The 144,179-nt window shown below is 45.3% G+C and overlaps 1 protein-coding gene and 1 long non-coding RNA gene across 2 annotated transcripts; both read right to left on the bottom strand.

Moving 5' to 3' along the window:
* Positions 1-27,784: 27,784 nt before the first annotated feature.
* Positions 27,785-127,905, bottom strand: srbd1 (S1 RNA binding domain 1). The gene is given in 21 exon segments (XM_052477979.1): positions 27,785-28,376; positions 29,801-29,985; positions 38,646-38,780; positions 44,215-44,415; positions 45,525-45,631; positions 75,885-75,967; positions 85,827-85,918; positions 112,516-112,623; positions 112,841-112,931; positions 115,103-115,260; positions 115,351-115,458; positions 117,112-117,215; positions 122,887-123,043; positions 123,460-123,556; positions 124,243-124,381; positions 124,785-124,902; positions 125,836-126,002; positions 126,250-126,507; positions 126,803-127,175; positions 127,318-127,385; positions 127,774-127,905. Coding segments are annotated over 21 exon segments (3,150 nt in total). The 5' UTR covers positions 127,882-127,905; the 3' UTR covers positions 27,785-28,083.
* Positions 41,940-44,021, bottom strand: LOC127911423 (uncharacterized). The gene is made up of 3 exons (XR_008078404.1): positions 43,927-44,021; positions 43,255-43,374; positions 41,940-42,030 (listed from the first exon to the last, which is right to left on the bottom strand). It is a non-coding gene; the product is annotated as an uncharacterized LOC127911423 (long non-coding RNA).
* Positions 127,906-144,179: the final 16,274 nt, after the last annotated feature.

Here is a 144,179-nt window from a genome sequence, read left to right as displayed (position 1 = left end):
TGCTGCCATAGAGTTACATAGGAAGTGCCCATCCAAGAAGTATCCAGGTCGCTGGCCACAGATAAAATGACGTCAAATCACGTTATATGTACAGTAGCTTTGATTGGACTGTCAACACATCATGCTTCCAAAATCTTAGCTAGCAGTCATCATCATGAAACAAGTCAACAATCTACAGGCAAATATTTTTTAATCCTTGTCATATAAAAAGAAATGAAAGATTAAACGTGTCATTGCTCATCGGTCATTGGACATAAACATTACACAACAAGTTGGAAATCACAAATTCAACACTGAGTGGTTTGGAAGGAATTAGTGACAGTGGCCGTGTGATCCTAAATCTTTGATTAAGGGGCTCTTTTACAAGTTTAAAATTATAAACATTCAACATTGGCCATGCTGTCAATGAAGCATGATTTGTGCCGTGCTCAAAACAACTGTTAACTCGGAACTGCAAAAACTTGACTTCAGTGAGTTCATGACAACTGGGAAGTCGGGAATAAACAAGTTCCGACTGGGAAAAGATGGTTTGAACGGTCATCCAACTCTAAATCGTAAGCCTCTCGCTAGAGCTACGACCTGAAGATCAATGACGTCATCATGATTTAACCTTGTTTTTTTCCTAGTTTTCAGTTGTTTTGAAAGCACCATAAATCCAGAGAATGCCAGACTTTTATGACAAAATGTGTCCACGAAGGACAGCCGCGCGACCTTCCTGTTCAAGTGAGCACAGCACAACAAGGTGAGTCCAAAAATCTATTGTATGCCGCTGCATAAATTATGCAATATGACAGGGAAATATGTATACTGTAGTTAAGGAAGTAATGCTAAGTGTATTTTATGTAGTAAGATGTTAGGGCCCATGTGCCTCACCCTAATAATTTGGTCTATTTACCCCTCTTAATCTTGCCTACTATTCTGACTTGGTGGTGCAAATGTAGCCTATAACCTGTTTTAGAGAAATGTAATCATCAAATATTGTCTACTTATATGCCCCCTTTATTTATCCTATCCATAAGAACGGCTCATGTTCTGAATTCTGTCGCTGTAAATTTCAAAAGTGCTAAACAAATAGTTAAATTGACTACGTCTAGCGCCAAATTCAAAATACAAAAATCCTAATATTAAACATTCATGAAAATACAATTGTCATAGTGTCATTTAAAAGCTTAACATCTTGTTAATCCAGACGCTTTATCAGATTTCAAAAAGGCTTTACGGCGAAAGCACACCATGCGATTATCTGAGGACAGCGCCCCGCATACAAAAGCATTACATACATTTTCCAACCAAGCAGAGGCATCACAAAAGTCAGAAATAGCGATAAAATAAATCACTTACCTATGAAGATCTTCCTTTGTTTGCAATCCAAAGGATCCCAGCTACATCACAAATGTTTGTTTTGTTCGATAAAGTCATTGTTTATATCCCAAAAAAGTCTGTTTAGTTGGCGCGCTTCATCATTCAACGGTTTCCCCTCGTTCAAAATGCATACAAAATGAATCCCAAACCTTACCAATAAACTTCGTCCAAACAAGTCAAGCAATGTTTCTAATCAATCCTCAGGTACCCTAATATGTAAATAAACTATACAATTTAAGACGGAGAATAGTATGTTCACTACCGGAGATAAATAACGAAGTGAGCGGTCTCATCCACGCGCGTCATAACACTACAGCCAAAATGGGTGCAACTTAGAAAAACTACAAATTCTTGCTAATTTTTCAAAAGACAAGCCTGAAATTCTTTCTAAAGACTGTTGACATCTGCTGGAAGCCCTAGGAACTGCAATCTGGGAGGATTTCCATTGATTTCCCCATAGGCATTTTAAATGGTGTCAACTCCCCCCCACAAAATTCTGGATGGATTCTTCTCGGGTTCTCGCCTGCTATATCAGTTCTGTTATACTCACAGAGTATATTCTAACATATTTGGAAATTTTAGAGTGTTTTCTATCCAATACTACCAATTATATGCATATCCTAACTTCTGGCCTGAGTAACAGGCAGTTTACTTTGGGCATCTCATTCATCCAAATTTCAGAATATGGCCCCCTATCCCTAAGAAGTTAAATCCGAACTGGTTCTAAAAGAGATTATTAGTAAGAATGTCTCACCCCATGTTCAAGAATGGCCTTTTTCCCTTTATTCAGATTTCAATCTCCAAAATATTGCTATTTTTTAAAAAACAAGCCATGGAAAGTTGTTTGCAATTTCAGTTTAATCCACCAGAAAAGACTATAAATGGTATCATCTTTGTAAATTATATCATAAGTAGTACGGTGGAGTTGTCACACATGCAGCTAACAAAAATATATGGAAATGTCTGCTCTATGCATTACCGCAAAAACCGAAGAGGCAAAAGTGGAAGGGGGAGAAAGTAAGGAACTTGTCTGTCTGACCTGCATTAAAGTCAAAGATTTGTTAAAGAAAATTGTGATAAATAAAAAAGTATACCAGTTTCATTTAAGGACCAAAAATTGACAGTTGTGCCATATAGATTGCAAAATAGTTGGGAAGAGAATTTTGATTCTATGACACATAGTTTATGAACTGATACACAAAACAACGCTGGATTCAAAAGTTAAGTGTTTTTCAAATTTAAATTATTATACAAAATTATTTATAATGTTATTTCTGATTTCTGTTGACTCCAATATGGTGGATACCTCTATTTGTTTTCTGAGAGCAGTTCTCAGATTATTGGATGGTTTGCTTTTTCTGTAAAGCTTAAAAGAAAATCTGACACAGCAGCCCCCTATCCCTTAAGGAGAAGTGTATCTATATTTCCATTCTAACAATTGTATTAAAAAATATATATATATATTTTTGTCCCCTATTTCGTGGTATCCAATTGTTTTTAGTAGCTACTATCTTGTCTCATCGCTACAACTCCCATTAGGGCTCGGGAGAGACGAAGGTTGAAAGTCATGCGTCCTCCGATACACAACCCACTGCTTCTTAACACAGCGCACATCCAACCCGGAAGCCAGCCGCACCAATGTGTCGAAGGAAACACCATGCACCTGGCAATCTTGGTTAGCTCGCACTGCGCCCGGCCCGCCACAGGAGTCGCTGGTGCGCGATGAGACAAGGACATCCCTACCAGCCAAGCCCTCCCTAACCCGGACGACGCTAGGCCAATTGTGCGTTGCCCCACGGACCTCCCGGTCAGTTACGACAGAGCCTGGGCGCGAACCCAGAGTCTCTGATGGCACAGCTGGCGCTGCAGTACAGCACCCTTAACCACTGCGCCACCCGGGAGGCTAACAATTGCAATTTCATCTATATTTATAATGAGTATTTCTGTAAAATTATGGCTCTCTGCAATATCACCGGATGTTTTTTGGAACTAGTGAACATAATGCGCCAATGTATACTGAGTTTTCTGATATAAATATGCACTTTATCGAACAAAACATACATGTATTGTGTAACATGAAGTCCTATGAGTGTCATCTGATGAAGATCATCAAAGGTTAGTGATTCATTTGATCTCTATTTGTGCTTTTTGTGACTCCTCTCTTTGGCTGGAAAAATGGCTGTGTTTTTCTGTGGCTTGGCTCTGACCTAACATAATCGTTTGTGGTGCTTTCGCTGTAAAGTCTATTTGAAATCGGACACTTTGGTGGGATTAACAACAAGATTACCTTTAAAATGGTATAAGATACATGTATTTTTGAGGAATTTTAATTATGAGATTTCTGTTGTTTGAATTTGGCGCTCTGCACTTTCACTGGCCGTTGTCATATCAATCCCGTTAACAGGATTGCAGCCCTAAGAAGTTTTAACCTACACCACGCTGCGTCTTGGTCCACTTCTTCAGACGAGCGTTACACATATATATATTATATATACATTAACAGTTGAAAGTTTGGACACCTACTCTTTCAAGGGTTTTCCTTTATTTGTACTATTTACTACATTGTCTAATAATACTGAAGACACCAAAACTATGAAATAACAAATATGGAATCATGTAGTAACCAAAAAAAAAGTATTAAACAAATCAAAATATATTTTAGATTCTTCAAAGTAGCCACCCTTTGCACACTCTTGGCATTCTCTCAAGCAGCTTCACCTGGATTGTTTTTCCAACAGTCTTGAAACAGTTCCCACATATGCTGAGCACTTGTTGGCTGCTTTTCCTTCACTCTGTGGTCCAACTCATCCCAAACCATCTCAATTGGGTTGAGGTCGGGTGATTGTGGAGACCAGGTCATTTGATGCAGCACTCCATCACACTTCTTCTTGGTCAAATAGCCCTTACACAGACTGGAGGTGTGTGGGGTCATTGTCCTGTTGAAAAACAAATGATAGTCCCACTAAGCGCAAACCCGATGGGATGGCATATCAATGCAGAATGCTGTGGGTGGCATGCTGGTTAAGTGTGCCTTGAATTCTAAATACATCACTGACAGTGTCACCAGCAAAGCACCTCCACAACATCACACCACCTCCTCCATGCTTCACAGTAGGAACCACATATGTGGACGTCATCCATTTACCTACTCTGCGTCTCGCAAAGACACGGCGGTTGGAACCAAAAATCTCAAATTTGGACTCATAAGACCAAAGGACAGATTTCCACCAGTCTAATGTCCATTGCTCGTGTTTCTATGCCCAAGCAAGTCTCTCATTCTTATTGGTGTCCTTTAGTAGTGTTTTTTGCAGCAATTCGACCCCGAAGGCCTGATTCATGTAGTCTCCAGTTGATGTTGAGATGTGTCTGTTACTTGAACTCTGTGAAGCATTTGTTTGGGCTGCAATTTCTGAGGCTGGTAACTCCTCCACAGCAGAGGAAACTGTGGGCCTTCCTTTCATGTGACGGTCTTCATGAGAGCCAGTTCATCATAGCGATTGTTGGTTTTTGGGACTGCACTTGAAGTTCTTGCAATTTTCTGGATTAACTGACCTTCAGGTCTTAAAGTAATGATGGACTGTCATTTCTTTTTACTTATTTGAGCTGTTCTTGCAATAATATGGACTTGGTCTTCTACCAAATAGGGCTATCTTCTTTATACCACCCTTACCTTGTCACAACACAAATGATTGGCTTAAACGCATTAAGAAGGAAAGAAATTCCACAAATTAACAAGGCACACCTGTTAATTGAAATCCATTCCAGGTGACTACATCATGAAACTGGTTGAGAGAATGCCAAGTGTGTCCAAAGCTGTCATCAAGGAAAAGGGTGGCTACTTTAAAGAATCTCAAATATAAAATATATTTTGATTAACAATTTTTTGGTTCCTACATTATTCCATATGTGTTATTTCATAGTTTTGATGTTATCACTATTACTTTTGTCCAAACTTTTGACTGGTACTGTATATATAAGGGGGATTGGAAATTATGCAGACAATAACATTGATGGAAGCCACAATTTATCTATCTACAATACTAAAACTCATCTAACCCCCTCCCTAACCCTTTTCTTTTTGTGGGAGCTGTCTGTTGGTGAGAGCATTTTTGTCTATGGGAGCAGTTGGTCTGTAGCAGCAGTCTGTCTATGGGAGCTGTCGGTCTGTCGGTGGGCCTGCCCCATCATGTCATGTCTGTTCACAGCTTCACAGAGTTAAGTTGTCATGGCCGTGCAGGACAGGGTTCCAGGCTTGGCTCCAACCCAGCGCCCTGCTACTCTCACCTGCACAGGTAGTCATTAGGGCTGCCCACACGCACCTCCCACCCCCCACGCGCCCAGCTGTTCTGCCCCATCAACACTCCTAATCTAGCAGCCTAAAAGCACTTCACAACTCTAAGTCGACCTGCTTTCACAACCTCAAGTGCTTTTAATGCCAAATTAAAGTTTTTAGACAGATGATGCTGTAATATGAGAAGCAGCAATTTTTTTTTGGTTGTTTGTGTCGGGGGGAGAAAAAAAAGTTCTTCTTTTCTGGACAAGAACAGCATGTACATTCAGGATATTAACAGCAGCTTACCTCGAGGTACAGTAGGTATAGACCAGGGTTCCCCAACTGGCGGCCCACAGGGGTTTTTATTTGTCACCCCAAGTTTTTCGATCAAAAATATTTTATACATTTTTTATTTTATTTTTATTTGTATTTATTATTATTTGTACATAAAAGAACCAGGAAATCAGCTCAAAGGGATTTTAATTTAGGAAATCTGTTCCCATGTATTCCCACGCACAATAGAGGGACGTGATCATTTACAAAATGTAAGAAAGGTTTGAAATTGTTTTAGTTAAACATTATATCTGTTTTGGCTTCTTGCGGGTCAGTTTGCAGTCTACAAATTATATATAATTATGTTCCAGGCCCACGACTATCCCCTCAAGAAAAAATGGTCCTAAGGCTGAATCTAGTTGATGATGCCTGGTATATATATATATATGTGTGTGTATACACACACACACACCAATCTATCAGTCTACAGTAAACAGACATCATGTCCCTCCATCCATCAGCCACCTGGCACACTGACTGACTGCTGTGGGAGGGGAGGAGGTAACCTGAGAAGGGCACACACTGGATTAATTCATTACACACACACCTCTCCATAGACATGGTGCAGACATACTGTCTGAAGCCATTGTTCATTTATTCATATCATGTTCAGTAAAGGCTACGACTAACAGGTATTGCAGGCTGAGTCTGCTGCATTACAATGTGCTTAATTTGGTTCCTGCTGCACCTTTCACTCAAGATGATAGTTTCTGCCGCAGTCTCACTTCCTGTTGTCTCAGCAGTTTCCTGTCATCCTGAGGATTTATTTCCTGGGTGTTGTCCTCTGTGTGTACCCCAGCTGTAACTCAGGGGTAAACTAGGTGTAACCCAGCTGTAACCCAGGAGTCCTGTGCCGTTCTGTCACACAGGTGTGTAGCCACAGTCATGAGAATGCTGCTATCCGAGACATGACACATTCACCAGAGTGTCAACGAGAGTTCATCCAAGCTGAAGAGAATGGCTGCCAGACTAGTCATGCCTGAACACACTTCAACAGGAAGGCTTACACGTTACTCTCCAATATTGTCTGGCAGCCAGGATGCTTTTATATAGGCTACAGTAGTGCCCGATAGAGCAGAGAGAGAGAGAAAGAGGTCTGCCAATAAACACACCCAACAGTACTTATTGGAGTGCTTCTGGCTTAACAAATACTATTTTTCCTTGGGGTTATCCTAAAGCGCCTTGTTTGGAGGAGAATACATATTTGGTTAAAGGGCCAGGAAACTAAACTAAAGCGGGGATTTAATCTGATTGCGCATTGTCGATAATGCATCTTTTTAAGGCAATGTTCCCGTGTTCGCGCCGATCAAATTCATAGTAAATGCTGCATACGTCGGCTAAATTGGAAACTACCTTTAAATTGCAAGCCCGGTAGAACGCTGAATCGGATTGATTACCGCCTAAAGCCACGTAGAATGAGTGAGTCAATATGTGTTTGCCTGCATGCTGTTTACAGCTGTGCCCTCTCTCATCTCCCTCTGCTGGCTAGCTATGCTGCAACCACATCCTATCAACACAGCAAACAGACATCAGTGACAGAAGAGTCATGGCCTAGTGTAACAGATACAGCAGCATGGATGGATCATAAGGCTTATCCACAACCACCACCTCTCTGTCCCTCAGAGCAGTCCCCGGCTGGTGTTTCACGATGTCCCTTTGGACCCTGGAAGTCTCCCTAATGCTGAAAGCCGACCTAGTCTGTGACTCTGGGCTACGGTCCCCAGGACACACCCATTTCAAGGGCCTGGTTGTGTGGATAAAAGTGAATGTTTCTTGGGCAAGGCCTGTAAAAAGGCCCTGGTTGTGTGGAAGATCCCTCAATTGCCAGTCAGGCCCGGGCCTGGGGCAGGGAGGTGCTAAGTGTGAGGGACTTACTGCAAGCCTGGGGAGTGGGTGGAAGTGAAGGGGCTGCTAATGCCTCCCTCACTGGGAGAAGAGGAATGTCAGGCAGGGTAGCGGAGGGGGCCTGGGTCAGGCAGGATGGCTGGAACCAGGCTGGTCTGTCTGTGTCGTACCACAGAGGCTTCAGCGTCTAGTCCACACAGGACTTCCATTAGAGAGACCCAGGAGAGGAATACACTCAGCACTTCATTTATTAAACACTGAGCACATCTATCATCTGGAAACACACACACACACACAGAGAGAGAGAGAGAGCTCTGTCCCACATTTTTTATAGATAAGAAAGAAAACACAATGAGTATTGGAGCTCTAAGAGCCACACTTATTTAAAAAATAATTCTTCTTCACAGGACTCTGCTTTCATCTATCAACCTTCCAAGACGCCACCAATACCTATTCTCAGTGGATTGTTCACCAACACACTTCAATCACACCATAAAATAATGCAATAACCTCAGTCATTATACTGTAGATGTGTCATTCATGAGACCAACATTAATCAGGGCTACTGTATTGTGGTGAAAATGACAGTATTGGTTATACTGAAATGGAATCCCCCTAACAGACTAGTCCAACTTCCCCCTGGTCAGTTTGCATGATCAGGGATTTCTGCTCTTTTCTCTTCCTCTCCTCTCACAACAATGGAAGGGTGAGGAGAGGAGAGGAGAAGGAAGAGCTTCGCTTGTGAAAATAAACATGTGAAATAAACACCCAGTGTGTCCATCTAGAGTTACAGTCGTGTAACGATGAGGAGAGGCAAGAAGGGAACTGCCCGTGGTAACGTGACCAGGTCTTCAAGCAGCTGGGGAGAGAGAGGGTCCACTACAATCAAATCAAATCAAAGTTTATTGGTCGTGTACACAGATTTGCAATGTCATCGCAGGTGCAGCAAATTGTTTATGTTTCCAGCTCCAACAGTACTGTAATACCGAACAATACACACACAATACAAAAAGTTTTTAAAAAGAAATTAAGAAATGACGGAACTAATCCAATTAACAACCCAAATAGCACTGTAACAGTAACGCATTCTATACGTATCTACCTAGGATGAATTAAAACAAGATATATACAGTTGAAGTCGGAAGTTTACATACACATACAAATAAACAAATACACATTGTAATGGTCTGGGTGTAGCTGGTGCAGAGGAGTCAGGCGCAGGACAGCAGAGATGAGTGACACAAGTAACTTTACTCAAAATATTCCAATAACATGTCATAATACCGAGCCCACAATAACGGACCGAACATACATAAAACAATCACACACAAAAACCACGGGGAAAACAGAGGCTTAAATAATGAACATGTAATTGATGAATTGAAACCAGGTGTGTAAAACAAAGACAAGACAAATGTAAAATGAAAAGTGGATGGGCGATGGCTCGAAGGACAGTGATTCCGCCGAACGCAGCCCGAACAATGAGAGGGACTGACTTCGGCGGAAGTAGTGACACACAAACAAAAATGACTTGTGTCATGCACAAAATAGTTGTCCTAACTGACTTGCCGAAACTATAGTTTGTTAACAAGACATTTGTGGAGTGGTTGAAAAACAAGTTTTAATGACTCCAACCTACAGTTGAAGTCGGAAATGTACATACACTTAGGTTGGAGTCATTAAAACTAATTTTTCAACCACTCCACAAATTTCTTGTTAACAAACTATCGTTTTGGCAAGTCGGTTAGGACATCTACTTTGTGCATGACACAAGTAATTCTTCCAACAATTGATTACAGACAGGTTATTTCACTTATAATTCACTGTATCACAATTCCAGTGGGTCAGAAGTTTACATACACTAAGTGGACTATGCCTTTAAACAGCTTGGAAAATTCCATAATATGATGGCATGGCTTTAGAAGCTTCTGATAGGCTAATTGACATAATTTGAGTCAATTGGAGGTGTACCTGTGGATGTATTTCAAGGCCTTCCTTCAAACACAGTGCCCCTTTGCTTGACATCATGGGAAAATCAAAAGAAATCAGCCAAGACCTCAGAAAACAATTGTTGACCTCCACAAGTCTGGTTCATCCTTGGGAGCAATTTCCAAACGCCTGAAGGTTCCACGTTCATTTGTACAAACAGTAGTATGCAAGTATAAACACCATGGGACCACGCAGCCGTCATACAACTCAGGAAGGAGACGCGTTCTGTCTCCTAGAGATGAACGTACTTTGGTGCGAATTGTGCAAATCAATCCCAGAACAGCAGCAAAGGACCTTGTGAAGATGCTGGAGGAAACCGGTACAAAAGTATCTATATCCACAGTAAAAAGAGTCCTATATCGACACAACCTGAAAGGCCGCTCAGCAAGGAAGAAGCCACTGCTCCAAAACCGCCATAAAAAAGCCATAACTGCACAGGGGGACAAAGATTGTACTTTTTGGGAAATGTCCTCTGGTCTGATGAAACAAAAACAGAACTGTTTGGCCATAATGACCATCATTATGTTTGGAGGAAAAAGGGGGAGGCTTGCAAGCTAAAGAACACCATCCCAACCGTGAAGCACCAATTTGTAAGTCGCTCTGGATAAGAGCGTCTGCTAAATGACTTCAATGTAAATGTGAAGCACGGGGGTGGCAGCATCATGTTGTGGTGGTGATTTGCTGCAGGAGGGACTGGTGCATTTCACAAAATAGATGGCTTCATGAGGAAAGGAAAATTCTGTGGATATAGTGAATCAACATCTCAAGACATCAGCCAGGAAGTTAAAGCTTGGTCGCAAATGGATCTTCCAAATGGACAGCGACCCCAAGCATACTTACAAAGAGGTGGCAAAATGGCCTAAGGACAACAAAGTCAAGGTATTGGAGTGGCCATCACAAAGTGCTGACCTCAATTCCTATAGAACATTTGTGGGCAGAACTGAAAAAACGTGTGCAAGCAAGGAGGCCTACAAACCTGACTCAGTTACACCTGCTCTTTCAGGAGGAATTGGCCAATATTTACCCAACTTATTGTGGGAAGCTCGTGGAAGGCGACCTGAAACGTTTGACACAAGTTAAACAATTTAGAGGCAATGCTACCAAATACTAATTTAATGTATGTAAACTTCTGACCCACTGGGAATGTGATGAAAGAAATAAAATATTTAATAAATCATTCTCTCTACTATTATACTGACATTACACATTCTTAAAATAAAGTGGTGATCCTAACTGGCTTAAGACAGAGAATTGTTACTAGGATTAAATGTCAGGAATTGTGAAAAACTGAGTTTAAATGTATTTGGCTAAGGTGTATGTAAACTTTTGACTTCTACTGTACTAGGACTGATATGTACAGCAGTAGATACACTGTCTATTAGTGAGCTATGTCAAGAATCCAGTATATAAATAAATATGTGATGTGTATAAACACGGTAACTATAAGGCAATGTACAGTAGTAGCAATATTATGATGAGCTATGTCGAGAAAACACTATATAAATACCCAGTACAAAACTCCATAGCAAAATGGATACAGTTACAGGGAATTAGCTTCCGGACCTGAGAGCTGTGTAAGGACATCAGGAATAAAATTGTAGACCTGCACAAGGCTGGGATGGGCTACAGGACAATAGGCAAGCAGCTTGGTGAGAAGGCAACAACTTTTGGCGCAATTATTAGAAAATGGAAGAAGTTCAAGATGACGGTCAATCACCCTCAGTCTGGGGCTCCATGCAAGATCTCACCTCGTGGGGCATCAATGATCATGAGGAAGGTGAGGGATCAGCCCAGAACTACACGGCAGGACCTGGTCAATGACCTGAAGAGAGCTGGGACCACAGTCTCAAAGAAAACCATTAGTAACACACTACGCCGTCATGGATTAAAATCCTGCAGCGCACACATGTTCCCCCTGCTCAATCCAGCGCATGTCCAGGCCCGTCTGAAGTTTGCCAATGACCATCTGGATGATCCAGAGGACGAATGGGAGAAGGTCATGTGGTCTGATGAGACAAAAATAGAGCTTTTTGGTCTAAACTCCACTCGCTGTGTTTGGAGGAAGAAGAAGGATGGGTACAACCCCAAGAACACCATCCCAACTGTGAAGCATGGAGGTGGAAACATCATTCTTTGGGGATGGTTTTCTGCAAAGGGGACAGTACGGACTGCACCGTATTGAGGGGAGGATGGATGGGACCATGTATCGCGAGATCTTGGTCAACAACCTCCTTCCCTCAGTAAGCATTGAAGATGGGTCGTGGCTTGGTCTTCCAGCATGACAACGACCCGAAACACACAGCCAGGGCAACTAAGGAGTGGCTCTGTAAGAAACATCTCAAGGTCCTGGAGTGGCCTAGCCAGTCTCCAGACCTGAATCCAATAGAAAATCTTTGGAGGGAGCTGAAAGTCCGTATTGCCCAGTGACAGCCCCGAAACCTGAAGGATCTGGAGAAGGTCTGTATGGAGGAGTGGGCCAAAATCCCTGCTGCAGTGTGTGCAAACCTGGTCAAGAACTACAGGAAACGTTGAAATCTCTTTAATTGCAAACAAAGGTTTCTGTACCAAATATTAAGTTCTGCTTTTCTGATGTATCAAATACTTATGTCATGCAATAAAATGCAAATTAATTACTTAAAAAGCATACAATGTGATTTTCTGGATTTTTGTTTTAGATTCCGTCTCTCACAGTTGAAGTGTACCTATGATACAAATTACAGACATGCTTTGTAAGTGGGAAAACCTGCAAAATCAGCAGTGTATCAAATACTTGTTCTCCACACTGTATTTATTTAACCAGGCAAGTCAGTTAAGAACATATTCTTATTTTCAATGACGGCCTGGGAACAGTGGGTTAACTGCCTGTTCAGGGGCAGAACGACAGATTTGTACCTTGTCAGCTCGGGGGTTTGAACTCACAACCTTCCGGTTACTAGTCCAACGCTCTAACCACTAGGCTACGCTGCCGCCCCAAATGTATGTGAATGGTGTGTATAGACAGTATATGAATAGAAAGGTGTGTAGTTATATAGGAAGCCATGACTAGAATACAGTATATACACTGAGAGTACAAAACGTTAGGAACACCTTCCTAATACTGAGTTGCACCCCCTTTTGCTCTCAGAACAGCCTCAATGCGTTGGGGCATAGACTACAAGGTGTCAAAAGCGTTCCATAGGGATGCTGGCCCATGTTGACTCCAATGCTTCCCACAATCCATGTCTCAATTGTCTTAAGGCTTCAAAATCCTTATTTAACCTGTCTCCGCCACTTCATCTACACTGATTGAAGTGGATTTAAGAAGTGACATCAATAAGGGATTATAGCTTGCAGCTGTTCAGTCTGTCATGGAAAGAGCAGGTGTTCCTAATGTTTTGTACACTCAATGTACATATAAAGTAGGTGAAACAGTATGTCAACATTATTAAAGTGACTAGTGTTCAATGGCTCTGTGAATATAGGGCAGCAGTCTCTAAGGTGCAGGGTAGAGTACCAGGTGGTAGCTGGCAAGTAACAATGTCTGGGATTCAGGACAGGGTACTGGGTGGAGGCCAACTAGTGGTGACTATTTAACAGGCTGATGGCCTGGAGATCGAAGCTGGATGTGCTGTCCTTGCCCTCTTCATAGGAGGTGACATTGCAGTCGTGCTTCATGCAGTGTGTATATGTCTTAATATGGAGAGGGAAAGGATTTGGGTTAAAAGTGACAAGTGCCCGTGTGAATTTATGAGGATATTATCACTGAAGGGACAGACGTGTTGTCATCATGACCTGTTGTTATTGGGATATGCAGACAAACACACACACACCTGGGTAACCGGATATCGCTATGAGCTCCAGTAGCAAGCCCCAATGGGAGAGCCACAGACATTAGTGGGAAAAAATGACACTGCCAATGCTCTTCTGGGAAACCCCCACTCAGCAGTACAAAACACACACCACACACACACACACACACACATTTCCATCTAATAAAGATCATACTACAAATTTCTTTATCCCACTTCCTCTCCCCAACCCCCACAAAATCTATACCACAGTCCCAGAACAATGGAAAGTATATCCCACCTCAGGATGTTAAAATCATAGTCATATTTTTAGTCTATCAGTGAAGTTTGTGTTAGGCTTAAACATCTTTGCATCTAACTTCTCAATTTTATGGAGTGCAACCCTAGTGTCGATTTTTGAGAGTGTTTTCTGAAGGTCCTTGTTTGTGTACTGACCGGTAAGTGGTATTAATGTTTTGGTGAAAGTGATGTGAAATGAGGTGAGGAGCTGAAAGAAACAGTATCATATATCAGCTTATGTGAGGATGCTCTCTCTCTCCTTCTCTCTCACTCCCTTTCCCTCCTTACCTGAGAGGGCCTGGGAACAGCAGCCCTGCAGTACCCGTGAGTGACAGATCATCGCTCTGGGCAACCACCCTGCCTCCAGGTGAGGTCTAGGCATCTCATGTTCCCCCCTCCCCTGTCCTTCCCCCTCTCGTCTCTCCTTCAGGCTTGCTCATCCACCTGCTGTACTGCCCCTCACCCCATACCCTGTGGAACAATGGCAGGCAGGGCTACAGCTACCCCCGGGGGCAGTAAGACTTACACTCTCTCTCCTGCCTGGGAAAGGAAATACTCCTGTAACACTAACCTCCCACCTGAGGACAACACTGCCACTCACAGCCATCTCAACTGCCCCCCTGTTTCCGTGACAACAGGCCCAGCTCTCCTCTCTCAGCATCAGGCAGCACCTAACGGGAGAAAGTGAGAGAAAGCAAGAGAACAAGAGAGCCATACTAACCCTACCGTTTAAATTCAAAGGCCCAAAAAAAGAACCCAAAATGTGTAAATTGAAACGGCTGCTCTGTAAAGCCATTCATTTCCTGCGGTATTTGAGTAAATATTATGAATATACTATTCAACATCGTGCACACAATCCATCATGATTTGCAGAGGCCAAGTTTGAGCTCACTTTTACTCACACTGTCATAATTAGTTGCTGCAGCTTTTTTCCCCTGTCATGCAGCTGGCTGAGTCCTGAGGTAAAGAAATACATTGCCTCATTCCAGGACGCACAGCCACAGTTCCTCTAGCTTCTTTGGCCAGAGGCAGCACGCCAACAGGCTGCACGAACATCTCTACAGCAAGGCAGGTGGAATAGTCTGGGCTTAGTTCATACACTTAGAAAGGTGTCAGGGTCACAACCTTTAACTCCGCAGGTGTGTGACAGCTACCACTGTTCAGCTGTGTTATTTACCCAATCAGCAGAGACAGCCGGCGGCGGGGGGGTCATGATGCTAAACATCAGATGTGATCTAATCACAGCAGACAGATAGTATATCAGGCATTTACTCTGGGAACTGAGATACTGCTAGGTATTTACTCTGGGGACTGAGATACTGCGAGGTATTTGCCCTTGGGACTGAGGTACTGCCAGGTATTTATCCTGGGGACTGAGGTACTGCCAGGTATTTACACTGGGAACTGAGATACTGCCAGGTATTTACACTGGGAACTGAGATACTACCAGACATTTACTTTCAGCATTGAGCAAATTTCAGGTCTGCCAAGCGCAAACTTGAACCTTGTGAAAATGCAGTGTAACTTCCAGCGTGCGTTTAATGTGAACACTGAGGATGAACCTGCTGGCTATTTGATCATAATGTAGGCCTACCAGAGTGGCCTACCATCAAAAACAATGGAGAAAATGCATCACATAACATTCTAATATTAATAATAATATATAATATTAATATAATATAATATATTAATAATATATATTATTAATAACATTCTAACATGGAAATAGCTATTCTATCATTCAGCCTACAGTAGCAGCCAACGTGTGGAGTTCAATGTAGGCCTACACTCCATGAGACTTTTGAAACATGCAGGGCTTGACATTAACCTGTTTATCCACTTGTCCTTCAGACAAGGAAGTGACTAAAAATGTTTTTGTTTGATGCAAGAAACCACATTACAAAATAAAATGCATTATTATTCCAATATCATTATTACAGAGAATCAGGCAAATTATGCTACATAGTTTATTCAAGTCTCTCTCAAAATACAACATGGCCCCTTTCAGAAAACTCTTTACTTGACTCACTTTTTCAAAGATGTACACGTTTTGTGCTCTTGTAGGAAGCAAACACTCTGCTATTGCTGGCTACAAATAATCTATAACTGGGCTAATAACTCACTAAACAGCAAAGAATATAAAGAAAATGTGTACACGTGGCAACATGCAACTCTCACTTTGATCTCAAAACAAGCGCATCTACTCACGACCTCTCATGCTGTGAATGCGGTTCAGTAAATAGCACAGATCCATATATGTCAATGGTTCATTTGCCATGTCAATGGTTCATTTGCATATAGGCCTACTGCAGGTCTGATTGGTTAACCTGCACCGGTCTGTGTAGAGTTTGGGCTCGAGTCGTGCGTGTCAATGCAATAAAATCATACTCTGATGCGTTCTGCCTACAACAAAATCTCTTGCATAGCTCGTTTTGTTTCGATATGCTGTATTGAAAGTGTCTAATATTGCGTTGAAAAGATCACAATTGCCACAGTAAAGGGAAACGTTGATAGTTAACAGGGAAAACTCCAGAACAGTGGTCACCAACCTTTTCTGAGTCTAAATGTAAGCCTAGATCTACGCTCAGATTTATTTTTAACATTACGTAAAAAACGTAAGCCTATGCAACATTAACCAATTAAAAACAGTACTGTAGCAACGAGGTTTGTGCAGTAAGCTATAGGCCCAATACATTATCACCGCATATTGGCTTTGCTTGAATTGCCCTGCCAGTGCATTGTTGTTTGGGACATTTAAAAAATATATCTTTCAAAATTTGAGGTTGGCTATATGATCACACCGGCAGTAGATCCGTTGTTGTAATACTTGTGAGGCACAGCTGAGGGAGTGTACAATTAAATGATTAGCTTTTTATTTTACTGGGCTGATGGTGCCTGCTTCTGATGGTTAGTCTCAGCGGAGAGAGCAGCAGACTGATGGTCCACCTGTCAACATCCCTCTGCTCTCCATTTCCTCCACTGACACTGACCAAAAGGGACACTGTCTTCCAGCTGATGGTAAAACTCAAGGGTATTATTTCTGCCTCCTGCACAAATTCATGTTGTTACTCCCATGAACAGAGAAAGTGAAATATTCCTCAATATTAAAAAAGACCCAAGCCATTAATAATAACAATAATACAAGCCTATCGATACACTTTCCTACTCCTTCATTACTGCTGCAGGGCTTGTTGCAGCGCCGAGTGGAAATTGGAAGAACGCGCATTTTATGGCGGATAAAAGTGATGACTACAAAGTGTTGACAGTGCTGAGTAAGAACTTAAACATGAACTCACTCATAAAAACAGCATCTCTTTGCTGTATTCGTTGACAGTCTCTCTCTAGTCATGGTTTAAAATGTTTTGAAATCTCACAGTATTAACTTTGTTACTGCAGAGACGGTAGTCTGAGCCATCCGATTGGCCAGCGGTAGTCCTATAGTGCACGTGATTTGCTCTCTGGGCCCAACCGGAAGGCAGAGTTTGTACCTTTAGACACATGAAATGGTTCAAAATGGCAACAGTTCGCCTACCCGGTACGCAGGAGAGGTGAATCGGGTGCACCTACCGTCAACAGCCCGAGAAGAATACAAATAAATAGGAACACAAGGCTATTTACAGATCGACCAGTTAGAGCAGTCGGTGACTGCTGTAGAGTGTTGAGTATAGTTCAATCTCGTGCTGGGCTGATATTTCTGCTCAGCAGTCTTGGGGCGACCGCCTGCGCGCAGTTTAGAAGGACCATTACTGTCAGGTATTTACTCTGGGAACTGAGATACTGCATCTCTTATCTGTGTCACTCTCACCCCAGACTAAGACATTTGACTGTAAGACAGTCGTTTTCATATCTGTCGAATGGACAAGGTCATTTACACTAGGCTAGGTTAATTGTGCATAAACATAGGAACAGATACAGTCATAGGCAACAATGTGGCGAGTTACAATAATGCAGACCTGTCTCTGAGCCTCAAGGTTACACTAATACACTAACTATTGTGTAATATCACAAATCTGGAACTAGAGATCCTGGAAATAGAGAGGGTGAAATAGTGTCCTTCACTTTCTAACTGTAAGTCAGCGGGGATGCGTTGGAGTTGGCACTTACATCCGGTTAAGACAAGAAAAGCCTCGGCTCATCCCTCATCCCTGGTTTTATTGAGCCGCGAGCCCCGAGCCGGGCGAGAGAGATAATTGGCCAATGGATATTTCAGACGCTACGCTCTCGTTGTTTTCCAGGTTTCAGGGCCCCGGCTGGGCGGAAGTAGAGGCTTCTGGGATAGATTTATACCGGGTTCTGGCCTAAATTGCACATGTCAGGGTTACCTCTCTCTAATATTAATATTAATTCCTTTTGGACTTTGCTCAGATTCTGGCAAGCGTTAACTGTCTGGAGTTCTCTAAGTAGTTTTCCATGAACCTACCACAGCACAGGGGCTTTGGAGATATGATAGTTTTCCCCCTCTCTTTCTCCCTCTCTCAAATGCCAGCGGTGCAAGAAAATATATTTCCTCTGTTTCCTCACATATGTCTTTCTAAAATCAAATAATTTAATGTCACGCTGAAGTGTGCAAAGTGGGATGAGCTCAGTTCCATTATTTACTGTGAAAGTATATCTCATTCAGCAGCATAGAATATTTTAGATGACTCGAGGTAAGCATTACAGTACAGTTCTGATCAACTTAGATTCAAAACAATCTGGAAAAACAGACAGAGCCTGAGGGCCACAGTCTTAATAAACAGACCAACCTAGTTGGCCAAAATCCTACAGGTCCTATGCACAACAAGTGCCAAGCTCTAAGTCTGGGTCTGATGTGTCCCCGGACTGCCCAATTCCCCATAAACACAGGCTTTGAGTTCACTTTGTGAGCCAAAGACCACATGATAGCCTACCCTCCCCTCTCCACCCTGGGCTGTCTGTAGCCTCTACCATTACACAGGACCAGGGGTCTGCTCCATATAAGAGAGAAGGACCCCACAGAGCTACCCAGCCCTAGGCTTTCACTAAGACCATTACAGAACAATTAACAGCATCACCTTAATCAAACCCCTGTTTGCATTGGATATCGGGGCAAAGAACGTGAGCTTCGGTTACTTGCTTTGGCCAAAATCTAATTGGAAGTCATGAGTCAAATTTTGCAGTTACTTGGCTTAGCCAAAACCTGGCAACCAACAGCGTCATTGGGTTCCTCTGGTGTCTTAGGCCTTCTTTGAAAGCCCAGAAATATTGGTTGGTAAAGGTACAATTACACACACTTGGATAAAAGGGCATGTAACAAAATCTACTCCTGTACATTGCAAAACTCACATAGGCACACTCATGCAATGGATGTTAAACAGGGCTGTAAAGTTGTTTCCATAGAGTAAGCTTGCTGAGAGAATAGACAGGTCATTATGTATTTAGCCCTCGGTAAAAAATTAGGTGCCCGCTGTCTGCTTTTAACTCAACTGGTCACATGACCTCTAGAAGCCCATACGATTGGCCGGGTGTATAACAGCAAGAACTGACCAATTGATTGGGCTGGATGTAGAATTATGTATGCAGCCCGTGGAACCTTCCCAAACCGCAACATATTTCCAGACAGGTGAGACAGACGCACACGGAGGCCTCTCTAACGAGGCAGATTCCTGATCCAAAGCTGGGTCTCCATTGCATCCAAAGAATTTTAACAGCCGTCTTCATTTAAGAAAACGTTCATACCTACTTTGATTCAGTATAGATCTTCATTAGACTTCATTACGTTCTCATGTTCCCCCCACAATAAAACCTCAAACCGGGGCACATTTTTGTGTTGCAGTTTGATTTCCTCTCCGGCCAGGATGAGAGTTCAGCTGGGATCTGAACCCGACTAGGGAACAATGCCAGAGCCGAGCAAAACACAGCCCAACCGACCTGCTGGATCTATACAGCATAACACCAACCGACCAACAGACCCACCGACCAGGGGAAAACACAGGAAATTCCAGCCTCCTGAACCCAAAGCCGACACAAGCCTGTGCTGTATTCCGGCCTGCTCCCAGATCTGATTGCAGCAGCAGACCATAGCAGAGTGAGACACTGAGGGGGTTAACATCATCCCCGCCTCTCTCCCTCCTCCTGTATCACATTTCCCTACCCAAACACAGCCGCGCCCTGCTAGATCTCCCTCGTTTTAATTCATTCGTTCACCTATTTATTTTAAATCGGGATGAAATGACGTTTCATGCCGGTTCTTGGGCATATCCCCGTTGAGGGCCCAAGGAGGGTAGCCTGTGTGGTTAGGACGTTGTGATGAGCAGACGTGGAATGACATCAGAGGGGCAATGGTGTTGCTGCAGTGTACTCTGGGTAACCTGAGAGAGTGTGTTGAGGATCGGGTGGACGTGGGAGGATGTTTGTGATTACAGTGCTGTCGTACTGCTGCGTGTTTACACCGTTCCGACCGCCGGCTGCTCTGCTCCACATGTCTACTGCTATGCTGCTCTCCATGTTGCTCTCCCCTTTGACTGGTCAAGTATTGGGCTATACGCTCTGCTATGGTAAAGTGATCCATTCAGGTTCCATCACGAGCATGGAGAATGCGTCTCAGCCCCATGGTATTGGAGAGTCAGACTTGATGAGGGCAGAGGCCTGGGAATGTCACTAGAGCCCTGTAGCCCCCAGGTCAATGTGCTGCTCTAAGTCTCCCTTCTCTACATGTCCCTACAGTACTCAACCCATCAACAGGTAGCCGAGCGGTTAAGAGCATTGGGCCAGTAACCAAAATGTCGCTGGTTCGAATCCCTGAGCTGGCAAGGTGGGGAAATCGGTTGTTCTGTCCTTGAGCAAGGCATTTAACCCCCAACAATAACTGCTCCTAAAGCACCTCTCTGATTCAGAGGGGTTGGGTTAAATGCTGAAGGCATTTTGGTTGAATGCATTCAGTTGTGCAACTGACTAGGTATCCTCTTTCCCAACATCCTCTTTCCCAAAATCATCTGTATTAGACCCTTTCTCTAGTCTAGCCCCTGAAAAGTACACTACAGGACACTATGTTCATGCCACGATGGGAACTTTTCTCTGAGATGGCAACCCATGCATTTGTTTATGAACAGAAACTTCTTGAAAACGTCATGTATTTTTTTGGGCCATGAACTGTTTAGTATACATTTCAATATTTGTTTGAACAAAGCCCCGTTGAGTTTCTGCTTTTGGTTGCTGAACAACAACTTTTTTTCCTAGAGAAAATAAATTGTTCAATATTTCTCTATAATTTCACAGGAATCAATAGCACACAAACAAAAACCAACTGTAAATAGCCCTGGGGAAGCAGCTATACAAACTCTGAATATTAGCTATGTCCTCTGATACAGTATTTGTTTTCTTCTTGAACAAGGTCATCTCAGTGCATGCTGAGGGCATCAGACAACGCACGTAAAAAAAAATCACACCAAGTGCTTTCTCATGAATACACTTGCTATTTGCACTGTTGGCATATCTAACAAAAGGCTTGTAACTCAGAATTAATTTGTAGCAAGTCCTGAGTTATTTTCAGAATAACCAGGGCACATAACCAACACTCTTATTATGGTCAGTAAAAATGTAAAATTGGCTCTAATGTTGGAGTCTATGAACAGTACTTGCTGTTAGAATAAAAGTATGTATTTTATTTTACCTTTATTTAACCAGGCAAGTCAGTTAAGAACACATTCTTATTTTCAATGACGGCCTGGGAACAGTGGGTTAACTGCCTGTTCAGGGGCAGAACGACAGATTTGTACCTTGTCAGCTCGGGGGTTTGAACTCGCAACCTTCTGGTTACTAGTCCAACGCTCTAACCACTAGGCTGTAACAGTGAGCAGAGCCCATCTGCTACCATCTACTATGGCAGGGATGTGCTATAAGACACTCCACACATCGCTAAAATCACACTCTTAAAATTAAATGTTCCTTGTCTCCTTCCCTCTGTGCTCCATTGGAAGATCCAGCAGACCAAAGTTAGTAGAACATCAGAGCACAGGTCCCAGCTGGCCCTCAGGAGAGGACTTCCCTGCCATAGTCAACGTAGTCTGGAGCCTCCAGCGGCCATCTCTTAAAATAGGCCTCCTCGCCACTGGAAAGAGATCCCCTGAGCCAGACTGGTGCTCTGTGGCCATATGAACCGGTCATGGGTTAAGGTATTAAACATAACAGTGTTGTGTTTGGCCTACAGCAGGATTCACAGTAATCACTCAGCGGGAAGCTCTGGCTCTTTCTGATGAGGCTTGAAACAAGCTCTCTGGCTTCGAAGATCAGTGAAATATGCTTTTATGATTTTCTTGTGTCCAGGGGGGAGAGAGTAACAGTGTTATAGTGATCAGAGGTGAGGTGGTGCTGGCTTGGAACATGTGGCTATAGCATGAGTAGTAGCTAAATTATAAAGCGAGAGTAATCAGAATGAATCAACTCCACAAGGTTGCTCAACCCCAATGTCCTCAAAAACACACTTACAATTATCTAGTATGATATGGTCTCTGTGCCAAAACAAGACAAACAGCTATAAATAACATAGTCCCTTCCCTGACTATTCCCTCCACTATCATTTTCCCATAGGAAGTTACTGTATATCCAGTTCCCTGTCAGTAGTGTCCCTCTGGCCCTGCCCTCTAACCCAAGTCATTAGTAACCCTGCCTCCACTCCTGATGACAACAGAAAGAACTAAGGCAATGGTGAACGGTTGGAGGATTACTAGAATACATGAATGAGCAGGCTACTGAATCAGTGACCATAGCTTTTCATGGATACTCTCTATACCTGGAATGACCTCCCGAAAGGATCCCATCTGTGCCCCATGATGTATGTCTATGGCTGTGCCAGATAGCATCTGTGTTAATGCTAACCACCGACAGCTATTCAGTTTGCTGTGGCAAAAGCATAACTGGGCTAATAGCATTTCTACATTAGCCTCAGCATTAATGGCTAGCTGAAATTGTGACTAAACAAACAGTTGCGCTGGCTGGCTGTGCCCAGAGGGCTGCGGAGGTGTTAGCAGCTGTGCTAACAGTTTTGCTGGTGGCAGGCCTAATGGAGCGCTGGGCTAATCGGGCCAGTGATTGTAGGGAATGATGACAGCCAAAGCTCTTCCTGTTCCTGAGCCGTTTGGCCATCAGGAAAAATAGATCATCATTAGCTGTCTGGGAGGAACAGGGCCCAGCGGTACTCCAGCTAAATAGACTGCCCTCTTCCTTCCTCCTAACAGCTGACAGAGTAGTACCACACGGGTGGTGACCACCACCTCCATCACCATCGCTGCCACCGCAGTACATGGAGCGGTATGTAATAGCTGAACAGATACTTGCGACCAGTGTTGTGATACTCAACCGGTCTCGAGCCCACATTGTGGTGTGTCTAGGTTTTGTCTCAGTCCCTGATACTTTTTACTCGGTCTTGACTCAGTCTCAGACAATGAGGACTTTTTTCCCCCAGAGACCAGCCAAGACCAGTGGAGTAAAAAACAACATAATTCTTAGCCCCTATTCAGTCAACACAAAACTTCTTCGCCAGGCCAAATATGCACACTGCTTTCATGACACATTTATATATCTTAATGCCTAATGAAACCTGGCCTTCCTACTTCACTCGTAATATTAGTATTTTACATTTGTAGAAAAATAGCCACAAACCTCATCACAGTTGTCAGAATTGTCTTGCTATGGTGCTATGGTAGTAGGGGAGACTGGGTGAAACTGTTTGAGAGACACACACTCGCTAAAGGGACAGCAGAGGAAAATATTTTGTATTTTTATCCATTGTTTAGAGACCGGTGATCTTAGCATGTTTTTACTACTCTGAATGCCTAAAGAATCCATATGTTCTTCTGAATGAACAGAATGTTTTTTAGCTCTTATTGTGCTGGCGATCTGACAACTACAATCATGGCCTTGAATTGGACTCGCATTGGTCTGGTACCAGTCTGGACTCGGTATCTGACCCCTCGCCCCCCTTTCGATCTTGGCCGCGACTCGGTCTCCTTGACTGAGTGAAAAGGTTTGAGAACCCCTGTACTACGGTCTGCAATGACAAGAGGAACTGATGATGCACTACTCCATTTTTTAAAATTGCACCTTGTGCATTCTACTATTACAACCTTCAAAACTAAGTTTAAAGCCGGACTGGGTTTCTCCCTGAGCGCCCCACAGTTTGGGAACCGCTGTACTACGACACCATCACCAAGTGAAGCAGTATTGGGATCCTGCAACACAGACAAGCCATACTGCGCCTCAGAAGAATGTTTCCCAGTGTATTCTGCTGATTTCCCCTTAAACCCCCTTCCTTCCTCTCGCCGGCCCAGTGTTGGTCCCAGCTCTAGCTGTGATCCCTGTGGGATGGACATGAGATATGGATAAGAGATATGAATATGAATCAGTGTGAGAAAGTTGACTGGCGTCCTGTAAGGGACTCCTGCATAAAGGCCTCCCCTATACTGAGGCCCTCGAGGGCCCTACCAAACCAAAACACTACTCTCCTGTCTCAGCTGTCAATCACCATCAGCGACCAACAGCGGCCACGACCCGGGGACAGGAAGGGGCCTGGTGTGTCCCAAAACATATCTCACTGTGCAGCCCTGGAGGGGGTTAGTGTGTTGTGTGTGTGTGTGGTAGGGGGGGTGTAGGCCTAAGTTGGGAGAAGACAAAATGACATACTCAGCAGTGGATGAGTGCAAGATTAATAAACAATCTCATGTCCACTATCCTTTTCCACTGAAGGTACTTTAGTAAGCAATAGTCTCAAATTAAGCTATAGGATGTGTGTGTGTGTATCCTCCCATGCTGAGGTGAATCAACATCTGCAATTCTAAACACAACAAGGTATCCATTACCCCCACGTACACACAGCATTCTCCCCCTTCCTTCTCTGTCTCTCTCCCCCCAGTCCCTTATGTCTTTGTGGGGGCTGGAACACCTGGGCTGCTGTGAAAATATTTACCCAGAGAGGGCTAACTGCTGGAGGGGCTGCTCACCCCCTCCACCCTCATAATCAGTCTAAAGACATTATCCACTTATTGGAGATGAGCAGCAAGGCTGGAGGGGATGTGCAAGCCGGGTAACGTAGTTACGGTAATCGCCCCCGGTGAGGTGGGGTAGTGAATTTCAGCTCTGAAAGCCCGGAGAAGGGGACTGGCTCCCAGAAGGAAGGGCCGCTAATCAGACACTCGCGCGCCACAGTTAATATTCCTCCTCGTTTGGGGACACATGCCTTTATAAGCTCTGCTGATGAGGTGCGGAGAAAATGCAAAACAGCCAGCCAGTCACCTGCCCTCAGGCATCGCCACTGAGTGCATTAGAGAGAACAGTATCTGAATGAGTATGTGCTGTAGGTATACAGGGGGGTTAGCAGATATGAAGAATCTCTAAATCTCTGTGTTATCACTTTTGTCTTTCATTATATTGAAGCCCCAGTACAGAGCTGATTCTTTGGGGATAATTGCGCATTCCTTGTATGAACTTAGCTACTTTGATCTAAGCTGTGTGTGTGCGGCAAATTATGTGCAGGGTGTAAGGAGCTCATAAAACCCACGATCATACTGATGAGGTCAGAGAGAAGAAACCAGAGAAAGTCTTTCATTTGCTGTGTCATTCCATACCTCCCTCATCCATCCCAATCTCCCCACTGTCAACACGGTCGCAAAAAGCCAGACACACAAACTCGCTGTAATAAGCCATCTCTAGCAGCTAGTTGAACCTCTGGTACTATACAGCAACATGCAGTTGGGACAGGATCATACAGTCCTGTACATTATTAGTCTCTGTGTTTTGCAGAGGGGTAGGTTATTGACTCATCGTAGGTGTGAGGGATATGGGTGACAGCTGCTGCTGGGAAGAGTTCATACAACTAGGGTATGAACTAGGGAAGCATTTCCCAAACTCAGTCCTGGGGACCCCAAGAGGTGCACGTTTTTTAAAATCTTTTTCCAAACACTACACAGCTGATTCAAATCATCAAAGCTTGATGACTATTTGATGATTTGAATCAGCTGTGTGGTGTTTGGGCATAAATCACAACATGCACCTCTTGGGGTCCCCAGGACCGAGTTTGGAGAACACTGAACTAGGGTATGACTTGAGCTCAATATCTGTTTGAGAGCAGATGATCCATGCTGTGGTTCACCAGTCTATGAATACCTTCCCCACACTATTGTCAAAAGACCAACGTTAATCTCTAAACTCAGGGAAAATGACACATTTGTAATTTGTAAAAAAAAAAAAAAAAAAGTACTTTCATTCTTATAGTCGCATTGCTGAGAGGTGTACCTGCAAGTTAATGTTTTATTGTACTGTGTACAACATGTGTATGCTGTGCATATGACAAATAAACTTTGATTTGATATTGAAAAGACATGTTTCATACCATGGCACTAAATCCTTACATCCACCCAACACTAAGCTGGTTGGTTTACTGCTGGCTCAGAGCCCAATAGGGCTGGACGGAGGTGGAGGATACAATCTATTACACACCCTTCATAAAGTGACCTCATACCAGTCTCTCACACACACAACAAACACGGCCAACTGGGAGATCCCTTTCCGTTTTGGACACCATGGATGATGTTTCCATTACCCCTCCGTGGACAAACGTTGAATACTGAAGTCAAACCGTGAGGTCTCGTTGGGCAGTGAGCCAACCTCTATGGGACAGAGATGGGAGAGATGGATGAATGGTCATAGAACTCAGTCAGAAACACAGCAGAGAGACCACGGAGAAGGCAGGATCCCTCCCATCCTCACCGTTAGTCATTTGAATCAGCCTCTGCCGAGGCTGGCTGCAGCCTGCCTTCTGTTGTAATAATTACAGCTTGTTTGGGGGCTCCACCAGTGTGTTTGATTGACATACCCGACAGTAGCTGCCAGTCAAATTGCCTCGCGTATTTGTGTGGTCACGTACAGAGGGGAGAGTGACTCGTGCTCCTGAAGAGAGGGTTGTAATGACACTGGTCTCCCCTTGTGAAGTGGCTCTCTCTGGCTGGATGGCAGGACAGGACCGTGTGGGGAGACCATGGAAAGCTCTGTGTCTAGGAGCCCAAGTGAGAGGGAAAAGATTGAGCACACTCCGGTCAGACCCTACTTCTCTCACACACGACACAATTTGACCACACACACACACACACACACACACACACACACACACACACACAGAGAGAACATTAAAAATGACAACATTACTGAAAAACTAAGCAATTTATAACCCCGATTAGGAGACGACATTAAAAATGACAAAGCCACTCAAACACTAAACAATAATACTGATTTGGAAACTGAAGAGACAACACAATGGAGCGTACATGAAGCCAATCGGCATGTATAGTCTTTCATCACCACAAAGCACTGCCACGGTTGGTCAGTCTTGATGAAACATCTCTGTAACACAATGACGGTGTTAGATGCACTTTGCAAATGCCCCTTCTATCCTGGAGGGAGCAACACTGGTTGGGTGTTCTCCAAGGTTTACACAGGGGACTCCAGCAGGCAAATGCCCCTTCTATCCTGGAGGGAGCAACACTGGTTGGGTGTTCTCCAAGGTTTACAGAGGGGACTCCAGCAGGCTTGTGTGTGCCTTATTGATGCATTTCTCAATTTGTGCCACATCAACACAAACAGATTGGATAATACAGAAGGGAATATGGGATTCATTTTGAAGCGTATGATTAGTGAGGCACAACAGCTCTGTCCTGTGATAATTGTGTCTGGGCTCCTCTCTCTGTGGCCCTCTGGCTTATTGCAGTCTGGCAGAGACCTTCATCTCCCCCTGCCCCGCCCCTCAGAGACTGTCAATCAACTCACTGGCAGGGCCGTCTGGGCAACAAGACAGCAGAGACACTGTCTGATACTTGCCACAGTAACGGCATCCAGCAGGTGGGAATAATTTAAACGAGTGCCTAGCCAATCATCATTTAACAGACAATGTCACAATACTGGGTTTAACAAAAATTCAGTTAGGCTTGATTTTTATCACTTTGGCTGATAATTTTCCATTTATTAATACATTTCTCAAAACATGTTGAAACATGGTTTTTAAAATAATAGAAACTGAGGCATAAAGAGTTGGTCCAACATACTGAAAACTACATGAACAGAACATGTCAGCATCTTCTGTCACAGAGATATTCTAGGAGTGGCTACACAGAAGGGTTGTGTTCAGGTAGTACTTTTACTGTTTTAAAACATTTTACATTTCTACTGAACATGACCCAAGTGCAAAGCCGTGGTCCAGTCCACACTGGTCTATCTGAGGACCCGAATGAGGTCCAGTCCAATGCGGCCACGCTGAAGGTCCACGTTGAGCACCCTGACCTCCACCTTCTCCCCGGGGCCTAGGGCTAGGCTGCGTCTCCTCTGGTCAGCTGGCAGCTTGTCTGGGGTGATGTAACTCTTATGGATCAGCCCGTTGCGGCCCACTCCAATGTCCACAAAGGCCCCAAACAGAGTGGCGTTTTCCACCCGGCCCGTCAGAACCACCCCCTCTCTCAGGTCACTCATAGACACAATGCCACGCTTGAAGTCTGCCTTCTCGAAGTCTGGGGGGGAGTGAAAGAGAGAAGGAGTGAAAGGAAAGGAGGGAGGTTAAACAGTGGAATGAAGACCAGATATCATATTCCTAAGCAGGATACCCAATATTTGCTTCTGCATACTTCCACATTCCTCGCGGGCCTTGCTTTTTCAGTTTTCCATTTTGTCCGTTTTCTGGAGCATTAACTTCAACATGGGCTCACGGTCCAGGAAACACTCATCTACAATTATCCTCTTCTAACACCAGAATCGCATGTTATCTGTTGACACAGCTGAGTATGCACCGAGACACATCACAACAGAACCTGAGCACCTCAACCTGCTGCTGAACCCATGACCTCCAGACGCCGACACCCAGCTCCCAATACACTAACCTACACACCCCTCCACTTCCCTCTCTCATTCAATATGATTGACAGTCGCCCATGACTGATCTGAACTCACTGCACCAATGCCCTTTAGAGACCGAACATGACAATGGAAAATTTCTGTTCAGAATTGAAGCCAAGTCAACACTTGAGGCTGTGGACCGCTCCATTTCTCTACCGCACTTCATACTTGTCAGCAATGACCAGCCTGTCTACAATCCCTCTGAAGTGAGGCGAACTGATACACTTAGGAAAGACAGAGTGCCAGTGGTCTGGGTTGTGATTCTGGCATCTCTCCCCTTATATCATCCCCCACTCTCTCTCTCATCTACCTCCCCTTCATAGTGTAGATCCAACCCCCTCCCCAGTTCCCCAGAGACTGTGTGTTTGAGGGGCCTAGACTGGGCCGGGCAGTGCTCCAGGCTTTGATGTCCCCTGTCATCATTTGGAGGGGGAAGACCCAGGTCGTTACTGTCCTGCCTGCCGACAGATATATCATTAATGAGAAAGAGGCTCCTCTCTTTAAGGAGAAGTCCAGAACTACACTGCTGCGTCCTCAACGGTGACCTCCCTCCCCTGTGGCGTCTAGTTGAGAAAAACTAAGATCATCTAGAAAACAACAACACGGCCTCTGCTACAACCACTAGGCAGGATAAGCACAACACTGTTTTCCTGCCAGGATGTGTGATAACAGTATATAATGTTTCGTGACGAGGAGGACCCGTGCTTATTGAGATGACTGGATCACTTTTTAACTGTTCTACAATAGGAACCAGCTGACCAATTAACCAGCTGACCAAAAGCCAGAGAGAGAGAGAGAACGAGAGAGAGATGGAGAGGCCCAGTCTTATTAAATGACAGGTTGGGTCAGTGCTTGGGCTGGGCTGGAGTAGGATAACATTCATAACAGGCCCGTTGATATGGGTGAGTTGTAGTAATGGTCCTCAGGAGAGGCGTCCAGTAAAGGGTGAATGGCTTTAGATACGTCCCAGGACAAGGCTGACACCAGACTCCTGTAATAGGACTATGATGACAGTAGGTCTGGGACAGAGGTGAGGTTTTACCTTGGCGGATGTCAAAGCCAGGAGGCTGGGTGAGTCCGTCTATGATGAGCTGCAGTGTGTCTGGGGTGGTGTTGAGGGTTTCAGCCAGGGCTTCTAGACCTTGACATTTCACACTGGCCTCCACACACCGTCTGAGCTCTGGCCGGCCCATCTGGTCCACACTACCCCCTACCAGGGACAGGAAACTAAGGAGAGGAGAGACAGGGGAGTCAGACACAGCATCATAATAAGGATAATTAATTAATTAATAAATAAATAAATAAATAAATATATTTATATATATAAAATAACATGGGATCTATATTGTGCTTTTTAAGGACCCAAAGTCGCTTATCAGCGACACAACAATACAATACATGGACTGGTGCATCAACTACGAACAAACACAGAGAAACAAAATAACCATAAGTAATGATCTGGTGCCAGCCTGCTGGTGTGAGAAGCCTGCCTGCCAGCCTGCTGGTGTGAGAAGCCTGCCTGCCAGCCTGCTGGTGTGAGAAGCCTGCCTGCCAGCCTGCTGGTGTGAGAAGCCTGCCTGCCAGCCTGCTGGTGTGAGAAGCCAGCCTGCCAGCCTGCTGGTGTGAGAAGCCTGCCTGCCAGCCTGCTGGTGTGAGAAGCCTGCCTGCCAGCCTGCTGGTGTGAGAAGCCTGCCTGCCAGCCTGCTGGTGTGAGAAGCCTGCCTGCCAGCCTGCTGGTGTGAGAAGCCTGCCTGCCAGCCTGCTGGTGTGAGAAGCCTGCCTGCCAGCCTGCTGGTGTGAGAAGCCTGCCTGCCAGCCTGCTGGTGTGAGAAGCCTGCCTGCCAGCCTGCTGGTGTGAGAAGCCTGCCTGCCAGCTGGTGTGAGAAGCCTGCCTGCTAGCCTGCTGGTGTGAGAAGCCTGCCTGCCAGCCTGCTGGTGTGAGAAGCCTGCCTGCCAGCCTGCTGGTGTGAGAACCCTGCCTGCCAGCCTGCTGGTGTGAGAAGCCTGCCTGCCAGTGTGAGAAGCCTGCCAGCCTGCTGGTGTGAGAAGCCTGCCTGAGGAGCCATAGTTACGGAGGGAACAGCCCCCCCCCCGCTCCTAACCCATCTCCATCCTCTCTCCTGCTCGCTCTCTGTCCCTGCAGGCCAGTTCACACACAGGTGGGGTAAGCAGTCTTAATGAATGACTTTTTAACTGCGCTCCATGGTGGGCCGCAGCACGTGTGCCTGGCCCCCTGGCAGACCAATTGAGAGGCCTCAGGGTGTATGGGAGGAGGGGGATTGAGGTGTGAGAATAATTATGCCCTAAATCTCTGGTTTCAGAGTCCCAGCTCATGCTCTCTCTGTTCATAAGTGCACACTGCAGGGACGTCACCCCTCACCTCTCCATAAATCACCTCTGTCTATGCAGGCTGGTAAACACCATCGCCACCGAGACCTGAGAGCCCGCCCCTGCTCAACCGGGACTGGAGCACTCAGCCGCCAGTCATCTGACTGGGTAGGCCTCCACCAATCCCCAGCAAGTATGATGGAGGCCCAACCCACTTTCTGAATAATATCTCATCACTCCATGAATGAGCAGCCATTCAAACAGACCATCACATAACATGATAGGAACCATCCTAGACACAATCAGAATGACTAAAATATGGGTCAAGAAATTACTAACAGGTGCAAATCTAGAACTCTGAAATGTAATCCCTCAAAGTGTGTACTTGTACAGAGCAGACAGCCAACAGACAGTACACTCTTAGAAAGAAGGTGATATCTAGAACCTAGGAGTTTAGGCCCAAGGGATGGGGTCAGACTGGCCAGAGGTGCCTGTAGGATTGCAAGGGATCTGAAAGCTCTATAGGGGGTTGTGGTGGTGGTGATGGTGGGGGCAGTGGGAATGCAGGCCACAGCTGAGGGCAAGAGGACCCGCTAGGCAGCTATTGTCGGTGATAGATGTCCGTCTGTTGTCGTGGAATCCTGACGCCAGCTACTCAGCAGCAGCTGTCCTCCCTGTGACTGACAGAGCAGGTGGGTCCAGGCCACACCCATTTCCTGTAGCTGCCCCAGAGGATGACTGCTGCTGGAAAGACACGTTCATAATGTACACACACAGAACCTGCTCTTATTAATACGCAGACATGCACACACACGTCTCGTTGACAAGTGCAGTTGGCTGTGGAGATGGAACTCTACACAGGCTGTGTACAAACTGTACAGTGCAGCTGTGGGGTCTCAGCCCAGCCACTCACCCCTTGCCGTTCGACCTCTGGCCCCGAGCTTGTCTCTGGACTGAGACGAATGGTGCCCTTAAACTGTGGCCTCTGTCTATCCAGACCCTCCAGTGTCCTTAAGAACTAACCCACAGACCTGCTAGGATCCTCTGGCACTGAGAAGGCCAGACACAGGTATAGAATGACCACATAGGAAAAACACTCCCTAATACATACAGACTTTACAGTCAGTCAGTCAGTAAGCATCCTGCTCAGCTCACCAAGGTAAAGCATAAAAAAGATAGAGAGAAAAGTCCCATGAGTGAATTCTGAAAAATAGTGAAAAGTACACACGGAGCACATAGTAACAGACTTGCCGGTTCTCCATGTTGGCTCTCCTGGCCGGCTGATGACTTCCAGCCTGGCTCAGTTAGAGTCACGCGGCAGGCAGGCAGCTCACATCACTCCAGATCACTTTACCTCTCTAGCCACACAACACGAAGTGTGCATGTGGGCTCTGTGTAGCCCGATCAATACACACGATGGTCAGGTAAAGCACAACATAATGAACCAAAGCATACACGGCCCCACAAATCTACACACACACGCAAAATCATAGACATGAACACACAGACAAATTCTAAAAAGACACACACACAAGTCATCATGGAACCCAACAAATGCCCCCCAGCTATCATCTATCTAGATCAGGCAACAAACCGGACAAAACAAAACAGTAAAATAAGAAGCCTTCCTTCAGAAACACCCCTCTCCCACTCTCCCTGATTTCTGTGCTGGTCATCAGAGCCACAGAGGTAGTGTGTCTCTCCTGGAAGGGGGGTAGGGGGAACACGGGTTGATTTATGAACAGGCACAGCGCAGGCCCTGGTGGTGGTTGTGGCGGGTGGGCGGTAGGGTGGCGTCTTTGGTTTGGGCGGGGGGGGTTCTGCAGGGCTCAGGTTTCAGCCTGGTGTGTTTGTGTTTAAGGGGTACCAGGGAGGGAGCCCAGCCATGGGCCTCTGCTTCTCGCTTGAGGCCCAGTGAGTACCCTCTCCACCTCCTCTCCCCTCCCCTTAGGGTGGTGGTAATGAGAACCAGTGGTGACGGGGCCAGAGTGCTGGACGAGGCCCAGTGAGTACCCTCTCCACCTCTCCTCTCCCTCTGGGTGGTGGTAATGAGAACCACAGTGGTGACGGGGCCAGAGTGCTGGACGAGGCCCAGTGAGTACCCTCTCCACCCCTCCCTCTGGGTGGTGGTAATGAGAACCAGTGGTGATGTGGCCAGAGTGCTGGACGGGGCCCAGTGAGTACCCTCTCCACCTCTCCTCTCCCTCTGGGTGGTGGTAATGAGAACCACAGTGGTGATGTGGCCAGAGTGCTGGACGGGGCCCAGTGAGTACCCTCTCCACCTCTCCTCTCCCTCTGGGTGGTGGTAATGAGAACCACAGTGGTGACGGGGCCAGAGTGCTGGACGAGGCCCAGTGAGTACCCTCTCCACCTCTCCTCTCCCTCTGGGTGGTGGTAATGAGAACCACAGTGGTGACGGGGCCAGAGTGCTGGACGAGGCCCAGTGAGTACCCTCTCCACCCCTCCCTCTGGGTGGTGGTAATGAGAACCAGTGGTGATGGGGCCAGAGCGCTGGACGAGGCACAGGGCTACACACAGAGAGAGGCTGGGTGGGCCTCAGCATAGAGCCTGTCCAGATCCACCTTGAAGGAGTTAAGAGAGTTGACCCAGTCTATTACACAGCCAGCCAGCCAACCAGCCAGCAAAGTGGGCTCTCAATCATCACTTCTGTACCGCATACTGTACAGTAGGTGAATATTTTTGATAATATTTATATTTTAGTCATTTAGCAGACGCTCTTATTCGGAGCGACTAACAGGAGCGATTAGGGTTAAGTGCCTTTCTCAAGGGCATATCGCAAGATTTTTCACCTAGTTGGCTTGGGGATTCAAACCAGCAATCTTTCGGTTATTTATTTATTACAATTTTATTTCACCTTTATTTAACCAGGTAGGCAAGTTGAGAACAAGTTCTCATTTACAACTGCGACCTGGCCAAGATAAAGCAAAGCAGTTCGACACATACAACAACACAGAGTTAGTTACACATGGAGTAAAACAAACATACAGTCAATAATACAGTAGAAACAAGTCTATATACGATGTGAGCAAATGAGGTGAGATAAGGGAGGTAAAGGAGAAAAAAAAGGCCATGGTGGCAAAGTAAATACAATAATCTCAGACGACACGAAAGAGAGGTTGAATAGGCTAGTAATAAATAGGGGTGGCAACAATTTCGGAAGATCATTTTAGAAAGAAAGCCCGGCTGATTTGTAGGGGTCCAGATTTTGCAGCTCTTTCAGAACATCAGCGGACTGGATTTGTGAGAAGGAGAAATGGGGAAGGCTTGGGCGAGTTGCTGTGGGGGGTGCAGTGCTGTTGACCGGGGTAGGGGTAGCCAGGTGGAAAGCATGGCCAGCCGTAGAAAAATGCTTATTGAAATGCTCAATTATAGTGGATTTATCAATGGTGACAGTGTTTCCTATCTTCAGTGCAGTGGGCAGCTGGGAGGAGGTGTTCTTATTCTCCATGGACTTTACAGTGTCCCAGAACTTTTTTGATTTAGTGTTGCAGGAAGCAAATTTCTGCTTGGCTTTTCTAACTGCCTGTGTATATTGGTTTCTAGCTTCCCTGAAAAGCTGCATATCACGGGGGCTGTTCGATGCTAATGCAGAACGCCATAGGATGTTTTTGTGTCGGTTAAGGGCAGTCAGGTCTGGGGAGAACCAAGGGCTATATCTGTTCCTGGTTCTAAATTTCTTGAATGGGGCATGCTTATTTAAGATGGTTAGGAAGGCATTTAAAGAAAATAACTAAGCATCCTCTACTGATGGGATGAGATCAATATCCTTCCAGGATACCCCGGCCAGGTCGATTAGAAAGGCCTGCTCGCTGAAGTGTTTCAGGGAGCGTATGACAGTGATGAGTGGAGGTCGTTTGACCGCTGACCCATTACGGATGCAGGCAATGAGGCAGAGAGGTGGATTTTTAAAAGTAGAAGTTCAAATTGTTTGGGTACAGACCTGGATAGTAGGACAGAACTGTGCAGGTTATCTTTGCAGTAGATTGCAACACCGCCTCCTTTGGCAGTTCTATCTTGTCTGAAAATGTTGTAGTTAGGGATGAAAATGTCAGAATTCTTGGTGGTCTCAGCTAGAACATCCGGGTTGGCAGAGTGTGCTAAAGCAGTGAATAAAACAAACTTAGGGAGGAGGCTTTTAATGTTAACATGCATGAAACCAAGGCTATTACGGTTACAGAAGTCATCAAAAGAGAGCACCTGGGGAATAGGAGTGAAGCTAGGCACTGCTGGGCCTGGATTCACCTCTACATCACTAGAGGAAAAGAGGAGGAGTAGGATAAGGGTACGGCTAAAAGCAATGAGAATTGGTCGTCTAGAACGTCTGGAACAGAGAGTAAAAGGAGGTTTCTGGGGGCGATGAAATAGCTTCAAGGTATAATGTACAGACAAAGGTATGGTAGGATGTGAATACAGAGGAGATAAACCTAGGTATTGAGTGATGATGAGAGAGATATTGTCTCTAGAAACATCATTGAAACCAGGAGATGTCATCGCATGTGTGGGTGATGGAACTAATAGGTTGGATAAGGTATAGTGAGCAGGACTAGAGGCTCTACAGTGAAATAAGCCAATAAACACTAACCAGAACAGCAATGGACAAGGCATATTGACATTAAGGAGAGGCATGCTTAGTCGAATGATCAAAAGGGTCCAGTGAGTAGTGAGGTTGGTTGGGGTCACGGCGATTCAGACAGCTAGCCGGGCCATCGGTAGCAAGCTAGAATAGGATGGAGGTCTGTTTTTAGCCACCTCGTGCGTTTCCGTCGGTAGGATTAGTGGGGTTCCGTGTGGTAGAGCGGATCAATCCAATTCGCAAAAATAAAGATATAGATACGTATATAGATACAGCCTGCCCTCTGGTGGTCCTTCCACAAGTTATAGAGGCCCAAGAAGAAGAAAAAAAAGAAAAAGAAAATGATTAATGGTCCAACACTCTTAACTGCTAGGCTACCTGCTGCCCCAATTGATAAAGTGTACTGCACTGTTGAGGAGAGCCTGCAAGTAAGCATTACATTGTGCCGTTTACACCCTGTATCCTATGCACATAACAAATCAACTTTGATTTGATTTGTGGACTGAAGATTTGACACTAAACATCTATGACTGACACTACACGCATGACATTTACTGGGGTAGATGATTCACCATAAAGGTCTCATTATGTTCAGTGCAACTCTAAAGTACACTATGTACTGCAAATAGTCTACTATAAAATCCAGTTCTATGCATCCACACTATTCAATGCAGACAGCAGGCCATTGTGGATGGATGACTGTGTGCGAGTTTGGTTATATCTGTGTGTGTGTGTGTGTGTATTAGTCATTCCCAGCGGTGTGGCTGAGGGTATCAGGTTCATCACATTAGAGCAACAGGATCCTCCATTACTGCCTGCTGGCCCACGCCTCACACATCAGCTGTAATGCAACAGTATCAGCCCCCAAAACCCAATAAAGGCTGCCACACGCCCGCTAGGATCAAATGTGGGATTGATTTAAGCCTCTGCCCTCCCCCATACATTGTACCAGGATCTGTGATATGTGTTAAAGGGAGGAACAGCGTAGCTTTTTAATATAACGCTCAAAGTCACTGGGAGATTTACCTTAAAACCTGTTTTCATTTACAGTAAAGGCTGAGCAGATAAGATTTCACTAACATCAAACAATGCGCAACTGTTAAAAGGAGGTTCCAAGTATTTGCTTATCTGGCCTCTGAATTGTACTGCCAGTATGTGTGTGTGAGAGAGGGGTAGAGGGAGAGATCGGGGAAGAGAGGGGAGGGTGCCAGAGAGGAAAAAAGAGGGATGTGTCTGTGAGCTGTGTCCAAATGGGTTACAGATTGTTGGGAATCTCTCATGCTTGTCAGTGTCATTATAAAGCCATCGTTCAGACAGACGCCGTGTTTGCTTCATTAGTCTCAAGCCATTCCTCCAGCTCTGGACACAACCAGGGCTCTGGGGCTGGCTAACCCACATACTGCGCCACACTATATTAGGAATAACCCACATTTCCAAAATCATGACTTAAGTACTGAACAGCTGCACAGATTTTTCTGGGAAGAGAGAGACATCGCTGGCAAGAAAGAAAGAAAGAGAAAGAGAGAAAGATAGAGAGATGGAGATAGAGATATTGCTAGTGGTCACACATGGTCTAGTCAACCCATTCTGTCTGTATAATGACAATTGGCAATAAGAGACCAGCAGCATTAAGAGAACCTCCTACATTACCAGCAGCATTAAGAGAACCTCCTCCATTAGAACCAGCAGCATTAAGAGAACCTCCTCCATTAGAACCAGCAGCATTAAGAGAACCTCCCCCATTAGGACCAGCAGCATTGAGAGAACCTCCTCCATTAGGACCAGCAGCATTAAGAGGACCTCCTCCATTAGGACCAGCAGCATTAAGAGGACCTCCTCCATAAGGACCAGCAGCATTAAGAGAACCTCCTCCATTAGGACCAGCAGCATTAAGAGAACCTCCTCCATTAGGACCAGCAGCATTAAGAGAACCTCCTCCATTAGGACCAGCATCATTAAGAGGACCTCCTCCATTAGGACCAGCATCATTAAGAGGACCTCCTCCATTAGGACCAGCATCATTAAGAGGACCTCCTCCATTAGGACCAGCAGCATTAAGAGAACCTCCTCCATTAGGACCAGCAGCGTTTGGTAAAAATATAGAATTGTGAGGCACTTCTGTCTAATTTAGTAGGAAATGAGGCTCAACAGAGAGAAAATAAAACAAACAGAGGGGGGAAAGCTGTATGAGAGGAGGAATGAGGGAGAAAGAAAGGGAGTAAAGCAGGGAAGGGGGGGTTGTGAGAATATGACAGGGTGATTATTTGCCCTCTCCTAGTTGTAAGTGGTTGGCAACCTCTAACCCCTATGGGCCCCTTTAATGATAGATCACTGAGGCAGAGAGACAACCCTACCTGTACACCCCATTTGGAGCAAAATGAGTCCTTTCTGATGAAGTTCTCTTTTCCACATGTAAAAATACATTCACGCTAACAGTGAAAGGCACATCAACATGCTAAGAGCCAATGCTAAGTGTCAGGTTGATGTAGTCTAAACAGATTTGAGTGACTGCAGCTGCAGGGTCCAGCCCCATTCAGATAGACAGCCACAGAGCTGCAAAGCCCAGGGCAGATGCTCAATGTGCTTTTGATATCAGCACCAGCAGCGCTAACAATCACTTCTCACACAGCACAGCACCACAGGACCAGATGCTACCAAGATCCCCCTCACACACAACTACAAGCAGTAAACACACACATGGAAACACACATACACGAAAACACACACACGGAAACACACACACGGAAACACACACACGGAAACACACGCACGGAAACACACGCACGGAAACACACGCACGCGCACACGTTTGGCTCCAATGTCTGGCCAAATCAAGACCAAAAAAACTGTAAGCAACCATCCCCCAATGCCCCCAGAAGTAGCCTACAAGCTGGGGTAAAATTGAAGCTCATGTTAGTTGGAACATGCTTTGGGGTGGCGGGTGGTGGTTGTAAGTAGTTCTCACCTCCTGGCCACAGCGTAGGACTCTGGGTGGATGCAGGTCTGGTCCAGAGGGTTGGGCAGGGTAGGTACAGCAGCTGAAGCTTTGGTCTTTCCCTTCCCCTTGGCTGCTGGGGCTGAGTTACCCCCTGCTGCATCACTACCAACACAACACCACACTTACTGAGTAGAGGATGGGAGAGCATCGCAAACAAGATTGTTTGCAAATTTTCAATTTAGTCAATTCAAAGTCATGAATTGAAATATCCTCATAGTAAAAATAAGAATAATTTCAGTCAGCGCTCAGCTCTCATTCTATGTCCATGGTGTAACTAATACACTTTTTCCCTTGAGTGGGTCAATCAGTGAACCTGTGAACTAGCTAGTGTATATTTCAATAGCTGCTCATATTGTTAATAATAGCTTTGTGATTTCGGTCTGTAAATCAAAATTGCCCTACAAATCAAATGTACATTTTTATATATGGACAGAACAAGTTAGGTCTGACAACTAGGCTACCATTCTTTCAACATACCTTGTCATTGGTGGACTGACTATTATGACATCATTAGCTGCCTACTGTTGACATACAGCAATATCAAGAGGACAGATCAACAACTGATTAATTAACACAGGCCTACTAATCTTTAACAGTCCAATATACAGTGGGGAGAACAAGTATTTGATACACTGCCGATTTTGCAGGTTTTTCTACTTACAAAGCATGTAGAGGTCTGTAATTTTCTATCATACGTACACTTCAACTGTGAGAGACGGAATCTAAAACAAAAATCCAGAAAATCACATTGTATGATTTTTAAGTAATGCATTTGCATTTTCTTGCATGACATAAGTATTTGATACATCAGAAAAGCAGAACTTAATATTTCGTACAGAAACCCTTGTTTGCAATTACAGTGATCATACGTTTCCTGTAGTTCTTGACCAGGTTTGCACACACTGCAGCAGGGATTTTGGTCCACTCCTCCATACAGACCTTCTCCAGATCCTTCATGTTTCGGGGCTGTCGCTGGGCAATACAGACTTTCAGCTCCCTCCAAATATTTTCTATTGGGTTCAGATCTGGAGACTGGCTAGGCCACTCCAGGACCTTGAGATGCTTCTTATGGAGCCACTCCTTAGTTGCCCTGGCTCTGTGTTTCGGGTCGTTGTCATGCTGGAGGACCCAGCCACGACCCATCTTCAATGCTCTTACTGAGGGAAGGAGGTTGTTGGCCAAGATCTCGCGATACATGGCCACATCCATCCTCTCCTCAATAGGGTGCAGTCGTCCTGTCCCCTTTGCAGAAAAGCATCCCCAAAGAATGATGTTTCCAGCTCCATGCTTCACGGTTGAGATGGTGTTCTTGGGGTTGTACTCATCCTTCTTCTTCCTCCAAACACGGCGAGTGGAGTTTAGACCAAAAAGCTCTATTTTTGTCTCATCAGACCACATGACCTTCTCCCATTCCTCCTCTGGATCATCCAGATGGTCATTGGCAAATTTCAGACGGGCCTGGACATGCGCTGGCTTGAGCAGGGGGACCTTGCGTGCGCTGCAGGAGTTAATCCATGACTGCGTAGTGTGTTACTAATGGTGGTCCCAGCTCTCTTCAGGTCATTGACCAGGTCCTGCCATGTAGTTCTGGGCTGATCCCTCACCTTCCTCATGATCATTGATGCCCCACGTGGTGAGATCTTGCATGGAGCCCCAGACCGAGGGTGATTGACTGTCATTTTCTAATAATTGCGCCAACAGTTGTTGCCTTCTCACCAAGCTGCTTGCCTAATGTCCTGTAGCCCATCCCAGCCTTGTGCAGGTCTACAATTTGATGATGTCCTTACACAGCTCTCTGGTCTCGGGCCATTGTGGAGAGGTTGGAGTTCATAAATGACCATGCTGGCCATGTTCTGTTATTATCTCCACCCGGCACAGCCAGAAGAGGACTGGCCACCCCACATATGCTCTCTCTAATTCTCTCTTTCTTTCTCTCTCTCGGAGGACCTGAGCCCTAGGACCATGCCCCAGGACTACCTGACATGATGACTCCTTGCTGTCCCCAGTCCACCTGACTGTGCTGCTGCTCCAGTTTCAATTGTTCTACCTTATTATTATTCGACCATGCTGGTCATTTATGAACATTTGAACATCTTGGCCATGTTCTGTTATAATCTCCACCCTGCACAGCCAGAAGAGGACTGGCCACCCCACATAGCCTGGTTCCTCTCTAGGTTTCTTCCTAGGTTTTGGCCTTTCTAGGGAGTTTTTCCTAGCCACCGTGCTTCTACACCTGCATTGCTTGCTGTTTGGGGTTTTAGGCTGGGTTTCTGTACAGCACTTTGAGATATCAGCTGATGTACGAAGGGGTATATAAATAAATTTGATTTGATTTTGGACAGGTGTCTTTTATACAGGTAACGAGTTCAAACAGGTGCAGTTACTACAGGTAATGAGTGGAGAACAGGAGGGCTTCTTAAAGAAAAACGAACAAGTCTGTGAGAGCCGGAATTCTTACTGGTTGGTAGGTGATCAAATAATTTTGTCATGCATTAAAATGCAAATTAATTACTTAAAAATCATACAATGTGATTTTCAGGATTTTTGTTTTAGATTCCATCTCTCACAGTTGAAGTGTACCTATGATAAAAATTACAGACCTCTACATGCTTTGTAAGTAGGAAAACCTGCAAAATCGGCAGTGTATCAAATACTTGTTCTCCCCACTGTACATTTCTGTGAAGGAGGGTATTAGCGGAACAGCTCTCTGCCATGTCTGTTTCCATCCACGCAGTGACAGGCACTTAACTACCGCAACACCACACGTTTCCTTGCTCGTCAACGCGCTCTCGCCAACTACCATTGGCTTAGTTGACTAAACACTGTAGCTAACTACCTTTGTCATAATGATGCCTTAACTAAGGAGATAACTACAAAATAATAGTGGTTATGTGCTTGACTAAAACATAACATTTTGGAAAATGTATTTGGCAAACAGTTCTCCATTTTCCTCACACATTAGTGGTGTCTCCGGACAAAGTGGTGAACTACCATCCAGCTCGAGGGAAGTGGAGGGAGGAAATACTACGTGGGTGGGCTGGAGCAGAGAGCTAAAGATTTGAGGTCCCCGCCAAAGTGGCTCAGCGCCAACTTCAGACGGTTGAGACAAAAAACGCAAAGTGCCTATTGTTGCATATTTTAGGGTCGTTTTTAATACCAGCATACTTTGACCTCAAATTGCGAGCATGATATGCAAAATGTGTGCAGGTTGGCAGGTCTGATGCTGCTGTACCTGTGGTTGGTGGGTTGTGTGTACCTGTGGTTGGTGGGTTGTGTTTACCTGTGGTTGGTGGGTTGTGTTTACCTGTGGTTGGTGAGTTGTGTTTACCTGTGGTTGGTGGGTTGTGTTTACCTGTGGTTGGTGGGTTGTGTTTAGCTGTGGTTGGTGGGTTGTGTGTACCTGTGGTTGGTGGGTTGTGTGTACCTGTGGTTGGTGGGTTGTGTGTACCTGTGGTTGGTGGGTTGTGTTTACCTGTGGTTGGTGAGTTGTGTTTACCTGTGGTTGGTGGGTTGTGTTTACCTGTGGTTGGTGGGTTGTGTTTACCTGTGGTTGGTGGGTTGTGTTTACCTGTGGTTGGTGGGTTGTTGTTACCTGTGGTTGGTGGGTTGTGTTTACCTGTGGTTGGTGGGTTGTGTTTACCTGTGGTTGGTGAGTTGTGTTTACCTGTGGTTGGTGAGTTGTGTTTACCTGTGGTTGGTGGGTTGTGTTTACCTGTGGTTGGTGGGTTGTGTTTACCTGTGGTTGTTGAGTTGTGTTTACCTGTGGTTGGTGGGTTGTGTTTACCTGTGGTTGGTGGGTTGTGTTTACCTGTGGTTGGTGGGTTGTGTTTACCTGTGGTTGGTGGGTTGTGTTTACCTGTGGTTGGTGAGTTGTGTTTACCTGTGGTTGGTGAGTTGTGTTTACCTGTGGTTGGTGGGTTGTGTTTACCTGTGGTTGGTGGGTTGTGTTTAGCTGTGGTTGGTGGGTTGTGTTTACCTGTGGTTGTTGAGTTGTGTTTACCTGTGGTTGGTGGGTTGTGTTTACCTGTGGTTGGTGAGTTGTGTTTACCTGTGGTTGGTGGGTTGTGTTTACCTGTGGTTGGTGGGTTGTGTTTAGCTGTGGTTGGTGGGTTGTGTGTACCTGTGGTTGGTGGGTTGTGTGTACCTGTGGTTGGTGGGTTGTGTTTACCTGTGGTTGGTGGGTTGTGTTTACCTGTGGTTGGTGAGTTGTGTTTACCTGTGGTTGGTGGGTTGTGTTTACCTGTGGTTGGTGGGTTGTGTTTACCTGTGGTTGGTGGGTTGTGTTTACCTGTGGTTGGTGGGTTGTGGTTACCTGTGGTTGGTGGGTTGTGTTTACCTGTGGTTGGTGGGTTGTGTTTACCTGTGGTTGGTGGGTTGTGTTTACCTGTGGTTGGTGGGTTGTGTTTACCTGTGGTTGGTGGGTTGTGTTTACCTGTGGTTGGTGGGTTGTGTTTACCTGTGGTTGGTGGGTTGTGTTTACCTGTGGTTGTTGAGTTGTGTTTACCTGTGGTTGGTGGGTTGTGTTTACCTGTGGTTGGTGGGTTGTGTTTAGCTGTGGTTGGTGAGTTGTGTTTACCTGTGGTTGGTGGGTTGTGTTTAGCTGTGGTTGGTGGGTTGTGTTTACCTGTGGTTGTTGAGTTGTGTTTACCTGTGGTTGGTGGGTTGTGTTTACCTGTGGTTGGTGGGTTGTGTTTACCTGTGGTTGGTGGGTTGTGTTTACCTGTGGTTGGTGGGTTGTGTTTACCTGTGGTTGGTGAGTTGTGTTTACCTGTGGTTGGTGAGTTGTGTTTACCTGTGGTTGGTGGGTTGTGTTTACCTGTGGTTGGTGGGTTGTGTTTAGCTGTGGTTGGTGGGTTGTGTTTACCTGTGGTTGTTGAGTTGTGTTTACCTGTGGTTGGTGGGTTGTGTTTACCTGTGGTTGGTGGGTTGTGTTTACCTGTGGTTGGTGGGTTGTGTTTACCTGTGGTTGGTGGGTTGTGTTTACCTGTGGTTGGTGGGTTGTGTTTACCTGTGGTTGGTGAGTTGTGTTTACCTGTGGTTGGTGAGTTGTGTTTACCTGTGGTTGGTGGGTTGTGTTTACCTGTGGTTGGTGGGTTGTGTTTACCTGTGGTTGTTGAGTTGTGTTTACCTGTGGTTGGTGGGTTGTGTTTACCTGTGGTTGGTGGGTTGTGTTTACCTGTGGTTGGTGGGTTGTGTTTACCTGTGGTTGGTGGGTTGTGTTTACCTGTGGTTGGTGGGTTGTGTTTACCTGTGGTTGGTGAGTTGTGTTTACCTGTGGTTGGTGAGTTGTGTTTACCTGTGGTTGGTGGGTTGTGTTTACCTGTGGTTGGTGGGTTGTGTTTACCTGTGGTTGGTGGGTTGTGTTTACCTGTGGTTGTTGAGTTGTGTTTACCTGTGGTTGGTGGGTTGTGTTTACCTGTGGTTGGTGGGTTGTGTTTACCTGTGGTTGGTGGGTTGTGTTTACCTGTGGTTGGTGGGTTGTGTTTACCTGTGGTTGGTGGGTTGTGTTTACCTGTGGTTGGTGGGTTGTGTTTACCTGTGGTTGTTGAGTTGTGTTTACCTGTGGTTGTTGAGATGGTCTAGAGGGTTGATTCTGATGAAGCCGGCACATTGCTGGTAGCTCTTAGGGCCCAGGCCCTTCACCAGTCTCAGCTGATCTCTGTTCATGAAGGGCCCGTTCGTCTCCCTCCACTCTGCTATGCTCTTTGCACGCCCTATATTCAGACCTGCCACATGTCTGACACACAGACACACATGGGTTACTGCAGTAAAAAGCACAGAACAACAGTAACACCATAGTTGGTAATTACACATCTCTCCATTAAGGACACTTCAGAAGGGTAGCATAGTATTACTAGCAGGGAACATCATCAAGAGACTGTTGTTGTTACCTTCGCTCAGCCACCTATTGGAGCATGTGACCTGGAAAATCACACCAATGTTTAGGAATAAATCACCCTGGGTTTCCCTAAGACATACATGTTCTGTGTGTGACCTTTTCCATTCTCCAGACCTTGCTCTGAGAGACCTCCAGTTTGCCAGTGCACTGGCAGGACGGACGGACAGACGGACGGACAGACGGACAGACAGACAGACCTAGTGTAAACATACAGTATGTCATCCCTCCTAAATAAAGGGCTAGTAATATTGAACACGTCCAGTGTGTCTGAGGCTCTGGAGTGTTGGGCAGGCCTGTCTGGGGCCCCTGTAAAAACCCCATTAACACCCAGGTAAACAGATGACCTGATCACTGACTACTGCCTGGCCCTGCACCTTCATCTCATAAAAGGCTTTCCCGTAGAAAAAGGTGTAATGGTGTGCTGTGTGTGTATAAAGAAAGAGAAGGGAGTCACTAGGAGATTTTGGAATGTAGTAATGACACCTTGAACACTAGTTTGTTGTTTTGTTGGTTAAGGCCAAGCGCCGAGTAAAACAAACATGCTGTAACTCTCTCCAAGCCTGTACAGAGGCGGGTGAGGGAGTGACTGAGGGTGTGAATGTGTTTTGGGAGTGTGAGTCTGCCTGTCAGCCAAGCACTGGGCGGCAAGTTGCGTAGCGGTTAGGCGCATTGGGCCAGTAACCAAAAGGTCGCTAGTGCGAATCCCAAGCAGACGATGTGAAGAATCTGCCGATGTGCCCTTGAGCAAGGCACGTAACCATATTTGCTCCTGTAAGTCGCTCTGGATTAGAGCATCTGCAAAATGACAAAAATGTAAATGATTCCCTCTGTCAGACCTGCCCGTCCCAGTCGGGCCAGAGTGGGGCGTCAGACTAAACAGTGCGCTGGCGGTCAGATCGTGTGTGAAGGCCATGTTGTGACTGCTGAGGGAAACTATTCGGCCCTACCTCATCAGGGTCTCTGAGCAGATGTTGATGTCCACTCCCACGAAGCTCACACACTCCTGCACCACCCCGTCCAGGGCTGCCTTCAGAGAGCTCTGGGACACATCGTGCTGGAAAGAGTGATGGCAGCCATTACAACATGTGTCTCTCAAACAGCTAAAGCTACAGTATGCTAGCCCCCACACCATTACCCAGCCCAAACTATCCCTCTACCCAGCCCAAACGATCCCTCTACCCAGCCCAAACTATCCCTCTACCCAGCCCAAACTATCCCTCTACCCAGCCCAAACTATCCCTCTACACAGCCAAAACTATCCCTCTACCCAGCCCAAACTATCCCTCTACCCAGCCCAAACTATCCTTCTACCCAGCCCAAACGATCCTTCTACCCAGCCCAAACTATCCTTCTACCCAGCCTAAACAATCCCTCTACCCAGCCTAAACAATCCCTCTACCCAGCCTAAACAATCCCTCTACCCAGCCTAAACAATCCCTCTACCCAGCCTAAACAATCCCTCTACCCAGCCTAAACAATCCCTCTACCCAGCCTAAACAATCCCTCTACCCGGTACAAACTATCCCTCTACCCGGTACAAACTATCCCTCTACCGGGTACAAACTATCCTTCTACCCAGCCTAAACAATCCCTCTACTCGGTACAAACTATCCCTCTACCCGGTACAAACTATCCTTCTACCCAGCCTAAACAATCCCTCTACCCGGTACAAACTATCCCTCTACCCGGTACAAACTATCCCTCTACCCGGTACAAACTATCCTTCTACCCAGCCTAAACAATCCCTCTACTCGGTACAAACTATCCCTCTACTCGGTACAAACTATCCCTCTACCCGGTACAAACTATCCCTCTACCCGGTACAAACTATCCTTCTACCCAGCCTAAACAATCCCTCTACCCGGTACAAACTATCCCTCTACCCGGTACAAACTATCCCTCTACCCGGTACAAACAATCCCTCTACCCGGTACAAACAATCCCTCTACCCAGCCCAAACAATCCCTCTACTCGGTACAAACTATCCCTCTACCCGGTACAAACTATCCCTCTACCCGGTACAACCTATCCTTCTACCCAGCCTAAACAATCCCTCTACTCGGTACAAACTATCCCTCTACCCGGTACAAACTATCCCTCTACCCGGTACAAACTATCCCTCTACCCAGCCTAAACTATCCCTCTTTCCAGCCCAAACTATCCTTCTATCCAGCCTAAACTATCCCTCTTTCCAGCCCAAACTATCCCTCTACCCAGCCCAAACTATCCCCCTACCCAGACCAAACTATCCATCTACCCAGACCAAACTATCCCTCTACCCAGACCAAACTATCCCTCTACCCAGCCTAAACTATCCCTCTTTCCAGCCCAAACTATCCTCCTACCCAGCCTAAACTATCCCTCTTTCCAGCCCAAACTATCCTTCTACCCAACCATCCATAAAACTCTTAAACATACACAAACCCCCTTTCCAAAACAGTCATCTATTCCTCACCACTACTAACACCCCAAACCCTCCCAGCCAGCCACAAACACCTCGTTAAACTCTTCATTACATTTCTCACACTCTCTGACCACTGGTTTAAGAGGTTACCACGACTATCTGACATCAATGACATCAGTGCACTCAACATAATTAAATCTTTCTCAGCGAGCCATGACTATAATCCCCTGAATATGGCAGTTCATATGGGATGTTATTGTTATCCCTCCTATCCACCAATGAGACTCAGCCATGATTACAAAAACCTGAGACATAAGGCTGTTTGGTAAGTGACCTGCTCTGTACTGTACAGTACTCAACTTTAATTAGGCCACAATCTTGAAAGGATTTAGGGACACAATATAAGCAGCCGTTTATGGCAAAATATCTTCCTGCATATCTGCCGACGTGGGGCATTGAAATAAATAAATAGAGAGAGAGAGCGAGCGAGAACGAGCGAGAGAGCGCGCGAGAGAGAGAGACGTGCAGAGAGAGAGTGGGGAGTGATGAGAGATGACGAGACGTGCAGAGAGAGAGTGGGGAGTGATGAGAGATGACGAGACGTGCAGAGAGAGAGTGGGGAGTGATGAGAGATGACGAGACGTGCAGAGAGAGAGTGGGGAGTGATGAGAGATGACGAGACGTGCAGAGAGAGAGTGGGGAGTGATGAGAGATGACGAGACGTGCAGAGAGAGAGTGGGGAGTGATGAGAGATGACGAGACGTGCAGAGAGAGAGTGGGGAGTGATGAGAGATGACGAGACGTGCAGAGAGAGAGTGGGGAGTGATGAGAGATGACGAGACGTGCAGAGAGAAAGTGGGGAGTGATGAGAGATGACGAGATGTGCAGAGAGAGAGTGGGGAGTAATGAGAGATGAAGAGACGTGCAGAGGGATGAGGAGACGTGCAGAGAGAGAGTGGGGAGTGATGAGAGATGACGAGACGTGCAGAGAGAGAGTGGGGAGTGATGAGAGATGACGAGACGTGCAGAGAGAGTGTGGGGAGTGATGAGAGATGACGAGATGTGCAGAGAGAGAGTGGGGAGTGATGAGAGACGACGAGATGTGCAGAGAGAGAGTGGGGAGTGATGAGAGATGACGAGACGTGCAGAGGGATGAGGAGACGTGCAGAGAGAGAGTGGGGAGTGATGAGAGATGACGAGACGTGCAGAGAGAGAGTGGGGAGTGATGAGAGATGACGAGACGTGCAGAGAGAGAGTGGGGAGTGATGAGAGATGACGAGACGTGCAGAGAGAGAGTGGGGAGTGATGAGAGATGACGAGACGTGCAGAGAGAGAGTGGGGAGTGATGAGAGATGACGAGATGTGCAGAGAGAGAGTGGGGAGTGATGAGAGATGACGAGACGTGCAGAGGGATGAGGAGACGTGCAGAGAGAGTGGGGAGTGATGAGAGATGACGAGACGTGCAGAGAGAGAGAGTGGGGAGTGATGAGAGATGATGAGATGTGCAGAGAGAGAGTGGGGAGTGATGAGAGATGACGAGACGTGCAGAGAGAGAGTGGGGAGTGATGAGAGATGACGAGATGTGCAGAGAGAGAGTGGGGAGTAATGAGAGATGAAGAGAAGTGCAGAGGGATGAGGAGACGTGCAGAGAGAGAGTGGGGTGTAATGAGAGATGACGAGACGTGCAGAGGGATGAGGAGACGTGCAGAGAGAGAGTGGGGAGTGATGAGAGATGACGAGACGTGCAGAGGGATGAGGAGATGTGCAGAGAGAGAGTGGGGAGTGATGAGAGATGAGACGTGCAGAGGGATGAGGAGACGTGCAGAGAGAGAGTGGGGAGTAATGAGAGATGACGAGATGTGCAGAGAGAGAGTGGGGAGTGATGAGAGATGATGAGACGTGCAGAGAGAGAGTGGGGAGTGATGAGAGATGACGAGATGTGCAGAGAGAGAGTGGGGAGTGATGAGAGATGAAGAGACGTGCAGAGGGATGAGGAGACGTGCAGAGAGAGAGTGGGGAGTGATGAGAGATGAGGAGACGTGCAGAGAGAGAGTGGGGAGTGATGAGAGATGATGAGACGTGCAGAGAGAGAGTGGGGAGTGATGAGAGATGAAGAGACGTGCAGAGGGATGAGGAGACGTGCAGAGAGAGAGTGGGGAGTGATGAGAGATGACGAGACGTGCAGAGAGAGAGAGTGGGGAGTGATGAGAGATGAAGAGACGTGCAGAGGGATGAGGAGACGTGCAGAGGCAGAGCCTGTTTTTGTTGGACAGGGTCAGGGAGTCTTCAAAGCTCTCCCACATGGGTTTTAGATTAGCAGAGGAGTTAATCCAGACAAACCTTTCACACTTCTAGGGCTGTTTAAAACGCTTTGAGGACAATACAGTGCCACTGACACGGCCTGCAACGGAAACATGCGGTCTCTCCTTCACTGCAGCCGAGGTGAGTAAGACATTTAAACGTGTTAACCCTCGCAAGGCTGCAGGCCCAGACGGCATCCCCAGCCGCGCCCTCAGAGCATGCGCAGACCAGCTGGCCGGTGTGTTTACGGACATATTCAATCAATCCCTATACCAGTCTGCTGTTCCCACATGCTTCAAGAGGGCCACCATTGTTCCTGTTCCCAAGAAAGCTAAGGTAACTGAGCTAAACGACTACCGCCCCGTAGCACTCACTTCCGTCATCATGAAGTGCTTTGAGAGACTAGTCAAGGACCATATCACCTCCACCCTACCTGACACCCTAGACCCACTCCAATTTGCTTACCGCCCAAATAGGTCCACAGACGATGCAATCTCAACCACACTGCACACTGCCCTAACCCACCTGGACAAGAGGAATACCTATGTGAGAATGCTGTTCATCGACTACAGCTCGGCATTCAACACCATAGTACCCTCCAAGCTCGTCATCAAGCTCGAGACCCTGGGTCTCGACCCCGCCCTGTGCAACTGGGTACTGGACTTCCTGACGGGCCGCCCCCAGGTGGTGAGGGTAGGCAACAACATCTCCTCCCCGCTGATCCTCAACACGGGGGCCCCACAAGGGTGCGTTCTGAGCCCTCTCCTGTACTCCCTGTTCACCCACGACTGCGTGGCCACGCACGCCTCCAACTCAATCATCAAGTTTGCGGACGACACAACAGTGGTAGGCTTGATTACCAACAACGACGAGACGGCCTACAGGGAGGAGGTGAGGGCCCTCGGAGTGTGGTGTCAGGAAAATAACCTCACACTCAACGTCAACAAAACTAAGGAGATGATTGTGGACTTCAGGAAACAGCAGAGGGAACACCCCCTATCCACATCGATGGAACAGTAGTGGAGAGGGTAGCTAGTTTTAAGTTCCTCGGCATACACATCACAGACAAACTGAATTGGTCCACTCACACTGACAGCGTCGTGAAGAAGCGCAGCAGCGCCTATTCAACCTCAGGAGGCTGAAGAAATTCGGCTTGTCACCAAAAGCACTCACAAACTTCTACAGATGCACAATCGAGAGCATCCTGGCGGGCTGTATCACCGCCTGGTACGGCAACTGCTCCGCCCTCAACCGTAAGGCTCTCCAGAGGGTAGTGAGGACTGCACAACGCATCACCGGGGGCAAACTACCTGCCCTCCAGGACACCTACACCACCCGTTGTTACAGGAAGGCCATAAAGATCATCAAGGACATCAACCACCCGAACCACTGCCTGTTCACCCCGCTATCATCCAGAAGGCGAGGTCAGTACAGGTGCATCAAAGCTGGGACCGAGAGACTGAAAAACAGCTTCTATCTCAAGGCCATCAGACTGTTAAACAGCCACCACTAACAGTGAGTGGCTGCTGCCAACACACTGTCATTGACACTGACCCAACTCCAGCCATTTTAATAATGGGAATTGATGGGAATTATGTAAATATATCACTAGCCACTTTAAACAATGCTACCTTATATAATGTTACTTACCCTACATTATTCATCTCATATGCATATGTATATACTGTACTCTACATCATCGACTGCATCCTTATGTAACACATGTATCACTAGCCACTTTAACTATGCCACTTTGTTTACTTTGTCTACACACTCATCTCATATGTATATACTGTACTCGATACCATCTACTGTATGCTGCTCTGTACCATCACTCATTCATATATCCTTATGTACATGTTCCTTATCCCCTTACACTGTGTATAAGACAGTAGTTTTGGAATTGTTAGTTAGATTACTTGTTGGTTATCACTGCATTGTCGGAACTAGAAGCACAAGCATTTCGCTACACTCGCATTTAACATCTGCTAACCATGTGTATGTGACAAATAAAATTAGATTTGATTTGACTTGAACTGAGATGGACAGAAGAAATAACATGAGGACAAAGTCCAAAAATGACAAGTGATTGAGAGCAAAGGGGGGAATAGTGGCTAGCCTGTTTGTTACCCCTAAAGTATGTACAGTAAGTGTCCATATGGAGTATGTTACCAGTGTACAAATTGTAGCAATGGCTCTCATTATTTTATACAGTGGGGACAGAAATTATTGGCACCCTACATAAAGATGAGCAATAATGACTGTATAAAATAAATCATTCAAATACTGAGCTATATTTTATGTACAATTTTATACTGATACAATTTCTCAAAAGGGATTTAACAAGTAATATATATTTTTTCTCAAAAAGGTAGTGTTCAAAATTGACGCCCTTAAAGATTCTTAGAAATCAAGTCAAATGTTTAGTATTTGGTCCCATATTCCTAACACAATGCCTACATCAAGCTTGTAACTCTACAAACTTGTTGGATGCATTTGCAGTTTGTTTTGGTTGCGTTTCAAATTATTTTGTGCCCAATAGAAATTAATGGTAAATAATGTATTGTGTATTTTGGAGTCACTTTAAATGTATAGAATATGTTTCTAAACACTTCTACATTAATGTGGATGCTATTGTGATGACAGATCATCCTGAATGAATCATTAATAAATGATGAGTTAGAAAGTTAGAGGGTCAAAAATCCTACCCCGAGAACATGCTAACCTCTCAGCATTACTAATAACAGGGGAGGTTAGCATGATATTTGACCCATTGTAACTTTCTCACTCATCATTATTCACAATAAGTTTTTAGAGTCACAAGCTTGATGTAGTCATTACCTGCTAGGAATATGGGACCAAATACTAAACTTTTCACTACTTTATTTCTAAGAATCTTTAGGGGTGTCAATCATTTTGACCCCTACCTTTTTGAGAGAAAAAAATGCTTATTTGTTAAACAAACTCTAACTCCGGGCAATTGTATTAGTATAAAACAATGTTATTTTAGCATAAAATATAGCTCTGAATTGTAATTATTCATTTTATACAGTCATTATTGCGCATCTTCATCAAGGGTGTCATTTTCAAACTCCACTGTAGCTACCGTTCACGTGTTTATACACATTTTTGGATATAATTGAAATGATATAATTTACGATTAATCTATTTTGCAAATGCTTTGGAGAGATTTATGCTTTACGAATACTGAGAATGAATAGGATAGAAATATGAATTAAATATTGACAAATATTTTTGTTCAATTTGATACTATGCAATTATGATGCAATAATTATGATGGTGAAATAATATAATTATATTTATGAGAATAGGATAATGGGAATTATTTTTTAAATGAAATGTCCTAATACTGTGAGGTTCTTTTGGACACTAATCAAGTCTTGATTAGGTTCGGAAGGGTGGTTTATGTGGGCTGAGGGGGTGACAGGACACAGGAAGCTGGAGATGACATCACATCCAGTTACTCTTCAGTCCCACAACGTCAGCTAGGCCTATTAATCTAACTGATTGAGTTGCACTTCAACAACAAGACACCAATGATAATGTCAGATCGTATTCAAATAAAATCGAATTGTATTTGTCACATGCATCGAATTTCAAATGGTGTAAACTTTAAGGTAAAATGCTTGCTTACGAGCCATTTCCAATGATGCAGAGTTAAAATAAATAAATAAATAACAATAAAATAGACTAGAATGGAGCCGCATACAGAGAGTACCAGTTCCAGATCAATGTGCAGGGTATGATGTTTTTGAGGTAAATATGTACATAAAGGCAGGGTAAAGTGACTAGGCATCGGGATAGATAATAATAAGGTATTTGAGGTAGATATGTACATGAAGGCAGGGTAATGTGACGAAGTGTGTGTGTTTGTGTTTGGTCTGTGTGTGCGTATGTAGTGTGCAGTATGTGAATGTGTATGGATTTTGTGTGAGAGTGTCAATGTACAGTCGTGGTCAAAAGTTTTGAGAATGACACATTCATTTTCACAAAGTCTGCTGCCTCAGTTTGTATGATGGCAATTTGCATATACTCCAGATTATTATGAAGAGTGATCAGATGAATTGCAATTAATTGCAAAGTCCCTTTTTGCCATGCAAATGAACTGAATCCTACAAAATATTTCCACTGCATTTCAGCCCTGCCACAAAAGGACCAGCTGACATCATGTCAGTGATTCTCTCGTTAACACAGGTGTGAGTGTTGACAAGGACAAGGCTGGAGATCACTCTGTCATGCTTATTGAGTTCGAATAACAGACTGGAAGCTTCAAAAGGAGGGGCACCACCAGTACAGAGCTTGCTCAGGAATGACAGCAGGTAGGTGTGAGTGCATCTGCACGCACAGTGAGGCGAAGACTTTTGGAGGATGGCCTGCCGTGTCAAGAAGGGCAGGAAAAAAGCCACTTCTCTCCAGGAAAAACATCAGGGACAGACTGATATTTTGCAAAAGGTACAGGGATTGGACTGCTAAGGACTGTGCTAAATCATTTTCTCTGATGAATCCCCTTTCCGATTGTTTGGGGCATCCGGAAAAAAGCTTGTCCAGATAAGACAAGGTGAGCGCTACCACCAGCCCTGTGTCATGCCAACAGTAAAGCATCCTGAGACCATTCATGTCTGGGGTTGCTTCTCAGCCAAGGGAGTTGGCTCACTCACAATCTTGCCCAAGAACACAGCCATGAATAAAGAATGGTACCAAAACATCCTCCGTGAGCAACTTCTCCCAACCATCCAGGAGCAGTTCAGTGATGAACAATGCCTTTTCCAGCATGATGGAGCACCTTTCCATAAGGCAAAAGTGATAACTAAGTGGCTCCGGGAACAAAACATTGATATTTTGGGTCCATGGCCAGGAAACTCCCCAGACCTTAATCCCATTGAGAACTTGTGGCCAATCCTCAAGAGGCAGGTGGACAAACAAAAAACCCACAAATTTTGACAAACTCCAAGCATTGATTATGCAAGAATGGGCTGCCGGCCTCCCGGGTGGCGCAGTGGTTAAGGGCGCTGTACTGCAGCGCCAGCTGTGCCATCAGAGTCCCTGGGTTCACGCCCAGGCTCTGTCGTAACCGGCCGCGACCGGGAGGTCCGTGGGGCGACGCACAATTGGCCTAGCGTCGTCCGGGTCAGGGAGGGCTTGGTCGGTAGGGATGTCCTTGTCTCATCGCGCACCAGTGACTCCTGTGGCGGGCCGGGCGCAGTGCGTGCTAACCAAGGTTGCCAGGTGCACGGTGTAACCTCCGACACATTGGTGCGGCTGGCTTCCGGGTTGGATGCGCGCTGTGTTAAGAAGCAGTACGGCTGGCTGGGTTGTGTATCGGAGGACGCATGACTTTCAACCTCCGTCTCTCCCGAGCCCGTACGGGAGTTGTAGCCTTGAGACAAGATAGTAGCTACTACAACAATTGGATACCACAAAATTGGGGAGAAAAAGGGGTAAAAAATTTAAAGAAAAAAAAAAAAAAAAAAAAAGGGCTGCCATCAGTCAGGATGTGGCCCAGAAATTAATTGACAGCATGCCGGGGTGGATTGCAGAGTTCTTGACAAAGATGGGTCAACACTGCAAATATTGACTCTTTGCATCAACTTCATGTACTTGTCAGTAAATTAATGTAAATTGACACTTATGAAAAGCTTGTAATTATACTTCAGTATTCCATCCGTCTTCTGACAAAAATATCTAAAGACACTGAGGTAGCAGATTTTGTGAAAATTAATATTTGTGTCATTCTCAAAACTTTTGGCAACGACTGTAGTGTGTGTGAGTGAGTGTGTATATATAGTCTAGTGACTGTACATAGGGTTAGTGCAAGATAGAGTCAGTAAAGATAGTTCGGGTACCATTAATTGACTATTTAGCAGCCTGGATATTTAGCAGTCTTATGGCTTGGGGGTAGAATCAGAGCCAGTTGGTTCAAGAGCTGATGATCCGGTACTGTTTGCCGGATGGTGGCAGAGTGAACAATCTATGGCTACACATCGTCATACAATGTGAAATCCATCACCTTCAGAATGGATGTGTGGTAGAAAGCAAGGCCACACTTTGAAAGGAAGAAAATTACATCTATCACTACAGGACAATACAATGAAACTAGTTTCTTAATATGTTCTCCAACTTTCCATGCCCTCACAGAGGTACTTAGGCTGTTGTGCAACCCATCTTCAATCACACGTCCCACACACACACATAACAGGTTGTCACTAGATCTACTGGTTGCAGCCAAACTGCCCCTGCATCTGCTAATCATTGTCCATCTGTCAACTGATCCCCTTCTGTATCATACACCCAGACATCCATCACAGCCTGCTGCTGCCGCTCTGGTAATCTGGGGAGGAGAGGCGGGGGAGGGGGGAGAGGTAGGGGGCCTCGTGGGTAACTGATTAATAAATAAATGTGACTGGTCAATTGTGTGAGTCAGGGACAAGGCCAAAGCCCAACCACAAGACCACTCTCAATGTTCAAAACACACCAGAGTGTAATTTAGCCACAGAGGATCAATATTTTCAAAAAATGACTGCCAGAACAGCTTCAATGCACCTTGGCACAGATTCTACAAGTAGACCGAGACCATTCCAGGAAAATGCATCCCACACACCATAACAAACTTTGTATCCCTCATTTACTCAAGTGTTTCCTTTATTTTGGTAGTTACCAGTTACCTACAGTCGGGAAGGCCGCAATTTGGGCAGCATGTGAGCCAAATATGCAGTTTGTTGTGTTGTGGCCATAGACATACAATCCAGAAGGGTTTTGGAACCTCCTGACTGTTAAACTAATGGGTACACTAGCAATGGCTGCCAGACCTGACTTGAATAGGAACTGCCATCGATGGATTATATTTATATGTTATGCTGCGGCTGTCTGTCTTGTGCAAATTTCTAAATACAATCATGGGAAAAACTTAGTTTGGAAAGCAAATGCCTACCGCTGAAAAGAGAAGACTAATCTCTCTGTAGAACCAATATTTTAAAAAAAGATATACACTGCTCAAAAAAATAAAAGGGAACACTAAAATAACACATCCTAGATCTGAATGAATGAAATATTTGTATTAAATACTTTTTTCTTTACATAGTTGAATGTGCTGACAACAAAAATCACACAAAAATGATCAATGGATCAAAGTTATCAACCCATGGAGGTTCTGGATTTGGAGTCACACTCAAAATAAAAGTGGAAAACCACACTACAGGCTGATTCAACTTTGATGTAATGTCCTTAAAACAAGTCAAAATGAGGCTCAGTAGTGTGTGTGGCCTCCACGTGCCTGTATGACCTCCCTACAACACCTGGGCATGCTCCTGATGAGGTGGCGGATGGTCTCCTGAGGGATCTCCTCCCAGACCTGGACTAAAGCATCCGCCAACTCCTGGACAGAGCGAGACATGATGTCCCAGATGTGCTCAATTGGATTCAGGTCTGGGGAACGGACGGGCAAGTCCATAGCATCAATGCCTTCCTCTTGCAGGAACTGCTGACACACTCCAGCCACATGAGGTCTAGCATTGTCTTGCATTAGGAGGAACCCAGGGCCAACCGCACCAGCACATGGTCTCACAAGGGGTCTGAGGATCTCATCTCGGTACCTAATGGCAGTCAGGCTACCTCTGGCGAGCACATGGAGGGCTGTGCGGCCCCCCAAAGAAATGCCACCCAACACCATGACTGACCCACCGCCAAACCGGTCATGCTGGATGTTGCAGGCAGCAGAACGTTCTCCACGGCGTCTCCAGACTCTGTCACGTCTGTCACATGTGCTCAGTGTGAACCTGCTTTCATCTGTGAAGAGCACAGGGCACCAGTGGCGAATTTGCCAATCTTGGTGTTCTCTGGCAAATGCCAAACGTCCTGCACGGTGTTGGGCTGTAAGCACAACCCCCACCTGTGGACGTCGGGCCCTCATACCACCCTCATGGAGTCTGTTTCTGACCGTTTGAGCAGACACATGCACATTTGTGGCCTGCTGGAGGTCATTTTGCAGGGCTCTGGCAGTAATCCTCCTGCTCCTCCTTGCACAAAGGTGGAGGTAGCGGTCCTGCTGCTGGGTTGTTGCCCTCCTACGGCCTCCTCCACGTCTCCTGATAGGGCCTCCATGCTCTGGAAACTACGCTGACAGACACAGCAAACCTTCTTGCCACAGCTCGCATTGATGTGCCATCCTGGATGAGCTGCACTACCTGAGCCACTTGTGTGGGTTGTAGACTCCGTCCCATGCTACCACTAGTGTGAAACCACTGCCAGCATTCAAAAGTGACCAAAAAGCAGATTTTTTAAATGGAAAATCTACATAGGCGTACAGAGGCCCCTTATCAGCAACCATCACACTCCTGCATTCCAATGGCACGTTGTGTTAGCTAACAGTGAAGAGGCGACTCCAGGGTGTTGTTCTTCCAAGTTGCAAAAAAAACCAAACATCTCAGACTGGCCAATAAAAAGAAAAGTTTAAGAAAAAAAACACTGGAAAGGGGAACTCTGCCTCGAAAGCCAGCATCCGGGAGTCGCCTCTTCACGGAGTTGCCTCTTCACTGTTGACGTTGAGACTGGTGTTTTAACTTCTTCGAGATAGGGGGCGCTCTTTTAATTTTTGGATAAAAAACGTTCCCGTTTTAAACAAGATATTTTGACACGAAAAGATGCTCGACTACGCATGTAATTGACAGCTTTGGAAAGAAAAAAACTCTGACGTTTCCAAAACTGCAAAGATATGATCTGTGAGTGCCCCAGAACTAATGCTACAGGTGAAACCAAGATGAAATTTCATACAGGAAATGGTCCAGATTTTGAATGACCTGTGTTCCAATGTCTCCTCATATGGCTGTGAATGCGCCAGGAATGAGCCTGCACTTTCTGTCCTTTCCCCAAGGTGTCTGCAGCATTGTGACATATTTGTAGGCACATCATTGGAAGATTGACCATAAGAGACTACATTTACCAGGTGTCCGCCCGGTGTCCTCCGTCAAAATTATTGCGTAATCTCCAGGTCCATGCGCGTTCCATTTTCTTCAGAGGAGAAACCAAACTGCCACTAATGATTTATCATCGATAGATATGTGAAAAACACCTTGAGGATTGATTCTAAACAACGTTTGCCATGTTTCTGTCGATATTATGGAGTTAATTTGGAAAAAAGTTCACGTTGTAATGACTTAATTTTCTTTTTTTTTCTTACCCAAACGTGATGAAAAAAACGGAGCGATTTGTCCTACACAAATAATCTTTTTGGAAAAACTGAACATTTGCTACCTAACTGAGAGTCTCCTCATTGAAAACATCTGAAGTTCTTCAAAGGTAAATGATTTTTATTTGAATGCTTTTCTTGTTTTTGTGAAAATGTTGCATGCTGAATGCTAAGGTTAAATGCTATGCTAGGCTATCAATGCTCTTACACAAATGCTTGTTTAGCTATGGTTCAAAAGCATATTTTGAAAATCTGAGATGACAGTGTTGTTAACAAAAGGCTAAGCTTGAGAGCTAATATATTTATTTCATGAATAGTTAAAGTTGCGTTATGGTAATGAGCTTGAGGCTATAAATAGGATCCCGGGTACGGGATTGCTCGTCGCAACAGGTTAATGAAGCTGCCAGTTGACGACTTGTGAGGCTTCTATTTCTCAAACTAGACACTCTAATGTACTTGTCCTCTTGCTCAGTTGTGCACCAGGACCTCCCACTCCTCTTTCTATTCTGGTTAGAGACAGTTTCCGCTGTTCTGTGAAGGGAGTAGTATACAGCGTTGTATGAGATCTTCAGTTTGGAATATCCTTTATTTCTCAGAACAAGAACAGACCGACAAGTTCCAGAAGAAAGATCTTTGTTTCTGGCCATTTTGAGCCTGTAATCGAACCCACAAAATCCTGATGCTCCAGATACTCAACTAGTCTAAAGAATGCCAGTTTTATTGCTTCTTTAAAATCAGGAAAACAGTTTTCAGCTGTGCTAACATAATTGCAAAAGACTGATGAGACCAGTCTCAGGGTTTTCTAATGATCAATTAGTCTTTAAAAATGATATACTTGGATTAGCTAACATAACGTGCCATTGTGTTAGCTAACACAACGTGCTATTGGAACATAGGAGTGATGGTTGCTGATAAGGGGCCTCTGTACACCTATGTAGATATTCCATAGCCAGATACAATAGTCATTTACAACATTAACAATGTCTACACTGTATTTCTGATCAATTTGATGTTATTTTAATTAACAAAAAAAATGTGCTTTTCTTTCAAATACAAGGACATTTTTAAGTGACCCCAAACTTTTGAATGGTAGTGTATATGGGTCATGGTCTGGGGCTGTTGGGGTAACTGAGGGTTCGGTGTAGGCCCCTTAGTTTCAGTGATTGGAAATCTTAACGCTACAGCATACTGTATAATAGCATAATGACATTCTAGACCATTCTGTGCTTCCAACTTTGCGGCAACAGTTTGGGGAAGGCCCTTTCCTGTTTCAGCATGCCAATGCCCCCCGCACAAAGTGAGATTCATACAGAAATGGTTTGTTGAGATCAGTGTGGAAGAACTTGACCGGCCTGCACAGAGCCCTGACCTCAACCCCATCGAACACTTTTGGAACGCAGACACACGAGCCAGGTCTAATCGCCCAACATGCTCTTGTGACTGAATGGTAGCAAGTCCCTGCAGCAATGTTCCAACATCTAGTAGAAAGCTATAAAAGAAGCAAAGCCCCGGGGCCTATGATTTCTTAATCCGGCCCTGGGCCCACCTGTGTGTGTGTGTCTTTTTATGTGCCAGAGTTCATTCAGGAATTCACACAGTAAGGCCCAGTAGTGGAGCCACAGGAGCCCAGAGAGAAGAGACCCAGGGGTAAGGGAGGGAGGGAGGAGTAGGAGGCTCTGATTTAAGGCCCTGCAGTGGCAGCCTAACACTAGGGTTTAGCAGCACACTGATACTTCCAACAGCTGGTTCAGGATTACCTACTTCACTACACTACAGACCAGGGACAGGATGGAAGACAGTCATATTGACATGGTTACCTTGTACACTACACTACACTACAGACCAGGGACAGGATGGAAGATAGTCATATTGACATGGTTACCGAAACTGAAGTATTGCACTCAAAACATAGAAAGCAACAATTGTGTGGCACAAAAATTAAATAAAAACAGGTGACATTGGACTTTGTACGGTAGCAAAAGTATTACGAATCACACAAGCACAGTATGGCGACTGCACAACTGGCAGCATCAAAGGACTAGTCCCTTGATCAATGACTTGAATCTGTTTGATGGAGGGTGTTTGTCTTAGGTTACATTACAACACACCTTGATCAGAGAGGTTTGGCTGTGACCTCTGAGTCACCCATTAAACAGAGAAAGAGAGAGTTACGACACCATGAAGAGAGAGAGAGAGAGGTGGGAAAGATGAGCTCATAGAAATAAGAATGAATAGAACATACTTGGAAGCTCTAACCCTGGCAATTCAGATTGTAAATCACAGCTAGCCTGATACATTGTTTGCTGCCTCCATTCGGGATGCATTGTTTCAGTTTCAATGACTTAATAAATTACTCAATATTCTGGACAAAAACAGACAAATGTAACTAAGGCTGGGAATGTCAATACAATCAAACTAGCAAGGGCAATGATTACAAGTATGTCATACCATAGCTAATAGGCTAGCATATCTATTTACGTAGCAAGCTAAAAACATGGAGCCTAACGTTAGCTGGATAGCTAGCTAGATAGCTGCTAGGAAGATGTCATGTCATTGAAGGAGTGGGTAAGTGATTGACCTTTTCCCCTCAGTTTTTCGGTAGCTATACACAGCTCATTTGGTTAGCTAGCAAGAACTTCAACAACTGTTATCCAGTTAGCATATCTCTTGCGTTCGCAAAATCACTTCTCCGATTTCAGAGCACTCTTGTCTGAGTATGCCAGAGCGCCGAACAACTGATGAATTTACGAATGCGCAACACCTGCTGAATATGACCAGTGTCCGTAAAAGTAGGCAAAAAGTAGTCAACTAGTTAGTCAAGAACGCTCCAGATAACATTTAAAACAGCCTAACCAGCTCTGATGCGGCGTGTAAAATGGTCAGAGTGAGGTGTTCTCTCATTTGTGTCTGGAAGTAGCAAGCTAGCCAGCCAACTTAAGCTTGGGTACTTGGTTGGGACAAACATGCATTGGCAGGCAGGCTGCATAAGGACGTGGAGGTTATAATTCCCCATCGTTTATCAGTGCAATTTTGATGGCCAATACGCTGAAAAAGTTTGAGAGGTTTTATCTATTGTTCCTTAGTTAGACTTAAGCTCATCTTGCTTAGATGTTGATCATGTTGTTGTCCAAATATTTTTTATTTTATTTGTCACATACACATGGATAGCAGATGTTAATGCGAGTGTAGCGAAATGCTTGTGCTTCTCGTTCCGACAATGCAGTAATAACCAACGAGTAATCTAACCTAACAATTTCACAACAACTACCTTATGTGTAAAGGGATTTAGAATATGTACATAAAAATATATGAATGAGTGATGGTACAGAACGGCATAGGCAAGATGCAGTAGATGGAATAGAGTACAGTATATACAGTGCCTTGCGAAAGTATTCAGCCCCCTTGAACTTTGACCTTTTGCCACATTTCAGGCTTCAAACATAAAGATATAAAACTGTATTTTTTTGTGAAGAATCAACAAGTGGGACACAATCATGAAGTGGAACGACATTTATTGGATATTTCAAACGTTTTTAACAAATCAAAAACGGAAAAATTGGGCGTGCAAAATTATTCAGCCCCTTTACTTTCAGTGCAGCAAACTCTCTCCAGAAGTTCAGTGAGGATCTCTGAATGATCCAATGTTGACCTAAATGACTAATGATGATAAATACAATCCACCTGTGTGTAATCAAGTCTCCGTATAAATGCACCTGCACTGCTCTCCATCCAACCTCACTAAGCTCAGGCTGTTTTGCAAGGAGGAATGGGAAAAAATTTCAGTCTCTCGATGTGCAAAACTGATAGACATACCCCAAGCGACTTACAGCTGTAATCGCAGCAAAAGGTGGCGCTACAAAGTATTAACTTAAGGGGGCTGAATAATTTTGCACGCCCAATTTTTCCGTTTTTGATTTGTTAAAAAAGTTTGAAATATCCAATAAATGTCGTTCCACTTCATGATTGTGTCCCACTTGTTGTTGATTCTTCACAAAAAAATAAAGTTTTATATTTTTATGTTTGAAGCCTGAAATGTGGCAAAAGGTCGCAAAGTTCAAGGGGGCCGAATACTTTCGCAAGGCACTGTACATATGAGATGAGTAATGTTGGGTATGTAAACATTATATTAAGTGGCATTGTTTAAAGTGGCTAGTGCTACATTTTTTCCATTAATTTTTCCATTATTGAAGTGGCTGGAGTTGAGTCAGTATGTTGGCAGCAGCCACTCAATGTTATAGTGGGGGCTGATTAACAGTCTGATGGCCTTGAGATAGATGTTTTTCAGTCTCTCGGTCCCTACTTCGATGCACCTGTACTGACCTCGCCGTGGGTGAACAGGGAGTACAGGAGAGGGCTCAGAACGCACCCTTGTGGGGCCCCAGTGTTGAGGATCAGCAGGGTGGAGATGTTGTTACCTACCCTCACCACCTGGGGGCGGCCCATCAGAAAGTCCAGTACCCAGTTGCACAGTGCGGGGTCGAGACCCAGGCTCTCGAGCTTGATGACGAGTTTGGAGTGTTAAATGCTGAGCTGTATTCGATGAACAGCATTCTCACATAGGTATTCCTCTTGTCCAGATGGGTTAGGGCAGTGTGCAGTGTGGTTGCGATTGTGTCGTCTGTGGACCTATTGGGGCGGTAAGCAAATTGGAGTGGGTCTAGGGTGTCAGGTAGGGTGGCGGTAATAAGGTCCTTCATGCACTTCATGATGACGGAAGTGAGTGCTACGGGGCGGTAGTCATTTAGTTCAGTTACCTTAGCTTTCTTGGGAACAGGAACAATGGTGGCCCTCTTGAAGCATGTGGGAACAGCAAACTGGGATAATGATTGATTGAACATGTCCGAAAACACACCAGCCAGCTGGTCTGCGCATGCTCTGAGGACGCGGCTGGGGATGCCGTCTGGGCCTGCAGCCTTGCGAGGGTAGCCTAGTGGTTACAGCGTTGGACTAGTAACCGGAAGGTTGCAAGTTCAAATCCCCGAGCTGACAAGGTACAAATCTGTCGTTCTGCCCCTGAACAGGCAGTTAACCCACTGTTCCTAGGCCGTCATTGAAAATAAGAATTTGTTCTTAACCTGTTAGAACTCTAGGGGCAGTATTTCATTTTTGGATAAAAAGACGTGCCCGTTTTTAGCGCGATATTTTGTCACGAAAAGATGCTCGACTATGCTTGGAATTGATAGTTTTGGAAAGAAGACACTCTGACGTTTCCAGAACTGCAAAGATTTTCACTGTGAGTGCCATAGAACAAAATCTACAGGCAAAACCAAGATGTTTGAGTGACCAGGAAATCAACAGGATTTTTGAACGCACGTTTTCCATGATCTCCTTATATGGCTGTGAATGGCACAGGAATCAACGGACACTTCCTATCGTTTCCCCCAGGTGTCTGCAGCATTGTGACGTATTTGTAGGCATATCATTGGAAGATTGGCCATAAGAGCCTACAATTACCAAGTGTCCCGCATGGTGTCTGCGTGGAAATTGGTGCGCAAAAGTCAGGTCCCAGTATTTTTCCATCCGAATCAGAGAAGAATGCACGTGTCTAGGACTGGCATTTCAATGAAGAGATATATGACCAAACACCTTGAGGATTGATTCAAACAACGTTTTCCATGTTTCAGTCGATATTATGGAGTTAATTCGGAAAAAAGTTCGACGTTTAGGTGACTGAATTTTCGGTTAGTTTCGGTAGCCAAATGCATAGTAACAAAACGAACGTTGTGTCCTACACAAGCATCTTTCAGGAAAAACTGGACATCTGCTATGTAACTGAGAGTCTCCTCATTGAAACATCTGAAGTTCTTCAAAGGTAAATTATTTTATTTGATCCCTTTGCTGGTTTTTGTGAATGTTGCGTGCTAAATGCTAACGCTAAATGCTAACTAGCTATCACCACTCTTACACAAATTATTGATTTTCTCTGGTTCTAAAGCATATTTTGAAAATCTGAGACGACAGGATTGTTAAGAAAAGGATAAGCTTGAGGACAGGCATATTTATTTCATTTATTTTGCAATTTTCAGAAATCGCTAATGTTGCGTTATGGTAATGAGCTTGAGGCTGTAGTCACAATCCCGGATCCGGGATGGGGCGGCCTAACAGGTTAACTGACTTGCCTAGTAAAATAAAGGTTAAATTAAATTAGTTAAAAAAAAAAAAAAGTTAACACGTTTAAATGTTTTACTCACGTCAGCTGCAGTGAAGGAGTCCACAGATTTGGTAGCGGGCCGTGTCAGTGGCACTGTATTGTCCTCAAAGCGAGCAAAGAAGTTGCTTAGTCTGTCTGGGAGCAAGACATCCTGGTCCGCGACAGGGCTGGTTTTCTTTTTGTAATCCGTGATTGACTGTAGACCCTGCCACATACCTCTTGTGTCTGAGCCGTTTAATTGCAACTCTACTTTGTCTCTATACTGACACCTAGCTTGTTTGATTGCCTTGGAGGGAATAGCTACACTGTTTGAATTCGGTCATGTTTCCGGTCACCTTGCCCTGGTTAAAAGCAGTGGTTCGCGCTTTTAGTTTCGCGCGAATGCTGCCATCAATCCACAGTTTCTGGTTTGGGAATGTTTTAATAGTTACTGTGGGTACGACATCACCGATGCACTTATAATAAACTCGCTCACCGAATCAGCGTATTCGTCAATGTTGTTGTTTGACGCAATGCGGAAAATATCCCAATCCACGTGATCGAAGCAATCTTGAAGCGTGGAATCAGATTGGTCGGACCAGCGTTGAACAGACCAGAGCGCGGGAGCTTCCTGTTTTAGTCTCTGTCTATTGGCTGGGAGCAACAAAATGGAGTCATGGTCAGCTTTTCCGAAAGGAGGGTGGGGGAGGGCCTTATATACGTTGCAGAAGTTAATAACAATGATCCAGGGTTTTACCAGCCCTGGTAGCACAATCGATATGCTGATAGAATTTAGGGAGTCTTGTTTTCAGATTAGCCTTGTTAAAATCCCCAGCTACAATGAATGCAGCCTCAGGATATGTGGTTTCCAGTTTACATCGAGTCAAATAAAGTTTGTTCAGGGCCATCGATGTGTCTAGCTAGCTAGACCGTGGGAAAACTACTGCTTGCTATTGCGCCTGTTGGCCTTCAAAAAGGCAGAAGTTTCCATGAGTTTTTGTAAAAACGGTTTGGGAAAGTAATAATTTGTAGAGTGGCTCCATTTTCCCTCAGCATGCCTTTATTCACTATTCTGAATACAGTACCAGTCAAAAGTTTGGACACACCTACTCATTCCAAGGTTTTTCTTTACTTCTATGAAATAACACATATGGAATCATTTAGTAACCAAAAAAAAAGTGTTAAACAAATCAAAAATATATTTGTATTTGGGATTCTTCAAAGTAGCCACCCTTTGCCTTGATGACAGCTTTGCACACTCTTGGCATTCTCTCAACCAGCTTCATGATGTAGTCACCTGGAATGCTAATTGAAATGCAGGTGTGCCTTGTTAAAAGTTCATTTGTGGAATTTCTTTCCTTCTTAATGCATTTGAGCCAATCAGTTGTGTTGTGACAAGGTAGGTTTGCTTTACAGAAGATAGCCCTATTTGGTAAAAGACCAAGTCCATATTGTGACAAGAACAGATTAAATAAGCAAAGAGAAACGACAGTCCATCAATAATTTAAGATAAGGTCAGTCAATCCGGAAAATGTAAAGAATTTAGAACATTTCTTCAAGTGCAGTCGCAAAAACCCATCAAGCGCTTTGATAAAACTGGCTCTCATGAGGACCGCCACAGGAAAGGAAGACCAGGAGTTACCTCTGCTGCAGAGGATAAGTTCATTAGTGTCACCAGCCTCAGAAATTGCAGCCCAAATAAATGCTTCAGAGTTCAAGTAACAGACACATCAACATCAAATGTTCAGAGGACACTGTGTTAATCAGGCCTTCATGGTCAAATTGCTGCAAAGGACACCATTAAGAAGAAGAGACTTGCTTGGGCCAAGAAACATGAGCTACGGACATTAGACCGGTGGAAATTGAAATTTTAGTTCCAACCGCTGTGTCTTTGTGAGACCCAGAGTAGGTGAAAAGATGATCTCGGCATGTGTGGTTCCCACCGTGAAGCCGAAGCATGGAAGAGGAGGTGTGATGGTGCTTTTCTTGTGTCACTGTCTGTGATTTATTTAGAATTGAAGGCACACTTAATCAGCATGGTTACCACAGCATTCTGCAGCGATAAGCCATTCCATCTGGTTTGCGCTTAGTGGGACTATCATTTGTTTTTCAATAGGACAATGACAATACACACCTCCAGGCTGTGTAAGGGCTGTTTGACCAATGCAGAGAGTGATTGAGTGCTAAACCAGATGACCTGGCCTCCACAATCACCTGACCTTAACCCAATTGAGATGGTTTGGGATGAGTCAGACAGCAGAGGGAAGGAAAAGCAGCCAACAAGTGCTCAGCATATGTGTGAACGCCTTGGAAAAGCATCCCAGGTGAAGTGTGCAAAGCTGTAAAGGCAAAGGGTGGCTACTTTGAAGAATCTCAAATATGAAATATATATATTTTTTGGTTACTACATGATTCCATGTGTTATTTCATAGGTTTGATGTCTTCACTATTATTCTACAATGTAGAAAATAGTTTTTTAAAAATAGAGAAAAACCCTTGAATGAGTAGCTGTGTCCAAACTTTTAACTGGTACTGTATGAAGAAGAGAAATACTGGATATTTTTAACTCTTACTACGGCGGTGATTTGACAAAATTACAATTATGGCCTTGCATTGGACGTCCTTTCTTGGTCTTCCCCCTCTCCGGTCTTGGTCTCCCCCCTCTCTGGTCTTGGTCTTTAAATTCGGTCTCAAACACAACACTGGTTAATACACTTCATTTGTATATTTATGGGAGACAGAACAGCTAGCAACATACAGAGATGGCCCCACCCATACCTCTACCATAACACACAGGCGAGAGGGGGAGGAGAGGAGCAGTGTGGTGTCCTACACCCTCAAGCGGGGGACAAAGAGGGGGATCAGGTGATCTAAAAAAATAGATATTTTTGGTGAAAGGGCCTACTATTAGCATTTCCCCCTGAAAACGCTTACTGCCTGGCCCCGTTTGCCATGTAACTCGATCACTAGCTGAACAAACAGCACCTTGTAAACCGATAACAACATGTGAGCAAATCGCCCCCTTTGTGTCAGCACTAACACGTTTTCTAAACAGCCAGGGAGCATGCTCTTTCCACTGGTCCTGAGAGGGCAGTAAGAGAAGTAGGGAAAGCTGGGACCTCTCCTCCTGAGGCAGTGTGACAGAGCTGGAGCCTGTATATTACACTCCTACAACTGGTAACTCTGCACACTGGCTTCAGGCAGGCAGGAAGGGGGACTCTGTGGACCTCATTGTTCTTTACCTGAAGAATCCACATGAGGAAGAAGGTAAAGATGGAGTGGGGTTGGAGACCATCTAAAAATATTTGTATTTTCTAAAGGGAAAATCAAATGCAAAGAGTTCCACATACTGTACTACATATGGAGGGGAAGTAAATTATACCCTTTGACTCAGTAATATTGAAGTCAATATCTTCTCTGTCACTTCTACATCTTCTAGTGAACTTCTACAGTATATTGCATGAGTCTAGGTCTGGCTGTGGGTGCTTGGTCGAGTGTTAATACACATAGCTTGTATTTTCTGTCCCCTGTACATAGCAGGTGTTGATGTTTTAATGCGCTGCTCCCAGACCTGTGTTTGTTGGGTGATGGCAGGCCTGCTAATGACTGCCCAGGGGTTCTGGAGGGTTACGGGGACTGAGGGCTACTGCAGCCTAATGGAAGGATGAGTTGTGGTGATGAGAGCCCTGACACACTGGGGCAGGAGAAATTAAAGAAAGCAAAATGAAAGCGAGAGGAGAGAAAGAGAGAGCAAAGTGTAGAAATAAGAGAGCAGAAAGAAAGTAAAAGGGGGAAAGAAAAAGAGAAAATAAAGAGGGAAAGTATGGAAGGAGGGACAGAGAAAACAGAAAAAGGAGAGAAAGAAATCGTAGGAAGGAGAGGAGTCCCACTGGGCCATGTGACAGGGTGATTGACAGCTGCCAGGAGGGGGGCCAGCATGTGTGGAGTGACCTGACCAAGGAGGACAGACAGACAGCAGAGCAGAGTGACTGTCCAGAAAGGCAGGAAGCGTGTGGGATTACAGAGTAAACTAGCAGCGTCACCGTGTTTGTCTAACTCCACAGTCCACTGGATAACACCACCACTGTCACTCACTTCCATTGGTACTGGCATTGCCACTGCCCGTAACTCATCACGTCATTCTTGCTCATCCATCATAACCCCACCAACCCCCCTAACATACTTTATGACCTGTGGGTCGGATATCACTGGGATTTGGTTCATATGATGTTTTTCTGTCCTCTGCCATTCGCACAACATTAGTCGTGGTTTTTACACTGCGGCAGTGGTGACATTAAACCTTCAGCACGAGGTCCTGGGAGAGAGAAACAATGAGCGTGTGGAGCACTCAAGCCAAGGTCTTTTTCTCTAGCTTGTCTACACTCCTACTCTTCCCCTAGTGGCATAGGTGAAACGCTGCTGTTTAGCTGAACTTTTCAGCCACATGCAGTTTTGGGACTAAAATTAACTTTCCAAACATGAATATTCTGTAGCAAAGCCTGAGAAGACAGATTTATGACACCGCATCATTTCTGGTGAGTATTTCAGGAACATAGAGAGAACAGAGAGAGCTGGGAAGCACCTGTAATGTCACACCGGTCTGAAGAGTCTTTTCACACAAGAACAGCACCTCCTGTTTGACTCTGCTAAACATGTTCTCACATTCCTGCTGTAACCTTAGAGAGGTGAGACACGTGAGCAGGGTTGTGGAATGCACTATGCAGGTGTGGACAAACACACCAACAACCCTCACACAATATTATAGTGGAAGTGCTACTTAAACAACATTTGAAAATAAAGACATAAAACTATTAAAAAAACATTAATGTTGTGGTATTCAAATTAAAAAAGGTAGTATAAATTATGAGTTCCTCACAAAAATACGACAAAGAGATATTGTGTATATGTTTCCCATTAATGAGTCTAACCCTTGGCTTGTGTTGCTTAACCATGGCTGAGGATGAGGTGTAGGTGTGTATGGAGGGAAGGTTCTCACAGTCCCAGCGCGGGCGTGGATGAGAGGACACCTTTAAAACGTTCCCCTCCAGCCAGGTTCAGCCTCAGAACAGGAATGCACACTCATTAGGAACCCATCAATCACAACAGCCTAGGAACTATTTTTAACACTGGCCCAGGGGCACTGGAGGAGTCGTTTACAGGGGGCGCGGGCAAATTTATGATGCGGGACGCCCCTACTGAGCGTATTATCGCTGGCACGCCGGGTAAAAACACCCTCTCCGGCTCGGTGAAGGAGGGAACGGGAGAACACAGTACTGGTGAAACAGAGGGATGGATGGGAGTGATACAGTACACCCCACCCAAACAAGGAGCAAAACAACAACAAGATGCCCAGATGACCTCAGAGAAAGTGTATTAAAGTATTGTGTCTTTAAGGCCTGAGTTCCATCCCAGAGTGTATGACCTTACATGTCCAGTTTGTTTGTGTAACAGAGTAGTGGTGTCGGAGTGGAGCGAGTAAGAAGAGGCTAGGAGGTTCTGCTCCATAAAACACACATTCACATCATTCAAAGTCAAAGGCAGGCAGGCAGGCAGGCAGGCAGGCACGCTGTGGGCTGCAGCAGCAGGGCAGACGTGTGTGTGTGTGTGTGTGTGTGTGTGTGTGTCTGTCAGCACAGGCAGAGCATAGGGCCCTCACAGCTTTCCACTCACTTTAATGTGTCACTGAGAAAGCCTATGGAGCGTATCTCCTTCTGCCTCCCCCTCCTCCCTCTGTCCCCACCCCCCTACCTCTGTCCTCACCCCCTCCTCCCTCTGTTGTCACCCCCCCCCACCTCTCCTCCTCCCCCCCCACCTCTCCTCCCCGTCCTCACTCCCCCCCACCTCTCCTCACCCCCCCTTCCCCTGCCCCCCTCCTCCCTCCACTCTCCCCCTGTCCTCACCCCCTTCTTCCTCTGTCCTCACCCCGTCCTCCCTCTGTCCTCACCCAGTCCTCCCTCATCTCCTCCTCCCTCTACCTCACCCCCCCTCCCTCTGTTCTAACCCCCTCAAGCCCCCAGGCTGTGCAAGCAGTACCCCCCCACACACCTTCTTTCTCTACCCCTCTGATCCTCTCCTCAGACTCCAAGCCCAGCACTTGGAATCAATCAGAGGTGTTCAAACATTGCCTTATCTATAATTGAATAAGCAGTGAGTTTACTGGCACCTCACCGTGCCCTCCCACACCCGCACACAGAGTGAATGGTCGAGAGACTGACAGCTGAGCCCAGCGACGGCCGCTTGCGATGTTAGCCATGAAGACACAACACCAGAAAACCAATTACGCCATTGACAGACTGTGGTTAGTTTGGGAAGAATTTGGGGTGTTTTTTTTACACTTATGACCCCCCCCCCCGCCCCCATGAAAGCATAAACACTGCCAGGACAAGGGTAAAAAAGGCAGTACCCCCTCCTCACCATACTACTTCCAACTTACCCAAAACCCACAACTCCCACCCCTCACCCCAGCCCCCATACCACGGCGGTGTGGAGAGGTGGGATTAGATTCAGGTGCGAGGTCCTGTTTGGGTTGGACGGGCCCCAGTCCAGAACAAAGTGTTTCTGTCTACACTCAGCCCAGTTAACAGCTTATTATGAGACGATGCCATTCCGAGATGTCAATCAGTCGGCGGGGTCACGACAGACAGAGGGAGACCCCGCTTCGCTGGTCTAACCAGCTGCAGGCTCTGAAAACATATTTCTCTCAGAGTTGGAGAGACACAAAAGATGTTTAAACGAGATCCCTTTACATGGCCCCTCCCCCCCAACCCCACTATGGCCTCATGGTAACCAGAGCCAGGTATTCTCCGGCAAACATTAAAGCCCCCAATCAAATAGGAGAGAGCGAGAGAATGTCAGAATAGTAGATAGGGTTCTGAAAGAGGCGATTGCGGAGGCGCTGACTGACGTGGAGCTGTAATGGTGGTCAGTGACTAACTGGTATCACTGACTGACACGCATTCATGAAGCCTATCACTTAAGGTCTGACAACTGCCTTACAACCGTACAGGAGCCAGAACGGCAGTTTCTACTGAGGCCCTTAGGGTAGTGATTGTATGGCCTATAATGAGGGCTACCACTGAAAATGTTTTCGTCCTGACTGACTGACAGCCTCTAGGTACCATGTGTCTTAAATATATACAGCCAATGTGTTACAGCCAGGCAGTGTTGAGTTTATGGAAAGTGTGTGATATATATATATGTGCATGCATGCGCCTGTGTGTGTGTGTGTGTATCAATAAACAGTCGTAAATCAGAAGGCAAAGCATCATGACAGTGAGGAGATGGTTTGATGTTATTGTAACAGCCTTGATGAACAGCCCTGAGCCCTGTGCTATTCGGGTGAGGGCTATGTGAGAAAGCCTGCCAATAAACACCTGCCAACAGAGCGGTCTGTCCTCCTCTTCCTCCTATCACACCTCTCAGTGGAGACACACTCCCATTCTGCCACAGGGCACTACTAGTAGAGCATGCGGTGAGAGAACACACACACACACACACACACACACACACACACACACACACACACACACACACACACACACACACACACACACACACACACACACACACACACACACACACACACACACACACTTACTTCACTACTCAGAAAGATCGGTTGTTATGTAGCCCAACAACAAATTCTGCATTTCCCTGAATTCCCTCACATACATGAATAAAGCTGGAATCCTGAATGGTGAAAGAGTCACGTCCATTAGTGATAGTACAGCAACAAGTTACTACAAACAAACACTTTTCCCCCTCTGACATTATTGTCCTCGGGTTCGAGGAGCAAAATATGTACTGGTGGTTTATCATGCTGTGCGACGCACCTCGGTAACAAAAACAACCGTTGTTATAGGAAAGCTATAGTATGAAAACAATTATATTCTCCATATTGCCTCGCATACTGTACAGTGCTGTCCAAATTGTAAATCCCATTGAAAAACAATGAAGTGGGTTTTCACTCCCGAGCTGAAAGATTTAGGTAACTAGGGCACACCTGTACAGCATAGGAAAAACTCATAGGAAAAACTCTGACACTAACAGAGGAAATGTGAGAGCCAAATTGGGTTACAGTGAAAGTTAGAGCTCCTCCTGTGTTTGAGCCACAGCCTTTCAGTGGCAAAACTTCATTTTTTTCCCACGCTCAGAAGCTGCTTTCAGGCAAGAGCCATCAATCACTGTCACCCCTACATCACTTGCCACCCCTCCTTTCTTCCCTCCTTCCACTTACCCCTCTCTTCCTGTCCGCCCTGCAGGCACCTATAGACTCAGAGTCGGAGAAGAGCCCAGAGGGTCAGCCAATCAATACGTGTCTACCAAACAAGACCTTGAGAATGCTGCTAGGACTACCGATGGAAGTGACATCACAATCACCTGCCATGGGCCATCTCACCTGCCTTGACACAAAACCTGCCCTAACTTAACTGCTAAACAGCACACTTTCTCAGGGTGCTCTAGGGGAGGAGGGGTATGGGGGCAAGGAGAGGGGAGAGAGGTGAGGAGTGACAGCTTCTTTAATATCCGGCTGTGTTTCACTGTGTTTTCAAACACAGCTGGGGCTGAAAGTATGACCCAGGGGATTCCCCTGAAGTGAGGCTCCGCCCACATCACCCGTGATTGACATGTGAGAACAAAGCCACTGTCAACAGAAAAGTGTTCATGTCAGGGAAAATACACACAGTATCCTTCTGGGAAGGAAGATCGTAGACCTAGATCATCCAAAAACCATTAGACATCATTTTGGTATCATGGTATCTTTGAAATTTGCTTCAATCTGAATCTATTTCTTATCTATGAAAATATAAGTTGGAATCACATTTTAGGCAGATTCGTCCAAAACACATCAAGTACATGTATGACTATGCATAACTTCTAATAAATAAATAAATAAACACTCAAAAATACACGTCTTCAAACTGAAGAAACTGTTCAGTTCTTTTTACCGCACGTATTTGGAGTGAAAATGACCTTTTCAGCAGGGTCCCTCGACTACAGATAGCTCCAATCAGATTTTATTGCTCCAGTCTTTTTCACCCATCCACCCATTTCCTTGCTCTCATCAGGCCTGTCAGTCAAGGGTGTGAAAGAGGCGCTGTGTGTGCACTTTATTTCTGTTTCACTTGGCTGGGTGTTCTCTAGCTTTCTGGGTTAATAAACTCCATGCTAGCTAAGTTAGTGTACAACACATATAGGGAGTTAGCCTGCAGTGCTAGCATTGACAGTCACTGTTTACAGCAGAGCCTGTTAGTCGAAAAGCACTTGACACTTTAGTCCTTACAACAGTGTCTCAGACCATCCAGTAAGGCCAAACAAAAGAACCACACAGCTGGTGAAACAACACAGAAACTGCCTTGTGAGAACAAATTCAAGACAAGAACAAAAAACACTGAGCTTGAGAGATCAAATAACCCAGAACTGAGGTCTGTACACTACAGGTCTGTACACTTCCCCCTCCAGCCTCAGTCTCCCTCAACTCTGAATCTCTGGTCCCCACATCACTCATCACGTCTCAGCCCCAGCCGCCCGGCTCCGGTTCCCTCTCCCTCTCAGATCATGTGACAGGGTAAATAAACCCTCTACGCTGACAGACGCGAGGGGGGACGTCACCGTGACCCGCGCCGGGCGGGGGAGCACAGAGTGTCAGACCCACGGCCCATGGGGGAGGGGGACACTGGCTGGCTGGCTGACCAGCACCGTCTTGGCTAGCCGTCGGGAGTGGTCAGCCCACGCAGCAGTCTGGGTCTTTTGAGCGGGGGAGAGAAGAGACTGGGCTGGAGAACAGTGGAGTGAAGACAGAGGTCTTTGGGGGGGCTTCACTGATCTCTCAGATAGCCCCATATTTCACTGCTGCATTGTTCTGTGCTGTGAGTGTGTGTGTCTAAGGGCAGTGGACTGTGAATTGGCCTGGGGACACAGCTCGTGGGCTGTCTTCTTCTCCCAGGGAACATCTGCTTTCAGTTAGAGCGGAGAAAGAAACCAAAGGCTGAGGAGACCTTGCACTCAGAAGAGGGCCAGTGTTTATGCCTGTGTGTGTGGCAGAGTTTACACTTGAACTTCATGTACATTGGTAAATGATGTTTGTAAGTGTGTGTATGCAGGAACAGATATATCAGAGTGTCTGTGGTTTAATATTCTTTTTCAGTTTGAATACTCCCAGACATCTGTCTATCATTGTCATTCTGCACTGAGTTTCTTCTACTGAACGACCACCGACCAGAATGCATTGTGTTGCCTCCAGCTCATGTCCAACTCCAACGAGAGCACCTTCCTGTAACCATCTCTAGGGGTGCAGGCGGGCAAACCTCACCCCCCCTCACTGGATAAAGGGTGCAGACAGATTCTCTGTTTGTTTTCCATTGCCTAGGAACTCCTAATAACAACACAGCTCTACAGCGGGGAAAACACTGCGTCTTTTTCTCTCCTTCACCAGCCTCCCAAGAAACAACAAACTGTTTCTTCAGTAAAGTAATCTGCATTTATTTTCACTTAAGGTCCTCCAGAGTTGAAGCTGATGTTTTTTTAGCAGAGAGAGGGGGAAAAGGGATAGTGAGAGAGATAAAGAGAGAGCACAAAGGAGAGACAAGAGTGAGCAATAGCTAGAGAAAATACTAATTTGTCCCAGCTCTGTGTCAATATATGATGCTACCAGGAGGGCCTAATTTAATTAATTTGAGGAGAAAAATGGATTAGTCATGACACGAGGCGGCGAGAGCAAACCGGCCGGAATAGGATTAGCTCACTGCTCCTGCTGACTTCTGTTTGGACTAGCCAATAATCTCATTTCAATACCAACACTCTGCTCTGGGCAGGGAACGGAAAAGACTGGGGTCAAAGAGGAGGTATGGATCTGTACTGTACTGAGTGTAAAGGGAGGGAGAGATGAGAGGTAGAAGACAGTGTGAGGACTGAGTGTAAAGGGAGGGAGAGATGAGAGGTAGAAGACAGTGTGAGGACTGAGTGTAAAGGGAGGGAGAGATGAGAGGTAGAAGACAGTGTGAGGACTGAGTGTAAAGGGAGGGAGAGATGAGAGGTAGAAGACAGTGTGAGGACTGAGTGTAAAGGGAGGGAGAGATGAGAGGTAGAAGACAGTGTGAGGACTGAGTGTAAAGGGAGGGAGAGATGAGAGGTAGAAGACAGTGTGAGGACTGAGTGTAAAGGGAGGGAGAGATGAGAGGTAGAAGACAGTGTGAGGACTGAGTGTAAAGGGAGGGAGAGATGAGAGGTAGAAGACAGTGTGAGGACTGAGTGTAAGGGGAATCACTAACCTGGTAGGTTCCAATGCCGATGTGTTTCGGGTCAATCTTCACCAGCTCAGCCAGCGGGTCCTGAACTCGTCTCCCTATGGACACTGGGAAAAGTAGAGCCCAACACAAACTAATGAATTACTATTAGGCCTAACCAATACACGTAAACAGAGAAATTGTCTTTTAAAATACCAGGAGGGATGATGAAAAGTAAAACAATAAATGACACATTTCATATAGTAACAGACTTGATTACACTTATTAAATACGCATGTTAGGGGCTGTCCTAAGGGCAGGCCATTCACTCATGATTGGTGGGGTGGGGGATCATCTTAATGAACTCCACGGCTGCAAGCCAATTAGAGTGCCTGCACCTGTCACTGAACTACACCCACCTGTCTCCAGGACACATCTGGAGACAGCCCTGCTTTCTCACATAAACACACTGGGAGAATCTCAATTGAATTTCCTTGATTCCTCGCATCCTTCTCAAAACCCATTGGATCTCATGAAATTAGTTTTGAGGAGGCGGCGAGGTGATAGGTTACAAGGAATCAAGGATATGCAATTGAGATTCTCCCCTGGCTATTATCCCATCTTCCTCCCAAAGTATGCACTTGTTCATGTGGAAGGAAATGACTGGTACACGTACAACTGGTACACATATATAAGAAGCATGGTGGAACCTCCCTGCAGCCCAGTCCTCCACCAATACAAGGTTTTTAGATTTGTTGGAAGTAGTGAACAAGTGTACACTTCAGGAGAAAAGAGATGCAACACGCCTCCGCACAAACACGCACACACAAACGCGTGCAAACACACACACACGTTTAATGATGATGTTTGTAATACTTGAAGTCGAGTTAAATGTAGCTAAATCCCTTCTCCAGGGTGGCTGACAAGAAAAATTATAAACATTACTAAACACATGACATCATTTCACAGCCACTACAACACATGAGAACAGAAACTATTTCCAATCCAAATACACAAAATAGCTCACACACACACACCCTCAACGTTCTTATTCCTTGTAGAGATCACATTAACGGAGTTCTCAGCAGTAGAATCTCAAAATAGATGCAAATAGACCTAATACCAAACTCAATTTAAAGCCAATAAAACTCTAATTAAAAGAGAAATAAACCCCAGCGAGAGCTTGCGAACGTCATCTGTTTATATGCCAATGACAACATAACGGAGTTTGGTGAATGGGACCAGTTGAGTGTGTTTGGTTAAACACGGACCTAAAACAGTGGAAGAGATGGACAACATGTGATTAATAGAGCATGCTAGGGCCAACATGTGATTAATAGAGCATGCTAGGGCCAACATGTGATTAATAGAGCATGCTAGGGCCAACATGTGATTAATAGAGCATGCTAGGGCCAACATGTGATTAATAGAGCATGCTAGGGCCAACATGTGATTAATAGAGCATGCTAGGGCCAACATGTGATTAATAGAGCATGCTAGGGCCAACATGTGATTAATAGAGCATGCTAGGGCCAACATGTGATTAACAGAGCATGCTAGGGCCAACATGTGATTAACAGAGCATGCTAGGGCCAACATGTGATTAACAGAGCATGCTAGGGCCAACATGTGATTAACAGAGCATGCTAGGGCCAACATGTGATTAACAGAGCATGCTAGGGCCAACATGTGATTAACAGAGCATGCTAGGGCCAACATGTGATTAACAGAGCATGCTAGGGCCAACATGTGATTAACAGAGCATGCTAGGGCCAACATGTGATTAACAGAGCATGCTAGGGCCAACATGTGATTAATAGAGCATGCTAGGGCCAACATGTGATTTATAGAGCATGCTAGGGCCAACATGTGATTAATAGAGCATGCTAGGGCCAACATGTGATTAATAGAGCATGCGAGGGCCAACATGTGATTAATAGAGCATGCTAGGGCCAACATGTGATTAATAGAGCATGCTAGGGCCAACATGTGATTAATAGAGCATGCTAGGGACATATCATTCAAAAACCACAAGAATTTTACACAAATCAAATCTAATTTTATTTGTCACATACACATGGTTAGCAGATGTTAATGCGAGTGTAGCGAAATGCTTGTGCTTCTAGTTCCGACAATGCAGTGATAACCAACAAGTAATCTAACTAACAATAAGGGGATAAAGAATATGTACATAAGGATATATGAATGAGTGATGGTACAGGGCAGCATACAGTAGATGGTATCGAGTACAGTATATACATATGAGATGAGTATGTAGACAAAGTAAACAAAGTGGCATAGTTAAAGTGGCTAGTGATACATGTATTACATAAGGATGCAGTCGATGATATAGAGTACAGTATATACGTATGCATATGAGATGAATAATGTAGGGTAAGTAACATTATATAAGGTAGCATTGTTTAAAGTGGCTAGTGATATATTTACATCATTTCCCATCAATTCCCATTATTAAAGTGGCTGGAGTTGGGTCAGTGTCAATGACAGCGTGTTGGCAGCAGCCACTCAATGTTAGTGGTGGCTGTTTAACAGTCTGATGGCCTTGAGATAGAAGCTGTTTTTCAGTCTCTCGGTCCCAGCTTTGACGCACCTGTACTGACCTCGCCTTCTGGATGATAGCGGGGTGAACAGGCAGTGGCTCGGGTGGTTGATGTCCTTGATGATCTTTATGGTCTTCCTGTAACATCGGGTGGTGTAGGTGTCCTGGAGGGCAGGTAGTTTGCCCCCGGTGATGCGTTGTGCAGACCTCACTACCCTCTGGAGAGCCTTACGGTTGAGGGCGGAGCAGTTGCCGTACCAGGCGGTGATACAGCCCGCCAGGATGCTCTCGATTGTGCATCTGTAGAAGTGTGTGAGTGCTTTTGGTGACAAGCCAAATTTCTTCAGCCTCCTGAGGTTGAAGAGGCGCTGCTGCGCCTTCTTCACGACGCTGTCAGTGTGAGTGGACCAATTCAGTTTGTCTGTGATGTGTCGAGGAACTTAAAACTTTCTACCCTCTCCACTACTGTTCCATCGATGTGGATAGGGGGGTGTTCCCTCTGCTGTTTCCTGAAGTCCACAATAATCTCCTTAGTTTTGTTGACGTTGAGTGTGAGGTTATTTTCCTGACACCACACTCCGAGGGCCCTCACCTCCTCCCTGTAGGCAGTCTCGTCGTTGTTGGTAATCAAGCCTACCACCGTTGTGTCGTCCGCAAACTTGATGATTGAGTTGGAGGCGTGCGTGGCCACGCAGTCGTGGGTGAACAGGGAGTACAGGAGAGGGCTCAGAACGCACCCTTGTGGGGCCCCCGTGTTGAGGATCAGCGGGGAGGAGATGTTGTTGCCTACCCTCACCACCCAGGGTACTATGGTGTTGAATGCCGAGCTGTAGTCGATGAACAGCATTCTCACATAGGTATTCCTCTTGTCCAGGTGGGTTAGGGCAGTGTGCAGTGTGGTTGAGATTGCATCGTCTGTGGACCTATTTGGGCGGTAAGCAAATTGGAATGGGTCTAGGGTGTCAGGTAGGGTGGAGGTGATATGGTCCTTGACTAGTCTCTCAAAGCACTTCATGATGACGGAAGTGAGTGCTACGGGGCGGTAGTCGTTTAGCTCAGTTACCTTAGCTTTCTTGGGAACAGGAACAATGGTGGCCCTCTTGAAGCATGTGGGAACAGCAGACTGGTATAGGGATTGATTGAATATGTCCGTAAACACACCGGCCAGCTGGTCTGCGCATGCTCTGAGGGCACGGCTGGGGATGCCGTTTGGGCCTGCAGCCTTGCGAGGGTTAACACGTTTAAATGTCTTACTCACCTCGGCTGCAGTGAAGGAGAAACCGCATGTTTTCGTTGCAGGCCGTGTCAGTGGCACTGTATTGTCCTCAAAGCGGGCAAAAAAGTTATTTAGTCTGCCTGGGAGCAAGACATCCTGGTCCGTGACTGGGCTGGGTTTCTTCTTGTAGTCCGTGATTGACTGTAGACCCTGCCACATGCCTCTTGTGTCTGAGCCGTTGAATTGAGATTCTACTTTGTCTCTGTACTGACGCTTAGCTTGTTTAATAGCCTTGCGGAGGGAATAGCTGCACTGTTTGTATTCGGTCATGTTACCAGACACCTTGCCCTGATTAAAAGCAGTGGTTCGAGCTTTCAGTTTCACGCGAATGCTGCCATCAATCCACGGTTTCTGGTTAGGGAATGTTTTTATCGTTGCTATGGGAACGACATCTTCAACGCACGTTCTAATGAACTCGCACACCGAATCAGCGTATTCGTCAATATTTTTATCTGACGCAATACGAAACATGTCCCAGTCCACGTGATGGAAGCAGTCTTGGAGTGTGGAGTCAGCTTGGTCGGACCAGCGTTGGACAGACCTCAGCGTGGGAGCCTCTTGTTTAGTTTCTGTCTGTAGGCAGGGATCAACAAAATGGAGTCGTGGTCAGCTTTTCCGAAAGGGGGGCGGGGCAGGGCCTTATATGCGTCGCGGAAGTTAGAGTAACAATGATCCAAGGTTTTACCACCCCTGGTTGCGCAATCGATATGCTGATAAAATTTAGGGAGTCTTGTTTTCAGATTAGCTTTGTTAAAATCCCCAGCTACAATGAATGCAGCCTCCGGATAAATGGTTTCCAGTTTGCAAAGAGTTAAATAAAGTTCGTTCAGAGCCATCGATGTGTCTGCTTGGGGGGGATATATACGGCTGTGATTATAATCGAAGAGAATTCTCTTGGTAGATAATGCGGTCTACATTTGATTGTGAGGAATTCTAAATCAGGTGAACAGAAGGATTTGAGTTCCTGTATGTTTCTTTCATCACACCATGTCTCGTTAGTCATGAGGCATACGCCCCCGCCACTCTTCTTACCAGAAAGATGTTTGTTTCTGTCGGCGCGATGCGTGGAGAAACCCGTTGGCTGCACCGCCCCGGATAGAGTCTTCCCAGTGACCCATGTTTCCGTGAAGCAGAGAACGTTACAGTTTCTGATGTCCCTTTGGAATGCTACCCTTGCTCGGATTTCATCAACCTTGTTGTCAAGAGACTGGACATTGGCAAGAAGAATGCTGGGGAGTGGTGCGCGATGTGCCCGTGTCCGGAGTCTGACCAGAAGACCGCTACGTTTCCCTCTTTTACGAAGTTGTTTTTTTTGGGGGTCGCTGCATGGAATCAATTCCGTTGACCTGTTTGTAAGGCAGAACACAGGATCCGCGTCACGGAAAACATATTCTTGGTCGTACTGATGGTGAGTTGACGCTGATCTTATATTCAGTAGTTCTTCTCGACTGTATGTAATGAAACCTAAGATGACCTGGGGTACTAATGTAAGAAATAACACGTAAAAAAACAAAAAACTGAATAGTTTCCTAGGAATGCGAAGCGAGGCGGTCATCTCTGTCGGCGCCGGAAGTCCGTACAAGTAGTGGAGTCACCAATGAACTGACCATGACAGTCTATGAGAGAGAGCCTATCAACGCTAACCCACTGGAGAGCTACCAAACATCCAGTCCATGCCAGATTCCTCTCCTTGGTGAATCTTTAGCTTGGCTAGTAAACTTTTCAATAAGTGCTGGAGAGAGCACTGCTAGTCTCTGCTTACAAATGACCCCCCTATTACGGCGAGAGGACTCGGAGGAGAGAAGTGCTTTTGTGTGTGCTGTACAAGGCCTGGGCTGAAACGCCATCCCTGTCTAAATATTGTTGCAGGCTGCAGTTTCCCACAGGCTTCCAAGGAGAGATGCAGAGAGTGAGGCATTGATTCCACATGCTCCTCCGTCCCAGTCCCACCTCAACTACGTACATCCAGCGAGTCATCTAGCAAAACACACCACCACATCCTCCTCCTCTTTCACACCGACTCAGCCTCGCACATCTAGACAGTCCTCCACCATAATGCACTTCACCATATCATCCACCAGTCCAACATTCATCACCAGCCACTTTACTCAAACAAACACCCGCATCACCGTCATTTCAAATATAGTCTTGTATGATGTAACATAGGCTACAATCAAGCTGTCTACTTACATATTCACACATAATTACATATTGAATCAATAACAAAACACTTTGTCATCACTGATTTAAATACATACACCCACAATGCATCCACTAGCCTGATAGTGAACCACAGAACTATCCACTCAGACACTCAACAAAATGCTCATGATCTAGCCACTACCGTCTCCCACGCAATGTCATATAACCATCGCATTGGAGTTCAGAGTCCCGACAGAGGGGCAGTGGAAAATCTAAGGGTGTTGTCATTACCTTTCCACACTAGGGGGCATCAGTACTCCCTCTCAGGAGTTCAGACCGACCAGGGCAGGGGGAAGAGTTCTAGAATTTGGAAGTGTGGTGTAAAACAACAAGCCCTTAAGGCCCTCTTTGTTCAAAAAACACACTCTCCGCTGACAAGCACATCCACATACTGAAAGCCCCCCACACCACACATCCCCACAGAACAATCTTTCTACAATGTCCTTCTAAACATTCTACTCTATTGCATCCAAGATAAATGCCCACACATTATTACACACATCCAAAATAAAACACAACATTACTTACGCCTTTCATTAAGGGGATAAATATGTCTCCCTGGGCTTGCTAGCGCTCTTGACCAGAGGACAATGTATGAATAAATCCACAGCTTGATTTACTGTTTTTATAGAGGAAGTCTGGAATAATTCTCAAATCCTGTTTTGGAGAGCATTTGATTCTTTTCCAGAGTTTCTTAAATGTGTTTCTGTGTTTGAGATGGCGCATTGTGCAGAGTGTAGAGAGTTTGTGTGGTCCGTCACACAGCCTGGACCCTGAGGGAAGTCCGATTTCACAGCAAAATGATGAGTTCTACAGAGATGACCAGACTGCTAGGATAAGGGACCAGAAGAGTTTGTCAATAACATGGCACCATGTCAGTGTTGACTGATGTGGGATAGTTCAGGTTAATGTCAGTGCTTGAGAGCTACCAACAACTGAAGTTATTGACCTTAAAACAAATGCAGTGGTGTGAGAAAGTCCTGGGCAACATAACCAGAATGTTTAACCAGGATGTTTTGTGTCAAGGTTGACCCCTTCATGACTGATTAGTTTAGTGGGTAGACAGGCAGGCAGGCAAGCCTACAGTGCTGTCAGTTGTGTTCTGCAGTGGACTTCCGCTCTCTCACCCTTACAGGCACACAGACAGTGGGGGCGATGAGAGCTGCCAAGCCAGAGCAGACAGCAGAGATGAGAGCTGCCAGGCTAGACCAGAAAGCAGAGATGAGAGCTGCCAGGCAAGACCAGAAAGCAGAGATGAGAGCTGCCTGGCCAGACCAGACAGCAGAGATGAGAGCTGCCAGGCCAGAGCAGACAGCAGAGATGAGAGCTGCCTGGCCAGAGCAGACAGCAGAGATGAGAGCTGCCAGGCTAGACCAGAAAGCAGAGATGAGAGCTGCCAGGCCAGAGCAGACAGCAGAGATGAGAGCTGCCAGGCTAGACCAGACAGCAGAGATGAGAGCTGCCTGGCCAGAGCAGACAGCAGAGATGAGAGCTGCCAGGCTAGACCAGAAAGCAGAGATGAGAGCTGCCAGGCCAGAGCAGACAGCAGAGATGAGAGCTGCCAGGCTAGACCAGACAGCAGAGATGAGAGCTGCCTGGCCAGACCAGACAGTAGAGATGAGAGCTGCCTGGCCAGACCAGACAGCAGAGATGAGAGCTGCCTGGCCAGACCAGACAGCAGAGATGAGAGCTGCCAGGCCAGACCAGACAGCAGAGATGAGAGCTGCCAGGCCAGAGCAGACAGCAGAGATGAGAGCTGCCTGGCCAGACCAGACAGCAGAGATGAGAGCTGCCTGGCCAGACCAGACAGCAGAGATGAGAGCTGCCTGGCCAGACCAGACAGCAGAGATGAGAGCTGCCAGGCCAGAGCAGACAGCAGAGATGAGAGCTGCCAGGCCAGAGCAGACAGCAGAGATGAGAGCTGCCAGGCCAGAGCAGACAGCAGAGATGAGAGCTGCCAGGCCAGAGCAGACAGCAGAGATGAGAGCTGCCTGGCCAGACCAGACAGCAGAGATGAGAGCTGCCTGGCCAGACCAGACAGCAGAGATGAGAGCTGCCCGGCCAGACAGCAGAGATGAGAGCTGCCTGGCCAGACAGCAGAGATGAGAGCTGCCCGGCCAGACCAGACAGCAGAGATGAGAGCTGCCCGGCCAGACCAGACAGCAGAGATGAGAGCTGCCCGGCCAGACCAGACAGCAGAGATGAGAGCTGCCCGGCCAGACCAGACAGCAGAGATGAGAGCTGCCCGGCCAGACCAGACAGCAGAGATGAGAGCTGCCCGGCCAGACCAGACAGCAGAGATGAGAGCTGCCTGGCCAGACCAGACAGCAGAGATGAGAGCTGCCTGGCCAGACCAGACAGCAGAGATGAGAGCTGCCTGGCCAGACCAGACAGCAGAGATGAGAGCTGCCTGGCCAGACCAGACAGCAGAGATGAGAGCTGCCAGGCCAGAGCAGACAGCAGAGATGAGAGCTGCCTGGCCAGACCAGACAGCAGAGATGAGAGCTGCCTGGCCAGACCAGACAGCAGAGATGAGAGCTGCCTGGCCAGACCAGACAGCAGAGATGAGAGCTGCCAGGCCAGAGCAGACAGCAGAGATGAGAGCTGCCAGGCCAGAGCAGACAGCAGAGATGAGAGCTGCCAGGCCAGAGCAGACAGCAGAGATGAGAGCTGCCAGGCCAGAGCAGACAGCAGAGATGAGAGCTGCCTGGCCAGACCAGACAGCAGAGATGAGAGCTGCCTGGCCAGACCAGACAGCAGAGATGAGAGCTGCCTGGCCAGACCAGACAGCAGAGATGAGAGCTGCCTGGCCAGACCAGACAGCAGAGATGAGAGCTGCCTGGCCAGACCAGACAGCAGAGATGAGAGCTGCCTGGCCAGACCAGACAGCAGAGATGAGAGCTGCCTGGCCAGACCAGACAGCAGAGATGAGAGCTGCCTGGCCAGACCAGACAGCAGAGATGAGAGCTGCCTGGCCAGACCAGACAGCAGAGATGAGAGCTGCCTGGCCAGACCAGACAGCAGAGATGAGAGCTGCCTGGCCAGACCAGACAGCAGAGATGAGAGCTGCCTGGCCAGACCAGACAGCAGAGATGAGAGCTGCCTGGCCAGACCAGACAGCAGAGATGAGAGCTGCCAGGCCAGACCAGACAGCAGAGATGAGAGCTGCCAGGCCAGACCAGACAGCAGAGATGAGAGCTGCCTGGCCAGACCAGACAGCAGAGATGAGAGCTGCCTGGCCAGACCAGACAGCAGAGATGAGAGCTGCCTGGCCAGACCAGACAGCAGAGATGAGAGCTGCCTGGCCAGACCAGACAGCAGAGATGAGAGCTGCCTGGCCAGACCAGACAGCAGAGATGAGAGCTGCGAGGCCAGACCAGACAGCAGAGATGAGAGCTGCCAGGCCAGACCAGACAGCAGAGATGAGAGCTGCCAGGCCAGACCAGACAGCAGAGATGAGAGCTGCCAGGCCAGACCAGACAGCAGAGCAGGACTCAGAAGAGCAGACTAGAATCCAGCAAAGAGCTAAGACACCAACATAACAACAGAGGTTTTGGTTCATTATGTAGACCAGTCCGAATTTCGCAACTTCTAGCAACGGCCCTGGCAACGGAGGCTAACTCCTAATTAGGGCAGCATATAGCCTAGCAGTTAGAGCGTTGGGCCAGTAGCCGAAAGGTTGCTGGTTTGAATAACCGAGCCGACAAGGTGAAAAATCTGTCCTTCTGCCCTTGAACAAGGCACTGAACCCTAATTTAATCCAGCGGTGCTGTACTACTATGTCTGACCCTGTAAAACATCACATTTCACTGCACCTATCTGGTGTATGTAACCATAAAACATATATGGTCTATTTCTCAAATCCCATTGTGATGCAAGAGGGGAGGACATATTTTGGCAAGTGGACACTATTTGGCATGACATGCCCATTGACTGAGGTGTATCTCACCTGCACTCCTCAGGTTCGGGTCCAGATCAGGCATTTCCTTCACTGCCGCTGGGCTCACACTGTAGATGGATGCCCCTGCCTCGCTGGTGATGCTGGGACAGAGAGAACACGTGGTTAAAGGAATAGTTCAACAATTTGGCAATTCAGTTCTTTGTTCTACTTACCCAGTCGGATGAAGTCATGGATACTATTTGTATGTCTCTGCGTGCAGTTTGAAGGAAGGAGAAGGTATTTACTGGACCCAATGCTAACTAGCGTTAGCACAATGAAAGTCTACAGTAGCAGCCAGGATCACACAGTAGCAGTCAACCAGTGGCAGAACTACTCACACTCATACCAAAGCCCACTCGTATTGTTACTCTCTTCTCAAAAGTTTCAGTACATGAGTGTGCATCTATATTCATATACCCCCCCCTCCAAGTGCCATTTTCCTCCAGCCTCTTCTTTCAACTAAAATATCATCTTCTCACAAAGCATCAATACTTGATTCTTAAGTCCATAAGGCCCTGCTGTTCCTTCCTGCCTTTCATGCATACACTACTTTTTCTTTGACTATCAAGGATGTCATAAGCTCAGGTTTGTGAGACTGATCCACATAGCTTTTAGGGAAGCTTTTAGGTGAAAAAATTATGAAAAAAGTAAGTGAATGGGGAAGATGGAGGAAAAACAAATAGCCCTAATAAAGATGTACAAAAATAATATGATTAAGGTTCATAAGAAAGAGTCAATGTACTGTCATAACCATCACATCACTCGCAGAGCCCCTCCTTCCACTGATGTATTCTCATTCTCAGCACCACTTAGATGGCTAGTGTCAAATGCACCATTACCTACAAATCAATTAATTCATTCAGTAACAAGCTCTCCTTTCTCTGTTCGAGGCCCTCTGTCGTAGACACCGACTCTATAAATTTAACCTTTCACCATGGTAATTATCTCTAACGTTCTCTTCCAACTCTGATGATCACAGACCTTTTCATCAAGCAAATAAGGTTAGAGGCCAGGGCGAATGCTTCTGCTCATTTATCTACATGAATATGCCTAGGACATGTTCTCAACTATAGAAGTCTACCATGCATACATACATTCAAAACGGCATTATCTATTATTTTCAATTCTATGACTAATTGGTCGTAAAGCACTCAAGCACATCCAAATACCTTAACAGTTTTACCATTGTGTTGCTTGTTACTTTTAAAATATGGCCATTAGTTCCAGAAATATACCTGATGTGAGGGTAAAAGCCAAAAGGTGGAGCCCCAGCAGACATAAGACAATGTAGGGTGATGCAGAGCTAAAGGACAGAATGAATCCTTAACTAATGGACTCAACCTCCAAGCTTAGTTTGTATGTGTGTGTGTACAGAGAATCCAGTTGTAGTGTGACACTACTGCCATCTAGAGGACTTGTAAGTGTACTGCTACCGTTTGCTTCAACAGCAGAAGATAAATAATAAAATACAGAATTAAATCCTTATTGGGAACTTGGGACAGAATAGGCTTAGCACTTCAGAAATGTTTGGCCCATAAACACCAGTCATAATAAAAATAATTAAAATGTGGAAATATCGAGCAATAATATTAACATCATCACCAGGACCCGAAAACCCGAGACCTGATCCGAGAGGTTCCGGATCCAGAATTCTATATAATGTCACAGGTCTTGGTCGGATCTGATATGATTGTCACGGGTCTTGGGAAGTGTAACTTTAACTGACTTGTCCGGAAGGACCCATACAGATCCGATCACGACTCCTGCAGTAGATGGAGAGAGAGAGAGAGAAATGGTATATTTCATGCTGCTGCTCTTTGCTTTTCACGAAAGTGGCGCGTGTAGCTTGTTGTTGGCCAATCGTTAGTCATCAAAGTGGCAAGAGGATACAGGCATAGAGCCTTCGTGTGGGACAAAAGTTAGGAGAAACAATGGAAGGTGGAATTAAAAGTTATAAAGGAGAATGATAGGCTACAAAGACCAAAAGCCTACAGGTAGGATGCTACTTTATATTCTGGATGGAATTGTTGCGTGTAACTGTGTAGGACGAGAAAGCGCATGTAGCCTCAATTAGCCCAGCTAGTTTAACTAGCTTCTCCTGGTTTGATGCAGTCAAGACAGGTATCACGTAATCGTATTGGATGATAAATAACCTAGTTATGGCAACTACACTTTATGACCAAAAGTATGTGGACACCTGCTCGTCGAACATCTCATTCCAAAATCATGGGCATTGATGTGGAGTTAGTCCCCCCCTTGTTGCTATAACAGCATCTACTCTTTTGGGAAGGCTTTCCACTAGATGTTGGAACATTGCGGCGACTGGCTTCCATTCAGCCACAAGAGCATTAGTGAGGTCAGACACTGTTGTTGGGCGATTAGTCCTGGCCCGCAGTCAAAGTTCCAATTCATCCCAAAGGTGTTTGATGGGGTTGAGGTCAGGGTTTTGTGCATGCCAGTGAAGTTCTTCCACACCGATCTCGACAAACCATTTCTGTATGGACCTCGCTTTGTGCTCGGGGGCTTTGTCATGCAGAAACAGGAAAGAGCCTTCCCCAAACTGTTGCCACAAAGTTGGAATCAATGAGAATGTTATTGTATGCTGTAGAGTTAAGATTTCCCTTCACTAGAAATAAGGGGCCTAGCCCGAACCATGAAAAAACAACCCCAGACCATTATTCCTCCTCCATCAAACTTTACAGTTGGCACTATGCATTGGAGAAGGTAGAGTTCTCCTGGCATCCGCCGAACCCAGATTTGTCCGTCGGACTGCCAGATGGTAAAGCGTGATTCATCACTCCAGAGAGAGCGTTTCCACTACTCCACAGAGTACAATGGTAGAGAGCTTTACACCACTCGAGCCGACGCTTGACATTGCGCATGGTGATCTTAGGCTTGTGTGCGGCTGCTTGGCCATGGAAACCCTTTTCATGAAGCTTCCGACAAACAGTTATTGTGCCGACATTGCTTTCAGGGGCAGTTTGGAACTCGGTAGGGGGTGGTTGCAACCGAGGACAGACGGTTTTTACGTGCTCCAGCACTCAGCAGTCCAGTTCTGAGAGTTTGTGTGGATTACCATTTCGCTGCTGAGCCGTTGTTGCGCCAAGACATTTCCACTTCACAATAACAGCACTAGTAGGGCCACAATTTGACAAACTAACTTGTTGGAAAGGTGGCATCCTATGACGGTGCCACTTTGAAAGTCACTGAGCTCTTCAAAAAGGCCATTCCACTGTCAATGTTTGTCTATGGAGATTGCATGGATGTGTGCTCGATTTTATACACCTGTCAGCAACAGCTGTGGCTGAAATAGCCAAATCCACTAATTTAAAGGGGTGTCCACATACTTTTGTATATATAGTGTATTAGTCTGCTGTAGTGTGAGTTGGCTTGGTCGGTTGCCGTCTCTCCTTCCCTCCTCCCTGTTCCCGTGTCACTCACTCACACTCACAGTAGCCTTCACACACTGCACGGCCCCTGCTAGACCGTCAACTCTCTTGACCACCTCTCCCTCGCTCTTTATCAGCTCCGGTTAATAAGGTCGCTTAAACATTTACTTCTCTGCTGCTTCCCTCACTCGGATTGGACCGGGTCTGACCAGGAGCGGGTCTAATTGTCTTCCGATCCGTTCGGAACAGGTCTCTATACTGACATTTTTTATTTATGCATATCAGGTCCGGATGGGGAAAGCCCCAGGTCCATGTTTGAAGGCCTCTAACTCAGAGTCAAACCTACTGTAGCCACAGTAACATTTCAATGTTCATTATTTTCAACATGTTAAATGAGGACGATAGAACACGTTAAATGAGGACGACTATATTGCTACTACTACTACACTCAGCAAAAAAAGAAACGTCCTCTCACTGTCAACTGCGTTTATTTTCAGCAAACATAACGTGTAAATATTTGTATGAACATAACAAGACTCAACAACTCATGGACTTCACCAGATTTGCCAGTTCTTGCTGTGAGATGTTACCCCATTCTTCCACCAAGGCACCTGCAAGTTCCCGGACATTTCTGGGGGGAAAGGCCCTAGCCCTCACCCTCCGATCCAACAGGTCCCAGACGTGCTCAATGGAATTGAGATCCGGGGTCTTCGCTAACCATGGCAGAACACTGGTATTCCTGTCTTGCAGAAAACCTGCCATACTGCTCATTCTGTGCGTGGTGGCATTGTCATGCTGGAGGGTCATGTCAGGATGAGCCTGCAGGAAGGGAACCACATGAGGGAGGATGTCTTCCCTGTAACACACAGCATTGAGACTGTATGCAATGACAACAAGCTCAGTCCGATGATGCTGTGACACACCGCCCCAGACCATGACGGACCCTCCACCTCCAAATCGATCCTGCTCCAGAGTACAGACCTCGGTGTAACGCTCATTCCTTCGGCGATAAACGCAAATCCGACCATCACCCCTGGTGAGACAAAACCGTGTCTAGTCAGTGAAGAGCACTTTTTGCCAGTTCTGTCTGGTCCAGCGACGGTGGGTTTGTGCCCATAGGTGACATTGTTGCCGGTGATGTCTGGTGAGGACATAACAGGCCTACAAGCCCTCAGTCCAGCCTCTCTCAGCCTATTGTGGACAGTCTGAGCACTGATTGAGGGATTGTGCATTCCTGGTGTAACTGAGGCATTTGTTGTTGCCATCCTGACCTGTCCCGCAGGTGTGGTTCGGATGTACCGATCCTTTGCAGGTGTTGTTACACATGGTCTGCCACTGCGAGGATGATCAGCTGTCCTGTCTCCCTGTAGTGCTGTCTTCGGCATCTCACAGTACGGACATTGCAATTTATTGCCCTGTCCACATCTGCAGTCCTCATGCCTCCTTGCGGCATGCCTAAGGCACATTCACACAGATGAGAAGGGACCCTGGGCATCTTTCTTTTGGTGTTTTTCAGAGTAAGTAGAAAGGCCTCTTCAGTGTCCTAAATTTTCATAACTTTGACCTTAATTGCCTACCGTCTGTAAGATGTTAGTGTTCCACAGGAGCATGTTCATTAATTGTTTATGGTTCATTGAACAAGCAGTGTTTAAACCCTTCACAATGAAGATCTGTGAAGTTATTCAGATTTTTACGAATTATCTTTGAAAGACAGGGAGCTGAAAAGGGGACGTTTCTTTTTTTGCTGCTGCTGCTGCCACTACTACACATCTATTGTAGGATAATGACTGAGAAATGGTGGGGGAATTGAAGACATTAAAGGAAAACTCCACCCAAAAACGATATATGGGTATTTGTTTCATTAGTCAGTTGTTGACAAAGTCCCAAAATGTTTTGCTTGTCAGCAATCAAGTTTAAGATATGTAACTTTCAAAATACAGAAATCATCCCGCATGATGCATTTTGTATCATCTCACAATTGCCATATTATCCTGCATGTCCGGTTAGAGGTGTTATTATAAAGTCATGCCACTGATCCATCCTCCATCTTCAGGGTATACCCTTCTCTCTTTCCTCTTGGATAGACAGATCAGATGGGGAGCATCTCTCCTCAGTGTTCATATCTAGCTGACCTTTGTGATGAGAGGTCAACGCCTGCCCCTCTTACACCCACTGTTGGTACAACCAAACCTCTTTTAAGATCCCCTTCTCACTACAGCCACATCAAAATACCCTAGAATGGGGGCCTCTGCCACGACAACCTTGCCAATTAGTACCATCCTGTGTAGCAACAGCCGACAGAAGTCTGACAAGAATTACATGTTAAATTAACTTGTCCCCTCTCTCTTCCCATCTTTCTCCCTCCCCCATTTGACTACTCTAGCCGTCTCTGCATTAGAACCCCCCACTCCCGCTTCTGCTGACAGCTGACATGTCTTCGTAGTGACAGCGCTAACGAGCGCTGGCACATGACCTTCAGCAGGGTCAGAGAATATGGAGTCGGCAAGCTGGTCATTAATAAGACAGTCAGACGGATTAGGAGGTCACAGCACAGGGCACACACCCAAACACACACCACTCTCACACAGAGAAGCAGAGACAAACAGTCATAGTGACAAGAACAGACAAGAGACAAAAAAAACTGAGATACAATAAACACTGTGATTGAGATAGACAGGCAGAGGACCATATATTGTAAAGAGTTTGCATGAAGCAGGGACCAATGGCAGGCCAGACAGATATAAGCTCATGTCCTGTATGGATATAGGGGCGGCAGGGTAGCCTAGTGGTTAGAGCGTTGGTCTAGTAACCGGAAGGTTGCAAGTTCAAACCCCCGAGCTGACAAGGTACAAATCTGTCGTTCTGCCACTGAACAGGCAGTTAACCCACTGTTCCTAGGCCGTCATTGAAAATAAGAATTTGTTCTTAACTGACTTGCCTAGTTAAATAAAGGTAAAATAAAAAATAAAAAAATGAGCTTGGCAACAAGACAGCACATGCTGGTGAGAGTGAAGCAACAAGATGGTCGTTCTGTTCTCCCGTCTGGCTCTCTCTCTCTCTCTTTCTTGCTTGCTTTTCAGTTATGTACCCAATGTACTCTCAGGTCACTGGTCTTTTAAATATCCCAAAGTCTAGGACCAAGAGGCATGGAGAGGCAGCCTTTAGTTACTATGACCCCAGGTTCTGGAATAGCCTGCCAGAGAACCTGAGGGAGGGCAAAACTGTGGACATATTTAAGAGATCTTAAAACATATAGTTTTAGCTTTGCTTTTCCTTTGGGTGCTTTTTAGCTGTTCAATATGTGTCATTCTTTTGTTTTTATCTTATGGTTTGTTGTTTAGTGAATATTTCAGCTTTTATTGTTGTATTCATTTTTTCCTGTGAAGCATAAAGCTTGATTTGAGTCTTTCTCTCGCCACTCCAGAGCCTGGAGGCAACTCCTCAGAAACAGGCCCATCTGGTCCGACACCTCTGACCAACACACACACAAGTTCGTGTACTCTCTTGCACATGCACAGACACACTAGAGCAGGTTCCAGAGAGAAGGCTGGTGACCAGTGATGGGGAAGAGTAGTCTTTCAGTGCTGATAGTTTGATAGCAGGCCAGCATTAGTCTCTTAGAACAAGGCCTAATGATATCTGACAAATACAGGCAGCACTGAGCTGAGGAAGGACATCATCCACTGACAAGGCCATGGGTCTCCCTGTACGTCAGTAAGGCAGCAACCACAGATAAAATAAACACAAACACACACACTCTCTTCCTCATTAAGTGATATGTGACACAGTAGAATGCTCTGGGTCAGTTGAAAGAGAGTCTGTACAGTTAGTGTCTGTCCCAGGGGAAAGTGCCCCCCAAAAAACCTCTACAGTCATATAAGAAAGGGATAGACAGAGGAAAGGGGAGGAAGAGAGGTACAGGGAGAGAGGCTAGCCCCTATCATGTCTGAATTAATTAGCAGTGCTGCTGGGGCAGCTGGTAGCAGCCCTGTCATAGATACAGCCTAGACCCCTTGTCTCCACGGTACCCAGACCATCGTCATGGCGAGGGTATCGCCGTGGCAGCCAGCAGAAGGTTGTCTGTGCCCTGCGCTCTGGCCTAAGTGGACACTAACACACACACAAGCACAAAGTCAACGGATGCCTCTAAGTGAAAAGGATGACTTGGTGGCCCTTCAGGGTTGTCACTCACTTACTCAGACCATTGTCCCTGGTTCCTGTCCTGGGGCAAAGTCACAGCCAAGCTCCCTCCGAACCCCAGTCTTACTGTAGCCCTCTCCCTTTCTCACACCCCCTCCATGCCACTGCCCCTGACGGCCAGTCATGACAGACATTGGGGGAGACGGATACAAGCTTTGATACCTCACCCCCCCTGGACCCCTCGCTCAAACCACTCCCTAATTAAAATTCAGCATCAGATCATCAGGTCTGTTAGCGAGGAGCGAGGACAATATCATCCCCTTGGTGACATGATACAGAACACTGTGAAACAGAGACAGGAAGCAGCAAATCCCCAAACAAAATTAGACTCAATCTGCTTTTGGCCGTTGATTCAAGTAGGCACCACAAAGTTTAAGATGGGGTTGCACTTAGAAAAGAGTGCGTCATGAACAATATAAAAATGACTAATCTTTCTCCAATTAAAACCCCACAACTCATTGAACAAAACATGCATCTCCATTAAACCCCACAACTCATGGAATGGAATATGTCTCTCCATTAAACCCCACAACTCATTGAATGGAATATGTCTCTCCATTAAACCCCACAACTCATTGAACTGAATGTGTCTCTCCATTAAACCCCACAACTCATTGAACTGAATGTGTCTCTCCATTAAACCCCACAACTCATTGAACTGAATGTGTCTCTCCATTAAACCCCACAACTCATTGAACTGAATGTGTCTCTCCATTAAACCCCACAACTCATTGAACTGAATGTGTCTCTCCATTAAACCCCACAACTCATTGAATGGAATGTGTCTCTCCATTAAACCCCACAACTCATTGAATGGAATGTGTCTCTCCATTAAACCCCACAACTCATTGAACTGAATGTGTCTCTCCATTAAACCCCACAACTCATTGAACTGAATGTGTCTCTCCATTAAACCCCACAACTCATTGAACTGAATGTGTCTCTCCATTAAACCCCACAACTCATTGAACTGAATGTGTCTCTCCATTAAACCCCACAACTCATTGAACTGAATGTGTCTCTCCATTAAACCCCACAACTCATTGAATGGAATGTGTCTCTCCATTAAACCCCACAACTCATTGAACTGAATGTGTCTCTCCATTAAACCCCACAACTCATTGAACTGAATGTGTCTCTCCATTAAACCCCACAACTCATTGAATGGAATGTGTCTCTCCATTAAACCCCACAACTCATTGAATGGAATGTGTCTCTCCATTAAACCCCACAACTCATTGAACTGAATGTGTCTCTCCATTAAACCCCACAACTCATTGAATGGAATGTGTCTCTCCATTAAACCCCACAACTCATTGAACTGAATGTGTCTCTCCATTAAACCCCACAACTCATTGAATGGAATGTGTCTCTCCATTAAACCCCACAACTCATTGAACTGAATGTGTCTCTCCATTAAACCCCACAACTCATTGAATGGAATGTGTCTCTCCATTAAACCCCACAACTCATTGAACTGAATGTGTCTCTCCATTAAACCCCACAACTGTACATCTGCTTTTTTTGTTATACAGAAATGACAAAACATGTCGAAAAGGTGTTTTGTTATACAATGTACATGTAGCCAGGTCAAACATCCTGACCGACAGTTCACAATGCTCCCACGTAGGGAAATAGAGCCTGCTATTCGGTGTGTGTGAGTGGGAAATGTGAGGACGTGGTGTCCAAGTAGGCTACACGTAGCTGTGTGTGTGGGAAAACATCTAAATCACAGGTAAGACATTCAACTTGTTTAGTATAGTCTGTTTGTAACTCCACTCACTACTTGCAGCTGTATAGTCCGTTTAATGGTGGTGTTGGCCTTGGCTAGCTTAAAAAATTTCTGATCGGTAGCTAGCTTGGTTTTTGCCCTAGCACTACACAGCTGATTCAAATAATCAATCCCAAGGACTGAGTTTGGGAAACGCTGCCCTACAATATTATGTTTTTCTAAATTGTGATAATGCAGGCAATTTTGAACAATTATCTTTAGACATCTTAAATGTAGTTTTATAATTGACTAAAACAAGCAGACGACAAGAAAATTGCATTTGAAAAAGGTTACGTTTTTGCTTTGAGCAAAACGGTGTAACCTAGGTAACCACAGGTTGTTAGGGTTGCGACGTTCTATCTAATACCAACTGGGTCTATTGTCCCACTTTAGGACCTTATATGTAGAACCATTTTTTCTCTCTCTGATATTATTGGAATAATCCTCTGTGACATCACCAATCAGCGATCACTAAATTCCAAATACCATGATGTCAACATCTTCAACAATACCATCAGTGCAAACCCTCAAATAATGATAATCTCAAGGCTTTGTCCAACCTCTACATTCAATTATTTGACTGCCCTGCCACATGGTCCCAATCAGCTGATCCAGGAACAGAAAGGCCATACAGCCTCCTATCCTGGGTTGAATAGACTGATTATAATTAAACTCAACTTCATTGAACTGATGAGGTTGAGGAGTGATTAAAAAAAGGGAAATTGATTGCTCTCCTTAGAGCGTATTTTAGGGTTTTCAGTGAGAGTGATGCATCTGTGTGAATGGATGTATTCTGCCTCTCTTCACACACACACACACACACACACACACACACACACACACACACACACACACACACACACACACACACACTCAAACAGCTTTGCCCCATTGTTCAGTCAGCTGCAAAGCCTGACCCGGGGGACTTTGGCCGGAGGATTGATGATCAGATACCGGCCCTGGTCCTGTCGGAAAATTATGACATTTTTCACCCAGAAAAGGGTCCAAATGGCAGGTGTCAGGGGCCGTCAGTCTCAGGCTTGGTGCTAGGAGGCTGGAAGCGCCCAGTCAGCGTGGGGCTCCGCCAATGCCACACTCCAGCTGCCACCGCAGAGCACGTCTGAAAAGAGCAAGGTCTCACAGCCACTCACATCAATCTGGTGGCAGACGCTCGTCACACACACACACAGTCACTCACAAACATGTCACACATGTTTAACACACACACACACACACACACACACACACACACACACACACACACACACACACACACACACACACAGCAGAAAGCGTTGGAGCCCTAAGGGGAGAGCGATTGCTATGCTTGGCCACCAGTGGGGCAGCAGGGTGGCACATTGTTGGCCACCTGTGAGTCCCCACAGCCCCCACGCTCCCATTCAAACCATATCTATCTACTGGTCAGCCTGGGCACAAACTGTTCATAGCCGGCCTCCTTTACGACTTGTGTACATTTTGAGAGGGGGGACATGTCTCTCTAGTCTAATGTTCTTATCCATCTGGTAAATGTGCAATTACTCATATTGGCTTTATTGTGCATCTTGGTTTCCATTCTTAGTTTCTATTCCATCTCAATCTTAAAACGGAGCTTGAGACCACTTAAAATAAGTCCTTCTCATAGATATACACACACAACCGATTCCTTGGGCCAATTTAAGGAGAGTGACTGCTATTGCAAGCATTCAGATGTGGCATTGAGGTTTCCATGTTTTGATGTTTCTTTCTCTCTAATGTCCAATGGCCATAAAGTCCTTCAAACGGCCCAGCAGAGCCAAATGAAGCGTGAAATGTGCAGTGCAGTAAAAGTGTTATTGCTGGAGATTGGCTCCAGCCACTCTGAGTGGCTGAGAGACATACGTATGGAAATGAACACACACACACGTCTGTGGGGATTTGACGCTTTGAGTTCGTGGCGACAAAGAACCTTGCTTCATTCTCACAAAAAGCTACCATCCATCAGCGCAGACTGCATTATAGTCCATGACATCAACATATCTTTGCGTATATTAGGGAAAATATAAACAGAATACTGGTAAAAGCTTACTCATTAAGAACGACTATAGGGTTATGGTTATGTATGCGTTATGGTTGACAAGAAATATACCGCTAATGTACCATACAAGTGTCAGGCATAAATGTATATCGGAAAAGATGTTCAAGTTGATTATACAGTATGTGTATGTGTATAGGAGAGATGATGTAACAGTCCTTAATACAGAGCTCTTGGGAAGAGAGCGAACAAGGGATACTCAGCGACAGCAGGGGAGGACACCAGGACGTGTTTCTGAGGCACTGCTGGGTAAAGGAGCGGACAGTGGAAGTTGGAAGAGCGCCCCAGTCCGTACCACAGTCAAGACCCCCGTGTCCGTCAGTCTGTCCTTTGTGATTCAGACGGCTAACCTTCAGTGGGCCTCTAGCCTCCTGGCTTTTCTCTGTAATTATCCAGGATCCTAATCACCATAGCCAGGATCCTTGCCTGCCTGCCTGGCTGGCTCCCTCCAGGGCCCAGGCCACATCATCATGGGCAAAACCCCCCTAAGCCAGCAGTGATCTCATTCCACCAGGAGCAGGGTTGGATCAGAGAACAGTGATTACCTGAAGACAGAGTGGAGTACAGCCAAGGACAGAGCCTCACCACCACTAGTAGTACTACGGTGAGGCAGGCAGGCTGGGACGTCAGGCCTTATACACTCTGACAGTACAGGGACTGTAGGGAGAAGCTGCTTGTTACAGAGCCACTCACTGACAGGACTCATCACTACTCATCTCTCTCCACGCCACTGGTTCCTGGACAGCAGATACTTGGCTATACATGGAGCTTCGGACCTGGGCTGAGGCTCACAGGCTTAGAAAGGGGAGGACAAAAAAATTCTCCAACTAACACGGTCATCGGTTTGGCATTTAAGGTGAACTCACCAAACATTCTACCCCTGCTTGAAATCAGTAATCTCTGTTACATATCGCTCTCTTTCTTAAGGAAATGTCACAAAACCTCATGAACACAAACCACCGAGCAGCGGTGCCTTGTCACCCCATTATGGTGGCTACTCAACAAGACACAGCAAAACCTCAATACAACCCCAGACTGGATGGACAGACAGACTGACAGATATAGACAGAGAGAGAATGTCTTGGTCCATATCCTAGCCTTCTGCCCAGTGCAGAGTGAAACTGATCTGGAGAGACTGGCTAGCCGGTGGCATTGGGGATCGGCCTTGGGGTCTCTGATACTGGGCGGAGGGGGGTGAGGTTTGGGGGGGGTCATCTCTGTTCTCGTCTGCCTTTAGGAGTGACAGGGGTGCAGTGAGGGGGACATGGTTCCCAAGCGGTCAAGGGAACCAGGCACTCTGTATCATGACTACTGCCCAGAGATCTACAACTCTGTTCTGATGGGGTCAATGTCAGCTGAGCTTGTCCTTCATATGGACACCCACCGGCCACGCCATGATGCCATCTCCTCCATGTCCAGTTACACATTCTCTTATCTCAGTCACACCCCGTGCTTCATTTGAGCCGGATCCTGTTTGCGATGTAAAAATTCCAATAAAAGCGATCAGTGTCAATTTTGGGGCGGCAGGGTAGCCTAGTGGTTAGAGCGTTGGACTAGTAATCGGAAGGTTGCAAGTTCAAACCCCCGAGCTGACAAGGTACACATCTGTCGTTCTGCCCCTGAACAGGCAGTTAACCCACTAGGCCATCATTGAAAATAAGAATTTGTTCTTAACTGACTTGCCTAGTTAAATAAAGGTAAAAAAAAAAAAAAATGTTTAGTTGCCTCCTCTGTAATTCTCCTGCCCCCTAAAAAAATGTACTCTGAAAACGAGTTTATGGTTAACGCAACATTGTAGCCTAGAGACCAACGCATGCATGGCCATTGCTGTGTTGAGAGAGAGAAGCACACCTGAATCTCTCTCATAACCAGTGAGTTTCGGGCCTTCCGAGTGGCGCAGCGTTCTTAGGCACTGCATCGCAGGGGGTAAAAAAAAAGGGGATAAAAAAAAAGTACAATAAATATCTACAGTGAGATTCACTAAAATGCTATAATTCGGAATACTACACCAGGAGTATAATTTAGCCACAGAGGATCAATATAGTTTATTAAAAACAACGCAGGTTCCCGAGTGGCGCAGAGGTCTAAAGGCACAGCATCGCAGTGTTACAGCGTCACTACAGCCTGGGGTTCGAACAGCCGTGACCGGGAGTCCCATAGGGTGGATCACATTTGGCCCAGCGTCGTAAGGGGAGGGTTTGGCCTGGGGGGGAGGCTTTACTTGTCTCATCGCACTCTAGCGACTTCTTGTGGCAGGCTGGGTGCCTACAAACTGACCTCGTCAGCTGAAGGGTGTTTTCCTCCGGGACTCTGGTGCGGCTGGCTTCAGGGTTAGGCAAGCGGGTGTTAAGAAGCGCGGCTTGGCTGGTCACATTTCTGAGGACGCATGACACGACCTTCTCCTCTCCCAAGCTCGTTGGGGAGTTGCAGCGATGAGACAAGATCGTAATTGGATCGCAAATGGATATCACGAAATTGGGGAGAAAAAAGGGGTAAAATGACAGACACATTTATTTTTTAAATACCTAGCTGTGGATTGTGCGTAGCCCAATCACAAGGCATAGCCTATAGTCGGGACCGCATGGCAAATCTGTTAGTGAAAAGCATGCAGACAAAATAGGCCTTTCACAATATTTCATATACAGTTTGGAAAGCAAATGGCTCATGCTGAAAAGAAAAGACTAATCTTGATTTCAAGGTTTTACTGCTAACCTACAAAGCATTACATGGGCTTGCTCCTACCTACCTCTCTGATTTGGTCCTGCCGTACATACCTACACGTACGCTACGGTCACAAGACGCAGGCCTCCTAATTGTCCCTAGAATTTCTAAGCAAACAGCTGGAGGCAGGGCTTTCTCCTATAGAGCTCCATTTTTATGGAACGGTCTGCCTACCCATGTCAGAGACGCAAACTCGGTCTCAACCTTTAAGTCTTTACTGAAGACTCATCTCTTCAGTGGGTCATATGATTGAGTGTAGTCTGGCCCAGGAGTGGGAAGGTGAACGGAAAGGCTCTGGAGCAACGAACCGCCCTTGCTGTCTCTGCCTGGCCGGTTCCCCTCTTTCCACTGGGATTCTCTGCCTCTAACCCTGTTACGGGGCTGAGTCACTGGCTTGCTGGGGCTCTCTCGTGCCGTCCCTGGGGGGGGGTGCGTCACCTGGGTGGGTTGATTCACTGTTGTGGTCGGCCTGTCTGGGTTGCCCCCCTTGGGTTGTACCGTGGCGGAGATCTTTGTGGGCTATACTCGGCCTTGTCTCAGGATGGTAAGTTGGTGGTTGAAGATATCCCTCTAGTGGTGTGGGGGATGTGCTTTGGCAAAGTGGGTGGGGTTATATCCTTCCTGTTTGGCCCTGTCCGGGGGTGTCCTCGGATGGGGCCACAGTGTCTCCTGACCCCTCCTGTCTCAGCCTCCAGTATTTATGCTGCAGTAGTTTATGTGTCGGGGGGCTAGGGTCAGTTTGTTATATCTGGAGTACTTCTCCTGTCCTATTCGGTGTCCTGTGTGAATCTAAGTGTGCGTTCTCTAATTCTCTCCTTCTCTCTTTCTTTCTCTCTCTCGGAGGACCTGAGCCCTAGGACCATGTCCCAGGACTACCTGACATGAGGACTCCTTGCTGTCCCCAGTCCACCTGGCCATGCTCCTGCTCCAGTTTCAACTGACCTGAGCCCTAGGACCGTGCCCCAGGACTACCTGACATGAAGGCTCCTTGCTGTCCCCAGTCCACCTGACTGTGCTGCTGCTCCAGTTTCAACTGTTCTGCCTTATTATTATTCGACCATGCTGGTCATTTATGAACATTTGAACATCTTGGTCATGTTCTGTTATAATCTCTACCCGGCACAGCCAGAAGAGGACTGGCCACCCCACATAGCCCGGTTCCTCTCTAGGTTTCTTCCTAGGTTTTGGCCTTTCTAGGGAGTTTTTCCTAGCCACCGTGCTTTTACACCTGCATTGTTTGCTGTTTGGGGTTTTAGGCTGGGTTTCTGTACAGCACTTTGAGATATCAGCTGATGTACGAAGGGCTATATAAATAAATTTGATTTGATTTGATTTGATTTTATTTAATCTGTCTGTAGGCTACCAAAATATTTTATAAACTTCCAAATAGGCATATTGTTTAACAAAGTAAAACAAGAGAGCGCATCGGCCATCACCGGTGAGTGAGCTCCGCATCATTGGATGAGTCAGTGAAACTGGAAAGCTTTTTTAGGGCTATAATCTCCTCATATTGTGCAATATATGTCTCTCTGCACACCGAGGCCTAGACTATTGGTGGATTCAAGACAAGGTTTGCGTTTTTAAAAGGCCACATTTTTTTGGGACCCTAGGCTACAAATAAAATCCCCCATGTGTGTAACTTCTGCAAGCACTTCTACTCTACTGCTCTATGCTACTACACAACAGCGTTAATAACGCCTGCAATGCTTTATTATTAAGGTGTCCTTTTTATTTTGCATTCCGGTTCCTTCAGAGTACCCCAGGTCACCCCTCTATCACTTTTTATTCCGGCACCCCCTGATCTACAAAATAAGCCCCGTCTTACCGCATCCTGAGTGCCAAGAGGGCCTGCTGTAGCAGAACCCGAACTAGAACTGAAAACCTGGACCGTCTTTGTTTGGATTGCTTTCAAAGGTTATCCTAAATGTATTAAGTCAATCCAAGCATGAAATCAACAAACCAACTGAACTCCTGGAACATTTCCAGGGACAAGAGGTAGATCTAGTACTCGAGGTTCACAGCTCCATAGCCACTAGACCAGCGGAACTGGCAGAAGTTAGGATACACTGTAACCCTGGCCTGGCAGACAGGGAGGTGGGGGGGGTAGGCGGGTGGATGTCACCGCATTGCACTCGTCTCAGTGACACATCTTAGGTCACTGTCATCGGCTGGTATCCAGCACTGAGGGCTGCCTATCTGAGAGGTGGACACAGGGAGAGAGGAGCGTCCCCTGTCCAGCAGCCGCTGAGCCCTGAGAGGGCGTTTATGCCCTGTGACAAAGGCTGAGTGTTCGATGGCCTGCTGCTAATACAACGTGACAGAGAAGGTCACACTGTGGAGGGACTGGGCCTGTCAACCGGTCATCCACTCACACTTGATAATGAGACTGGGAAGGTACGTGTGGCGGGCCACCATGACGAGAACACACGCAGAGGACAGGAGTACAGGATACACACACACTGCTCACAGAAGGTTGGAGATATCTGAAGTGACCTATGGGAGTACTCCTCTCCCCACTCTCCTTCACCCTAAGGCTGTGGCATGAAATTTTGTCAGCCGGTGATGGTCAAGCAAATAACAGCCAGTCTCACGGTAATTGACTGTTAATCAACATAAACATATTTAGCATCTCCTGGCTTCCACGCATAGCCTACAAGCCATTGACGCAGACCTATGGAACAATCGATGTATACCAGCCTACACCATCACAATAAATCAATGATTTATTTTAGACAAGTCTAAAGGAACATGATATGAAGAAAATGTAGTCTATTTCAGAAGAACAGAATAGCATACTCTGAGTTGTCCTTATGTTATTAGGCCCTGATCTGGCTATGCCATATGGCTGTGGGCTACACTAGTTTATTTAGCAGACAAGATTTGCTTAGAGCTCTGTGCCATCACTAGCTGGCTACCACCGGCTTACTCAACCCTGCATCTTAGAGGCTGCTGCCCTGTGTACATAGACATGGAATCACTGGTCACTTTAATAATGTTTACATACTGCTTTACTCATTTGATATGTATATACTGTATTTTAGTTAACACTCCAACATTGCTCTTCCTAATATTTATATATTTCTTAATTCCATACTTTTAGATTTGTGTGTATTGTTGTGAATTCTTCGATAATACTGCACCGTTGGAGCTAGTAACATAAGCATTTCGCTACACCCACAATAACATCTGCTAAATATGTGTGTGACCAATAAAATTGTATTTTTTTCATATTATTTTTATAGTATGAAGAAAACAATTGAACATAGCTGGAAAAAAATAAAGGATATTTTCTCCAAACGATCTGAGGGAGTGAGCACATGCACCTATTCTGTGTTGAATGGTTAACAAAGAAACAGGTCCTCCTATACGCTTAGAGTTAATGTAACTTTAGTTGTCATACAAACGTTGGGCTATGTTAAAAATGATATACATTCTAAGGCTGCATGATGTGAGGTGCAGGCTGTACACACTTCATCAGTCTCTCATTCACAATTTGACAAGCACTTGATAATGTCTCAAATTTCCCAGAGACACCCCCTTTGTGTGGCTGTAATGCCCCCTAAAAACATCCATGCCTTTTGCAGCCAGTGGCCATTATGCCCTTGGGCTGAATATAATAATTATAATTTCCTTCTCCCGGCTGCGTGCTCCGTGATCGGGTCTTTCTCACAGGCTACAATTGAAGACAGACACATCGGGGATGCAACTGTGCGTGTCCTTATGCAATTCCTAGGCGCATATAGAAGCTATGGGAAGAACTGTACTTTTTGTCAGCCAACAAGATGAGAACAGCAAAAGCACTAGCCTATGTCAATCTACTATCCCCCATAGCACAAAACTTTACCTATTTTATTCTCCCTAGAAATACATATTCAAAACATAATCTGGGACAGTTGTGGAATGCGATACATCCCAAATGAATACAACCACCAGCATCAAAAAACGTTTTTTCGGGAAATAAGGCTGACAACAGCTCAGAACATTTATCTTAAAATGTTGATACACTAGACTATTTCTTCACATTATAAGCACATCAATGCGCACACGGCAGTAGGCTATAAGCACATCAATGCGCACACGGCAGTAGACTATAAGCACATCAATGCGCACACGGCAGTAGGCTATAAGCACGTCAATGCGCACGCGGCAGTAGGCTATAAGCACATCAATGCGCACACGGCAGTAGGCTATAAGCACATCAATGCGCACACGGCAGTAGGCTCTAAGCACATCAATGCGCACACGGCAGTAGGCTCTAAGCACTTCAATGCGCACATGGCAGTAGGCTATAAGCACATCAATGCGCACCCGGTAGTAGGCTATAAGCACATCAATGTGCACACGGCAGTAGGCTATAAGCACATCAATGCGCACACGGCAGTTGGCTATAAGCACATCAATGCGCACACGGCAGTTGGCTATAAGCACATCAATGCGCACACGGCAGTAGGCTATAAGCACATCAATGCGCACGCGGCAGTAGGCTATAAGCACATCAATGCGCACCCGGTAGTAGGCTATAAGCACATCAATGTGCACACGGCAGTAGGCTATAAGCACATCAATGCGCACCCGGTAGTAGGCTATAAGCACATCAATGCGCACACGGCAGTTGGCTATAAGCACATCAATGCGCACACGGCAGTAGGCTATAAGCACATCAATGCGCACGCGGCAGTAGGCTATAAGCACAAATGTTTCATTAGCGGGAAAACACGTGATTATGAAATGTAATGCTTTTATTATCAAAGGTGCATTTTTATGGTGAAAATGATCTTCCCCAAACTTGAAACTCACATGCTGCTTATGTACACCAGTTAGGCTCTACACCCCTTGTAAAGTGGAATAATGTGCTTTATTTTAAGAAGTTATTTGGCCACTTTAGCTGTGATACAAACCTTTAAAAAAACCTATGGGCTAGGCTACATGAGGTGTGCGACTGATTGGAAAAATTTGCAAGCTAGGCATTATTCACAAGTGATAATATATAATTCACAACTGATAGGCTAATAGTCACCCATCAGACTATTCTGGATTTAATCTGGTCTTTACATACACTAAATAATATATGTGTGTGAAATTCTATTTATTTAGAATGGACCATTATCATGCACCTGTCTCGAAACAAGGGAAGGGGAGAAAAAAATACATATCATCTAACAGCGAACGGAGGCTGCTATTCCCCATGGTTTATTTTCATGCCAGCCAAGTAGGCTTTACTCCCGTTGTAAGAGAAGCAATGTGCTTAATATGAGAAAAGGTAGAGGAGGTAGAGGTGGGCTGGCAGACAGGACAGGGGTGAGGGGCAGGGATCAGAGGTAGAGGTGGGCTGTCAGACAGGACAGGGGTGAGGGGCAGGGATCAGAGGCAGAGGAGGACTGGCAGACAGGACAGGGGGCAGGGATCAGAGGCAGAGGTGGGCTGTCAGACAGGACAGGGGTGAGGGGCAGGGATCAGAGGCAGAGGAGGGCTGTCAGACAGGACAGGGGGCAGGGATCAGAGGCAGAGGTGGGCTGTCAGACAGGACAGGGGTGAGGGGCAGGGATCAGAGGCAGAGGAGGGCTGTCAGACAGGACAGGGGGCAGGGATCAGAGGTAGAGGTGGGCTGTCAGACAGGACAGGGGTGAGAGGCAGGGATCAGAGGCAGAGGAGGGCTGTCAGACAGGACAGGGGTGAGGGGCAGGGATCAGAGGCAGAGGAGGACTGGCAGACAGGACAGGGGTGAGGGGCAGGGATCAGAGGTAGAGGTGGGCTGTCAGACAGGACAGGGGTGAGGGATCAGAGGCAGAGGAGGGCTGGCAGACAGGACAGGGGTGAGGGATCAGAGGCAGAGGAGGACTGGCGGACAGGGGTGAGGGGCAGGGATCAGAGGCAGAGGAGGGCTGGCAGACAGGACAGGGGTGAGGGATCAGAGGCAGAGGAGGACTGGCGGACAGGACAGGGGTGAGGGGCAGGGATCAGAGGCAGAAGAGGACTGGCGGACAGGACAGGGGTGAGGGGCAGGGATCAGAGGCAGAGGAGGACTGGCAGACAGGACAGGGGTGAGGGATCAGAGGCAGAGGAGGACTGGCGGACAGGACAGGGGTGAGGGGCAGGGATCAGAGGCAGAGGTGGGCTGGCAGACAGGACAGGGGGCAGGGATCAGAGGCAGAGGTGGGCTGGCAGACAGGACAGGGGTGAGGGGCAGGGATCAGAGGCAGAGGAGGACTGGCAGACAGGACAGGGGTGAGGGGCAGGGATCAGAGGTAGAGGTGGGCTGGCAGACAGGACAGGGGTGAGGGGCAGGGATCAGAGGCAGAGGAGGACTGGCGGACAGGACAGGGGTGAGGGGCAGGGATCAGAGGCAGAGGAGGACTGGCGGACAGGGGTGAGGGGCAGGGATCAGAGGCAGAGGAGGACTGGCGGACAGGACAGGGGTGAGGGGCAGGGATCAGAGGCAGAGGTGGGCTGGCAGACAGGACAGGGGTGAGGGATCAGAGGCAGAGGAGGACTGGCGGACAGGACAGGGGTGAGGGGCAGGGATCAGAGGCAGAGGAGGACTGGCAGACAGGACAGGGGTGAGGGATCAGAGGCAGAGGAGGACTGGCGGACAGGACAGGGGTGAGGGGCAGGGATCAGAGGCAGAGGTGGGCTGGCAGACAGGACAGGGGGCAGGGATCAGAGGCAGAGGTGGGCTGGCAGACAGGACAGGGGTGAGGGGCAGGGATCAGAGGCAGAGGAGGACTGGCAGACAGGACAGGGGTGAGGGGCAGGGATCAGAGGTAGAGGTGGGCTGGCAGACAGGACAGGGGTGAGGGGCAGGGATCAGAGGCAGAGGAGGACTGGCAGACAGGACAGGGGTGAGGGGCAGGGATCAGAGGTAGAGGTGGGCTGGCAGACAGGACAGGGGTGAGGGGCAGGGATCAGAGGTAGAGGTGGGCTGTCAGACAGGACAGGGGTGAGGGGCAGGGATCAGAGGCAGAGGAGGACTGGCAGACAGGACAGGGGGCAGGGATCAGAGGCAGAGGTGGGCTGGCAGACAGGACAGGGGTGAGGGGCAGGGATCAGAGGCAGAGGAGGACTGGCAGACAGGACAGGGGGCAGGGATCAGAGGCAGAGGTGGGCTGGCAGACAGGACAGGGGTGAGAGGCAGGGATCAGAGGCAGAGGAGGACTGGCAGACAGGACAGGGGGCAGGGATCAGAGGCAGAGGAGGGCTGTCAGACAGGACAGGGGTGAGAGGCAGGGATCAGAGGCAGAGGAGGGCTGTCAGACAGGACAGGGGGCAGGGATCAGAGGCAGAGGTGGGCTGGCAGACAGGACAGGGGTGAGGGGCAGGGATCAGAGGCAGAGGAGGACTGGCAGACAGGACAGGGGTGAAGGGCAGGGATCAGAGGCAGAGGAGGGCTGTCAGACAGGACAGGGGTGAAGGGCAGGGATCAGAGGCAGAGGAGGGCTGTCAGACAGGACAGGGGTGAGGGATCAGAGTGAAGAGCCGTGGTGGCAGCAGCAGGCTGCAAACAGGCCATAGTGTGGGAGGAGGAGAATCCCACAGCTGATATAATAATATGTCAGACTCAATGAAGCCAAGCCACCACACCAACTCCTCTATAGTTATGGTACATATAAAGTGCCTTCCTCTGCCATATAGGCTACTGTGCCTATATTGAAGCTAATTCAAAGAGAGAGCGAGTCAGAGAGAGATACAGTGCAAAGAGACGCACAAGAACGCACAAGAAAGACAGGAGCTGTAGAGAGAGACGTGGCACAATGACAAGGACTCCATTCATGGTCAGAGAGGGAGGCTCAACTCTATCTGAGCCATCTAAAGATGGCACAACTACCTTGAAATACAGCCAACCACAGCCATGTTTTTTTTATGTCAATGACAGTCTTGCTCGAGTTACGCACATGGATCTGAAGTTAGAATTCAACCAGTAATGAAGCTCTAGAATGGGACTGGAAGTAATAAAGTAGTCTTTACCGTACAGCCAAAAGCTACATGATGTCAGATCACTGTTATTAAAGACAAATATACAATCCCAGGAGTGGACTAATTGAATGGATAAAACTATATAAAGTATGACATTTTCTTCTTCACTTGGCTATACTATTTCAAATTAAATGATTTAAATCAAAATATACTATTTAATTCACTTGATTATTATTCCTTTCTTCTCATTCTGTAGTAGAGGAAAGGGAATAGAGGTGAAAGGGTAGTAAGGTATCCTAAAACCTCTTGTACATCACAGTCTTTGGTTACCCAACAGGAATGTTGTACGGCAGGAAATAGAGCTCAGATTTATTTTGGATTGATTTTTTGTATTTTACCCCCCTTTTCTCCTCAATTTCGATCTTGTCTCACCGCTGCAACTCCCCAGGATTTTCAAGATATCGATAATAACGATAAGTAGCATTTACTAAAGGAATGTAAAGTTTGAAATGAAGTAGTACTGTGAATATGGTGCATTGCTTACGGGACAATTGATAGCTACAACACTCCATGCAGCAGTAGTTGTAAGGATAATATTTTAAAAACTAACTGGTGCACATGAATGTAATTCAGTCAAATTATCATGATATGGATTTTTGTCCACATCTCCCAGCTCTAGTAGGAAAGGTTTTCCTGGAGATCTGGTGAACATCAGGAATAGTGTGGACAGACACACAGGAATCCAGAGACACACATCTGTGTCCAGGCTGGAGGTTTTACCCGTGACCTCTACCCCTGCCCAGGACCCACTGCCTCCTGAACACAATTGCCCTACATACACACTCATCTTCCCTACACACACACACACCTCCCCAACAGACGGACACACGCACACAGTAGAAAAAAGGTTTAAAATCAAATCGTATTTGTCACATGCACCGAATACAACAGGTGTAGGTAGACCTTAGTGAAATGCTTACTTACAAGCCCTTAGCAGTTTAAGTGCAGACTTAAGTCAGAGTGAAACACCACACTATAGCTGAGCAATATGGACAAAAATCTATTGCAATAAATTGCCTGAATTGATGTGTTAGCGCTAAATATAATTACACATAACATTAATGTGCACCACAATTGTTTTTTTAATCATTTAAACTACCACTAGTTTGATGGTTGTAGCCATCAATTGTCCCATTAACAATCATCCATATTAATAAAACTTATTTCATTTCTTTATTATAGGCTACTTATCGTAATGAACAATATCAGCAAAATGCCTTCGTTAACTGATCGGTATGGTCAGTGTGGATCATTTTCTGTTGATGGTCCTAGCTCTACACAACACAAAGATAAGCTCAACTGCAGTCTGAAAAGGCTACACTCCTCAACTTCAGGGAGCAGGTTAGCAGGTGAAGACAGGGGATGACTGCCTTATTAACATGAGTACATCTAAAGACTCACTCAACAGGCAGACGCCTCCCTCCACCCACTCTCCCCTACGCCTCCAGTCCACCAAGACCCAGTCACACACACGGAGTGATGCAGCAGGCCCCAGAGAGCCCGGGTTGCCGTGGCCAGGGTAGGGGAGTCCCGGAGGCTCATTTCAGTGTGCTGGCTGCTGGCGCTGGCTGTCATTCCACAGGAGCAGCCAGGCGGAAGGGCAGAGGGGAGGAAGGCTGGGGGGGACGTGGGGATAGGCATGGTGGTGAGCACAGAGGGGTGGGGGGTGCACCTCAAGGGGTTCTGATCAAGCTGTGGCACAGGGAGACAGATAGCAGATGGTACGGATGAGGCTGCCTCTTTAATTAGATTGGCGCGCAGGAGAAGTGGTTGAAGTGTGTGTTCCTGGGCTGAGCCAGAGCAAGAAAGAGCACAGAAACACACACAATTGTTTTTACATAACTTCTCAAGTTCACACAGGCATTCAACATAAGTTACCACTTAACAGAAGAATAGTATCATATGATATTGTATAATACAATCAAAATAAGTATACGATACTCATCCATGACGTTATTCACTATAATGCTTGTTCAACTCAATCATCACCAAGACATTTGGTTACAAGAAATCTGGGATTTGCAGACTCAAGCTTTTTTGGAGTAAGAATATGTAATATCTAGTTGCAAGCTTATGTACAAGACACATATGTTTTTTCCATTCAGAGCAGTTCTGAGGAAATTCACTTAGCGAGAGGCTCCGGTCGAGCCTTTCTTCACAGCAAAATACAAAGAATAATTGCATAGATTCGCCCAAAATAAAAATCACTATAAGGAGAGAACTGTTTCCAGTTGCTAAAACAGTCTGAGGGGAAAGCGAGGAACAGAGCAGCTCTCGCCACAGTGTTACGGATGGGCCACATTTATCATGAGGAGATTAAATAAACTGTGTGGAAGTCTGGCCTTGGTTGGAGTGCCGAGAGGCCTTTGATTTAAGGCTCTGCGTTCTAATTTTTCACCCACAGGATTCACAGAGGCGTAGAGAGTGTCTCGCCACGTCAGTGAGGAGATTCACTGAGCCACGCTGCCTGACAGTCAACTCCCCACCAAAATGAACTTTGTGGTTGGCATGACTGTTGTTGGTCAGGTGCGGTCAAAGCGAGCAACCCAGCATCCTGGTCTTCTGATGTGTCGACCGCCAATCTGGCTCATCATCATCATCAAGAGGACTTGGCGGTTGCCTGGGTCAACCAGGGGTCGCTCAGCAAGACCAAAATCCTTGTGGGAGGTGGAGTCACCAGTGCTAAAAAGGTAATTCCTCATCACTAATGATCCTTCCCTTGACTTCAAATTACAATACCATAAAAAGGACTTAGGGAAAACCACAGCCCTCCTCAAGGAATGGAACTCTGGAAATCCAGGAGGCGGGAACTATTTTAAGCATTTTGGGGGGAATTGATTTGATCAAGCTGTTAAGAGCGAAATCCTGGGAAATATCTGGAGAGAAACAAAGTGTCTCTGCCTCACTCCAGCAGGGACATGTCTCTGCCTCACTCCAACAGGGACATGTCTCTGCCTCACTCCAACAGGGACATGTCTCTGCCTCACTCCAACAGGGACATGTCTCTGCCTCACTCCAACAGGGACATGTCTCTGCCTCACTCCAACAGGGACATGTCTCTGCCTCACTCCAACAGGGACATGTCTCTGCCTCACTCCAACAGGGACATGTCTCTGCCTCACTCCAACAGGGACATGTCTCTGCCTCACTCCAACAGGGACGTGATTCTTTCACACATCTGAGACTGTGGAGGGTTCCAGAAACACTGTCTGGACCCACTCTGGTCAGGGTCAGACTACAGTCACCTTGTAGTACCAACAGAACCCTCGACCCGTCTGCTCCAACATGGGACAGAGCCTAAACTAACTACTCAATGATTGACTTTAAGTGGGCTTGGAGAGACATGGCTGACAGCGGGGCTAGATGTTTGCTGAATAGAAATACCCTCATTCTTTGGAGAGGAGAGAGTATTAGAGAGACCAGAGTGAAGCTGTGAAGCCGGGTCGTCTGATAAAAAGTAGAAACCCACAGACAGAGCACAGCCTAGTCTAGAGGGAGAGGCTAATACAGGACAGCCATTCAACACCACATAAAAGGGAAGTTAGACATTCCTACATGTCACAAGTTACAACTAAGCCATTTTAGAACAAAATACAGCTATTATCTGGAGGTGGATCTCTTGCTACGATGATGTGTTCCAGTTTTCCAGCTTTGAAAAGAACTGTCCCAGTAGAACCAAGTTAAAGCAAACTTAATAAACAACCAGAGATTTCAGCTTTGACCATTAGTTGGGAATAACAAAACACTGGCTTTCATGAGAGTCACGTGAGCCCTTAGGGGCTGAATATGTGTAGGAGAGTCTGTATGTAAACCTTATTCTGGGCTGGTGAGTGAAATGGATCCACTTGTCTCACAGCTGCTGTAGAGGTCCATTTACACACAATAGAATTCGAGCCTAAAAGTGCAGAGGCAGACACCGTTTCTAGGCCTGGCAGCAGCTCGCGACGAAGAACACAATACCCAAAGCGCCACCACCACCTCCCCCGCCATACACAGCCACATCTGAGTGGTTCTGGGCTGCAATCCAGTCCTGACCCAAAGTCAACAAACAAACGTCGGCGCAAGAGAGACGATCAGAACTCTAGTCGTTATTTGTGTTGGATGGGATAGTGCTGCATTGTGCTGCACTGGTTACAGAGGCGGATGGACTGCCAGAGATATTTGCTCTTAATTAGAGGCATTCAAACAAAGTCCAGATGACATTTAAAACCTACAAGAATGAACCATTCCAGGCCCATATCCTTTAGCCTAGCCACTCCCCCGCCCTATTTCCCCATGCTAACCCTATTTTGTTACCTTTGTTAATTTTATTGATGAGTGAAGCTCCCTACATTTAACATTTTAATTGTCTTTTGAATGCTGAGAGGAACCTGTAGGCACCTCCTCTTAGTGACATTGACTCAGTTCCCTAGGTAGCCTACATACAGTAGGAGTCTACACTTAGGACTTTACCTGGGCACATACAGTAGGAGTCTACACTTAGGACTTTACCTGGGCACATACAGTAGGAGTCTACACTTAGGACTTTACCTGGGCACATACAGTAGGAGTCTACAGTAACGTCTCTGGTCTTACCAGTATGACACGTCCAGAGGCTGGAAGAAGCGTCGGCTGATGAGGTCAGCAAAGAAGGCCTCAGTCTCTCGACAGGCTGTGCCGTTGCCGATAACCACCGTATTACAGCTGTGTGTATGAAAGAGTTGACGGAGAGTGTGAAAAAGAAACCAAAAAACAGTGTGTTCTATCAAGAAAAAAGGGATTCATTTATCTATTTCTGTGAATATTCAAATACTCTTAAAAACCTCTTGATTTCATTTTGATAAGTAGTGTTCTTTATCTTAGTGATATACACTACACAATGTGCCACAGTTGATTTAAACTAACACAGCAGATGCAGTACCTGTATCTGATCATCAGATGGCGCAGTTTGTCTGCCTCTCTGTTCCCCCCTGAACCATGGAGGTACACCACATCTGTGAATAATATCTGACCTGGGACAGAAAGGAGGGGTAAGACTGAGGACTGAGGAATAAAGACAACGCTCCTACTAGCTTTATCACAGGATCTGACCCAGGAAGAGAGACAAAAAGAGCAAGTGAAGATGATTCTTTAATTAACAAGGGAAAGACTCAAGGTTAGAAACATATTTTGCGAGGGGGACCTAGAAAATGGAATGGATGGACTAATACCATTTCCATACAAGTATGCTGACACCAACGTTGTTGGCTTGGATAATTTCCTTTCAGCACTGTTCAAGCAACTATGCTTGCTTCGGCTAAACTAAGCTAAGCTCAGCAGTGTGAAAAGGCCATTTTGAGTATACTCCTCCTGTTGCACTTCTCCCCCAGATCTGTCCAATCCTGTGCCTCTGTAAGGACGGACGGACAGAGCTGGGTCGTTCCACGAAAAGAGAGCCTTTTGTGTCCATTTGATATTTTAAGTAGCAATTGTGCACCAAAATTGAATTTTAAAAGCCTGTTTAATTAAATGAAGTGTCCTTTAATATAGACTACATGGAGAATTCAATAACTCAGATTTTCTATATGAATAAAGGCTTGCTATAGTGCCAACATTCAGCATTTTGACATTTGTCCCTCCGTCAACTCGGTCACTTCTAGGAAGATTTCAAACCACTTAATCTGTCTCCAGGTTTCACCATCATTGTGAAGTCCTAGTTATTTTGTTGCTTTGACAGTCATTTCTGAAGATAATTATTTATTTCATGTCATTAGTGATTCATTTACGTATGCCCCTCATTTTAAAATCAACCCTGTTATGTGAACTGTACTCTCGTTTTAATATAATGAAACAATTAATTTTATAATATTTTTTCCCCCAAATTTAACATTGAACATCTAATAGTTAAATGATAGTGTAAAAGCAAGTGAGCTGGTTAAACTCTTTTTAGCAATTTTCTGGTGTTTTGTAGTGGAAAACGGAACAGGTCGAGCATAACATGTTAACACTGTTACCCATAGATAGAAAGTCTAGAAATGTTATAGCAATTTCATATTTTTTGTGAAGCATGCCACTCCTTGTTGCACACAACAAGTTTCCATTCCTCCGTCACAAGGGGGATTTATGGCCGATTTACTATGAAATTGTCAACCCTGTTACAGTCAATCCTGTTACTTTATTTGGCACTTTTTGGGTGAACCGACCAAATTCACATAGAATTCTCATCGAAAGCAAGTCTAAGAAGCAGTTGATCCGTTTTATTTGTGCTATTTCTATGCTTCCCGTGCTTAAGTTTAGTTAAGTCGTTTACTTTCAGTTTTGTACACCAGCTTCAAACTGCTGAAAATACAATATATTTGGTTATTGAAAATATATTTCAGTGGTTTAGATGGTGCAATGATTCTCTACCCTATGCATTGCTTGTTTTGTCCCAAACTGAAATTAGGCAAACTATTAGAATTTTAGCAACCAGGAAATGGCAGAGCGATTTCTGCATATTGCACCTTTAATATGTACTTACTATAGTATATATAGGGGGGTTATTATGAAGTTGAACGTGCTCTTTGACAGAATGCTAAAATTAGGTGAAATCAAGGGTTTATTTTTTACCAAGTTACACTTCTCAAAAGGCACCGAATTGGTGGAACGACTCAACTGCTGCCGTCTCCTGTCAGGCTGATGGGACACCACTGATCCTATTGGAAAGCTCCGATGAGAGGTCATGTGACCACGCACCCCCAGACCTGTCATGGTCAAGCTGAGTGTGTGTGTATGTGACGATGCGTGTCTGTTCGCGTGTGTTTGCTGCAGGGCAGATGCCATAACACAGGAATGCCAGCTGACAAACCCCCGCCGGGTTGGCAGCCTGAACTGTGGCCAGGCCATCAGCTGCCCAGGAGGAGGGCCCAAACGTGGCCCTGCATGGGGCCCCGCCCACAGAGGCCCGGTGGGAGGAATGTCCATCAGCTCTGTGGGGTGGAGAGGGCCCTTGCTCCTCCAGTAGTACAGACTAGTAGACTACACTACAGTATAGACCAGACATGTGTGACTGGTCTTTGCAGATATGCTAGGATGTTTATTTTCACATAGAATGAACTACTGGGACAACACATTTTCTCTGATCTAGAAGCAGTCTTTTGACTGAAACACCAATCTTCCCCCTATACTCAGAGTGGAAGAGGGGCATGTTAGTATGGGTTCTTACTGGTAGGGGAGAGGACGGCCAGTTTACAGCCGTGTCTGAACCCTGGGTCCACGCCCATGATGACACGGCCTCTCACAGGACACACCAACAGACGCTGGCGCAAGTTGCGCACAAACATGGCTATGGACTCCTTCTCCGCACTAACCGTCAGCTTCGTCCTGACAGACAGAGAGAGACAGGGGTTATTTAAAATACAGTACAGTAAAGTCAAATTCATTTGTGGAACACACACACAGTTCAGTACAGACCTGTAGCTTCTGCTGAGCAGGGGTATTAAGAGTCTTTTGTACGAGTCCTCCACTGCGTCTTGTAAGATCTTCATCAGCTCCTCTCTAGTGTAACCCTTGGGTGTCCATCTACAGCAGAAACCAAAAATTGGTTTCTGACTAAATATATATATATATATATATATGGATGGATGCACGGTAACCCTTTGGTGTGAATCTGATGTTTTATTTTCTTGTAAACCGAAAATGTAAGTTTTCACTGTTTTGACCTTTCTCTTGATCAGGAAAGGATTGGTTACATGTGTGGCTTCAGTAAAATACAGGTCCTCTCACACTCCTTGCCCTCATAGGTTACAGTACAGCTCCATGACTAAATAAAGTCTTGGTTTGAGATTTTTACACCAGCATCACTTAAAACGGGATATTTTTCACTATTATTGTTATGAATCGGATGCCTGGATAGTTTAAAGAAACTAACAAGTTAAGCAGATATTAAAATAGAATGAAAGAAACATTTTACAAGAAAAGGATTTAACAAAATACATTTTTTTTTTATGTTGGTGGAAAATTAACATCTCCTCACAAACCATTTTAAAATCACAAAAAACACTAATGTATTCAATTGATACACTTTCCATGATAAGCAAGTACACCTTTAGTAGGAATTTGTCACATTGCTGGGTAGATATGCATTTATTTAAGATATAATATATGATTTATAATACAATGTTATTCTCAAACAATTAATTCAAGAAATATAGAAGTTAAATACGCTTAAAAATAATGCATATATCTTACCTTTTACCAGATTGAAAACAAATTCATTCATGAGAGAGAAAAAAAACTCACTCAAATGTCATTTTCTAAAACAACAAAATGTGTCAATTTGTGTTTTCTTGTATATCAACAAATTAGAATAGCATATTATGATCTAATTCAAAACTAAATAATTGTATGTGCTGTTATGAAAATAATGCTGTTTCATTTACTGTGGTGTTTTTATTTTATTTCACTGTGAAAAACTCCTTTTCAGGGTCAATATTATTGTACAGTGTAATATGATGCATTTAAAAGCATGATCATAAGATCTTTAAAATAATATTTTGAGAGCTCTACAGCCTACGGTACATGTCGAAATATTTAAAAAAAAATATATATATATATATAAACATTCTCCATTTGGGAATCTATTTGAACTATTTTGAAACAAGAGACTGGAAAACTGTTTTTACCAACACCATAAAAAGCCACTGAGCTGTGAATGTAGAGGCATTTTCACATTGATGACTATGATCTTTACTGCATTGACTCCAACTTGTGAGTGAGGGTTCATTTCCACAAAAACAATTATTATCAACTATTATTGCTAAGCCATGATATGCATAGTATTTTACAAATATTTTATTTACACAAAGAGAAAGAAGCTAACTTCGACTTTATCTGTGGCTATATGAGCTTTAAAAGACAAAGCACAGGTATTTAATAACTGCATGGAGCTTTGAGTTACTTTCCGTGTCTGTTATAAGGAACAATGCTCTAGAAGGGGCCACTGTACAGCCCAACGCAGAAACATGAACTGTGTGACTATACATGAACTGGACTCCCACATATGCCCTTCACACCTGGGGGACAGACTGCAAACGGTCACCACTGTTTTGACACCACCGTTACAGGCTGGTACAGGGCACAGATAGAGAGAGGGAGCAGGAAAGTACAGGAGAGAAGTTCAAGGGCTCTGTGTGTCTGGTGTGTGTGTGTGTGTGTGGGGGGGGGGGGACCGACCTGACGTTGAGACACCACCTACAGAAGTCGCTCTTCACCCTGTCAGGGATGTTGACCTTCACTGTCAGAATCTTCAGATTCTCCCCTCGGTTAATGGCCAGGGTCTGCAAGAATAACATAACCTGTTGAGACAGGCGACACACGGCACAGACCCCCACGCCCCCTACCCCTCACATACTTTCCAAAAACAGCACAGAAAGCCAACCCACGCCACACTGGCACAGACACACACACACACACAGTCTGTTCAGACTGTCTACACTGTAGAAAACCTCCCTGCTCTCTCCCACTAATTCCTCCATCTAGCTAGAAGGAAAGGTGGCATGCTGTTAAGCAAATAGTTTTAAGTGTCTGACCTTTTCCAAAGAAAACCTTTTGAAGAGAAAGGGAAGAAATGTCCCGTCAATCTGGATTCGATGCGGAAGAGCCAAGTTGACAAATGCCCCCCACACATCCTACCAGCCTGCCACCAAGCAGTCACCACATCCACCCCCGCCCTCCACATCACAACAGCTAATGGCCAGATCGAGACAGAAATTAATGCTGTAAGAATTATGATGAAAATTATATTTCCTTTTTTGGCATGTTCCCCCCCTTGAGCTTTTCTGTTCGCTGGGTGATTTCTCATGCGATATTCATCAAATCTGACGTTTTGCGTGAGATCGAACAAAGTCGGACAAAACATCCAACAAACTTTCATGTCCTCCCCCACATACTCTATTCCTCCTCACTGAGTGGGGTTTCTCTGAGGGACAACTCAGTGGAGAACGCCATAAAGAAAAACAGACAGATGTTCTGTCAGAGAACAGGCATCTATCCCAGTCCTGTCTGTGTTGATGAATCAGTGTTCATTAAAGAGGATGACCTGGGTGAGAATGTTGGAGGTGATGGCTGTGACAGCTACCTGAACGCTGGCCACAAGACACCCCCCTGCCACGCGTCCTCCATCGCTCTGGGCCTGGCAGGACGGCCAGCTACCTCTATCACCATTGAAATCAACACTCCAAGCGCCACAAATGTAGATGGCAAGGGGGCGTAGCATAATACCCAGTAATGTGAAAAATCCCAATCACTCCTTTATGGTTTCCTCTCCATCACATACTCCAAGAAACCATTTCCACAACTAGGAACAATGCTAAGCCACATTGATAGCATTTGAGTGTAGAACGCAGCCAAAACTAGACAGAAAAAAAACATTTCCCATGCTATGATGTGAACTACATCACATCTGCCTGAGATTTAATGAGTTTGGCAGATATTAAGGAGGTTGTTACCAGACAGTCTGACAAATTAAATCCTTCCAATTTTTCCTACTGCAGGACATGCAAGTTCAGTATTTACATTATTAAGATAAAGAAAAAAGACATTTCCAACATATCATGTTCTTCATAAACAATGAAATCATAATTGGAAAAATATGAGGAATGTCAGCTACATTAATGAATATTATTTTTAAAACTGAGCGATTCAGATTCAATATTTACTTTCTAAATAAGAGTAAGGAATGGTGAATGTATTGCTTGTTGAACTGGGCGATAGGCAGGGCTCAAAGAAAACAAGACGATGTGGTGAACTTTTAACTCCTTATCTTTTCATTTTCAGAACAAACACACACAACATGGGGGTTGCGATACACCAATGAGTGTTCTCAAGAAAAAATAAACTTGATCCCATGTTTTATAGGGAAACATTTAGTTTTAAATAAATATCATATTAGTTTTGGGTTGAATAAAGACTTGTTTTCATTATTTGTATAATCGTGTTAGAATCATAAATATTCAATATAATACTGAGATTATCACAGCCAAAAATAATTTAAGCATTGCATATATATATATATATATAAACACACAGTATATTAAACATTACGAACACATTCCTATTATTGAGATGCACCCCCCTTTTCCACTCAGAACAGCCTCAATTCATCAGGGCATGGACTCTACAAGGTGTCAAAAACGTTCCACAGGGATGCTGGTCCATGTTGACTCCAATGCTTCCCGTGGTTGTGTCGAAATGGTTGAATGTCTTTTGGGTGGTGGACCATTCTTGAAATTGTTGAGTGTGAGAAATCCAGCAGCGTTGCACAAACTGGTGTGCCTGGGACCTACTACCTACCGTACCCCGTTCAAAGGCACTTCAATATTTTGTCTGGCCTATTCACCCTCTGAATGGCACACATACACAATCCATGTCTCAAAGCTTAAAAATCCTTCTTTAACCTGTCTCCACCCCTTCATGAAGTGGATTTAACAGGTGACATCAAGAAGGGATCATAGCTTTAACCTAGTTTCACCTGGTCAGTCTATGTCATGGAAAGAGTAATGCTCATAATGTTGTCCACTCAGTGTCTATCTATATCTATAAATGTTCCATACAGTAGATGCAACATCTTTCACTTTAAATGTCCTACTGCATATCTCTATGTTACTGTATTGTCTTACCGTGATGGAATAGTCTGTAATGGCCCTAAAACAAATGCCTTATCATCCATTGTTGATTGGCAATAAAGTCTGAATTAAATGGAATCCAAGCTAAAGAATGAAACATACTGTGATTATTCTAAAATGAGAGAATGAAATCACATTATTCCCTTAGCCTATATTTGAACTGTGACTTGACAAAAAATAATTACCACTCAAATAAATGTGTAATCGCATAAAACAACAATGTTTTAACTGAAATAAAATAATGGGGGAAAACATCCAAATTACAAGATCCCTCTGACTAGTCTTGGACAATTTATTTTAATGCTAAGTTTATTTTCGAAATTGTAGATAATCATTAAACCATCATTTTAAAATGGCAAATGTCCTGTTTCTCTATTGTTATAAAGGAAATGTAGCTCACACACGCGCACATCTGGCTGCGCGTAATGCAAATAGCTGCCAGTCCAACTGCAGAGAACAGGCATGCATTTCCCCACCTGTCCATCACAGCCGGTCTATAATTGAGGAAGCAGACAAATCTAGGTCCACTACACTCCAGGCCAACCACAGACAAGAAGATTAGAAACCAGTTGGAGATGCAAAGGGAATTAGAGCTGTGGATAGAAAAACAAATCCCTAATGGCATATTCCAAAGTATAAGCAAGACGTTAATAGCTATGGAGAGGCACTGTTGATGCACTCCAACTATGGCTAAAATTGAGTTTGTCATTATGATGCCCTGTTGTTAGTATACATTAAACTATGGTGGGAAGATAAACTGTGGTTGTAAGTTGTAAGTAATTATTAGGAAGTAATCAATAATGCTTAATGGACTCAAACTATACATGTAACTAAATGTGTTGTGCAACACAGAAAATGTATATAACTTCTTTTCTAAGCATTTAGTAATTGAGGAAATACTTACTAATAATTACTAAATGCTTAGAAAATGCATGTAACATGATTTCTATGTTGCACATCACATTTAGTTATATGTATAGTTTGTGAAAGAGCCCAAGTGACAGCAACCATTTCTGTTCTGAACATGGATCAATACTTAAAACGGTGAAATCTACAACTAGACTCGACGAGCTATACCCTGACCATCTGAGAAAAATAGTGCAACTCCAGCTGCATCTTAGTTTAATAGCAACAGTACAACTGAGCAAGAAGCACTGAACGGATTATCACCTATTTCCTTGACTTTTCCAAATGTCTGTCCTAAGAGAGCAGAGGAAGTAGGATCATGTTGCTCTGTGTAGTCAGTGTTGTGGTGCAGGCAAGAACCTGTGATTGACCCTCCCTGGCAGGGAGGGAAGGGACGGCTGGAGGTCCTGGGTGTGAGGCGGACGCTAAACAATCAATCAGGCCAGCTGGTCACCTGACACCAGCCCTGTCACAACGCATCGGTCACCCCGGGAACACACCGGTCACAACGCAGGGCCGCAGTACTGCTGACCGTACCCACTTCACCTCTCCACCATCACGCCTGTCAATCACAGGGAGGACCAGGCACGCACAGGGTAGACAGTCACACCTACTCTACAATGTGGTGTGTGTACATTAATACATCATTGTGATAGTGTTTCTTTTGAGTGTTCCGTCAGGTCTTAAATACCTGTGTAAACCGATGGAATTGATACTGACTGTTAAATGCAGATTTCCCCTTTTACTTATTTTCGTTCCACTGCACCTGCACTCATTAAAAGTAATTATACAGTTTGTTTCTGCACTTCAAGAGAGTTAAAATGTTGGACAAATTGAATGTGATATTGGATAATACATTCCAAACGGCATACAACTTCAACTGCCATTTGACAATCTGTAAGAATGGTTGTGTACTGTGTAGTTGGTTATGTGCAGGCTGACAGTAATTCCCTGCAAAAGGACAATGTCTAGAAGTCCAGAGGAAATAGAAACTCAGTGGTCTTTAGAAATATCAACTCTCCACTGTCTAAATACCTTCACAGTACAGATGAAGAATAGAGTTATCACAAATATATGTATATATATATATATATATATATATATATATATATATAGATGATCAATCATACTTTTAGTGCCTATGTTTATAAACTATTTGAAAAAAAGTGATGTTTCAACAGAAATGCATTTTTTCAATCCATTAAAACAACACCATTTAGAATCAACTAATTATATAACTAAGTGTTATCTCCAGGAGCTTCTGTACCCAGCTGCATAAATACATACCACAACTTAACACCCTTAATGCACTGCCTGCCTGACCGCCTGCCTGACCGCCTGCCTGACTGCGGCTAGCCTAATGTGCTAAATTAAACAGCGAGTACTGTATGTGCGTACACATGCCTCCTGTCACAACACATACAACAACCTTTCCCCTTTAAACATGACGCCAAGAAAAGGTTCATTTTTGCCGGAATCCAACAGCTAGCAGGTCACTGCTGGAGAAATTAACACTCAGTGACAATTCCGCGTCACAAAATTAACAATGTCGCTTGCAGAGTGGGCTGCTCTCGACTAGAACGCACAAGCGCCTGAATGGAAAGGCCAACACCATGACTGCAGCTATGCACCACTCATCCGCAGCTGCCACTCACTCATTCACTCTATCGCTCTCTCTCTCGCTCTACCTCCTTCCCTCGCTCTCTCCCTTTTGTCTCTCAGGGCAGTGAGCTGCTGTCACGGTGGAGGAACGCCTGTCAATCTCAGGCCCTAATCCAATGGCACATCGGCGGGGGACATGTCACATATGTTAAGAGGAGCAGAGAGGGAATGACTGGGGGGACACAGACCGGGGCGAGAGGAAAGGAGGAGGGCAGGGTGCGCCCGTGACAGACCCACTGTGACATGTGGCCCCGGACCAACTCTGAGTAACCAAGCTGCCACAGGAAAAGGTGGGGGGCAGGTTGAGTGGGACGGGGGCATGGTTAACCTCGCCTGACGTGACTAGCATTCAGAAGTGGCACGCAGGGAGGGGGCTGAGGGAAATACCAAGCACTGCCAGAGTTAAACTCACAGTGATCTTACAATATTACTCAAAGATCACTCATTTTTACATAAACAGTTTGGGGCTCAGTGGACAAAGAGACGTAAACATGAAATGCTTTGTACACATTTCATACCATAGTCCAAACAGTTGACTATTAGCACATTGAATACTATGCGGTTCTACTAATGTATCATAGGCATCAAGACAGGTGTTCACCAGTGTTAGATACTGAATGTGGTTTAGTGTGTAATGGATGGAAATAATGCATCTTGTCATTGAAGACATTGACGTGAATGAATGATTAGTGCTGGACTTATAGAAATGAGAAAGCCATTTCCCTGCTACTGGCTGAGGGGTCTGTCTCGGACTCACCTGGTGGTGTTGAATACGCTGCACGTTGCAGGTGAAGTCACAGTACAGGTGGAACTTGTCAATGTCTTTGGGCTTCCCCTGGTGACCCTCTTTCTGCTGCTCCTTCAGGGCTGTCTTAGACACAGACGACTGGAGCATCACCAGGCTTTGATCACATCTGAGAGAGAGGAGAGAGGAGAGAGAGAGAGAGAGAGAGAGAGAGAGAGAGAGAGAGAGAGAGAGAGAGAGAGACACAGAGAGAGAGAGAGACACAGAGAGAGACACAGAGAGAGAGAGAGACACAGAGAGAGACACAGAGAGAGAGAGAGAGACACAGAGAGAGAGAGAGAGAGACAGAGAGAGAGAGAGACACACCGAGAGAGAGAGATAACCGTAACACTGTAAATAACGTTCAAAAGTTTGAAATATCTATGCACACACACAGATGCCAAGAAGTGTCACAGAGTACTTATTACCAGCTAGATCGCAGGTTTAGCTGAAACAATGATTGGAGACGGGGAACAGATGGAGTGGGGAACACAATTCTGTACATAGTGTGGAAGGCAAAGAGGGAGAGAAGGAGAAAGTTCTTACAGCGATCTTATATGGGTCAGAGTCTCTCCGTCTTTAGCAATCATATCAGCCAAAATCTGCTCCACTCCGGTCGACACCTCCTCCAAGGTGGACAAACCTGTGGGGCAGACACATGCAGAAATTATGTATATATAATTCACATTAGGATATGAACACAGTAATAAACTAGTTGTAGCACTAACACTATGGTATCAGTGGGACAGCATACTGGGAGATTTGAGCAGTAAAATGTTATTCTACAGAAACTAACATCAATACTTCCCCTGTACAGTATGTAAAAGGTTTGACTGTGTTACTCAAAGCAAACCCGGTGTCCAAAGATCAACAACGTTATGTGCTGAATTCTGAGAGCGCATGTCCAGTATTATAGGTCTAATGGAAATGTATTTTCATCAGCAATGGCATTATACTGGATTACCATACATTCAATTTCACTGGAAGTGCAATCAACCGTATCTTACGGAGGGGGGTTGGGAGAAATGATATTTAGCCAAAGCATCCCCATTGTGGTCCCCTTTCATAGACCTTCGCTGCCCTCTTGTGACCAATTCTTTAAAATCATGGTAACTAATAATGGCAAAGAACTGGAGTTGCTGCAGATTAGCCCAGCTGGCTAATGTGAGGTGTGAGACACAGGGCTAGGGTTGCAAAATTCTTTCCCCAAATGTCCTGGTTTTCCTGAAATCCTGATTGGAAGATTCCTACAATTAGAAGTAGATAAGCAGGAAATCCGGGAATCTTCCAACAGGGAATTCAGTACCATTGGCAGTATAATGTGTGTACCTTCAGTCCCAGGTTTGACCCAGGCTCTCAGGTCCAGAGTGTGAGGACTCTGTAGCAGGGCCTGGGCAGCAGACTCCAGGCCCAGCTGCTTGGCACGACGGGCCTTGCTCAGCTTGCTGCCTTTCTTGTAGGGTGCATACTGCAGGGGTACAAGCACACATCAGAGAGAGGATATTCCATCAGGCAGTGAGTGAGTCAGTCATCACATGTTCCAGTTCAGGTCCAGATCACATACATGCACTGTCCAGTTCTGAGTTGAAAAACTCCCTGTAATTTACCAAAGTTGGAATTTTCTGAAATGTTGGTAATTAATAGGTAATTTTGATAAACTGTGGAAAAATATTAAACATTAACAGTATTCATGAAGTTCATGGGTTATATTTAGGATAATGCTTTACAGCTAAATATATCAAATATGAAAACTCCCAAAAAAATCCTTGAAAGTTACCAGAATTCCAGTAGTTTACTGGTAAATAAAAAATTAAAAAACTACCGGTAACATTCCATCCCTTTGCAACCCTAAGTAGACTGCTCTGACTCACCATGTGGTCCAGTTCATCAGTAGTCCTGCAGTTCCTCAGAGCCTGTTCCAGCTCAGCAGTCAGGACTCCCTCCTTCTTAAGAGTCTGACTGATAGTGTGCGTCTTCTTCACCAGTGCACTAGAAAGATCACAGGATCACACAGATGAAAACATGCATGGACACACATACACACTAATACAGAAACACACACAGAAAAACAGATGAAATACACACACAAAAACAATTGGCAACTATAATAATACCCAACTTGTCGGATTGTCGCCATCTAACCGAGATTATCTGTTATTGCACTGACTGGTTGTAACAGTTATTTATGCAGACATACAAATATACAGTATGCAGGGTATCAGAGGTGGAAAAAGTACCCAACTGTCATACTTGAGTAAAAGTACATTTAATACAAAATGACTCAAGTAAAAGTGAGTCACCGAATAGTACTTCAGTAAAATTCTAAAAGTATTTGGTTTTAAATATACTTGCGTATCAAAAGTAAATGTAATTGCTAAAATATACTTAAGTATCAAACGTAAAAGTACAAATCTTTTCAAATTCTTTATGTAAAGCAAACCAGGCCGCACCATTTTCTTGTTTTTTAAATTTACAGACAGCCAGGGGCATGCTCTGACCATCATTTACAAACAAAGCATGTGTTTAGTGAGTCCACCATATCACAGGCCGTAGGAATAACCAGGGATGTTCTCATGATAAGTGTGTGAATGACACCATTTTCCTGTTCTGCTAAGCATTCAAAATGTAATGAGTACTTTTGGATGTCAAGGAAAATGTATGGAGTAAAAAGTACAATATTTTCTTTAGGAATGTAGTGAAGTAAAAGTAATACAGATAACAGTACAGATAACCCCCAAAAACAACTTAGTGCTTAGTGCTTTCAAGTATTTTTTACTTAAGTACTTTACACCACTGGCTACTATGAAATATTTGATTGATTATCTTAAGTTACTTATGGTGAAGTCAAATAAACAAGTTAAATAAGTATTTTCTATTCCAGTCTAATAAACTGGTATAGCACCCCACTAATAAGTTCCTCACTAGATCTCCTCCAGCACCAGCTGCACGTCCCTCACGGCATCTGCGTCCAAGTGGTTGATCATCTCTTTCCTGTAGCGCACTATAAAGGGAATGGTGTTCTCCTCTCTGAAGAGCTGGGAAATGTTCAGACACACCCACTGCTCCACTCCTGTCCTCTCAGACAGCAACTGACAACACACAGAGGAGAATGCTGCATCACAGAAGAATCAAAGTACCATGTGAATAATACTACATTAATGAGGAAACACATTGATTGCAATGGTCAACTATTTTGCAGACAATTTTAGGGTGCCATTCAGCCAGACCAGCTATTTACATATTTGGTGGTTTGGCACAACAGTAAAGCAACTGTTCAGTTTATTTAGGTTAGAGCTGAAAATGATGGTTTGTTGTTGAATTACTCAAAGGACTTACTTGAATAAGGTCCCAGTTCATGTTCAGGTCTTCTCCAAAGGCTCTTCCTGAAGTGGGCAGTCTGGTGGGCCTGCCCTGAGGGGCACTGCTGGTCTTCTGTCTCTTCAGAGAAGGCTCATCAAACGTGAAGTCCTCCTCAGGCTCTTCCTTCTTCCCCCCATAAGGCTGATGGCTGGAGGACGGCCCCTCGGACCACCCGCCCTCTGCTCTGGACATGTTGTCGTTGCAGGATCCATCAGGCACAATGAAGGACAGTCTCTGAAAGACATCCATTGGAGGAGTATATAAACACTTACCTGATATAACAAGCGGTGAAGTCAGTCAGTGAGGTGTCCACCATTATGTACAGCCAAATGTGTAGTAATTTCATAGAAATCATGTTGAGCAGTTTGTATTACACTGTACCACTAAGTCCCTATTCCACTGTAATAACAAAAACCACTCAACTCCATTAATGCAATTGCAAAGCAAGTAATGTCTAACCAAATGAACACAATATTGTTACTAGCGTAATAAAAGCTTACTAAACAGGGAGAGTTTCCATGACTCTTACCTCCTCCTTGACCCTGGCTGACTGCTGTGACTCCGCTGCATCACAGATGGAGTTAGTCTGATTGGCTCCTCCAGCCTTTTCCTTTAACAGAGCTTGCTGCTTTTTACCTCCTTTTGTTGCTCTGGGAGCTTTAGGGGGTTTGGGTTCTTTAGGGGGTTTGGGTTCTTTAGGGGCTCTGGGAGCTCGGGGCTTCCTCTCCACTGGTTTGCGTGGGGCTTTGGGTTTGGATTCCTTGGGCTCTTTAGGTTTAGCCTGCCTCTTCACCGCTGGTTTCTTCTCGCTTGGCTGAGCTTTCTGCTGCCTCTTGGGGGCCTTGGATTCTGGCTGCCATTCTTCAATCTCATCTTCACTCGCTGACTGAGTGTGTGGACTACTAAGGGAAAAGAGGCTTGTGTTATGGAAAACTGATCAAAAGGGAAACTGTGAATATAGAAGCTTTAGAATACACACAAAACAACATTTTTTATCAAATGAATTCCATACACGATTCCTGACTTATGTTAAAAAAAACTCACAATTCATCGGAATCTCCATCCGTTGTCTTTTCCGTGTAGACTTTAACTGTGCGAGTTCGACGTTGCATCTGGTGAGAGATATAATCAACATTTCATTTTTAACCATTACCAAACCCACTCTTACTGTCAAATCAAACAAAGGCGTAATAGCCTAAGCCAACACTATCAATACTGCTGTGTCATATACAGTACCAGTCAAAAGTTGAAACACCTACTCATTCAAGGGTTCTTTATTTTTACTATTATCTACATTGTAGAATAACATTGAAGACATCAAAACTATGAAATAACACATATGGAATCATGTAGCAAGCAAAAAAAAGTGTTAATCAAAATATATTTTAGATTTTTCAAAGTAGCCACCCTTTGCCTTGATGACTGCTTTGCACACTCTTCGCAATCTCTCAACCAGCTTCACCTGGAATTCTTTTTCAACAGTCTTGAATGAGTTCTCACATATAATGAATGAGCACTTGTTGGCTGTTTTTCCTTCACTCTGCAGTCCAACTCATCCCAAAACATCTCAATTGGGATGAGGTTGGGTGATTGTAGAGCCCAGGTCATCTGATGCAGCACTCCATCACTCTCCTCCTTGGTCAAATAGCCCTTACGCAGCCTTGAGGTGTGTTGGGTAATTGTCCTGCTGAAAAACAAATGATAGTCCCACTAAATGCAAGCCAAATGGGGTGGCATATCGCTGCAGAATGCTGTGGTAGCCATGCTGGTTAAGTGTGCCTTGAATTCTAAATAAATCACAGACAGTGTCACCAGCAAAGCACCCCCACACCATCACACCTCCTCTTCCATACTTCATGGTGGGAACCACACATGCGGAGATCATCCGTTCACCTACTTTGCGTCTCACAAAGACAGGGCGGTTGGAACCAAAAATCACAGATCTCCACCAGTCTAATGTCCATAGCTCGTGTTTCTAGGCCCAAGAAAGTCTCTTCTTATTATTGGTGTCCTTTAGTAGTGGTTTCTTTGCAGCAATTTGACCATGAAGGTCTGATTCATGCAGTCCTCTGAACAGTCGATGTTGAGATGTGTCTGTTACTTGAACTCTGAGAAGCATTTATTTGGGCTGCAAATTCTGAGGCTGGTAACTCTAATGAACTTATCCTCTGCAGCAGAGGTAACTCTGGGTCTTCCTTTCCTGTGGCGGTCCTCATGAGAGCCAGTTTTATCAAAGCGCTTGATGGTTTTTGTGACAGCACTTGAAGAAACGTTAAAAGTTATTTAAATTTCCCGGATTGACTGACCTTCATGTCTTAAAGTAACGATGGACTGTCGTTTCGCTTTGCTTATTTGAGCTGTTCTTGCCATAATATGGACTTCGTCTTTTACCAAACAGGCCTATCTTCTGTATACCACCCCTACCTTGTCCCAACACAGCTCAAACACATTAAGGAAAGACAATCCCCAAATTAACTTTTTCCAAGGCACACCTGTTAATTGAAATGCATTCCAGGTGACTACCTCATGAAGCTGGTTGAGAGACTACCGAGAGTGTGCAAAGCTGTCATCAAGGCAAAGGGTGGCTACATTGAAGAATCTCAAATAAATCTTGATTTGTTTAACACTTTTTTTGGTTTCTACATGATTCCATGTGTGTTATTTCATAGTTTTGATATCTTCACTATTATTCTACAATGTAGAAAATAGTAAAATAAAGAAAAACCCTTAGATGAGTAGGTGTGTCCACACTTTTGACTGGGACTGTATGTAGGCTAATACACATTTAACCAGATTTTCTAAATAGCCTCTACTCCTGCCCTTGGCCTACTGGTAGTCCTAGGCCTACTGAGATGGCTGTATTTAATAAGTACCCACACACTCTCCCCATCAGCCCTTACAGGACACTGGTAGAGGCAGGTAGATATACCTTGACCACTCAAAACCACGCACACGTCTGCGCCTCATAGTACGTTAGAGCCCGAGAAACGGAAACAAACAAGAACAAATACACAGTAAGCACTCAAAAACAAAATACATGTACAAACTGTAGATACATAATAAACTTGAGTTACACAGATAACTGGGGAACTTGGTAGCAATATGGGGAGCAATGATCAGCATGTATACTATACAACATAACACCACATACTAGGACTACTTATTTTCAGGAGAGCATCAGGTGTGTGTGTGTATTGATTACGGAAACCAATTACCGTTTAAGTATCAAACTGCAAACGGAACGAAACGGGGAGGGACCTACCTGATTTTGTCCCATATAAACTCTCGTTTTACTTTTGGAGTGAATGGTTTCTTTTCCAAAACGTTTTGCAACAGAATCGGCGCAAAGATTACACCCCAGTTCGAAGAGGGTAGTTCCAAGCTAACGTTAGTACCCAATACGGGATACTTGAGATGTCCATATGCACTAACCTTAAACCTTGCCTAACCATTTTTTACTTCAATGAGGGTTAGGGACGTACTAAGGATCTCTGATAGCACGACCTAACCATTTTTTACTTCAATGAGGTTTAGGGACGTACTAAGGATCTCTGATAGCACGACCGTTATGATGGAAATGGAACGCTCTGTCATTCTCGTGGAAAAAGTTCGTCGTGTCTCTAGTGTAATAGCTATGATTATAACAGTATTGGTTGCAGAGGCCTGCAGTTAAATAACTAGTAGTTGAACACGTTGCACTTCGCATGCAAAATACCCCTGGCCCAACCTCTGCTACGGCCGGGTAGCTTCGTCCCGCAACTATCCATTTAAATTACAATTTGTATTAATTTAAGATAACGGCCGGGTAGCATCATTCATTCAAATCTGGCGCGAGTGTCACCAGAGTGATTTGTCTCCCTCGGCGTAGCTAGCTAGGCCTATAGCTACATTATGAAAACATTGGTTAGTGTTGCATTGACGATGAAAATATATTTAGCAGTTTGTTAAACAACAGTACATACAACAAGCTACTCACGTTGATAGTGTTTTTCAATTGGAAGAGCTTCTAAGCAATTACAGCCATGTTGCAAACGATGCTCTTGCTACTTCCGCCAACACGTGACGTGGATAGGGCTCATCCAATCATAGTTTAGGATCACTTCCGTCAATCTATTTCTACAGAGGGACACTAAGTCATATCAACTATTTACAATATACTACTTATAAAACGTTGTATTATAGTAACTAACATTGTACGGAAATGTACTTCAGTGTATTAGTACTCACAACGAGAAAAACACCCTATGATGAAAATGGTGTAGTCTATTCTGAATCACATTTAAAGGACCAGAGTCACTAAAATGATTGGGCAACAGATTTTGGCAATAATAGGAAATTATATTCCAAAGAATATTACTCTGAGCTACACTAAAATGCAGAATGCAAAATATCTAATGAGAAAAGGCAACATTTTTAGGCACCTATTTAAGCGTATTTCAAAAAATCCTTACTATATTGACCCTATTGCCTTTTTTACAACAGGCTACATCTGGATTAAGTGTTTGATTTATAGTTCTTCAATGGGAGAGTGGGGTAAATTGAGCCAAAGGATTAGTTGAGCAACCCCTTGTTTCTAGGAAACTTAATAATGTGACCAAATATTCAGGAAGAGGTCATCATTTAATGGAGAAAGACCACATGGAAAAAGTGACATGCAAGTTAGGTCCAAAAAACATATTTTCATGAAGTCAAATGAATTGATTGTGTTATATGCTTCATGATGTTTGTATCTTAACTACAGTAGATTGTGGTCTCTATAAGCTACAATATGGAGGTCCTAACCCGAGCATGAAAGTGTATCCTTGTATGAATGAATGGCATATACATAAATATATACTGGGGCAAAAAAGTATTTAGTCAGCCACCAATTGTGCAAGTTCTCCCACTTAAAGATGAGAGCGGCCTGTAATTTATCATAGTTATGTAACAGTTTAACTTTAAACCGTCCCCTCGCCCATACCCGGGCGCAAACCAGGGACCCTCTGCACACATCAACAACTGACACCCACGAAGCATCGTTACCCATCGCTCCACAAAAGCCACGGCCCTTGCAGAGCAAGGGGAACCACTACTTCAAGGTCTCAGAGCAAGTGACGTCACCAATTGAAACGCTATTTAGCACGCACCGCTAACTAAGCTAGCCGTTTCACATCCGTTACAGTTACACTTCAACTGTGACAGACAAAACGAGGGGGGAAAAAATCCAGAAAATCACATTGTAGGATTTTTAATGAATTTATTTGCAAATTATGGTGGAAAATAAGTATTTGGCAACCTACAAACAAGCAAGATTTCTGTCTCTCACAGACCTGTAACTTCTTCTTTAAGAGGCTCCTCTGTCCTCCACTCGTTACCTGTATTAATGGCACCTGTTTGAACTTGTTATCAGTATAAAAGACACCTGTCCACAACCTCAAAACAGTCACACTCCAAACCCCACTATGGCCAAGACCAAAGAGCTGTCAAAGGACACCAGAAACAAAATTGTAGACCTGCACCAGGCTGGGAAGACTGAATCTGCAATAGGTAAGCAGCTTGGTTTGAAGAAATCAACTGTGGGAGCAATTACTAGGAAATGGAAGACATACAAGACCACTGATAATCTCCCTCGATCTGGGACTCCACGCAAGATCTCACCCCGTGGGGTCAAAATTATCACAAGAACGGTGAGCAAAAATCCCAGAACCACACGGGGGGACCTAGTGAATGACCTGCAGAGAGCTGGGACCAAAGTAACAAAGCCTACCATCAGTAACACATACGCCGCCAAGGACTCAAGTCCTGCAGTGCCAGACGTGTCCCCCTGCTTAAGCCAGTACATGTCCAGGCCCGTCTGAAGTTTGCTAGAGAGCATTTGGATGATCCAGAAGAAGATTGGGAGAATGTCATATAGTCAGATGAAACCAAAATGTAACTTTTTGGTAAAAACTCAACTCGTCGTGTTTGGAGGACAAAGAATTCTGAGTTGCATCCAAAGAACACCATATCTACTGTGAAGCATGGGGGTAGAAACATCATGCTTTGGGGCTGTTTTTCTGCAAAGGGACCAGGACCAGCAGCAGTGTGTGAAAAACTTGTGAAGACTTACAGAAAACGTTTGACATCTGTCATTGCCAAAAAAGGGTATATAACAAAGTATTGAGAAACTTTTGTTATTGACAAAATGCTTATTTTCCACCATAATTTGCAAATAAATTCATTAAAAATCCTACAATGTGATTTTCTGGATTTTTTTTCTCATTATGTCTGTCATAGTTGAAGTGTACCTATGATGAAAATTACAGGCCTCATCTTTAAGTGGGAGAACTTGCACAGTTGGTGGCTGACTAAATACTTTTTTGCCCCACTGTACATACATACAGTCCCAGTGAAAAATTGACATCTCATTCCAGGGTTTTTATTTATTTTTACTATTTTCTACATTGTAGAATAATAGTTAAGACATCACAACTATGAAATAACACATATGGAATCATGTAGTAACCCCCAAAAAGTGTTGAACAAATCAAAATTGATTTTAGATTCTTCAAAGTAGCCACCCTTTGCCTTGACAGCTTTGCACACTCTTGGCAATCTCTCAACCAGCTTCATGAGGTAGTCACCAGGAATGCTTTTCCAACAGTCTTAAAGGAGTTCCCACATATGCTGAGCACTTGTTGGCTGGTACCACATTCATCTGTACAAACAATAGTACGCAAGTATAAACACCATGGGACCAAGCAACCATCATACTGCTCAGGAAGGAGACGCGTTGCCTCAGAGATTAACATACTTTGGTGCAAAAAGTGCAAATCAATCCCAGAACAACAGCAAAGGACCTTGTGAAGATGCTGGAGGAAACAGGTACAAAAGTATCTAAATCGACAGTAAAACGAGTCCTATATCAACAAAACTTGAAAGGCCGCTCAGCACGGAAGAAGCCACTGCTCCAAAACTTCCATTAAAAAAACAGACTACGGTTTGCAACTGCACATGGGGACAAAGATTGAACTTTTTGGAGAAATGTCCTCTGGTCTGAGGAAACAAAAATAGAACGGACCATCATTATGTTTGGAGGAAAAGGGGGAGGCTTGCAAGCCGAAGAACAACATCCCAACCATGAAGCACAGTGGTGGTAGCATCATTTTGTGGTGGTGCTTTGCTGCAGGAGAGACTGGTGCACTTCACAAAATAGATGGCATCATGAGGTAAGACAATTATGTGGATACATTGAAGCAACATCTCAAGACAGCAGTCAGGGAGTTAAAGCTTGGTCGGAAATGGATCTTCCAAATGAACAATGACCCCAAGCATACTTCCAAAGTTGTGGCAAAATGGCTTAAGGACAACAAAGTCAAGGTATTGGAGTGGCCATCACAAAGCTCTGACTTCAATCCTATAAAATAAATTGTGGGCAGAACTGAAAAAGCGTGGGCGAGCAAGGAGGCCTACAAACTTGACTTCAGTTACACCAGCTCTGTCAGGAGGAATGGGCCGAAATTTAACCAAACTTATTTTGGGAAGCTTGTGGAAGGCTACCCGAAACATTTGACCCAAGTTAAACAATTTAAAGGCATTGCTACCAAATAATAATTGAGTGTATGTAAACTTCTGACCCACTGAGAATGTGATGATAGAAATAAAATCTGAAATAAATCATGCTCTACTAATATTCTGACATTTCACATTCTTAAAATAAAGTGGTGATCCTAACTTTGTAAGAATTTCCTTAATTCACTGTTAGGGGAAATTGTTGGAAAGTTGCACGCTCACTTTTAGTTAGGAGAGACCGGGGGAAGTTGTAACAGTCTTTATATATATTATAGACATGTTAGTACAGTGGTGAACCTATAGACCTTCAGTGTGACAGGTTAGTACAGTGGTGAACCTATAGACCTTCAGTGTGACAGGTTAGTACAGTGGTGAACCTATAGACTTTCAGTGTGACAGGTTAGTACAGTGGTGAACCTATAGGTCTTCAGTGTGTGACAGGTTAGTACAGTGGTGAACCTATAGGTCTTCAGTGTGTGACAGGTTAGTATAGTGGTGAACCTATAGACCGATATGCTGTATTGAAAGTGTCTAATATTGCGTTGAAAAGATCACAATTGCCACAGTAAAGGGAAACGTTGATAGTGTTAACAGGGAAAACTCCAGAACAGTGGTCACCAACCGTTTGAGTCAAAATGTAAGCCTAGATTTTTTTAACATTACTTAAAAAAACATAAGCCTATGCAACATTAACCAATTAAAAACAGTACTGTAGCAGTGAGGTCTGAGCAGTAAGCTATAGGCCCAATACATTATCACTGCATATTGGCTTTGCTTGAAATGCCCTGCCAGTGTACTGATGTTCTGGACATTTGTTATTAATTATATGTAAAACATTAAGGTAGGCTATATGATCAAACTGGTAATAGATCTGTTGTTGTATTACTTGTGAAGCACCGCTGCGTCGTCATACATTTAAATAGTTGTATTTTACTGGGATGATGGTGCCTGCATCTGTGGTCAGTCTCAGCAAATGGAGAGAGCAGCAGACTGAGGGTCCACCTCTCAACATCCCTCCGCTCTCTCGTTCCCCCACTGACACTGACCAAAAATGGACACCGTCCTTCAGCTGATTTTTATTTAACTAGGCAAGCCAGTTAAGAACAAATTCTTATTTATAATGAACGCCTACCAAAAGGCAAAATGCCTCCTGCGGGGATGGGGCTGGCATTCAAATAAATAAAAAAAATATAGGACAAAACACACATCACGATAAGAGAGACACCACAATACTACAAAAAGAGAGACCTAAGACAACAACATAGCATTGCAGCAACGCATGAAAACGTAGCAACACAACATGACAACAACATGGTAGCAACACAACATGGCAGCAGCACAAAACATGGTACAAACATTATTGGGCACAGACAACAGCACAAAGGGCAAAAGGTAGAGACAACAATACATCACGCGAAGCAGCCACAACTGTCAGTAAGCGTGTCCATGATTGAGTCTTTGAATGAAGAGATGGAGATAAAAACGGCCCAGTTTGAGTGTTTTTGCAGCTCGTTCCAGTCGCCAGCTGATTGCGAACTCAGTCGCACTGCATTATTTATGCTGCACAAATTCATGTTGTTACTCCTATGAACTCAGAGAAAGTAAAATATTCCTTGATATTAAAAAGACCCAAGCCACTAATAATAACAGCGCAAGTCTATAGATACACTTTACTAATCATTCATTACTGCTGCAGTGCTTGTTGTAGCGCTGAGTGGAAATTGGAAGAACGCACATTTTACAGTTCATAAAATGTTGACAGTGTTGAGTAAGAATTTAAACATGAACTCAATCCTACAAAAGCAGCACCTCTTTGCTCTTTTAGTTGACAGTCTCTCTCTAGTCATGGTTTTAATTCTCCCAGTATTAACTGTGCTATAGCTTTCTTTTATGACTGCTACCTTACTGCAGACACGATCATTTGAGCCATCTGATATACCATCGGTAGCCCTATAGTGCACTTGATTTGCTCTCTAGGCCCCTATAGGTCTTCAGTGTGACAGGTTAGTACAGTGGTGAAACTATAGGTCTTCAGTGTGTGACAGTGGTGAACCTATAGACCTTCAGTGTGTGACAGGTTAGTACAGTGGGGAACCTATAGACCTTCAGCGTGACAGGTTAGTACAGTGGTGAATCTATAGGTCTTCAGTGTGTGACAGGTTAGTACAGTGGTGAACCTATAGACCTTCAGCGTGACAGGTTAGTACAGTGGTGAATCTATAGACCTTCAGTGTGACAGGTTAGTACAGTAGTGAACCTGTAGACCTTCAGTGTGACAGGTTAGTACAGTAGTGAACCTATAGGTCTTCAGTGTGTGACAGGTTAGTACAGTGGTGAACCTATAGGACTTCAGTGTGTGACAGGTTAGTACAGTGGTGAACCTATAGGGCTTCAGTGTGACAGGTTAGTACAGTGGTGAACCTATAAGTCTTCAGTGTGTGACAGGTTAGTACAGTGGTGAACCTATAAGTCTTCAGTGTGACAGGTTAGTACAGTGGAGAACCTATAGGTCTTCAGTGTGTGACAGTGGTGAACCTATAGACCTTCAGTGTGACAGGTTAATACAGTAGTGAACCTATAGGTCTTCAGTGTGTGACAGGTTAGTACAGTGGTGAAACTATAGGTCTTCAGTGTGTGACAGTGGTGAAACTATAGGTCTTCAGTGTGTGACCGGTTAGTACAGTGGTGAACCTATAGGTCTTCAGTGTGTGACCGGTTAGTACAGTGGAGAACCTATAGGTCTTCAGTGTGTGACCGGTTAGTACAGTGGTAAACCTATAGGTCTTCAGTGTGTGACAGGTCAGAACAGTGGAGAACCTATAGGTCTTCAGTGTGTGACAGTGGTGAACCTATAGACCTTCAGTGTGACAGGTTAGTACAGTGGTGAAACTATAGGTCTTCAGTGTGACAGGTTAATACAGTAGTGAACCTATAGGTCTTCAGTGTGTGACAGGTTAGTACAGTGGTGAAACTATAGGTCTTCAGTGTGTGACAGTGGTGAAACTATAGGTCTTCAGTGTGTGACCGGTTAGTACAGTGGTGAACCTATAGGTCTTCAGTGTGTGACCGGTTAGTACAGTGGTGAACCTATAGGTCTTCAGTGTGTGACCGGCTAGTACATTGGTGAACCTATAGACCTTCAGTGTGACAGGTTAGTACAGTGGGAACCTATAGATCTTCAGCGTGACAGGTTAGTACAGTGGAGAACCTATAGGTCTTCAGTGTGTGACAGTGGTGAACCTATAGGTCTTCAGTGTGTGTCAGGTTAGTACAGTGGTGAACCTATAGGTCTTCTGTGTGTGTCAGGTTAGTACAGTGGTGAACCTATAGGTCTTCAGTGTGTGACAGGTTAGTACAGTGGTGAACCTATAGGTCTTCAGTGTGTGACAGGTTAGTACAGTGGTGAACCTATAGGTCTTCAGTGTGACAGGTTAGTACAGTGGTGAACCTATAGGTCTTCAGTGTGTGACCGGTTAGTACAGTGGTGAACCTATAGACCTTCAGTGTGACAGGTTAGTACAGTGGGGAACCTATAGATCTTCAGCGTGACAGGTTAGTAAAGTGGAGAACCTATAAGTCTTCAGTGTGTGACAGGTTAGTACAGTGGTGAACCTATAGGTCTTCAGTGTGTGACAGGTTAGTACAGTGGTGAACCTATAGGTCTTCAGTGTGACAGGTTAGTACAGTGGTGAACCTATAGGTCTTCAGTGTGTGACCGGTTAGTACAGTGGTGAACCTATAGGTCTTCAGTGTGTGACCGGTTAGTACAGTGGTGAACCTATAGGTCTTCAGTGTGACAGGTTAGTACAGTGGTGAACCTATAGGTCTTCAGTGTGACAGGTTAGTACAGTGGTGAACCTATAGACCTTCAGTGTGTGACAGGTTAGTACAGTGGGGAACCTATAGACCTTCAGCGTGACAGGTTAGTAAAGTGGAGAACCTATAGACCTTCAGTGTGTGACAGGTTAGTACAGTGGGGAACCTATAGACCTTCAGTGTGACAGGTTAGTACAGTAGTGAACCTATAGACCTTCAGTGTGTGACAGGTTAGTACAGTGGGGAACCTATAGGTCTTCAGTGTGTGACAGTGGTGAACCTATAGACCTTCAGTGTGACAGGTTAGTACAGTAGTGAACCTATAGGTCTTCAGTGGTAAACCTATAGGTCTTCAGTTTGACAGGTTAGTACAGTGGTGAACCTATAAGTCTTCAGTGTGTGACAGGTTAGTACAGTGGAGAACCTATAGGTCTTCAGTGTGTGACAGTGGTGAACCTATAGACCTTCAGTGTGACAGGTTAGTACAGTAGTGAACCTATAGGTCTTCAGTGTGACAGGTTAGTACAGTGGGGAACCTATAGGTCTTCAGTGGTAAACCTATAGGTCTTCAGTGTGACAGGTTAGTACAGTGGTGAACCTATAGGTCTTCAGTGTGTGACAGTGGTGAACCTATAGACCTTCAGTGTGACAGGTTAGTACAGTGGAGAACCTATAGGTCTTCAGTGTGTGACAGTGGTGAACCTATAGACCTTCAGTGTGTGACCGGTTAGTACAGTGGTGAACCTATAGGACCTTTAGTGTGACAAGTTAGTACAGCGGTGAACCTATAGGTCTTCAGTGTGACAGGTTAGTACAGTGGTGAACCTATAGACCTTCAGTGTGACAGGTTAGTACAGTGGAGAACATATAGGTCTTCAGTGTGACAGGTTAGTACAGTGGTGAACCTATAGGTCTTCAGTGTGACAGGTTAGTACAGTGGTGAACCTATAGGTCTTCAGTGTGTGACCGGTTAGTACAGTGGTGAACCTATAGGTCTTCAGTGTGTGACCGGTTAGTACAGTGGTGAACCTATAGGTCTTCAGTGTGACAGGTTAGTACAGTGGTGAACCTATAGGTCTTCAGTGTGTGACCGGTTAGTACAGTGGTGAACCTATAGGTCTTCAGTGTGACAGGTTAGTACAGTGGTGAACCTATAGACCTTCAGTGTGTGACAGGTTAGTACAGTGGGGAACCTATAGACCTTCAGCGTGACAGGTTAGTAAAGTGGAGAACCTATAGACCTTCAGTGTGTGACAGGTTAGTACAGTGGGGAACCTATAGACCTTCAGTGTGACAGGTTAGTACAGTAGTGAACCTATAGACCTTCAGTGTGTGACAGGTTAGTACAGTGGGAACCTATAGGTCTTCAGTGGTAAACGTATAGGTCTTCAGTGGTAAACCTATAGGTCTTCAGTTTGACAGGTTAGTACAGTGGTGAACCTATAAGTCTTCAGTGTGTGACAGGTTAGTACAGTGGAGAACCTATAGGTCTTCAGTGTGTGACAGTGGTGAACCTATAGACCTTCAGTGTGACAGGTTAGTACAGTAGTGAACCTATAGGTCTTCAGTGTGACAGGTTAGTACAGTGGGGAACCTATAGGTCTTCAGTGGTAAACCTATAGGTCTTCAGTGTGACAGGTTAGTACAGTGGTGAACCTATAGGTCTTCAGTGTGTGACAGTGGTGAACCTATAGACCTTCAGTGTGACAGGTTAGTACAGTGGAGAACCTATAGGTCTTCAGTGTGTGACAGTGGTGAACCTATAGACCTTCAGTGTGTGACCGGTTAGTACAGTGGTGAACCTATAGGACCTTTAGTGTGACAAGTTAGTACAGCGGTGAACCTATAGGTCTTCAGTGTGACAGGTTAGTACAGTGGTGAACCTATAGACCTTCAGTGTGTGACAGGTTAGTACAGTGGTGAACCTATAGGTCTTCAGTGTGACAGGTTAGTACAGTGGTGAACCTATAGGTCTTCAGTATGTGACAGGTTAGTACAGTGGTGAACCTATAGACCTTCAGTGTGACAGGTTAGTACAGTGGTGAACCTATAGACCTTCAGTGTGTGACAGGTTAGTACAGTGGGGAACCTATAGACCTTCAGCGTGACAGGTTAGTACAGTGGAGAACCTATAGACCTTCAGTGTGTGACAGGTTAGTACAGTAGTGAACCTATAGACCTTCAGTGTGTGACAGGTTAGTACAGTGGGGAACCTATAGACCTTCAGCGTGACAGGTTAGTAAAGTGGAGAACCTATAGAGCTTCAGTGTGTGACAGGTTAGTACAGTGGGGAACCTATAGACCTTCAGTGTGACAGGTTAGTACAGTAGTGAACCTATAGACCTTCAGTGTGACAGGTTAGTACAGTAGTGAACCTATAGACCTTCAGTGTGTGACAGGTTAGTACAGTGGGAACCTATAGGTCTTCAGTGGTAAACCTATAGGTCTTCAGTTTGACAGGTTAGTACAGTGGTGAACCTATAAGTCTTCAGTGTGTGACAGGTTAGTACAGTGGAGAACCTATAGGTCTTCAGTGTGTGACAGGTTAGTACAGTGGTGAACCTATAGGTCTTCAGTGTGACAGGTTAGTACAGTGGTAAACCTATAGGTCTTCAGTGTGACAGGTTAGTACAGTGGTGAACCTATAGGTCTTCAGTGTGTGACCGGTTAGTAAAGTGGTGAACCTATAGGTCTTCAGTGTGACAGGTTAGTACAGTGGTGAACCTATAGACCTTCAGTGTGTGACCGGTTAGTACAGTAGTGAACCTATAGACCTTCAGTGTGACAGGTTAGTACAGTGGTGAACCTATAAGTCTTCAGTGTGTGACAGGTTAGTACAGTGGAGAACCTATAGGTCTTCAGTGTGTGACAGGTTAGTACAGTGGTGAACCTATAGGTCTTCAGTGTGACAGGTTAGTACAGTGGTGAACCTATAGACCTTCAGTGTGTGACCGGTTAGTACAGTGGTGAACCTATATGTCTTCAGTGTGACAGGTTAGTACAGTGGTGAACCTATAGACCTTCAGTGTGTGACAGGTTAGTACAGTGGGGAACCTATAGACCTTCAGTGTGACAGGTTAGTACAGTAGTGAACCTATAGACCTTCAGTGTGACAGGTTAGTACAGTAGTGAACCTATAGACCTTCAGTGTGTGACAGGTTAGTACAGTGGGGAACCTATAGACCTTCAGCGTGACAGGTTAGTAAAGTGGAGAACCTATAGACCTTCAGTGTGACAGGTTAGTACAGTGGGGAACCTATAGACCTTCAGTGTGACAGGTTAGTACAGTAGTGAACCTATAGACCTTCAGTGTGTGACCGGTTAGTACAGTGGTGAACCTATATGTCTTCAGTGTGACAGGTTAGTACAGTGGTGAACCTATAGACCTTCAGTGTGTGACAGGTCAGTACAGTGGGGAACCTATAGACCTTCAGTGTGACAGGTTAGTACAGTAGTGAACCTATAGACCTTCAGTGTGACAGGTTAGTACAGTAGTGAACCTATAGACCTTCAGTGTGTGACAGGTTAGTACAGTGGGGAACCTATAGGTCTTCAGTGGTAAACCTATAGGTCTTCAGTGGTAAACCTATAGGTCTTCAGTTTGACAGGTTAGTACAGTGGTGAACCTATAAGTCTTCAGTGTGTGACAGGTTAGTACAGTGGAGAACCTATAGGTCTTCAGTGTGTGACAGTGGTGAACCTATAGACCTTCAGTGTGACAGGTTAGTACAGTAGTGAACCTATAGGTCTTCAGTGTGACAGGTTAGTACAGTGGGGAACCTATAGGTCTTCAGTGGTAAACCTATAGGTCTTCAGTGTGACAGGTTAGTACAGTGGTGAACCTATAGGTCTTCAGTGTGTGACAGTGGTGAACCTATAGACCTTCAGTGTGACAGGTTAGTACAGTGGAGAACCTATAGGACCTTCAGTGTGACAAGTTAGTACAGCGGTGAACCTATAGGTCTTCAGTGTGACAGGTTAGTACAGTGGTGAACCTATAGGTCTTCAGTGTGACAGGTTAGTACAGTGGAGAACCTATAGGTCTTCAGTGGTAAACCTATAGGTCTTCAGTGTGTGACAGTGGTGAACCTAGACCTTCAGCGTGACAGGTTAGTACAGTGGAGAACCTATAGACCTTCAGTGTGTGACAGGTTAGTACAGTGGGGAACCTATAGGTCTTCAGTGGTAAACCTATAGGTCTTCAGTTTGACAGGTTAGTACAGTGGTGAACCTATAGGTCTTCAGTGTGTGACAGGTTAGTACAGTGGTGAACCTATAGGTCTTCAGTGTGACAGGTTAGTACAGTGGTGAACCTATAGACCTTCAGTGTGTGACAGGTTAGTACAGTGGGGAACCTATAGACCTTCAGCGTGACAGGTTAGTACAGTGGAGAACCTATAGACCTTCAGTGTGTGACAGGTTAGTACAGTAGTGAACCTATAGACCTTCAGTGTGACAGGTTAGTACAGTAGTGAACCTATAGACCTTCAGTGTGTGACAGGTTAGTACAGTGGGGAACCTATAGGTCTTCAGTGGTAAACCTATAGGTCTTCAGTGGTAAACCTATAGGTCTTCAGTTTGACAGGTTAGTACAGTGGTGAACCTATAAGTCTTCAGTGTGACAGGTTAGTACAGTGGTGAACCTATAGGTCTTCAGTGTGACAGGTTAGTACAGTGGTGAACCTATAGGTCTTCAGTGTGTGACCGGTTAGTACAGTGGTGAACCTATAGGTCTTCAGTGTGTGACAGGTTAGTACAGTGGTGAACCTATAGGTCTTCAGTGGTAAACCTATAGGTCTTCAGTGGTAAACCTATAGGTCTTCAGTGGTAAACCTATAGGTCTTCAGTGGTAAACCTATAGGTCTTCAGTTTGACAGGTTAGTACAGTGGTGAACCTATAAGTCTTCAGTGTGACAGGTTAGTACAGTGGTGAACCTATAGGTCTTCAGTGTGTGACCGGTTAGTACAGTGGTGAACCTATAGGTCTTCAGTGTGTGACAGGTTAGTACAGTGGTGAACCTATAAGTCTTCAGTGTGACAGGTTAGTACAGTGGTGAACCTATAGGTCTTCAGTGTGTGACCGGTTAGTACAGTGGTGAACCTATAGGTCTTCAGTGTGTGACAGGTTAGTACAGTGGTGAACCTATAGGTCTTCAGTGTGTGACAGGTTAGTACAGTGGTGAACCTATAGGTCTTCAGTGTGTGACAGGTTAGTACAGTGGTGAACCTATAGACCTTCAGTGTGACAGGTTAGTACAGTAGTGAACCTATAGACCTTCAGTGTGACAGGTTAGTACAGTGGTGAACCTATAAGTCTTCAGTGTGTGACAGGTTAGTACAGTGGAGAACCTATAGGTCTTCAGTGTGTGACAGGTTAGTACAGTGGTGAACCTATAGGTCTTCAGTGTGACAGGTTAGTACAGTGGTAAACCTATAGGTCTTCAGTGTGACAGGTTAGTACAGTGGTGAACCTATAGACCTTCAGTGTGACAGGTTAGTACAGTGGTGAACCTATAGACCTTCAGTGTGACAGGTTAGTACAGTGGAGAACCTATAGACCTTCAGTGTGACAGGTTAGTACAGTGGTGAACCTATAAGTCTTCAGTGTGTGACAGGTTAGTACAGTGGAGAACCTATAGGTCTTCAGTGTGTGACAGGTTAGTACAGTGGTGAACCTATAGGTCTTCAGTGTGACAGGTTAGTACAGTGGTGAACCTATAGGTATTCAGTGTGACAGGTTAGTACAGTGGTGAACCTATAGGTCTTCAGTATGTGACAGGTTAGTACAGTGGTGAACCTATAGACCTTCAGTGTGACAGGTTAGTACAGTAGTGAACCTATAGACCTTCAGTGTGACAGGTTAGTACAGTGGTGAACCTATAAGTCTTCAGTGTGTGACAGGTTAGTACAGTGGAGAACCTATAGACCTTCAGTGTGTGACAGGTTAGTACAGTAGTGAACCTATAGACCTTCAGTGTGACAGGTTAGTACAGTAGTGAACCTATAGACCTTCAGTGTGTGACAGGTTAGTACAGTGGGGAACCTATAGACCTTCAGCGTGACAGGTTAGTACAGTGGAGAACCTATAGAGCTTCAGTGTGTGACAGGTTAGTACAGTGGGGAACCTATAGACCTTCAGTGTGACAGGTTAGTACAGTAGTGAACCTATAGACCTTCAGTGTGACAGGTTAGTACAGTAGTGAACCTATAGACCTTCAGTGTGACAGGTTAGTACAGTAGTGAACCTATAGACCTTCAGTGTGACAGGTTAGTACAGTGGGGAACCTATAGGTCTTCAGTGGTAAACCTATAGGTCTTCAGTGGTAAACCTATAGGTCTTCAGTTTGACAGGTTAGTACAGTGGTGAACCTATAAGTCTTCAGTGTGACAGGTTAGTACAGTGGTAATCCTATAGGTCTTCAGTGTGACAGGTTAGTACAGTGGTGAACCTATAGACCTTCAGTGTGACAGGTTAGTACAGTGGTGAACCTATAGAGCTTCAGTGTGACAGGTTAGTACAGTGGTGAACCTATAGGTCTTCAGTGTGACAGGTTAGTACA

Source organism: Oncorhynchus keta, chromosome 24, assembly GCF_023373465.1.
Source record: "Oncorhynchus keta strain PuntledgeMale-10-30-2019 chromosome 24, Oket_V2, whole genome shotgun sequence".
NCBI lineage: Eukaryota > Metazoa > Chordata > Actinopteri > Salmoniformes > Salmonidae > Oncorhynchus > Oncorhynchus keta.
Note: the sequence above shows the minus strand (reverse complement) of the source record. Positions and strands in the feature narration are given on the sequence as shown.